Source organism: Fundulus heteroclitus, chromosome 4 (assembly GCF_011125445.2).
Source record: "Fundulus heteroclitus isolate FHET01 chromosome 4, MU-UCD_Fhet_4.1, whole genome shotgun sequence".
Taxonomy (NCBI): domain Eukaryota; kingdom Metazoa; phylum Chordata; class Actinopteri; order Cyprinodontiformes; family Fundulidae; genus Fundulus; species Fundulus heteroclitus.
The window spans coordinates 38398100-38542278 of NC_046364.1; the positions used below are offsets into that span (position 1 = coordinate 38398100).

The window sequence follows — 144179 nt, forward strand, 5'->3', positions numbered from 1 at the left end:
TTATATGGTGAGCTATGAGATTAATAGTACTTCGTTTTACTTGCCCATACTGGAGATTCAGGATCGGATTTTGTTTTTGTTCTTTTGTATCTGGAGTTGATGTTGGCCATCTCTCGGCGTCTCCGCTGGTGGCTTCTGTGGGACCTGGAGAAAATATTATCTTACTGCACGTGTTAAATGACCAGTGATGTGTAGAGAGGCCCATCTTCATTGGATTTGAGCTTTTACCTCCGCTATCAGCTTTTCTCCAGGTCCCGTCAAGATATCCTCATAGAGCCTTGCGTCTGTATGAAACAGTTGTTTTTCCAGCGGGTGGAGGAACGAGATCGCCAAATAATGAGCAGCAAAAGTTCTGACTGAGTTGATATGCTCAGCAAAGCTTGCCAATACATGTCAACGACCTTCTAATGTGAACATTCCTGTTTTGAGGAATTCAGAAAGCCAGGAATGATAAACCATAACTTTAGATGTGGATTATTGCCATTGTTAAACTCTATATTTTAATCCTAACTTTTGGAATGGTTGTGGATTTTTAGGTGAATGGGGATAAAGGCTAGAGTAATGAAATAGATACCTTAGCTGCAGAGATGGATTATTTATTATGTATTTCTGGAACTTAGAGGGATCTCTCTGTAAAAAAAAAAAAAAACAAACAAACAAAAAAAAAAAACGTTGCACTCATTTTTTTTTTTTGGCTGTCTAATTTGATGTACCGTATCTCTCAACTTACTTCAAGGCTGCTTCTGAATTGTTGATCAGTCCCTCAGACGTATCTTCTCCAAGGAGAGCAAGCTCCTGGGAAGCTGAATTCATATTCAGGACCTGAGAAAATATCAAGAATGTTTTGCTCAAGTCAGAGAAGAGACTGATGAACCTTTCAAGCCTGGTTGCAATAAATGTATTTTTGTTGTTGTTGTTTTGGTTTGCATCATTGTTACATGTTAGGCATGAGGTGAAATAGTTTTGTTTTTTTGTTTCGTTTTTTTGTCTATTCATACAGCAAAGACTCCTTCAGTTTAAATTTAGCACATTTTATGCCAAATTAATAGTAACTTCTTTGTTTTAAAGAATGATCCTGCGGTCCAGTGACATGGGTCTGCATCTAAGTGACCCTGCATCCAAATTTAACGCCTGTTGGTGCTGAGATTTTCTGATATTCCAGTTTAAAAGACAGGAGGTCAGAATGACACACTGGCAGAAGTCCAGTAAACTCCCAGAGGTAAGGAGCTAACTTTCGGACCATGTAAGGCACTATTTCCTGTTTTAATGAGCCAGTTTTTTTGGCCTCTGAGAGAGCTCTAAATTCTTGATAAATGTTACATCTTTAATATATAATATTTTGAACATCTATTCCATTTTTACATTTCCCTTTTCAATTGTTGCAAAGAATAATTATTTATCTGTAATTTTTATTCAGTGTTTATTTGTTTGTCTTGGTTAATTAGGCATCACTGAATTGACTGATGTTAATTTAATTTCTTTATTTTAAACCCATAGATTCTTCATATGATTCTAAATAAATCTTAAATCCTGAGGAATATACACATATTTCCTATTTTGTTAATACAATAAAGCTCTCTGAGTGAAAAGGTAAAGAACTCCTCATTCTGACTGGTTTAGACTGATTATGAGACTGACTGGTTTATACATATTAATTATTAGCTAAACAGAGCTCAATATTTAATGACTATAATGTAGCGGTACAAATTGCACATCTCCAGTAAGCCACCAAAAGGCGGCGATGCAATTTAAATTGTGTAAAAGGGTGAAAATTGTAGAATTGGCATATGTAATGTTTTTTCTTTTGCCTTCTTCCTTTTTGTTTGCTCACTGCTACCCTTGTAATGATAAATTCTTCATTCTGGATGGGTTTGATGTGTTTTTGTGTGGCGGTAACCCAAGGTTATTCCTACAACATGTTGTCTTATGAAATTCGCTGCTTTAAACAGCCATGAGATGCTCTCTGCGAGACATGCCAAGACTGCTGGCTCAAGTCCAGCGTGAGAGGAGAAATCGGCAAAGGAAGGGAGATAAGAGAATGGTGAGCCAGATCCCATGATTTTGTTTACTCAGACTCTCAGATTCTTTTGAATAGAGGGTGCTAAGTGACTACGGAGAGTCTTTGCTCTGTTTAGGAATCTCACAATCAATCCTAAAATGTTTGGTGCTCAGTGTTGCCCAGGAATGACTGGGCGTTAGAAATGTTAATGACGGACATTAAAAGGTTGCCATTTATCAAAATCAGTTCACAAATCGTTTTCTAAGTCCACCTTCATCCACAGTTTAGACTGAGTTTATAGATAAAGTAAAGAAGATTAGTATCTCTCGGATTTTGCGTAGATATTTACAGGAGTATATATGTAAGCTTTTCCCTGAAAGTTGTTCAGGTTTTGCTTGATAGATTTTTTTTGCAGGATGAACTTCTCCGTATAGAAATCATACAAAGTGTAAAGAATATCCTGCAGATTGCACAGGTGAATATTTTACTGGAAGGTTGATCGTAATGATTTCTCAGCGAAACAAGGACATGTAAACAAAACTATGGCTCTGCTTCCACGAAGATTTTTTTTTATTATTTTTATTTTTTTTTTTACAGTTATTTCCGGTTTAGGTTACATTCATCTGCAGTTGGTGAATACGTGTGTTGGTGGGAGCACTCAGTCCTACTTTCAAATTAGGAGCAGAAACCGAATGAGAAGTGGTTACAGGCGGTAGTGATTCACCACTGTAACAAGAACAAGAGGACCTTTAATTTTAATTTCCACAAAGCAGCACCCACCGTAGGTAGCACTATAGTTGTTAAAAGTCAAGTATTTTAAAACACATTAGACAGAATAACATCTCTTACAAAGACACCTTTGGACTATCTTTAAAAAGAAATGAATTATACAATGAAACAATAGCATTTATTTTAATTGGTTTATTGTTGCACACAGGTGTGATACTTGCAGAAGGCTTTGGATAGATTATGTTGCAAAATGGCTTGCAGCTGTGTTTTTTGTGCTTTAATAATATGCTGGATAAATAACCCACTCGATATCCTGAGACTGCAAAAGCTGTACCTGAGGCAGACTAAAACACAAAACTTGGCTAACATACAGTATAGCCATTCATGCGCTAGCATATGTCACGAACCTGTCACTCAAAAAGTTTTATCTCCATTTTTTTATTTCCCTTTATTATTAATGAAAATTTAAGGCAGGTAAGGACGCACTTCAATAAGTAGTCAAATTTAATGATATTTTATCTTATTCATAGACAAAATGTTTCTTTATCCAATTTAGATTGAATTCAGATTATCCAAAAGGCCCAGCCCTAGGGTTGTGTTTTTTTTTTTTTTTTTATTATTATATTCAGAGCCTTAGATAGTCAAGCTCCCTGATCTGCTGAAACCCCACTTCTCCTCCGAGACCCTCAATTCAACAGGTCAAAGGTTTTTAATGGATCTGTCTACTAGATGTTCACCTATGGGGTTTGATCCTTCCAGTCCATGACACCACAACTTTGGAAGGTACTTCCTCTGTTTAGTCACTGCATAAATTTAAAAAGCCACCGAAGACCCATACTTGCCAGAAGAGAATCAAAAGGAATACATGTTTTTGAGCTTTCTTGACTGATTTCTTGCTTTTTTATCATTATCTCTAACATATATATATATATATATATATATATATATATATATATATATATATATATATATATATATATATATATATATTGTGTTCTGATGGTTAGCTTTTCTTTCGTCAGGCAGTTCTATATTTGTCCGTGTAAAAGTCAGCTTTAAAACATCCAGTAGTCCAGGGAGGACCTTTTAGGTGACAAACCAAACTATCTGTTAGAGAAAGGGCCCTCAGCACAGGCGCAGACTTCAGACCCATCACCTCGTGTACAAAACAGAGCTGCACGCGGCTGTCAGGCGCAGAAGCATCAGTGTGTGACGGAGAGCTGAAACACGCCCCCATGTGGCCTCACCGGGAAGCGGCACGAACGACTCCTGGCAGAACTGAAACTGAGAGGCGGAGGGCGGTGATGGAGACAGTGTGTGTGTGTACGGGGACTTGTTCCACCAAGTTTTTGTTGTTGTTTTTTTTTTTTTTGTTTTTTGCTGCCATGGATAACATGTTCACGCAGTGGTGGTTTCTATAGGTCCCGCATTAAGGTAAAGAAGTTTCCCAGCGCTTTTCAAAGCTAATTGGCAGAATATTTTGGCGAGCACCAGAGGAATAGACCAAAAAAAAAAAAAAAAAAAAAAAAAAAGAGGACAACCACTGCGCCCCTTGGCATGGTAAATGCGTCCTGTGGGAAAAAAACAAACCGGGAAGTGGGAGCAGTGATGCTTCTTTGACAACCTGTTCAGTGTGGAGCTGTGAAGCTTGAGCGCATCCCCGCGCCCGTCCTCCCTTCCTCCCATCTCCTCTCCTCTCCTCTCCTCCCTCTCTCTCTCCATGCCTCCCTCTCTCTCTCTCCCCGCACAGACAGGGGCGGTCGTTCTCAGTCTGCGCACATTCCACTTGGCCAGCATCCCCCGGACTCCACAGACACAGTGCTGATTGAACAAGCGGAGAGGGGAAGCTCATTCTCAGAGCGCATCTTTTAGAGGGACTCCACTAGACTGGCACCGGCCAATTCAACCACGCCTTTCTCAGTAAATAAAAAGGAGCGCAGTCAAGGTGTATGATATTTATACACATACTTAAAACGGACTTGTTTTAGTTCATTTTTAAAAGCCGTAGTGTTTTTTTTTTTTTTAAACTTTCATATTTGGGAGGAGGAGACTCCATTATCCGATCTAGTGTCCGCTTCTCTGCTGCACTTAAACAAAAAACCCCAACAACCAAAAAAAAAAAGTTTAAGTGGTACTGCTTTTGAAAGGCGCCACAGTCTCTACATTGATGTCCCGACCGGAGTTTTGTTTTTAGACCTACAATTGCGCTCTGACTGAAAGAGGATATATAACTTTTCAACTGGTGTTTTTTTTTTTTTTTTTTGGAGACGAGGAGCGGAGATCGGAGGGATATCTTGCTGCTGAGCCGGGAGGGAGTGCGCAGCGCCTTCAGATACAAGGTAGAGCCCAGGCATTCAATTTGTATCCATCTTAAATGATTTATGAGCTTACTTTGCATCTTTAAAAGAGCATAAACTGTTTCTTAGCGTCAATAAATTAAAACAAATAAACAATAATAACGATTCACTTTCATATAACCGCATCAAAGTTCATCATCTCACTAACAATGCTGTTTGGGATTTCAATTTGTGGGATTTTAAAGCTCTTTTAATATTTCTACCGTCGCTTTGCTTTAATCCCCTTTATTAGAACCTGCCGACACAGAAATCCAGATCTAAAAATATGAGGCAGGAAATCCTCATGTTCGGTCTGAGGAGTCACACAAGAAGCTTCATTAGCTCCTGACTCCTTTTCATTCCTCTTCCTCAGTTTTTTTCCCCACTGATTCCGACCCAAAAATCTTTCCCATCATCAACACCGGCTGAAGCTTTTGTTTCAGATGCAGCATTAACTGATCTGCGATTTTAAGGCGTTTGGAATAATAATAATAGTAAAAAAGTGCTGGGATTGCTCCACTTGTTGTTTTTAATCCAGCGTCCTGGCTGCCGCGTAATCCGGTCCGCTCCTGGTCCTGTCCCGGCTGCACCTGGAGAGGGGAAACAACGCAGCCGAGCCGAACATCAGACCTCCACAATCCTGTCAATGTCCAATTCTCTAACACGCAGCAGCGCTTGTAAGCGCTGGATAATCCACGCTGTCGTGATTGAATTACCCGCCCTTTAAATTGAATGAGGCGATGTAGGCGTTGCAGCGCGCAGTGAATCGCTCCGAAACATTATTTTCACGGCTTATGGGGTTCAAAGAGACACAGCTGGACATGAAAAAAAAAGTGACATTTTTTTCTAATCTTCTTTTGTTTTTCTCCTGTTCTCACCTTAACGTTTTTTTTTTTTTTGTCTCCCTCAGGTTATGACGGAGCTGAGCTGAATATGGAGCTTTTCTGGATTTTCTTGTTTTCCAGTGTGCACCCTCTTGTTTGGGGACAGGGAGTTTACGGTAAGAGGATGATGATGAAAGTTCATTTCCTCATGCGTTTCACACTGCAGCATCCTTCCATGCTTGGCAAGTTCTGACTGACCCGCCTTTGTGTTGCTGATGAGAATTGCCTCAGTTTTTTTTAACTCACTGAAGACCCTTTATTGTCCACATGTCAGCATGACACCCAAATAGGCTCATAATGACTGGCCTTTAAGCCACCGCCAGAGCAGCTCCAGGTGGATAGACTGCCACTCATCTTGAAGGGAACAATTCTTTAGCAGTCACTCAGAAAACCTTAGAGCAACTAAGAGTGTAGCTATATTTGACCCTTCCTATAGGTTGAAGTCGGTTTCATTCCACTCCTTGAATTGAAAGCATGCATTTCGAGAAGAGTCGCAGATCTGGCTGAATATTTTTCCTCTTCAGAATCCGCTGCTCCCATGCGCCCTGAGAAGGTTTACAGGGCGAGGATGACACTCTCCGGGGTGCGGCTCGTCTCTTGTCGGGTTAAACAGGACAGTCACTCTGCGCTTTTGAGGATAAGGCCTCCGATTTGTGCGTTCTCAGTACCGCAGCCTCCCCGTGTGTCACGGAGGCTCAGTTTCCCGAGCTTGCAGGCGCCTTGGCCAGAAATGCATCCTCCTGTCCCTCCGGGCAAGGCGAACAAACAAAACTCATCTGTCTGCTTTGATACTTTGATTTTTGACGTTTGGAGAAATGTGGCAGCCATTGGAAACAGGCTCTGTTTTGTCACAGTTGCACAGAGTGCGCTTGTCACATGCGATCCTGCATCCCGCCGTCACGCTGAGAGACGCTGACAGTCTTTGATTTGCTGAAGCGTGTAGGCCTGTGTAAAAGTCCTTGCTAAGTAATCAGGTTTGCACTAGTCTGATACTTCACAGTCCTGCTGACTTATCAATACTGTAAACTACAAACAACTTACTGAGACAGTTGCCGATCTTTGCGAGGCTTATTTAACACAGTGTGAGGAGCATATTTTTTTGGGAATCTTCCTTTGCAGCATTGGATGTTTTGTATTCTAGACAGCAGAAATGTCGGCGTTAATGTAGTGAGACAGCTCTGGGTGTTTTCTTCAGAAGTCTTTTGTTTTACACCAGTCGGTTTTACAGAAAATCCCAAACTTTGCTTTAGAATTGAGGCGTATTTCTATCAAATACGCAGCTCTGTACGCTTTTACGGAGTGACACAAACTGCTTCTGCTTGCTCCAAACCTTTTTTGACACACACACACGTTGTGGAATACATTGTGCTCAAAACATATGGTATCGTTGATAAAGCTTGCTCTCAGTACAAGCTGTTTGATCAGTTGTCTCCTATCAGTGTGATCTTTTTGGCTTCAGGCTCATCCACAGTTTATCTATCATGTAATGTTTGTCCATCATGGATTCTGTCCCCAAATTGTGTCGGCCTGAAGAAGATTCACAGGTTTTGTTGTGGCGTTTGATAAATGGATGTACGCTTCGAAACGTGCTTGTTAAATAAACATAATTCAAAAATGTTAAGAAATTACTGACATATTTTGTTATAATTGTGTTGTTGTGACCCAAAACATCCGGGTTTGATCATCCTAGTAGCCGTTTTATGGTTTCTTTTCAAACAAAGGCGGGGTCAGTGTCATTTTCATTGATTAAATAAAAACCCATTTAGATAGCTAAAATTTTTATTGTGTAAGTACATATTTCTTTGAATTCACTTTTGAATTAAAATGAACCCGTTTGTGAAACAAATCATTTGCACTGTGTCTATACCGTTTAACTGAACAATTGAAAGTAGTGCATGGTTTAAGCTAGGGCTCCCATGGTTTCACAGTCTCACCATCTTGTCAGAAAGATGCAAAACTAAATGCACGACATGATGGCATTACTTTGAATAGATCTGATGGTAAGAAAGTCTAACTTTTTGATTAAAATTTGTAGTTTACCATTCATTTTAGACTCAGTTAAGGTTGAACAATATGTCGAAATTTGAAAAATGTCAACATTTTAAAAAAACAGAAAGTCTATGTTGTTTATATTGAGATGGTGTGTGTTGCGTCGGAATTAAACTTTTATGTAATCCAGGAGATTGTTTTTCATCTGTTTCTCATATTTATCTACAGCTGTTAGTTAAAAAAATTTGTCTGTGGAGCGTCTGGGATAAAGCTTTGATTCAGAGATGACCTTTTATAATTACTGTTCGAAAAGAAAAACATATTGATATCAATATCGTATATCGGCATTCATCTTAAAAATATCTAGATATTATTTTTGGTCCATATCGCCAGCCTTAGTCTCAGTTTCATTTATGTTTTATAATGGGACGGTACATATTCATGGATGTTTGCATTTAAATAGGTGAGATTTCTGATGTTATTTTGATACATAGACTTGAGGAGAAACTTAAACACATTTAGCAGTGGTTTCTGAGTGATTTCTATGCATGTTCTTACTCCTTGCCATTATGTTCTGCATATATTAACAAAAGTAAAATATGTTTAATATTTGTGGTTCATCTGACTGGCTGTCTTCTGCTAGCATATAATGTTGCAACAGTTTGTTTCTTGGTAGAAATGATGGGAGGCAATCCTTTAGTTTTCACACTATGACTGTTTTTTTGACAACTGGATGCATACATGTCTAATGGAGACCTGGTGTTCATTAAATGGTATTACTGGTATTGTGTGATGTAAGAGTTAGACACCAAACAGTTGATTAGTTGAGTTCTGTATTGTAGTTGTGTTGAGACATTTAGGGAGACGTTCTTAAGAGGCAGATGGACTGTCCATCCATTACTGTATAAAGAGAAGGCAGTTAGACATGTCTGTTTGCGTTTTCTTTACACATCAGATCAGCAATGAACCTGTTAAGTGAAACAAAAGCTCACCTTTTCCTGGTCAGTCTCTTCAGCAGGGGAGGACAGCAATGGGATGAATATACTCCAGATCCTGCTTAAAAGCTTGTGGAGCAAACCAGTGAGATTAGGAGGGTGGTGTCTTAAAGAGCAATGCGTAATTTGATGCATTCTTGTTTTTGACCTTAGATTTGTTTAGTTGTACGGATTTGTATTCATGTAAACATTTCATTGGGCGACATTTTATTGTTTTTGGTGTTAAATTTCTGTAATTATTATTTATTTTTTTGTTTTCTGATTACCTTCTTTCATGGTTTCTTCCTGTGAATCTCTCAGGGTGGACTTGGTGTGAAAGCCAGCTAGTTATGTTCAGCATTAACAGGTGTTGGTGTCCTCATGACCTCCAGTTCAACAATAAATCCACTTAAAACTTTGTTTTTATTGCCATGGCTCTCCGTTAAACTTTGAGCCACCGCCTGCCAATGTCCAAACAGAGGAGTCTGCCTTTCTGGTAAGCCAGAGAAAAGTGCAAAAGTCCCGTTTCAGCCAGCTGACAGGCAGTGCTCAGAAACACACTGGGTAGGGTATACTCCCTGCTTCTTAAAGTCAGAGAAAACTCCGACCACTCCAACGCTTTTTCTGGCACCTTATTAACATGAGCTTCAATTCCAAAAAAATGATTAGGTCAGTGAAACATGTGCCTTTTATGTGCATATCTATGTGTAGAGTATGCACGCGTGTATGTACTGTATGGTATGCATGTATGTATTTGGGCACGATTCTCTACTGCGCACCTGGGCCCCTTCAGTCACTGCCAAGGGAAGAGACGCCCCAGGGCTTTGTGGGAATGTACTGGCCAGCATTCACAGGAACCAAACTCCCAGGCGGACCGCGTCGGACCGGAGGCGGCGGTGCTCAGCTGTGCATACCTGCGCGACATCTCTTTCATGTGCGTTGGTAAATCTTCGCGATTAAAAGGACCCGTTCGAAGAAAGCAGTCGGCCTCACAATTTGCACAAATCCGGTAAACAACACAAGTTGGGAGGAACGGGGAAGAGAGCCAACCGGTTTGGCAAGCTGCACGCACATATGCGTAAAATGCTTTCCATCACTTTGGAATTGTTTAGCACTTGCTTTAGCAGACAGATGCGACTCAGCGCCCGTCGGGAGCCGAACTGCGAAGTGTGCCTGATTGATGTCGGCGGTTTTGGACGCCTGCGAGGTTCATTTACTGTAGCCTTCTCCGGGGTGTGTTTGGATGCATGTGTTGTTGTCAGTCGGTGACTGTGTGAATCTGCGCTTGCAGGTGTTCGTGTATCAAAGTGTGGGAAGTGTCCAAGCCTCTAAACCTTGGAATTTGTGTGTGTGTGTGTGTGTGTGTGTGTGTGTGTGTGTGTGTGTGTGTGTGTGTGCATTTCCCTGCAAGAGCCTGAGTGGGACGTATTTGTCTGCGGCAGCCACACTTTTTTCCCTCTTTGCAACAGTTTGCTGGCTCAGCAGGGACTCATGGATCGGTCACTGTTTTTCTTACAGCAGTTTGGTATTGATTGCCCTTCTCTAAATTCTGATAGGTTGTCAGAAAGCTTGTAAAACCTGTCTGTCAGATTGCAAATGGACAGGTACCAAGGAAGTGTGACGCTTCATTTCAAGGGGGGTAAAAAAAAAGCTGCACACCATATGTCTCTTAAGACCTAGCTTTGTTATGTCTGATAGGATCATCTATGGTATGTCTTGTTTATTACCATATTTCTTCTGTTTTCTCTTGGGGACAGGTTTTTTTTTTATATGCATCTCCCCACATCGATCGCTGCATACATATTACGTGATTTTCAGATTCCATTTAGTATATACTGCCGTCTAGAGGCATTCCAAGTTTGATGTGGCATGCATTCGCATGCAACAAATTGCTACACACTTAAGCAGAAGGGGAGGTTCAGAAAATGTCAAGACAATCTTGAACGATGTTCAGCCTCCACAGAGCCACAGAACACAGACAGAGTGTACCAGAAAAAAAAAGTATGTCTCTCCATCTCTGTGGCACTGCGTCACGTCTCACTGTGCGAAGCAGCAGAGTTCACAGAGACACCAAATTATTGATTGCTTGACAAAGTCACACGGCACCATTAGCTGCTGCTGTAGATGAAATCCAGACTGCATTAGCCTGCAATACGATGCTTCATTATGTGCTTGTTAACAGGAAATTTAATGAACTTAAATCAATGACTTTGCTTAACAGGGTTTTTTAGTTTTAAGTAGGGCTCTTGCAGCAGTAGCAGAGGAGGAGAGGCCTTGCCCATGGCTATAAAACAAAACACTGTGAGAGATGCAGAAAGTGAAAAAGTTTAACGTACCTAAAATGCGCACACATTTAACATCGCTTTGAAGATGTCGCCCAAGGAAAATATGAGCGCTTGAGATACATTTTTAATTTTTTTCTATTGCAAATTGTGTGTATAAGTGTGTTTGTGTATACTCGGGTTCTTCTTAACCCAGAGCTTTATTCGATGCAGTCAGTGATAAAAAGTAATTGCAGTTACAAAAATTCTCAGTTCAAAGTTGATAACTTTGTTACCTCTGAAGGGAGATATTCATTGCCATCAGATGTTGCCGCAGTTCTTTTACACTCACTTTATTAGCTACACCTGTTAAATTTCTTAACCCGAACAGAAAATCAGTCAATCACATGGCAGAAGATGTATGCATTTTGGCATCGAGATTCTTGAAGTTTTAACACATCAAACAAAGGAGAGATAAGTGATCGTAGATATTGCATGGTAGAATGTATCTGATGGGCTGGTCTGATTATCTCTGAAACTTCTGATCGACTGGGAGTGTCCTATCTTGCAGTGTAGCATTAGGAATTGCTGTCTTAATGCCAAAGAGAGCCCAATAGATTTTAATTTCTTAAATGGAGCATTACTGCTTTCGCCATAGTGATCAGCTTGATTTGTATACGCAAAAAGCTTTATTATATTTTATTTTGGGACTATTTCATGTTAAATGGACAAAATAGCAGGAAGGTAGAGCAAAAAAAAAACAAGAGATACAGATGAGACAACATCCTAAAAGGGAGAAATGGTGAAAAACTAGAGGAGAGGTAAAGGAGAGAACAAGATAACATCCTCTGAGTCCGCTTCTACACCTGCAAAGAGAGATATAAAAAGAACAGCAAAACCAACCAGTAAAGTATCACAGGTACAAACAACCAATGCCTTGATACCATCACTGAAGAATACACAGTATTATTTAACACGGGATGTATAAAGTGACAGCTAAAGCTAATGATAGGGTTTTCTGTATAGAAATGAATCTGTAAACACATGAATCTAAGCACCTGTAGGTGTTTGTGAAGGTATGCTTTTGTATATAATGTTTTTCCATAAGAAAAATGCTCAATTGTGGTTGTGAGGAGCCAAAACGTACCCCCAGAACGTCGAGGCAGACACAGGGGAAACCAGAACCCGAGATGCCCGAAAGGACCCCCAGAGCAAAGGTGCCCAAGAGGGACAAACACAGGGATAGCTGCCTCCCCCATCCCAGCGAAGAGCCCCAGGAAACCCCCTCATCAGCCACAGTGCTGAAGCCCCCGGGAGCTGCGGCGACAGACCCACGGGCTCCACCAGCAGCCGGCTATGCTCTTAATCTGCCTCTCTAAATTCTCCTTAGGTGTGAGTGTGTGCGAGAATGGTTTGTCCTGTCTGTCTCTGTGTTGCCCTGCGATAGAATGGTGACCTGTCCAGGGTCTACCCCACATTTTGCCCATTGACAGCTGGAGATAGGCACCAGCACCCTTCACGGCCCCAGCAAGAATAAGCATGTTATAAAATGGATGGATGGATGTATCGATGGGTTTTGAGGCTTCTGAAGTGTGTACCTGATGGGAGAGGGGGCAAACAGCGCATTGCCTGAAAGCTGCAACATTCAGGTGGTAGAGTAATGATGTGGGGGTTATCTTCTTGGCATATTTTGTGGCCTCTTAATATCAAATGAGGATAATTTAAGCCCTACAGCCTTCCTGAATATTGGTGCTTACCAAGTTCTTACCTTTATGAGCCTAGTGTATCTATCTTTTAATTCATGGGTGCCCAAGTTCCTGTGAGTTACTAGTTAAAGGGGAGTGGTGGCCTAGTGGTTAGAGCACAGAGCTTCAGTCCCAGAGGTTCTGAGTTCAACTCCCACAAGCTTCCATTCTGGGTCCCTGAGCAAGACCCTTATCCCCCAATTGCTCCCCAGGCGCCGCACAGTGGCAGCCCACTGCTCCCCAAGGGGATGGGTTAAGATGCAGAAGTGAATTTCTCCATTGTGAGATCAATAAAGTTCAATTATTATTATTATTATCCTGCAACATTTAGATATATTCCTTCTCCAAGACACATGACCCAGAATGAAGGGCTTGTTACCAGGCATCTGCAGAGCTGAATGACTGTCTGATTAGGGAATACAACCATCTGATTCAGGTTTGTTGGGGGAAAAAAGACCAGACCTTAAAGACCAGACTCAGATACCCATGTTTTAATTCTTACTTCCAGCAGAATGAGGTGACATGTAACAAAGCTCAAATCATCTCCAACTGGTTGTTTCAAGCTTGAGAATGAGCTGAATGTAGTCCACAGTCACCAGATATCGATCCACCTCTGAGATGTGGTGGGATGACAGATTTGCACCATGTATAAGTAGCCGAATTAGGCAGCTCTTGGGTCAAAAGAATAACCCACCCAGTACTAGGAAGATACACCTGAAATGTGGCTGATGAATTTAAATTTCCATTTTAAATGGCTTTATAACCCTTAACTTAGTGCATCAGTACGGACCAACATATCTGTTTGACTTAAACACAATTTTCTGTTGATTGAGATGTGGAGCCATGGCAACAAACAGCACCTGTTTTAAGAGTGAAACACATCAAAGAAAAAGATATGTTCACTTTGGTTTTGTCTTTAGCCAAACCTTAATAATGCCGCATAACGTGTTTGCCGTCTGACCGGACACCACATGCTGTACGAGCAAACCTGTTTTATGTACAATTTTTTTTTATCGCTACATGTAGTGTCCCTCAGACTTTGAAACCACTGATGCCTGTCAACTAAAAGGTCCACTGGTTCGCATCTTACTGGCAGACTAATTAGTCCTCTCTGTAGAACGGGTGGAGTCAAAGGTCAGGATGTATACAACTTCTGCTGGTTGTACTGTAGTAGTTTCCTTATGTATTTTTTGACTCCACTACAAGTATTTAAAAAAAAAAAAATCAATGTTTCTGTTTTTGCACAAAGATGAAAATTATTCCACAAATAATTTCTGATTCATCTTTCAGTTGAAAACAAGATAAAAAAAGATGAAATCTACACAGAATTTAAAGTGATAGAAATTAGTTCCATGTCCGTACCATTGAGGTCAGAGACCTAGTTTTATTCCAATACTTTTGTATGCGGTCACAGTACTGCTCCACAGTCCAGATCTGCTGCAGTAATATGCTACCACAGATGTAAAAGACTTGGGTGCTTCCTCCACCTTGGACGCGAGCATGTGGCCTTAATGTCGGTGACCTAGAAAGAGATCACTGCAGGTTTAACTGGCCTGAACACCAGCTCCTGGGGACTCCGGCTCCTCCGGCTCCTCAGATCAGCACTTTTTGTTTGCTCCTCTTTTATGTCTCCCGCTGTAGAGTTTATTTGGGATGCTGAATATTGCCCTTTTTCTAATAAGCATCCATAATTTATCGGTGGCTCTGAGGCAAAGAAGGAGGAAAGGAGAAGAGGAGGGCAGTCGGTGATGAGAAGAGACTGAAGCATTAAGCTAAAGATGATTAGAATCTCTCACCTCCCACGATCTGACACCCACCATGCTTCTCCCACTCCTTGCCTCTTTGCTCAGTTTTTCCAGCATGTGTCCACGTACAATGTTTTCACAGGTGCACCCTCCGGAGTGTGTGCATGCATACACGGTACGCCTGTTTGAACAGATTTCTCTCCTCACAACATGAGAAACAGACAAACACACACTTACACAATTCATCCACTCTAGATAAATATGATCAGTAATGTCATCAAACGCTGAGTGACCTTTTAACATCTCGCATTTTATTACAGTCCTTCTAATTATAACTCGTCTTTCCAACGGTAGACAGACAGACAGACAGACAGACAGACAGACAGACAGACAGACAGATAGATAGATAGATAGATAGATAGATAGATAGATAGATAGATAGATAGATAGATAGATAGATAGATAGATAGATAGATAGATAGATAGATAGATAGATAGATAGATAGATAGATAGATAGATAGATAGATAGATAGATAGATGTCTTTGTTTCGTTGCCATTCCCCCCTTCTATCCTTTGCACTCCCCCTTTCTCTCCTCGGCTTTTCTTCTTTGTGCTTGACTGGATATTAAAGCCTGACAACATTTCTATTAACCCACAGGTCAGCAGCGGAGCCACAGACCTGCGCTCGGAGTGATGCGCTGAAGCTGTTTTACTCTAGCCTTGCTACCAAGGGGTAAAGGATAACAAAGCTAAGACAACATCTGGGGAGGTCGTTTGAGTTATCACCTTACCTCTGACAAGATGCACTCAAAGCCTGGGATGGATATAGGGGAGCAGAATAGAGTTGGGTAGTCACCTTTGGGATCAACAAGTGAGATGTAAAAACTAAAAGCAGAGAAATGTTTGAGCCTTACCTCAGACTTTTCATTAGATTTAGTATAAATTTTGATTGGATTAGTTTAACACAAGAATATGCTTATTTTTGGTAGCTCTGGATGCATGTTTAAGCTTATTTCCTGTCTCTTGATGTCTTGAAGAGGTTTCCTTCCTTGATTGCTCAGTAGTTAGCTCCATGTACCTTCCTATCAACCTCGACCACCTTCCCTGTCCATGTTGAAGAGGTTGCATCTTAGATAATTAAGTTTATTAATCATCAACTCAAGAGCTCTCAGTCAATCCAAAATTGCTAAACAACTGATAGTGTGCAGCATTATTGTGAATACAAAAGAAAATGTAAGTTTTTGTTTCTCACTTGTTTATCTTATCTATGAAAATAAGAATAATTAACAACGCAACGTCTATAAATAAATACTATGGGTAAAACAAAATAAATACATATATAAATTAATAAAATAAGTGATCAGTATAGCCACTGTTCTTTTCAATAACAGTCACAAGTTCTCCATCCAGTCTCTTGCTTCTTGGTCTGTTTAAAATGTTTCATAGCAGCAACCATGGCGTACCAGACATGCTTCAGAGAAACTGACTGTTCCTTCACGCTTGTTCTCCCGTTTAAAAAGAGCCCCACAAGTTCTCAATAGAGTTTGGGTCAGGCGAGAAAAGGGGGCTCTGTCGTTCTATCATCTTTAAAAGGCTTTACTGGCGAGCCATGCAGTGGAGTAGTTCCATTTATGAGATGGAGGATTGTTCTGTATAAAAAAATCATGGTTTTATAGAAAGATGTCAACTTTTTCATTAACCACTCTTACTAGGAAGTTTCTTCTGAAAACTGCCAGTAGGTCTGAGTGTTGTTTTTGAGTCGAGCTTGAACCCCGAAAAGTCAAACAAGCCCATCGTTAATAACGTCCAAACCCATACCCACCTCCACATTACTGCCGTCTGAGTTGAAGTGTGGCTCTGTGCCTGTCACTGACAAAGCCACACACCTCGCCTGTCAAGAGTCACTCTCATCTCATCAGTCCATAAAAGATTTGAAAAAACCGGTCCTCAGATATTGTTTGGCCCATTCTTAACATTTCAACATATGTGTCTTGTTCAGTGCTGGTTGGGTTTCAGCCTCCCTTATCTGTATCATGTCTCTGAGGTGACAAACACTTTGTCCTTCAGGGCATCACAGGTAGGTTGCAGTTCTTAAATATGAGAGTACTGAAGGAGAATGGGTTCCTAGTAGCTTCACACCTGATTCTTCTTAAAGCCTTCGGGTCACTTCTTACCTCTATTTACTTAAATACACATCAGCTGATATGCTTAAATCCAAAAAGGATGTTAATTTAAACAGATTGTTGGAACATTTGCATAAGATAGATGATATGGTGAAAATGCAATTTGTATTAACTGTATATATATATATATATATATATATATATATATATATATATATATATATATACACACATATATATATATATATATATATATATATATATATATATATATATATATATATATATATATATATATATATACACACACATATATATAAACGTGTGTGTGTGTATGTGTATGTGTTAGTTTGTTCCAAGTACAATTGATTTAAATAACAACAGAAATGGTATAAATGTCCCTGAACCAAGCCTCTCTGTTCAAGTTCTGCACAATTTAATTAATAGCAAAGCACTATGTTGAAATGTTCTTCATTGGGGCCAGGCCCTGAACCACCTTACTGGTTATTCTTTATCCTTGTGAAAAGCCCTGCTGAAGCCTATTATTGATTTTCTTTCTAAGGCTTGCCAAAGGACCAATAAGTAAGTCTGACAAGTAAGAATGATTAAAAAGTTTATTTAAAGTTGTCGATTTGGTCCACGTTTTTTTCCAAAGGTTGCATGGTAATGATACTGAGCCTCACGTTGGCCCTTGATTTGTGTCTCACTTATTTAGTATAAGAAGGGTTATGACATGAATGTGATGCAAAATATATTATTGTTTAATATTATAGGTTTCTGTCTGTCTTTACCATTAATGCATTTTACTAATTTCTTTTAGTTCAGGCTCTCGGTAACATGTAACATGTAATCACATTTACATGTTGAGAGAGATTTAACACATTCCGACAAACTGTTTGCCATCCATTATCAGCTTTCCATCGAAATGTTTTCCTTCAATTTTATGCTAAAGGAAATCAAAATGCAAGCCAGATGAAAACAAGTAAAATGTCTAGCAACTCTGCAGGCTACAGAAGTACCTGGCAGCCGCTGAATTGCCATGAGAATCACTATAATTTCCCCTCTAAAATTACAGTGCAGCTCACCTCCTATTTATTCATTTAAATTTCCTTTTCTCCTCTGTCCTTGCATGTCGCTCTTTTTTTCCTTTCGTTTTTTTTGATGATACTCCCTTTCACGCGGAGCCCATCCACAAACAATTATGTGCACACGGACACTGTTTTCACACAGATAATTTCATGTACAGATACACCAATTCTGGCGCTCACCTTTTGCTCAACTTCTGTCATTAGCTCATTCTCACCATCTGTCTTTTAAAATTGTCGGTGTCTTTCTCCGTCGCACACACACACACATGCACACACCTGAAATGGTTCTGAGCTTTCCCGGACGATGTGGGCGCCCCGTGGGTTGGAAAAAAACTGTCAGCGAAACTTCACTTTTCTCCTCTGTAGTCCTGTCACTCTGTCAGACATTATCAAGCGCCTCTTCCTGGCTCAGCCTCAAGAGGAAACATAATGTATTTGTGGCCATGTGTCTCGCTGTGTAAATGTGTGTGCCTGTCTCTTAAATCACAATGTTAGGGACACAGAGTATTTAACTGTTTAACGTCTAATTTGTATTAGTTGGACTTTTTTCTGTCCTTAGTGAACGAGGAAGGTCCCCGTGTGTGAGAAAGTGTGTTATGTTGTGCCTTCGCAATGGCCACGGGAAGGAGGGAACATTTGGCATCTAACTAATTTATGAAGGCAACAGGATGGTTGTGAACAGTGGTGAGAACATGGCTTACATCAGAGACCGTCTGCCTCCTCTTGCACTTCTCTCACCCTGTCACTCGTTCTGTCTTTCCTTTCTCCTTGAGCCCCCTTTCACTTTGTGCTCAACACACATCCCTTCATTTCCCCTCATGCTGCTTTGCACTATTTGTTTTTGTCTATCGCCTCAAATTCGGAGTTTTGCTTCTTAAGAAAATAATCTAAGTGAGAACAGCACCAACTTTTTTCACAGCCATCTATTTCAACATTTTGTCTCTTCATATCAGATAGATCAATGGTAACTTCAAAGAGCCGTGTGACATATGTTACAGACAAAAAATCCCCGTTTGAAAGAATAATTGGTTCCTGATCCACCTTACTATGAAAGTCGGCATCAGTCATTGAAGAAGATTTCCCTTCAGGGATCACACAAACAAACCTCGGAGATAAAGTGGTTTGCTGTAAATATAAGAGTTTATTTCCCCAAACAGCAATAACTAAAACACATAAAATGACGGCTACAGTAAGCCTGGGGGCCAAATCTGGAGACCCAAAAACTAACTGGCCTCACCAACTGAGGCCTGAAAGAAGCAAATAGCAGCTGATGAGAGTATGTTCCCCAAGTTGGGGGAAAATATAAAACTTGGAACCCAACTATAACAACAAAAGGTAATGAGGATCAGAGAGGCTACTTACGCTGATTAGCCTGTTAAGAAAACATATATCAGGACCGCATGACGTTATGTTTTAACAGAAGCGTCTCGGCAAGGAGACTTCAAGTTCAACTCTTTTTCACAAGTGTCATGGCATTGTGTCCCTTTTTACCAGGGTTAATCATCATGGTAATACAGGCAGGACTGTGTCAATGATTGTCTGTTCCATAACTTAGCATAACTTAACATTTAAAAACTCAACTTTTCTGAGAGCTGTAAGTCTTAACCATGAAAATTAACAGCAAGAAAGATGAAAATATATAGATGTGCAATTCTTCTGGAAAGTAAAGTGGCAAGACTTTTAGCTCTGTACTGCACTTTGAATTGTCCTGTTACTGAAACGTGTTTTATACATAAACTTGCCTTGCCTTGCCTCTCTTGCAACATCCCCAGGTTTTTTAGCATCCTCATAGAGTCCAAACCCCTTCATGTTAGGTTAATTGTACAGACTCTGCATACACAATAATTGTACCAATGTTTCTTCTGACTGGAAGGAATATTATTGTTTTGAAGCTGTCCCGTCAGAGTCCAGACTTTAATTGGATGGACTGAGGAGGGAGGCTAGAGATCAGGGTGATGGCAAAAAAGGCCTTCCAACCTTACTTAGTTGGAGCTGATACCAAAAGATAAATTGACAAAATACCAGTGAAAACGGTATTTTGGTCAGGAGTTACATGAGGAGGGGTTGACATTATTAAAAATAAGGTAAATTAGAATATAGTGTACTGTGTTGTGGAAAAGTATTTGATTAATTACAGATTTATTCTGTTTTGAAGTTTTCGACCTCAAAACTGTTTCAACTGTTTCAAATTACAATCCTAATGTCAGAAAGATAACCTGAATAGATCCAAAGTTGTTTTTGAAATTACGATTTCATTTATTAACAAAAAAAACGAAAACCTCATCATCGACATCAACCCCCCCTCCAACATGGTGATTAACAACATTTCTTTTGTTCACGTTGACAAACCACATCCAGCCCTGATTACTGCCTAAACTGTACAGTTCTAAACAGAAACAGTCTGACAGCATGAAATACAATAAAAGATCTCAAAAGGCCACATATCGTGCCCTGCTCAAAAGAAATTCACAAAAAAGATGAGAAACAAATGCATTCATATCTATCAGTCTGGAAAAGGCGACTGCATTGACCCTCAGTGAGAGACATTATCCACCAATGGAGAAAACACAGAACAGTGAACCTTTCCAGAGGTGGCCTGCCTTCCAATTACTCCACAAAAGAAACCAGGACATCTAAAGCATTGTAGGCCTAACCTGCCTCTGTTAAGGTCAGCGTTCATTGCTGAACAATAAGAAAGAGAAAACTGACATCCATCGGAGATTTCCGAGGTTAAAACCCCTGCGGACCACAAAGAAAACACACACCTGTCTCACATAAAAAAGATCATTATACTGACAGGCAAATATTGTGCTGCTAGTTAAGACCAAGACAACTCGTTCTAGCTGAATCAACCATGAATTGTGCTCTGTACCTCAAAATCCTGAAGAATAATCTTTAGCAACCAGTTTGTGACCTTATGATTTAAGCAAACTTCGATCATGAACCAGGCTAAAAGAAAAAAAAAAACAGTACGTTTTGGGGTGATATATTAACAGTCTGGACTCAAATTTTTTTTTGGGGTCTTGTGGCGTGACATGCAGGCTGTGCTGGAAAACATTCCAGTGTGGCTGCATTAAAACAGCCCTCTAAAGGACACGGGACAAAATTCATGCATTATCACTTTTATTTAAATCTATAGTTTTATTTATATATATATATATATATATATATATATATATATATATATATATATATATATATATATATATATATATATATATATATATATATATATAGTTACATATGTATATATTTATAATTTTTTTTGTGGAATGTTGCGTGTGTATACACACACACATATATATATATATAAATAAATATATATATAAATAAATATATATATATATATATATATATATATATATATATATATATAAATGTTGTATATCTGCGGTATTTCTGATTCTGATTTTGATTCCTGTAAAGTGATGTAAAAAACCTGCCAGTTGCTGTAAACGTGACACTCATTGCTGTAAAGGAAGGGTAAAACAAGTTTAAAGACAATTAAGCTCCTTTTTACAAATGGTCGGGATGGTTTGTGGTAAAGTTTTCTTAAATGAATGAAATCATCAATTGAAAGTGCAGCGCATACAGAAACCACTCTTACCGTTCCTCACACTGTCATGTACCACAAAAGCTATGTGGAACGATTCCTCTGGAAGAACCTCATGCAGTAATTTACGAGGCGGTAAGAACCAAACATTCTACTAGAACCTGTTGTGTTCTGCAATGTTCGGTTTTACGATCCTTTTCGCGTTGCTGAAATCCCAGAAACCGCGGCAAACAACCACAATCGGGGGATTCGGTCATGTCCAACTAAACTTTCTGACAGCAAGAGGGGATCAACAGTGGAATGTATCTTTTGCTCCGACACACGTCTGGCCTCAATAATTCAGCGATGCGTGCTGCTCGGAGAGGCTCACCCTCTCCAAGCTTCTCTTCCGTTCTCGCTAGCTGTCTCAAATTTTCTCTCTCTCCCTCTCTCTGAGTGGCAACCCCCCGCCCCCCCACCACCACTCCTACAAATGGTAGATTAAGTAAAAAATTCTGACACTTAAAACGTTCACACTTTTAGCCTGCTGGTCTCACACTTTTCCCATCCCCTTTCCTCCCATCTCAGCTGGCTCAGAGGAGATGGGGGTATAATCTGTTGGATATGCTGAGAGTAACCATGTTAGCAATTTACCTGCCACCAGCTAGACACCCTGATCTGTCTCTCCCCCCCCTCCTTCACTGTCTTTACCCGTCCACTCAACTTTTACTTGTCAAAAGAAGATGTTCCTGTCATCTTCATGACTTCCCTCCTTCTCCTCCCTTCTCAATGATCCTTTTCCCAGCCATGCGTACCATTAGCATGTCAAATAATGTATGCCAACTTCTTTTTTTTTTTTGCATTCGATCCTCTTTACATCTTAATTCCCTCTCTTGATCAAAACCATTTCAGCAGAAGCAACCTTTAATTCCACTCGCTTTTTTTTCCCTCTTTTGCTTCTTCCCCCTGTGCTTTTCTTACTATCCTCCTCTTTCTTTACGTCCTGCACCCCTCTCCCCCAAAGCCCTGTCATATTCTCACTATCATCTGAAAGTTCAGTGGCAAGAATCCACCCACTTCTCTACTTGCAGCATATATAGGACATAGCTCACCCTGTCATTGAAAGCTGCAGAATGGCTTTCGGGAAACAGGGTGGAACGCTGACACTGGGGAGCAAGAAGACAGCATAAGTAGCAACACAGATACAGGAAATGAGGACAGAGCAAAAGGTGCATCGACCGGCCATCTCGTCACTCATTAAAGTGAAAAAAAAAGGCAACAAAATAAACTGGAAAACAGAAAAAAACTGAAACTCCTCATGTCTAAATTTTGCTCATTTTTAACAGACAACACAGTTGTGAGCCTTGCATGAATGTCGATTTTATGTTGCAAAATAGTTTTATTGCAAAATAATAAACTTAGTTCACGTATTTTAATGAATAGATTGTTTTGCACACATAGAGAAGTTCAGTATTTCACAACCTTTGACTGATACACTTCCACAGTAACGGCAAATAAGCTCACAAGCCCCTTCAGCTACAGGGTTTGTGTTAATAATTTATCAGTTTGAGCTGGTTTTAATTAATGTCATTGATTACATGAAAGAGCATGTAATGTTGAGAATTTAGCCTAGCACATGTTTCCATTCCTCTGTTCCTAAATGTCATAAAGGATTAGCTGGAAAAGGTACTTTGAAGCTTTTTCTGTCTCTAGAAATGTCAGTTTAGAAATGTATAATGCCTGCTTCATGTCTGTTCTTTAAGGAGCAGCTCAAAGCTAAAAATATGCTTTCCTAGTTAAAAAAAAAAAAAAAAAAAAAGAACTACCAAAGCTCTGACCCCACTGCTGGGTAGCTGAGCTGAAGAGAAGATCCTTCAACATGTTGAGACAAGGACAGTTTTGATTTTGAGGTACTCGGGTAAGATTTAATACGTTTATATGTCTTCCTACCTCATTTCAAACATTACATTCAGCTGCCATGCTGTGAATATTGTGAAATCTTTGTAAATTATACATTTCTTTTAGTTTATTTTTTAGTTTATTTTTATTCTACAGTCGTGTTCAAAATAAACTATCTAATTAACTAAAGATAATTCAGGTTCCAAGCTTTATGTGAAGTATAATAATGCATATAACCTCTCAGGATTGTGCTGAATCTATCCAGTGATACTTACATTCAGACATGGCCTGGTTTTTGGTTCAAGTTACAATACAGTCTTCAAAGTCACAGTTTGAAATTTTAAGTCATGCTACCTTTGTAGTTTTGACCCCTTTTAACCCAGAGACAAGATTTCCAATAGTAGACAGCATGAAGTAGAGTTTCTGCATCTGTTGGAACAAGTTGTCAGTCAGCTGTATATTCAGTTTAGTACATCTTGTCTGTATATCCCCAACAAATCTCCAATGGGATTCCTGACTGGTACTGTAAATCCCCAGAGTTGTTGCACATTTTATAGGGAAATCACAGCCGTATTTGAGTCATTAGGGTTGGTTAACGTAGGAGTTCAGGTTCATGCTCACAAGAGCCCCCCCCCCCCCCCCCCCTGCCGAAAAAACAAACAAACATATGTCTAAAGGTGAAACAATCCACTAAATCCATGATGAATCTTTAATAAAATCCATAATAAATCAAGTTCATAACCTTAGAAGAACGGCTTAACAAATGGCACAGACACAAACACTGTTACATGTGGCATGTGGCTGCAACATGTTGGTGTCAACACAGGTAACAATCTCTTAGCCTCCTGCAGTTAAAGCAGGTCAAGGTCAAATCTGAGGCTTTTTGTGTGTGCTTTATAAAGCTAAAACATCTTCACTCTTAACTTTCCTTCACATCTTGCGATTCAGTTTTTCTCTGACTTGAGGATGTAATTTGGATGCCGAATAGGAAAAAAGAAAACAACAGTGACTGTCCTCTTGCAATAAACTAGAAAAAGAAAGAAACTTCAAAGATGTCGGAGTAAGGCAAAGAAATTCAGGGAAGCTAGTTTTCTAGAAATGTATGCTATGTGGATAAGAAAATACTAACCAGATCTTCTATTTCCAAATGATTACATGAGAATATTATTTTGAACCCAATCACTGTGACGCCCGTGGCTCAATGAGGACATGTTACCTTGCAAAAATGTAATTTCTTTCCCATTCTTCATTTGTGGAGTAGGTACTGTGAGGCAAGATTATGCATCAGGTAAATTTCACACTTTTTACTTAAGAATACAGATACACTCTGCAGTATTCCCATTTGTCGTCCGATCTCATGACCGCATAGCCATAATATGTTTGAAAAGCACGGCTTTAGGTGCTGCTGTGATGTATAAAACATCTAAAAAAAAATCACAGCAGGGCTTCCTTTTCATAATTCATCATGTGTACCTAAAACGCAAGTGAATTAAACATACCTCTAAAAAATGTATGTCTTCATTTATTCATCAACAGAAACACCTTTCAACATCATGCATTAAAATATCAAGTCAGCCCTAATAGAAATCATATTCAATTTTTGCATATGACAAAATGGATGGGATCTGTCTCATGAAAGGAATGAGAAAAAGGATACAACTTGTGGCTGGAGAAAATGTACGTATTAAAAACGGAGAGGGACACAGTGAGAGTGACATTGAAAAGGGCAGGGCCAGATACAGAGCAGCTAAAAGAAGAAAGGCTTCCCTGGAGACAGAGAGGTAGACCGACAAGGGGTTTAGAAAATGAGAAACGAACCAAGGGAACGAATTGCGCAAGAGTTCGAAAGAAAAATGAGAATAAGGGTAAGACCTATACTTTATTTACTTTAGTCGAGACTGTAATAGAAAAAAAAAACGTACCCTCTTACATGTAGTTCTTTTATAAAGCAATATCTAGTTAGAAAAGAATCCAAATGACGTAACCTTTCTGAATGCAATAATGGACATCTGTTATGTTGGACACCTGATTTAGCAACCCTCTGAGAGGTAATGCAAAGGCAATTCAGGACGTTTGTGATTTTATCTTCAGGTTCTGCAAAAACATGGTTTTCCCCATGTATCGTTGTTAGAAAAAAAAAAACAGTTCCAGTCTGTACCTTACTGTGTCATAACCTTCCTTGTCTGAAGGCTGGAAAAGCTAGGTGCAGAAACAGATATCCTGTCATAGCAAAGAGGGTGAAGCTAGACTGCATACACAAATATATGGTGTTGGTAGGAAATCATGCCCAAAAGCTGGTTAATATGTCACATGGTGTAAAAACCTTGGGGGACAAGTGACTGAACTGGGCTCCTTCTCTGCAACAACAGACCATTCCCAGCACAATTCTTTGCTAGGATGCTGCTTTTATGATTTCGACCAACAGTCTGCAACTAGAAAAGCATTAGTTAAGTATCACTAGACATAAAACAGAAGCAAATCTGCTAAATTAAGAAAGTTCAATCGCAATCATTTAAATTGTATGGGATTATTATTTTCCCATCAAATGTAAAGAAAAGAGGTACCAGCTTTAAATAACAATTTGCTGGTTATATTGGTCCTTAGGACAAAATTAGTTATATCCAGTGGATTAAAATAAAATGTTAAGCTTTAACAATAATTCTTATGAACTTGGAAGTTTTGAGTTGTAACATAAAATATGTTTGGATAATTTTTGTTTTAGCATTGGCAGATTATTTAAAGATCTGATACCTGACACTTTACAAAACTCACATACACAATTTATTAGAAATATAAATCCAATCATACAGAACTATTCAGTCAGTTGCAGTCAAGAGGGGGGTGGGGGGCATTACTGTGGTGGCCATTATTACAACACTATTGGTTACTAATTGAACCAAAGACCACAGGCTCTAGTTTTGTGGATTTATGTTTGCACAGCAACAGTAACCTACTACTGTGAATTTACTCAGTCAGTAAGCTTTTTTGCATGTGAATAAAGTAAATTACCTGATAAAATCAAATAGGAACTCTAAATTAAACCTAGCAAAATGACAAGTATTTAACGTGCTTTTCTCATAATGTGGATGCTTCCATGTTAAGCTAATTAAAATTCCTCCTTAACAGCATAGTTTTTTTTGTTTGTTAGTAATTTTGCAGAGAAATGTATGCACAAAGAAAGGGAAAAATGATTCTCCTAATTATCATGATTTCAAGCGTTTCAATCCTTTGCTTGTTGGATGTTTAACACTGCAATGTGGACGACGAGAATCCTCAGAGTCTTTTTGGATAGTATTGGGGTAATAATGTTTCACAGAGAAGAATTTCATCGAAGCACGCATACTTTTTTACTCCTTCTGAAGCTTCTGCTTTTCCTTAATCTCTACTGTACTGTCTCCACAAAGTGAACATCTCTGAGTGTGCTGTGCCACTATAGGACACACACTAAAGACTACAACTGCATGTGTGATCACAAATAAAGCTTACATGTTCCCCGTAAACCATTTTCTTCTTTTTCTTCCCTCTCTTTTGTTTTTCCGCATCATGACTAGTGAAAACAGGCCCGAGCCTTTGCTGAATTAAAAAAACAACTTTCATTCCATCTTTCTAGTCAAAGTCTTCATCCATTGCAACTTCATTCTTCATTCCTCCTTGTTTTTAATCTTTCTTCCTCGCCCTCTCTGTTCTCGCCTGCAGCGCCCTACAATGCAAACACAACCTGTTCTGAGGGGAAGTGAATTATTGAAGCCGCTGCTGCTGTTCCCCCTGCGCAGAAGTGGGCCGCAGAGGAAGGATGGAGACGGCAGAAGGGAGGGATGAGGGTGGATGAAAGAAATGGAGAGGATAGATTTGTTGGGAGGGATAGATGGATGGAGGGTTTCAGGGTGCAGATGTGTATAATTTTGTTTACACTGTCACCAACCAGTTGAGCTTAATGGACAAATGAATGGGAGTTCCAGGGGTTTTATGAAAACCTTTTTATATATATATATATATATATTTAGTTAAAACATAAAATTGCTCAGAAAACAGTTTTAAATGTAAAAATACAGTATTTTTTTATTGATTTTTCCTGAAAAAATGGAGCTGATGCCACTTTTGTCATACATTCAGTCTGACTGTCTGACACTTTTGCATTCTGTCTTTTTCTGACTTTGTTCTATTTCTTTACATTTCATTCTGCTTTTTTTTTTTACATTCTCTTGATCTCTTTCTCTTGGCCCAACTCTGTCTGAAAACACTACACATTTCTCTGCGAGTTAAAGGAGCGATAAGCGAAATTGCACCACTTGGTGGGCTGTGGAGTACTGTCTATAGACAAAAACAAGGTGTGGATCATGCCACGCCTCTCTCTACCTCTACCCCAGTTGCAACCTGGACCCCCTTTTCCCCTCCCTTTTTCATCCGACTCCTCATATGTGCTTATTTTCAAAGGATATAAGCACATGACTTAGAACTTTACAATGCTGTTAGCAAGAGAACATTTCAATCCACTGAGCATGCTCTCCGCTATCTTGCTGCTACGCTACGCTGATCTGATGGGGACATTTTATGGGCAGGGAGGGGCTAACATCTGAGAGTCAGCTGTTCACATGCACATACATGCACACACGGCCAGCCCGGCTTTGTAAACAAGAGACTGGAGAACTGATGGTGTGTGACATCATACCATATTTCATCTAAAAAGATACCTTTGGTTCTTCACATCACTATTTTGTTTAGTTCTATCTAAAATAATAAAATTTTGCTTATTGCTCCTTTAACCCACTGATACATGAGTTGTGAAATCTTGTATCAAGATTATTATTTTTTTTGTTAATGCGTTTCTATTCTTCTTATGGTATGTAAAAAAAAAAAAAAAAAGCTTTAGTTTCAAATATTTTATTTTTTTTAGGAAATTACAGACATGTTCACCACAGCGGAGCACATGCGCTTAAACACGCAATATAACAATATAACCTTAATGGAAAAAAATAAAATAAACTATTTCACAGTATGCTTTGAAAAGCACCTTAACATACTTTCACACACTTTAACACTCTATAGCCTTACAGATATCTATTTGGTTTAGACCCAAAACAAAAAACAAACAGCAATAACAACTGCAAATCTCCCATTTAAGTGAAATCAATATGTCAAAACGTCTCTAAAAAGAACAAACATGTATGTGTGTCTTGTATTTTTTTTTTTAAATGCAGGACTAGTAATACAATTTTATTACACTTTCATTATGTTTTCAACAACAATAACGGACAGTCGCTGCAATATTGAATGTCGGCAACTCTACCTCTCTGAACATTTCTTTTTCAGATGAACCAATCTTTTAAATGAACGTGGTAAAGCATCCAGGGAACAGTGTCACACTGCACAGCATGCAGATGTATTTGGTCTTCCATGCGTGTGCAACAGCATGGCATCTGTTTTGACTTGGGTGAACTTGAGCCAGTGATTTCCTGTACTGAATCTGACCTCACTGGGTACTTTGGTCAGTTTTCTGTACTTTGGTGGAGATAGGGTCTCACTGGGTCTTCCTCTTTTGCATTGCTGGAGGCTGCCAGCATTTGTCAGTTTATAGACCACAGACACATTGAATATATTCATGTTTTCCAATCCAGACATCAGGTAGAGACGCAAGGCATGAACAATGGTCTTATCCCAAAAGTGAAGAAAACATCACTGCTTTGTTTTTTTCGCCACAAAAACAAAACGACTTTTGTGGGAACATGGGTACAGGAGCTAGGACAATGTCCTGTGACCAGTGGATTGCTGCTTCAAACCCCAGTATTATTCATGTCAGTTGCAGTGTCCTTGGGCAGGACACTTTACCCACATCCCCTGCTGCCGGTGGTCAGAGGGTCCGGTGGCCCCGATTGTCTGTCAGTCAGGGCAGCTGTGCAGCCGTGGCTACAATGTCGCTTATCATCGTCAGCGTGTACTGATTGTGAACGTGTATGACTGAATGTAATGACTGGGGTCGTCGGACTTCATAGAGTGCTATACAAGTACAGGCCAGTTAACAATTACCATCAAAATAAAAAATACAATAAAAAATGGAGTCATATCGAATATTCTGGGCTGTTCTATAGTCTCTCATATTTGTTGCTGCACTTTTGGTCTAAAATATGAAAGTGATATTTTTACAACACAAACTACACCTAATCTGTACAAAAATAAATATTTTTTAAAACACCCTTTTGATATACCCACATGAACTCAACTGGAACCCCAATAGTCATAAAATAAAATTAAATATGAATCAACTACATGAGCTATGTTTGAGATATAGTTATCATTGCATGATGTCCACTTTGTTGGACATAGTTAATTGCAATTTCTGACTTATATAAAAAAAAAAATCAAAACTAAAATAATATTACTGTTACTTGGACACCCCTGCATATTGTCTTTTGTATACCTCTAGGGTACTCCTAGCATCAAAGAATTAACAGCATACCCCAGCAGTGGTCAACAAGTGTGGTTGTCTGTCGGCTACTTTGGATTCAGAGGCTGTTCACTTGTAGTTACAACAACTAACCACTAAATGAAATTCAATGGAGGGGGGCAGCAGAGAGCATTCTAACGGCTGATATGCACTGTGACCATATAAACCGTTGCATTTAGGAGAAAATAACTGTTAAAAGGCTGTCCAGTGTAGTGACTGCTATACATACAGAACCCTGTAAAAGTGTTCATACCTTACTTTACATTTTGTTTTGTTAAAGCCACAGATTTCATTGCATTTAATTGAGGTAGTTGATGGCTCAAAGTCAAGTAGTGCTCGTCTGTAAATTACATGTCAATGAGAAAAGGTTTTCAAATTTTAAATAAATAAAAAACTGAGTGTGTATGGGATATGTCTCTTCCAGCTGTGCCAATGATGACATTTTTTGCACATTTCACTTATGTTCAGCCTCAGTCACACTGGATGGGCAGCATTTAGGAACATCAGTTAATTTTTGAGTCATGCAAAAGATTCTGTTTTCGGATTTAAGTCTGGACTGGACTGGGACATTCCAACACAAGAACATTCTTCGTTCAAATCCATCCCATACTTGCTCTGTATTTTCAATGCTTTTGATGGTGAGAGGAGAACTTCTACAACAGGGATATATTTTTGCTGCCTACAGCAATTGCTCTTCCAGTATTTTAAAAACTTTATTTTAGTTGGATAACTGGTGGAAGTCAGGAAACCACTGCAGAAATGAACTGGAGCCACTTGTCAGAATCAGGGCTGGGGTCTTGATTCTGTTGATAAGTTTCTTAACCCTCCAGGGAGGCTCGTGATAATCGTTAGTGAAGGAGATAGTGTCACAGCAGGCAGCCACTTGTCAGTGAAGGGAGCAGGCTTTAAACACTGCAGCAGTGTCTGACAGATCAGCAGAGTTTAATCCAGAATCTAAGGGACAAGAAAGAGTCATACACGTGGAGGCAGAGGCTTAATTTAAATCAGACAAGGGCAAGGTGAGACATGGAAATCCAGGTCACAGAAACAAGCGTGTAGTGTCAAGATCAGGCAAGGACATGGAAAAAGAGGCTGGACATCTACTAGCAAGAACTTTCAATAATCTGGCAGAGAACAGTGGGAAAGAGAGCATTTAAACAGAGCAGGTCACAATATCATGCGAGGACACTCCCTAATTACAAAATGTACAATATGCATCTCAAATATAAATGTTGCAACTCCTCCACAGTAACTATTGGCTTCTTACCTGCTTCTGTGATGCACTCCATGTGTTTTTTTTTGTTTTTTTTTGGACATTCGTGTGTTTGTAAGCTTTCAGTTGTGCGTTCCTATCTCCATTTTCAGATCACAACGTTAATAGTGCTCTGTATTTTCACTCTTTAAATGGGGTAAGATCACTCCCATTGTTGCTTGGTTGGTGCTCTTCCTTATTTAAAAATCCACATAAACATATGTACTTGAGTGAGCCAGTTTTTATTTTTTGTGAAACCTTTTCAGATGCTTTATTCACAATCTCTGGGCTTCTATAGGCAGTGCACATTATAGGTCCCCTTAACAAATATATGGAGCTTGTTATCATGGTTGAAGTGAGCCACAATGTGGAGGTGTAAATGCAGAAGGTTATGAACTGAACAGCAATCGTGGCATTATCTCCTATGTTTTCTCTCCACGTAGTCTGGAAACCAAAAGTTCAGTCGATAGAAACATCCTGACATGAGAGCAATAGAGAAATCCTATACTTCTCTGTAGCTTTGAAGCCATCTGAAAATACCACTGTTAATATAACTTCAGGAGTTATGCTTTTAGGCACCAGATTGGATTGCAGCTTAATTACACACAGCTCCAGTTTGTCAAGATTCTTTAACTCAGACAACACAAGGAGAAGAAAAAAGGTAGAGTTTTAACTCTGTCTCATGAGAAATAAATGTTTTGTCTGACACTGAAAATAACTTACTTTTATGCATACTGTAAGCTTATTTTATCAAGAGAATCTTTCTAATGTAAAAACGTAATTGCAGTGATAGGTAGGGCAATATGCTGGCTGACCAATAAACTAGGCCACTATTTGCCATCTATAAAAAAATATTGGGCTGTAGCTTCACAAGAGAAGATTTAGCAAACAACCAAAGATGAGCAAGCAGCATGGTGTTGATGTGGCTCTATAGACAGTAAAAGTGTGAAAAACATTACACCATAGTGTCTTGTCAATAAAATGTTTATTGGAAGACACTGATGGGTCAAAAGTACAAGCTCTGGTCATTTAAATACAATATTATGGAAAAGTAGATTTTTTTCAGTAATTCCTTTCAAAAAGTAAAATATATATATTAAGTTCATCACACACAGGCATATATATATTTTAAGTGTTTATTTCTTTTAATTTTGATGATCACAACTGACAACTAATGAAAACCCCAAATTCTGTATCTCAGAAAATTTTAATATTGTGAAAAGGTCCAATATTTAAGACATCTGGTGCCACATTTTAATCTAGTAATTAACTTAAAACACCTGCAAAGGCCTTTATATGGTCTCTCAGTCTAGTTCCGTAGGCTACACAATCATGTTGTAGATTGTTGACTTGACATTTGTCCAAAAGACGACCTTGCACAATAAGGGCAAGACACAAAAGGTCATTGCTAAAGAGGCTGGCATGTTCACAGAGCTCTCTGTCCAAACACATTAATAGAGAGGCAAAGGGAAGGAAAAGATGTGGTAGAAACAAAGTGTACAAGCAATAAGGATGACTGCACCCTGGAGAGAATTGTGAAACAAAACCCATTAAAAAATGGGGAGATTCACAAAGAGTGGACTGCAGCTGGAGGCAGAGCTTCAAGAACCACCATGCACAGACATATACAAGATATGGCTTTCAGCCGTCGCATTCCTTGTGTCAAGCCACTGTTGAACAAGAACCAGCGTCAGAAGCATCTCGCCTGGACTAAAGACAAAAAGGACTGGACTGCTGCCGAGTGGTCCAAAGTTATGTTCTCTGATTAAAGTAAATTTATCACTTACCATCTGGAGTCTGGAAGAAGAGAGGAGAGGCACTTAATCTACGTTGCTTGAGGTCCAGTGTAAGGTTTCCACAGTCAGTGATGGTTTGGGGTGCCATGTCATCTGTTGGTGTTGGTTCACTCTGTTTTCTGAGGTCCAAGGTCAAAGCAGCCGTCTACCAGGAAGTTTTAGAGCACCCTGCTCCCTGCTGCTGACCAACTTTATGGAAATACAGATTTCATTTTCCAACAGAAGTTGTCAGGTGCTCACCACCAAAGCTATTAGTACCTGGTTTAAGGACCATGGTATCCTTGTTCCTAATTGGCCAGCAATGTTGCCTGACCTTAACCCCATAGAAAATCAATAGGGTATAATGATTAGGAGCTCCAACTAAGTATTGATTGCTTTAAATACTCATAACTTTCATGTTCATACTTTTCAGTTGGCCAACATTTCTGGAAATCTTTTTTTGTATTGGACTTAAGAAATATTCAAATTTTCTGAGCTATTGAATTTTGGGTTTTTATTAGTTGTAATTTATAATCATTTAAATTAAAAGAAATAAACACTAGAAATATACCAGTCTGTGTGTGATAAATGAATGTAATAGAGAGGTTTCACTTTTTGAATGGAATTACTGAAAAAAAAAAAAAAAAAACGTTTTCATGATATTCTAATTATATGACCCACACCTGTATATCCAGATCATGGCAAACAGGGTTTAATCTCAATCACACGGACTTTTGCTCAGTTGTTCTGAAAACGTTTTGACACAACTATCCAGGGGTCCTTGTGAATTCTGGCAACTACAAGTTGGTCAAGTGCAAGCTGCCAGAACTGACAAGGACTCCTGGATAACTGTCAAAACGTTTTCAGAAAAACGGAGCCAATGTCCAGTTGCCTCCAGTTTAAGCCTGTTTGTGATTGTAATGTAAAGTTTCTTTTTTTTTACACAGCATAGGGAAAACCTAATACTCTTTTACTACACACATGGGTTGAGTCTTAAAGTTTGGTCGATTCATTGTCATAGTTTGTGTTTATGCCTTAGTTTAGGTTCTGTTTTGGGTTTTTTCCTGTTTGGTTTCTGTTAGTTTATGTACTGTCGTTGTCTTTATTTGAGTTCTGTCAGGTTCTCGGCACTGATGCCTGGTCTGGTCACTCATTCCACACACCTGCTTAGCTCAGCCCAGTTCTCATTACCTCTCACCTGATCCACCTGCACATGCCAGTATATAATCAGCCTTCAGACCAGACATCATTGCTAGACCATTTTACGAACCAATTGGTGAGTTTTGTCCAGCGTTCTCTTTCCTGATTGACCTGATGGTATTGCCTGATTACCTCCGGATTCTGAGCCTCCTGACCCCTGAACCTGTTTTTCCTGCCCGATCTGACTGCCTGGCTGTTTTGCCTGACCTGGTTCTGTTTGTGGAGTTTCTGAGTTTGCCTGATCCCTGCCTCTTTGGTCTGCTCATCCGTGTACCATTCTGGACTGTATTTGACCTCTGAATCTGCCTGTCCTCAGTTAGCCAGTCTGCCTGTTTGTGTACTGACCTTGGATTGTTGTTCTGACCACTGAGCCTGCCTGTTCCTGTCTTGCCGGACTGGAACCATCTTAATCATTCATCCCACTTGTCTGGTTTAATACTGGGCCCCCAGTGTCTGGTTTATGACATTCATGTAGATTTCTCATTAGGTTTTAAAAGATTCCTAGCTCTGAGAAATGGCTTGGGAAAATCTAAATGGCTGCCATCATAACAGTTGTTGTAATTCTCTAAATGCTAAGGAAAGAGGCTTTAGTATTTCTATTAATGTGACCCGTACAGTAGTAACCTGTCATTAATGAGAGTAAAGGACAAAAAGAGTAATTTCTAGTAACTTTCAAATAAAATATCAGAATTAACATCATCAAACTTATTTTAAAAGTGAGTACTTGGGAAGACAAATGTACATTGCACATCCTCTGGAAATTGATATTAATACTGCAATGAGAAATAAGATAACATATATTCAAGTTTCAGTCAGTAAGTAACTTTAGTTTCAGTGCTTGTAGACCAACATCACCACTTGGGGAAATTTCATTTTTTGCAGCATAACTGTTTTTTCTTAAATGTTTACAAGTTTCTCTTGGTATTTTTCCATCCCGTTGTCTCCTGCCAGGTCAAGGCACAGAGCAGAGGAAATGACAAAATATGACTTATTTTTTTCCTTTATTCTTCTGTACCGAAGCATCAACAAACATTCTTATAACATCAAACTGACTTATTCATGTTTATGCTCCATTGTGAGTTTTGTGTTAGCTTTAAACAAGATGTACCAAGACTACCTTAAAACATCTGTCCCATCTGCTTTCATCATGGTAGACATCATAGTGTACCGACGTTAAATCCTGAACTATACACTAACATTTTAGTGTGTTAGTAAATTATTTCTCTCAGTGTGAACCTGTACAGACTCACACAGTTGGAAGTGCCTCTGCCCTCTCCAAGATGGAATTTCAGATGGTTTTGTATGGCTGGAAGTTTCTTATAATTAGAACTTTTTTTAGCTGGCTTTAAAACTTGTATTCCCTTGTACTAAAGTTCAATTTGTTTAAAGTTACATTTTTGCAGTGATCTAATGATTTACTTTGTGGTTTTTATTTGTGGTTAATGGAATCTAAATCAGTGGCGGCTCTATCATTGTGCTTCGCTGTGGTACTGGCTTACTTCCAGCTTGTTGACGAATCTACTTTGGCTCAGTTTTGATGCTGATATTACTCTCTCTGATGTCTTTGAACTTCCTTGTGTAACTTTTAGCTCTTGGCTGCTGTCCTAAGGCATGGCAAGTAATTTTAAATAGTCTTTTATTAATTGGACAGAGGTAAACAAACATTTTTAGATGTGGATGGGAATATGATGTGTGTAGCAAGTGATTTCCTTTCAGTTGGAGTTTATTCAAGCAGTCATGATTTACATGGTCTTCACACAACTCTTTTAGCTTGACAATTTTGAGAACCTCATTCAAGAGTTGTGCCGATCTTGAGATACTGGACATACTAATGGCTAGATATTGCTGTGGGTGCTGATGAATACAGTCTGATTAGAAGTGACACTCAGAGAGGTCAGTCTTCCGTGATGCTGTCACATTACTATTATCATGCCAGTCATGGAGGAGAGAGGTACTCTTGTCTGTTTGCAGTTAGGATTTCTTGGTCTGTGATTATCTGTCAGTGTCGGATAACATCTCTAAGTTAAATCCGTTTAGAAAAACAAAGAAGGCAGGATCAGTCTTGTGGCAATCTATGTGAATTTGTGCATATGTTTCAGCACTATTACATCTTTGAGCTGTTAGTTACAACTCATAGTATTTGCCTTTGATTGCTTCCTCTGGCTTACTCCACTCGAATTACTTTCTTGAAAACTGTTTTCACTGAAATTCTTTAACACCTAGTGCCGAGTCCTCAGTTTTGTTTTGTGAACAAGTCCCCATGTAATCCATCTTTTCATTTCTAATGCTGCATATTATATGCTCCCAACCACTCTCTCATGGACCTTAATTCCTGCTTCTTCTGTCTGTGTGGTTGATTTATTGTACCCCTTCAGCTCAGCTGTTATTAGAAATGCAGACTGATCCATATGATTGTTTCTTAATGTGAAACTCACTTTCAAATGTAAGGTTCATTATTCATTGATATACTGATCATTTATTCATAATTAACTGTTATGTCTTCCCTCTGTTTCATTACGGAATGGATTTAGATGTACTGTTAATTTGGAGTTCATGTGCTCTTTTGTACATTCACTGTTAATTTGGATCTTCATGTAAAGTTAACTACATTAATGTGAATTCCATTTCTGTTTAACCCCCTCCCCCCCAAAAAAAAAAAAAAAAAAAAAAAAAAAAAAGGACAAGATCAGTCAGTGTGTGGGTCTCTTTTTCATACAGTGTCCCTGCCTTTTCACCATGTTTCATTGTTATACAACTGTCATCACATCTGGATATATTGTTTATTCTGTGTTAGGTAAGGTATTTCTTTGTTACCGATATTTTCCTTTTCATATTGGGTGTTGTGTTTATTTGTGATTCCATTTTGTAAATTGTACTCACCTTTGGTTTAGAACAGTAACAGCTGTCTGCTGAATTCAAGAGGACCTTCCTGATATTCACATTATATTTACTGTTAGGTTATCTATCTATCTATCTATCTATCTATCTATCTATCTATCTATCTATCTATCTATCTATCTATCTATCTATCTATCTATCTATCTATCTATCTATCTATCTATCTATCTATCTATCTATCTATCTATCTATCTATCTATCTATCTATCTATCTATCTATCTATCTATCTATCTATCTATCTATCTATCTATCTATCTATCTATCTATCTAATGATTTTGACACATAATATTCAGATGTTATAGGGTGAATGTAGCATTTTTGTTAAATAAATGTTCCTTCCTAGTTGAGTCCAGACTTGTAGCTCAGTATGGTTGTATTTATTTTCATGACTGGGGATATGTAATAAAACATGAAAGAAAAAAACGTGAAAATAATTGTTGACTCACGTTTGAGACTCCGGCTTCAGCGCAGTGAAGTTGTACAAATTACAGACCTCAGACTCGACTCAACGCTCCCACATACTTGAACTTACCGTGCGCATACAGTGAGCCACAAGAACTCCGTGCTGACTATACGGAGACATTTTACCCTTCATAGTCGAGCGTACCTATTGTCTACATTTCTTTTGAGAAATTCCTATAATTTCCACACTTTCTGCCAGTAGGACAAAGTGGGGAAAGAGATTGTAAAATGTTTGATTAGCTAGTTGAGCACCTAGAGCCGTTTCTTTTCCAGCAGGCACATCTGTCAGTGCACAAAGACAGAGGGACTGCAATCCCATGTGTCTTTGCAACTTCCTGCTTGGAGCAGCTCAGTGTATCAAGCTCAGAGTCACACAGAAAACAGTTTGATGTGAAGACTTGTTGCAGCCGACAGGCACGCGGCCGACAGGTATGCGGCAACCAGTTTATACTATTAACTTTACACTATAAACTGGTTGGCACATACCTGTAGGGTACTGCGCAGAGTTCGCCTTGAGTATGCGCAGGCTTCTTGTGGATGTCTGTGAAGTCATGTCCAGTATGTGGCGGCCTTTAGTCTTGTGCCCTAAAGACTTAAACAATATAGCTACAATTTTAACTCCTCTCGGCCAGTAGGTGGCGCACTCGATCACTCTCGTTCCAACCTTCAACTGTACAGTGTGCCAACCGGCTGTCAGGTCTGGTAGCATTAGTATATAGGTAAGCATTAGCAACAATTTTATTTACCTGTCCTGTCCTCTCGGTGACTCCTGAGCCCCATTGCTTCCTTAAGTTGCCACCAACGCTCACAAGCCTGACCAATGTTAACCATTGTTTTGCTTGTTTTAATAATACTAATAATAATTTTATTGTAATTTATACCTTAAAGCTAACCATTTTTTACTATTTAAAATTAAAAACAATGGTTTTAAAATAGTTTCCCAACAATATTACAATTCCTCTCTAACAGTGAGGAGAAAAGTCCTTTACACTCCATTTAGTGCAATATATAGTAAAAGAGTGGGCAATATGAAGACACGGATTAACAGGTGTTAATGTAGTTATTACAATGACTAAAAAGTATTTTGTTTCATTCATTTAGAAAATCAATATAAACTAGTTTTAATTTCTTTCCAGTATTTTTTTTTTGAGCAAAAACACTGCCCTTTGGGGTGAATATTTTGATAAATTTTCAAATCAATATAGAGCTTTTACTTTCACCAGTGTTTAGATGGTAAATTAAATGTTAAATAATTTTAATATAACTGTTGATTCAAATGAAAGATTGAAAGACAATTATTAAGTGTGAGGATTTAGGTTTATGGACAAACAGTACAGTTTTTGAGCGTTAGCATACAGTGATGTAGGAGAAGAGTTGTTCTAGATTTTGTAGATTTGGTTAGAGACATTTATTTCAGTTATCAGGCTCGACTCTGAATTAGAATGAAAGGCTTGGGACTTCACTTGGTTCCGCTCCTCCCGGACTTGAGATGTGACGTAGAAAAAATTACTTGTGAATCTCTTTAGAATAGGGCAATAAAGAGCACAACTATAACTGGCTGGAGATCATCATGCCAGTTAGAGATCATCAAGACAAAAAGGGTATCAAAAAAAGCAATTCAAACTGGGTATATTGTGAATATTTATATGGCTATTTGTCTTGTGAGGAAGAGGGAGCCAGGAGAAATGTTGTCAGAGTACAGTAATTTGGGGACCTAACAACCCGGCATCAGGACTTTAGCTCCAGAAAATATAGGTAGAAGTTATTGTAGGCTAGTCAGTTAGGAGGAAACCCCCTTAAAATATGACTTTAACAGGTCAAAGTATCATTTTCAGTTTTGTGCAATCAAAATTGGAAAGATCTGTCTTATAGTTTGGCTAATTAACCTCTAAGCCATTGGTTTCAAATGCAAATCCTCAAGGGCAAGTGTCCCGTAGCATTTCTGCTTTTCTTGCCCTATACACCTAAATCAAATGGGTAAACCGAGTTGTGATCATCCAGACTTAAATGCTTTGTGAGAAAAAATGCAAGCTGGATGCGATTCTTGCACCACATCACATGCTGGCCGTGGTCTGAACTAAATGGTGAAACGGAAAAGACCTCGGGGTAAATCTGGCTTGATATACGGCAGAAAGACCAACAGATTTTGCTGTTTGGGACTGTCATGAAGACGGACCAGCAAACACTTGAAGGCTGGTAGAAATTTCACAGTCAGTCTGAGACAAGACAATCTCATTGTTATTTAACTCGGCTGCTCACTGCTGGCCTTGGAGGCTGGTTTATCTCAAACTCTCCTGGATGGGATGCAAACAAGACACTCTACCCCGTCCACACCTGTTCATCACACCTTTGACCCGCAACAGTGCCCTAGTGAACTACTGATAACATACCATCTAGAACTATGGATGGAAGGGGGCTACTGTGCAATCATGGACCTACACTGACACACACACAGACATACATGAACATAGTGATAAATACATTCTCGTCTGACTCATTGCCTTCACTGTGTATGTTATGCTTGTGTGTATGCTGCCTTTTTGGGCCAGAGTTTTTTTTTTTTTAATCTGCATTCTAATTTCCCCTTAATTTCCCCCACGGGGGACAATAAAGCAATTCAATTGAATTCAATTCAATTCAATTCAAAACAGATTGCTGTGATATATACACTAGGAGCCTAACATACACGTAAAGTAAGTGGCGTGGCTTAAATGTAAATTTACACCAGACGCTGCAAAGTACGCTCAATAGCTGTGCGTGTCTCATCTGAAAAGATGAAAAGATGAGGAACTTCCTTCCTCTAGTTGACAAAGTGTTGACAAAGTGTTGCACGAGGAAAGGCAAAGAGCTCAGCAACAATGCGTGCATCTCATCAATCAGCTGCATCAGCAACAAGGGGATTTCTACTACCTTGTGGCCGAACTGAAACTCAACTATTATTTTGGGATACTTTCGGAGGTGAACTTTGACACAGGATGTTGTTTTCCCGTTTATTCCCTGCCAAACAGGAGCTTATATACATCTGAAAATAGAACTAATTTAGGCGTTGTATAGTGTTAATACATGCGTTGTATGTGCGTATTACGCTTCTAGTGTAACTTAATTGACTGATTAAAATGTAAAGCTAACCTAAGGGCAGGACGTGAGTATGCTGCTTTGCTGCGCTTAAGGCCTGGAACGCATCTGGTGTAGTTCCTCGTTTAGCAATTAGATCTAGTCGAAGTGAATGGGACCGTGCAGATCGGCTTGCACTTCTCTGCATCTGTATTGCATAGCTCCGACCATTGTAGACCCCTGCTCTATCTTGTTCGGAGCTACGCAGCATTTTGTATGGGAAATCCACGAAGAGAGACCTCTTCGTGGAGGCAAGAGAGGCAAGGTAAAACAAGTCTACTTTTCGGAAAATACAAAATAAAATATCCAAACCACAATGTAAATAGATTGCAATATCTGGTCAAGTTCATCAACATATAGGTCTGTCCTAGAAACACGAGGCTCAATAAATAGTCAGTAAAACATTTCAATAAACTGTGTACTTACCCATGGTAGGAGCTCAGAGAAACAGGTGGCAGAATGTCTGGAATTTGCGGTACATACTCTCGCGTGATGACTTGATCTTATGAGTCTGGTGGTCCAAAGACGGAGCCTCTACATAGTCAGTAGGTGAGAAAATAAATCTGCACAGACCCAAATGCTGGGTCTGACGGGTCAGATGTTTTGGTCTTTTTTCAGCCTATAGCTAGATTGGTTACTCACCTACATAGATGGCTCCTTGGCCTGGGGAATTTGAATACTCTACGTGTAAATGAGGTTCAGTCAATTGCAATGTCTATGCCAGCAGGAGGTGTAACTTATGCAAATGAAAAAAGTAAAATCCTAATTCAGAATAAATGGATTCATAGTAATCAAAGGTCTTTTAGCTCAAAAAGTATAAATGCACTGTAAAATGTATGACTGCATGAAGTAATTACCAACAACCCCCATGTCATTCTAGCTGTTGTGCTTTTTTTATTTCTTTAAGGTCCAATCAGGGATGTTAACCACTCTCGCCTACATCCACCCACCAGCTTCTACAAAGTTTGCACTGCTCGCAAGTGCAATAGCACTTTTAAATTGGACACATAAAGTTCAGAAGATCTTAATTAAACAGCTCCAACCCTGTCAGAATAAATTGCCTTTGAGATGGAATTTTCTCTCTCACTGTCTTCGCATGCTGCTCACAGCCAAACTGGGACAGATGTAAAGCCTATCACTGGCTTGGGGGGTGTTGGTGTCTTTACACAGTACTTGATCACAGAGGAGTCATTACAGAGGCTGAAGGGGGTAACAAGGTCAGAGATTTCTTCTTGGCTCTTTTGCTTTCAATTGATCTTACTCAGGAGGGATTTTCTTTCCAGATGACTTTCAACAAAAACACAGTACGTTTTTAGACTTATTACACTGGAATGTGAATCCACCGTTATTTTGCTTCAATTATTTTCCAAATTATCTATAAAATATTCCCATTTAATGGATAGTCAAATAACACATTTTTAGCTGTAGCTGTAGAAGTTGAAAAATGTCTCTAGCCATGTGCTTGTTGTTCTTTTCAACAGTGCAAAGCTCTACTAAGTAAAATGCACCGTAAATAAGTTCCTCTGTTGGCATAGGTGGCATTTAGCAATAATCCTATCAGAAAAGTGGGTAAAAAGTACACTAATCGCCAAGCTTTGTTATGGGTATATTGAATACCTATACTAAGTTCCCAAGCACTGCAAGGTAAATTGTGTTTGTTTTCAGAGAGGGATATCTGATTATTGTTTGTGTGTTTTACTGTGTAATATTTTATCTATTTTTTCGCCATTTATTTTTGTAGCTATTTTATTGGTTTTCCTTACAGTGCTTACTCATGGTTTTGTCTATGAAAAGAGCAAAACAAGTAAACTTTACTTACTTTGGTTATGGTTAGTACTTACTTTACATAGTGTGCTCTTAGCCTCTTTTCTGCAGACCTCTCTACGTATGTTAGCAGCCATCTTCTTACTAAAATAAGCTAAGTTTAAAAAAAAATGAAACATACAATGGCAGATAGAAATGCACACAGTCTTGTTAATATCAAGTGTACCAATTCTCCACAGGACACATTCTATAAACTGAATATTGAATTACCTGTGATGCTCCAGCAGGAGTATATCATAAGGAGAAAATATGGAGCAAGGGTCCATCAAGAATATTGACTAAGAGGATCACACACCATACACAAATGCTACTGTACGTTCAGGCATGCACACACATTATCGAATGAGACCAGGCAATGCTCTTCGTTCTGTTGTGGTTGTAATAGCCTCATTATTCAATGTGTTCTCTGCTTATGCTTTCAGCGAAGCCAAAAGCAGGAAAATCAGAGGCTATTAAACACAAATGCAGAAGCACACATCACATCACACATATACACTCACATGCACAAATTCCTCTACATATCCTTTATCACCTACAGATTGATCTCACCTGATCTTCTGCTCCTTGCTAACATAATAACAATGTGCTTTGTCAGGATCTAAATTCAGATGTCTGCTGTCCACAAGGGAAAAACCAGTACAACATTTATTGCTTAGACTGTTTGTTGCTAAGTTTAAAGATTCTTAAACTTTTATTTAATTTTATTTTTTGCATACCAGCTACTACAGAAGTACAACTAACACATTCAATAAAACTCATAGGCCTTAACTTTAAACTGGGAAGATCCAGTATTGCATTTATGTGAAAGGGAAAGTGTGTATGAAGTTTTCAAAATATTAAAACTAATAATCCAAAAAGCGTGTTATACATTTACATTTGCCCCTTTGCTGTAATACCCCCTAATAACATTCCAGTTAAGTTATTAAGCTCACACTAGGTTAAAAAAAGTTGTTACGTGTGCTGGGCAAATGTTAGTAAAACTATATTTGAGATGTGGTAGACCACATAGAAACCGTAAAATTCAACAAAACTGACTTTTCTTGCCAAGTCTAAAATATTATTCTGAAACTTTTTTTGGCTTTCACCAAAATAAAAAGTACAACATCAAGCACTTTTGTGCACATCTCGGTTCTCCGGAAATACGGATTAATGGAATGATAAACCTTTTGGGGAGTAAAATGGCATTTAATTAAGTATAGCAAAGAATGTTGGCAGGGAAGCTTTGCTTTCCTGGGATCAGGGGGGATAATACAACCCCATCTTTTAGGGAATAAATAAGCCCATGCTTTAATTAATCCATTTGTCAGTTGAATGATCTCTCTTTGTGAAAGTCATAAGCCTCTTGTCTCTGTGACTTTGATATTCACACATCTTGTTAATTGCCATGGCAACACAGGCCGCTGCTACAGTGGGTGTTGGTGCTAAAAAAGGATCTATAAACAAACAGATGTGCCACAAAAAGTCAAGTGGTTTTTAGGGGAATGTGATGATGCATATACACAGTTTGACTCAATGGGGTTCATAAATCCTGTTATATTTTTTTATCATTATTATAATTGTCTTTCAACTTCAGGTTTCGTTTGTTGGAAATACCTATGTTGAATGGGGTGAGAGGTTAGCGGTGGGCCTCCTTGCCAAAAGAACTAGTGTTATCATCAGCCCAGCATTTAACAGAAATGGTTAGATCAGGTTAGATCATCTCAAAAATGCAAAGGTTTTGGCTGTGTGGGAGGTAACATAAATGAGCAGAAGCTAAATGAGGGTCAGCTAACTTGGTGCTGGTCATCTTGCCCCCTTGGGTTCTTGTCACTATTTTAGTGGTTTCCCTAAATGTCAGACTGAGACTAGCAGCGTCTGCAGCAGGACGTTTTATGCAATCGTCAATTTGTACATGGTGTAAGGACGTTTGGTACCCAAGTGTTTTTCTGGTGTCCCAGTCATTTCAACAGTTGGCCAGTTCTTACCATTTTATTTTTGAGGATTTTATTTGGTGCAGAATCTTGCAATCTGCTGCAGGAGGTTTTGTGCTGACCATTCATCAATGTAGAACAACATTAAAGCGTTTTGACAACCGAACTGACATGAAGAAGCACATGGCACATGAAAATGCAGTCCTATGCACAGATTTTTCATCACCTACACATTCATTTCCACTGACCTCCTGTCGCTTGCTTCCATAATAACAACATTTTATGTTATGATCATTAATCATTATTAGTTATTAGTTCAGAATAATTTATAGCCAAGCGATAGTCTGATAGCTTTGATCAGGTGTCATAGCCTGTCATATTTCATTAAAGTCAGCTCGTTCAAATACTGATCAAAAACAAAATAAATGGAAATTCAACAATGCTAAACTCTTCTAAAGAATGAACTCATATGCCATGGCTTCAGTACATTGCTGTAAAGCTGTTGGTTTAGAGGCACAAAATTAATGTGGGAAGGGCTGAAATGTGTAGGGATGAATCAACCCAAAGCCAATTCTCTTGATTCTGCTTACAGCCTACTGCAAGGAATTGTGGTTATAAACAAAATCTGTCAGCAAGTCACTTTGAACAATGTTGCTAATCTTATTCGTTAAAGTCAACTTCCTCAAACCAGGCTCAGAACCAATATATACAGTAAGAGTGTAAATACTTTTTTCCCTTGACACACTGGCTGCACAGAGGCTCCCTCTACAGACCACCAGAGTTGGGAGACTAACTATTTGCGCAAGAGTATGTACCACATTGTTTATTGCAATGTTTTATTGATTATTTATTGAGATTTTGTGTTTCCAGTACAAACCTACATGGAGTCAAACCCAGCTGGAAATTGCGTAGAGTTTACCTTGCATTTATTTTTCTTTGCATTTCCCCAAAGTGGACAGGTTTTATTTTGCCAACGAGTCTCTCTTCCTGTCTGACTCATACATTTCCCTTCAAATTGCTGCAACGTGTTTTATACCTTGGTTGGAACTATGCAGACACAGTTGCGCAGAACTGCAAGTGGTCTTCGCGACCCAATTCCCTTCCACCAGATGTAATTGCAACAATCTCATAAGATCTGTTTTTCTATTGGATTGGATGCTTATAAGACATTTATCAAATTATGTCAAATTACTAAATTTAAACCAGCGCAGTGCCCATGTGTCGCAGCCAACTTGGCGTTGTACAAACAGAGCAGTAACGCTTGAATAGTTTACTTGTATGAGTCAAGTAGTGAACAGATTTGTCCTGAATATCCCCCCAACAGACATTAAATGGCAACAACAAAACAGTGCTGCATAGGTATCTGCCAGAGTAACTGGCAGATACCTATGCAGCACTGTTTTTTCTAAAACACTGACGGATTGGCGAGAAATATCAGTGTTGGATACGAGCTTGTAACCGAGAGGACTTTACGATGGAATCTGACCAAAGACACCTATGTGCTCTCAGTGACTGCAAAGTCTGTGCAGGTGGGCTACATTTATTTAGGAAATGTCCCGTAGAAACAGTAGCTAAATGGATGCATTTGTGATGACTAGAAGCAACATCTGTATTGCAGTGCGGTGGATTGCTTGTTGGATTTCGGTTTGTTTTCAGGGAGCAAGTCGTTTGTTTCTCTCACAGGATTGGTGATTTTGTGTGTGTGTGTTTGCGTGCATGTGTATGTGTGTAAAGGTAAGATGGGATCTGATTGTCTGATTACAGCGGGATGATTGACTGCAAGTGTAAAAAAGAAGCTGTTTTAAGTCTATTCTTTTATTTACAAAAAGCCCAATAATAGTTTAAAGCATAGGCCTGTTTTTATAAATATATATATATATATATATATATATATATATATATATATATATATATATATATATATATATATATATATATATATATATATATATATATATATATATATATATATTTTGTTCTATATATATTGTATATCGTTTAGATATATTCTCCTCTCATTCGATCCGTTAAGAGAGGATAGGGAAACCGGGCTGTCTCTGGGCAAATGTGATGTCATTTGAGAAACATCCGATTGGGATCAGGTGCTTTTTATTCTTAATACAAAGGTTCCAGATAAAAGTATACAATGGAATTAAATTATAGCAGATATGAGCAACACTTTTTATGTTCGTAGTTCATAAAGATATAAAACAAACTCGTAGACCGTGCTTTAAGTACATGGATGTGAAATGTTTTGGTTTAAAGTTACAAAATTAAAGTAGGAACAGACAAAATCTTAATGCATCGGATGCAGGAAGTGTGAACTGACCAAAGGCCAAATCAGTCCAGAGCTGAATGCTTTAAAAGCCATTTTCAGAAATTACTTTACAACCGTCAAATATCTTGTTGAACTGAACATTCGAAATTTCTATTTATTTATTTTGATACTGCTCATGTTTGGCTCAAAGCAAAAGAAAAAGTGTCCCTTTCACAGTTTAAGAACTTTGCAGTTATTTTTCACGAAAAACCTGATGGTCCAGTCTTTGCGTTGCCCTGGCCTTATTCGTTGTGTCGACAGTTAGAGCAGAGCTGCTCAGCTAATTAACACCCCAAATGGGAACTAATCAAATGCCAAGTGCTCTAATAAAAATGAAAGTCAGTGGTAAAAAGAACTCTCCGCAGGGGATATGGACGTTTGAAGATGAATTTGTGTGTGAGTGTTGAAGATGAGTGTGCGAGTGTGTGCAAGTGTGAGTGTGCCAGGAAAGAGACAGAGAGAGAGTATCAGTTACCCTGGAACAGTGAAAATCTAGCAGATGATCAAGAGCAGGACCTTCAATTTACTGCAACTTTGTATACAAATAAGTTACAACATTTCTAAAACGCAAAACAGCCACACCATTAGGACAATAAATATATTTTGGAGGAAAAATCACATATCTACAAAAGTTGCATCAACATGCTGCAGAGATGTAATTATTATGGTTACAAGACTGCAAAGAACAGCTGCTACAATAAATAGGAATTAATGCACAGAGGTTGTTCAAATTTTATAGGTTATCCTTTGTTGCATTTTCCTTCTGAAGCTTTCTGCCTGGACTCTCAAACTAATGTGTACCAGCCTTTGGTTTTATGACATTAGAAGACATGTTGACACATTGCCTTCCGTAGCAAAATACACACTTTGATCACCGCATATATGTCAGCCAGCAACAGATACTTCTGGAGTTTTTTGAAAAATGGTGCCACATTATCTGGGCAGTTCTGACATGTCATGTATCTCTCACATATGCACAACTGCTACATAGTTAATCCAGCTGCAACTAAAACATTACAGCAGTGACCAAATAATAATATCCCTTAACATCACACTAGAGTAAGCGTTCATGTTACTCACCCAGGATGCTGTAAATTGAAAGTTAAATTAGCCATCACTTGCCACAGTTTGAAGTATCGCATTAGAAAAGGTTGATGGAAATGGCAACATTTTAAATAACATCTTCAGTTTCACAAAAAAAAAAAAGTTTTTACGCTCGCTTGGGGTGTTTTTTGTGAAAATGAGTGCAACACAGGAGATGGAAACACATTTGCCAAATAACTTCTGGTGTAGCAAACATTTACCTCACATGACTGATCAGCTGATCCCGCTGTTAGCCTCTTCCTGGATATTTCCATATCGCACATTGAATTTCTTCTCTTTCTCAACATCTACAGACTGCATGTAACAATGGCAGCAAAATTATACATGATAGACATATTTCGATTTATCTCCTGTCAGCACTACAGTAACCATTAAAAAAAAATCAAGGGCATAGACATTTAGTAACACATCCAGTTTTGACCCAATGTCATGCATTTTTGTTTTCTTCATCCATTATGAAGGACCCCTTTGAGTAAAGGGTCCTTGGGCATGTGATGACTTTACCAGGGAATTTAGATTAACCCATTATATTGTTTGATCGGCAACATTTTCTTAACCTGGCAAGCCAGATTCTGTTGCTCTCTCCATTCTGCACATTATCAGTCGGGGACTGCTCCTATCAAATCCGTTTGAAGATATTCAGTAGAACTTTCTGAGCCGATTGGAAGAAGCGACGCCTAGTGCCCGCCTTCCAAAGGTTGGTTTTAGCCAATCGTAGTATCAAAAAATTTTTTATAAAAAATGTAAGCAACACGCATCATGAGAAATCCCGGCAAGGCACGTCTTGCTGTTCTTTTTTCAAAGAAGAACAGATGTGATAGCAGCAGCTGCACGTGCGTCCTCCTGTGAGAGGACCGTGGGAATTCAGTTTCCAGGCAAGGTTAACATTTTCTTTAAGTTGTTAAATTAAATTTTAAAAACAATGTGATCCACAATATTATAATAACTGAAAGGTATATAGTTATAGTATGTATTATACCATATTATAGAGAGGCAATTTGTTTCTTTAAATTAATCTCTTAAAAGTGCTTGCAAATAATATTTGAAAAATCTTTAGTCTTTGAATCCACTGAGGAGGTTTTTGTGAAGACTCCAAACAGCTGGAGAATTTAACACTGCAAACCTGCAAACAACATGAATAAATCTAAATAAAAGTGGAGCATACTAACGCTTTCTGAACAGGTTTTAGAATTGCCCAGCCTTGTCCTCTTTTATGGTTATATTTTGAGTAATATTTTAAATACAATCTGTTATCACTGAAGTTGTTATTGTTCCAGTCAAATACTTAGTTTGTTTTTTAACAAAGTTAATTAAAAGTGACCATGAGACAATAACCTGATGTATTTAGTTGGTGAAGACAGAGTCCTGGAGTAAGTGAAAGTTGTGCAGCCCTGCTTTTCTATGGCTCACCGTCTGCAAGGTTGTGAATGTATTACTTTGAGTTGTTTTAACTCATCCAACATGTGCATAAGGTGAGTGTAGATTTTCCTCCTTTTCTTGGGTTACATGCAGGCCTTTCTACTGCTCCAGGCAATGCAAACACCTATTATTTACTCTGTGACTTATTTCTGAATTAAGTCTTAAGCTTTTTCTTACTTCCATTTCCTATGGAGGGGAGGATGGCAGGGCAGATTAATTTGTGAAGAGGGTTGCATTGTCCGACTCACACACTACCATTCCTAAACACAGTCAGATGAGAATGCTCACACAAATCTGTAAAGCCATAATGCACATATTATGTTAACAGGAAAAAAAAAAAAACTATGCTACAAGGTCAGTTCTGTTATTACTTCAGCCTATTTCCAGTAGAGCAGATCTCCCTCTCAGGAACTGGCCTATCTGAATGTTTTATCTCAAATAGAATAGCTTGCATGAAACTTACTCCTCCACTGGGAGCGATCTTTCTTTCTGTGAAAGTGTAGTTTTGCACTTACTGTGTGCATGTGCAGAGACTTAATGCTGTCATTGTCTGTGTGTTCTTGTACTTGCAGCTGAACGAGAACATATTTTGCTCAATTTACTAGTAAAGTGAGGACTGAAAGAAGGTCCTCACCTTTTTCTGGGCTAGGGCTTAGGTTTAGAACTAAGGTGTCAATTAGCTTTAGGTTATGGTTAGGCATAAACCTGAAAGACTTGAAGATGAACGGAAGTCTATGGAAGTCAAGGCATGGTCCTCACTATGTACATTAAACAGGGATGTGTGTGTGTGTGTGTGTGTGTGTGTGTGTGTGCGCACTTGTGTGTTAACTACTGAGTGTCTTTGTTGCATACTTTTCTACTCTTATTCCATGTTTCATTTCCATTTGATCATGCTGTGTTATTGAATGACTGAAATGGTATCCAAAACTGGCTCTCCCCTGCGGCAGAAGTGAGACAAAAGTAATCTCTGATGATTTATTAGTCATTGGTTTCAATCATATTATTTGGGTTGTTAATTTTTAGGTATGTGACTGCAATCTGAAAAAAATCAGGAAAATTTCAAGTGCTCAGAATGCTTTCTCTTTGACTTTTTCTGTGAGCTGCAGACATGTTCATAACATTTCAATATTGCTACTAACTTCATGACTTTGCTTTATTATTAGGTTATTTAAACCAGACCTGGAGTATAAAACAATCTTTTTTTCACATCTGTATTGATTTTTCGCTTAAAAGGGATGCCAAAGACACCCTTTGAATTCAATGACCTTCTTCCTCTTGTTGTCCTTGCTGAGTAGACGCTGGAAATAACTATCCATATGTGAAGTGAATTTGTTTTAGAGTCAGATCTTTTTACTTTAAACCCAATTAAAATCAAAGCATATCCACTGGTATTATACATTTTAGGAGATCCATTTGGGTTTTTAAGATTAAGTTAAACCTGCTTAAGTAATAATTTGCTGCACACAGACTAAACAAACAACTCTAAAAGGAAGCAAACAAGTCCTAAGGTTTTCCACTTGCTGTCAGCTTGCAGAATGGAAATATTTATCATTCTGAAATATTGATATAAAATGTTTATAGTGTTATGATAAAAAAAGGAATTCTCTTTAAAAGCTTCCCATACATTTCCGTTGCCAAGCTGAATTAACTTTAGGTTAAAATCATTTAAACTTTAGAGGAAAAAAAAGATATACAATCTGACATGAATAGATGAATTTTTTGTTCCAAAAGACCAAAATGATTGTTCGTTTGTTAATTTCGGTATTTTGTGAGAAATGCAGACGGAACGTCACATACCCATACGGTGAATGGCAGCGGTGAGGTGAGACTGATACACAGACACTCTCAGCCTTTTCAAGAAATGCAATTCTTAAACACAGAGAATGCAGCTGTAAACAAACACTGAAGCAGGAAGTGCAGGTTGGAGCAAACACACAGCTGACATTCCTATAAACATACACTTGTCCAGGTTTTGTGAATAGGCACTGAATATTGGCGAACAAAGCTTTGTTCCTAAAGGTTCTCAGGAAATTCATTACCTGTGCTCTGTGCTTATTGATCCTGGTATATACACTGTGCTAAACAGCTGCTAAATTATTCACTCTGGTTAAATAGAGCTGTTTCATTATGCAGAAGCATGGCACAGTGTAATTAATATTGTAGAGATATGTGACAGACTGGGTGGCATTTCACTCAGTGACAGCACATCGTTTGCGCTCCACTTTCACGTCTTCTCCTCATCTTTGTCTCCGTCTTCTTTTGTGTTCGCCCGCCCTGTCCTTCTCTGGTGACGTATTTTGGCAAGACACCCTCCAACTGTATAATTTATGAACTCAGAGACACCTTTATTGGCCAGGTTTGTGTAACCTGGCAAGCCAGATCGATAATGTTTAGCATTCTCTGTGCTGCTCATTATCAATTTGGGTCTGCTGCCGTTGAATCTGTTCAGGGAAAAGAGGGACATTCAGCAAAACGTCCCAATCTGACTGGGTGAATCGGTGCCTAGTGCCCGCCTACCAAAGGTTGGTTTTAGCCAATCGTGGTCTGTAATGGTTATTGCTGGTGAACCTCATAGTCAGCCAGACACAGAGTTAGGTTTTTAAAAGGTTTATTATGAGGATGAGTAGTGTCAGCTCAGGCAGGCAAGCAGGGCCAGACTTGACAGATGAGTTATGGCTGAAGCTGCAGGCAGGTAGGGATGAGCAGGAGACCAGAAGATGCAGGTAGTGACAGACCAGAACAGGCGATGTGGACCGGGGAACCACCAGAACAGTCAGAGTGAGTGGCTGGAACTCACGGGGAAACAGGCAGCTTGATCAGAAGAGTCCAGCAGGCTGAGCACATAGGAACTGGTAGAGGAAGGGCACATCACAAAAGATGAGATGAGCTGAGACGATCTGGCAGTGAGTGGATGACTGAGGCAGGTATATGTAGGCAGGTGAACAGGTGATCAGAGGTGAATGTAATTAGTAGCAACAGGTGGAGCTGATCTAGAGCAGAGTGGTGGCAGGAGGGCGACTGAGGTGATTGGATGACGGCTTAGAGGGGAAGGCTGATTAACAAAAGTCCAGAAAACTCCAAAGCAAAACAAACAAAAACCTAAATCATGACATTATCAGATGAAAATGTCATTAGCAGCAGGCGCCTTGAGAAACCTGAACAAGTTAAGCTTCTCAAAGTGCACTTATTTGGATAGTGACACTCGTGACAATTGTGGATTCTGACCAAACCGCTGTGATAGCAGCAGCTACGCGTGTGTCCTCCTGCGCTGCCGAGTTTATGTTGGTCCGGCTGTGGGCTCGGCACCTCTTGGTTTCATCACAGCTGCATGTCCCTCCTTAAACCAAAATACTGCAACATGTTTGGACCGACCTGTTTTGGTTCGGCCTCAATTGGTTGAGGCAGGAGCAGAGCAAGATGGATTCTCTTGTGTTTGTGAATGCACAAATACTGCAAGAATTCAGCTTGTAGGGATGGGTAATGTTTGTGTACATGAGAAAATAATTTGATTTTGTCTTCACTAGCTCTCCTATTTTTTTCTTTTAACTATCCTTTTTCTTCTTGCTTTTACTTTTCTTCTACTTGAGCCTATATTTTTCTTTTGAAGAAATAGTTTTTCCCTTTTGTCTGTTGTTTTTGTCTGTGTAAAAAAGTAAGATACAAACTTTAAGTGCCTGGAAATTTCCCCAAGAAGTTCTAGATGAATGAACCTGCCTTTGCTTTTAAAACACCGAGTCTCTCTACAGCTAGAAATCCAGATTTTCATTTTCAATTTTTATTTTATTTTAATGCATCGTCATCTGATAAAACTCCCAGTTATTTAAGTTGAAGACAGCGGCTGCGCTGTGATTTCTGCTAGATTTACATGCCAATGATGAGTTGGGGAGAAAATGAAAAGTGGCAGACTGTCTCAGTGGTTTTCTCTAAAGACTTCAGCTCAGCTTCTTTTACTTTGTCATGCCAGTGGTGCTTCTATATAAGACAATCTGGATCCCAAGGGGCAACACTGTGAATTTTCTGCTCAGTGAAGTAGCAAAGGTTTGTCCCGAGTCTATATATTTGTTGCTTCTTGGTTGTGTCTGAAACATACCTATTTTAGGTGATGAACAGGTAGATGCTTTTAAAATTAAATGTGTGGGTGTTTGTCTGGACTGATGCAAGAAGAATCTAAATCTGTTAGCCACATTTTTTAAACTGTCTGTATGGGTTTTGGTATGATTAGCAAAAAAGGAGCGAGCACAGGTTGTTTCAGCATAGGTTGCCAGTCGCCAGTTCTTTAAAGGGACGCTCAGTTCATCATGCAAAAAAAGCAAAACAAAGCAAAATTTTTGCATACTTTTCAGCTATCTTAATCTTATTAGGGATTAAGGGCACAGAGCTAGAGGACATAACCCATCTTCTGAGGCCTCACTCCCAGATGTGGTCATCCCGGGTTCGAGTCCCGGCCCGTGGACCTTTGCCGCATGTCTTCCCCTTCTCTCTTAACCTCTATTCCCTTACTATCTAATAAAAGCCACTAGTGCTTTGACTCTTAATCCTTTAACTCTTTCCAATTGACTTTTATTTGTTTCTTGTTTATTTATTGATATATTTGATTTTAGTTCTAGTATTTCTCTTTTGTCTTTTCCCCTCACTTGTTTCCCAAACACAATCCAACATTGATTTCTCCCTACTTCTTAATTTTGGCTCCTTCCTATGTATGAAAGGGTTTCCCTTTCAAGCTCTGTGTGCAAAACAGACATCTAACTTCCTGCTGCATAATGGCCACCTGAAAGAAGCCAAATACTTTTGTTTTCTTGACAACTCCCTTATTGTAGACGCATGCAGATTTAAAATATAGTTTAACAATATTTTTTTTCGAGACACTGAGATATTTTTTCTCGCACAACAAAATGTGTTTCAGAGAATTTGGGATCTGTGAAAATGATTTAGTCCTGGTCTAACCAGTCTGTATGATGTGCTTTTTTTTGCTTTTCTCAATCAACGGTGATCTTAGTGGTAAAATAAGGATGAAAATTCTCATGGTTTTACAAATGCAATAAAGGTTTCATGAATCTCAGTTGTGCTTTAGAGGTTCTCTGCTCAGCGTGGAATTGTCCAGTTAAAGGTTTGACCTCTAAGTATTTCAGACGTCCAACTAGAAATATCTTTAAAAACACTGGGATGGCCCTTTAATCTATTTCTAACTCAGAATCTGTGAATTGAATACTCACTTCATTGCCATCAGCCACTCGCAGTGTGCACAACGCAACACATTCAATTAAGCAGTAGAGTTACTTTGGCTCAGTGGGAAGAAAAGTTGTCCTTATATTTAAAATTTGTAGGTTTGATTCCAGCTTCCTTTTTCACATGTCGACATGACTCTGGACAAGACGCTGAACTGTAAGTTGTCTACCAGCATATTGATGAATGAATGTGTGGATGTTTGGGTGAATGTGGCTCTACTCTAAAAAGCCTGTATGACTAAAAAGGACTTTATAAAGTCAGTCCATTTACTATTATTGTTATTAATAATCTAATCTTAAAATACAACAAAATGGATGCTTATACTGGTTTCCGCTGCAAAAATATGAGTTTGCCCCACCGTGATTTTATAGACAAGGAGGTTTATGAAGTATAAAATAAAAAAAAATAAGTCTGATTTATGTGTTCACCAATAGGTGGGATGTAACTTTTGCATGACCTTTACACTTTAATATCTTCAAAATTGTGGTTGCACAAATAGAAAGTTTTGATGCACAAGCAAGCAGAACACAAACCATTGATAGTGTTTTGTTATTTTACTTGAGCTATGTCAACGAGGTTGGCTTGCACTTTAAATACCAACCCTTGCACTTTTATAAATATTATTAAAATGACTGTTGCACAGATGTATATTTTTGCTGCACAAACCATCGCAAAACTTGCATCAATGTCTGATACCACTTTCAATGGATTTAAATAATAATGATGATGAGAAAATGAATAGTATGTTATATTGAGGAGGTGAGTCAAATGGTAGCACAAAAGAAACGGAAATGTTAATTGTTTGGATACAATGCATTGCACAGGTTTCTCTGGTTGGTGTTGCTAAACTAAAAAAATGAAGAATTTCAGTTTTCCACGTTTAGTTAAGTGTCTGTGCTTGCACAGAGCATGAACGTGAAACAGAAAAAAATGTAAAATAGGTGCAAAAAATAGGAAATTATGTTTTTGTAGCATTTAAAGTATACTTACTGAAAGTATTGAGTCACTGATATATTGTAGGCATTAATCTGGATTTGACAGTTCCCATTTATCATGTTTATGAGACAACACAGCAGTCAGTGGTGTTCAAACTGCAGAAAATGTAAAAAAAAAGTGCATATTTCCTTTGTCCCTTTGAAGAAACTAACCGACTGCACAGATTATTCTACTTGTTTTAAATGCTTGCTGATGTTCCTGTTGGTGGGACTGCACCTTGGAAAACACAGCCACAGGTTTGCACACATGGAGCTCTGAGCACAATGCTCACAGATGCTGTCAGTTAAAAACAGAGAAATATTTTCCCTTTTGCTATTCTTCATCATTTGGCCAATTAGGAACCATCTCTGCGTGCTCTCCTTGACGCCGCTTCCCCACTCTTGTCAAAGTTCTTAGACAAAATACAGATGAGAAGACTTCAAAAGACTCAGTTGTCTTGTTCTTACCCCTCCTCCCTGCTTTTGAAGCCCAGATTGAAACAACAGATTCCTTTTTATGAGGCATTTTTGGTAAAGACAAAGAGAACGAGTGGAAAATAAAAAAAGGAATGTGAACAGACTCCAAGATATGATTGAAATAATTCAAAAGTTAAATTAGTAAAAAAAATAAATAAAAAAAAAAACAGGCAGAGAATGACCATGTGCACAACTTTGCAGTCAATTAGGAAGCGCAGATGTCTGATATCTCTGTGTTTCGGTTGGCTTCCCATTTTGTTTTGTTTTCAAGCCCTGTTTGAATGTGATCCGCTATTCTGGCAAACCATATTGGGGCTTAAATTCTTGTTATCTAAGTCGGTGTTTGCAGCATTCTCACTTAACAAATGATCCACTTATGTTGAAGACTGCCGTTTGGTTGGAATCTAAAAAGTGACTTAGGCTGTTGGACATGTGACCAACCATGGGCTGCAATTTTAATCTCAGCACACACTTCAGACGTCTGTCATGAATTGAATGCCTTAATGAGAAGATTCCAAGGGGAACAACTGTAGCTTAACATACGTTACTGAAAATAACTACATTTCTTTCCCTGTGTGCCTGTGCTTATGTTTCACAACTGTAGATGAAGAAAAAAAGCAAGAGTTGCTCACAGGTCATATGTGGTGTAAAAAGCTTCAGGCAAAATAGATGTTGCTTGTAAATTTGATGGGCAGGATCTTATAGCTTAGTCCTTCTTCAGGCCACTAAAACTATGCAGGTACGTGTCTGTGAATTAAACTTCACAGACACTTCTAAAACTTTGTTGATGGCCTTCCCATTTTCCATAAAATTAAATGGTCACCTCAGGCTTGCAGACATCCATCTTGGAACACATTGAGGAAGGCAAGGCACATTTATTTGTATAGCACGTTTCAGTACAAAGACAATGCAAATGTTATGTTCAGGTGGTGCTGGGCCCAAAATGCAGATAACCAGACGTAGGGGAAGGAGGGAAATGACAGTGCATTTGGAGTTGAGGGGAAAAAGGGTGAGGTAGAGGTGGCGTCTTCAGACGCAGGTTGTGGAGGCAGGCAAGCCTGGTGTGGAGCTGGAACCTGGAGATAGAGAGCACATGTAAGGTAACCATAGAAAAGCTCAAGTAGTAGTGATGGTGGTTTTCTCTAGACGTAACACTGGCCGATCTACCAACAAAGCGGTGACCATCTGGCAGCGAGCATGCAGGAGGCCAGGCTTTAAATACTGCTCCAAACAAAGATAGGTCTCAGGTGTGTGCAGCCAGCTCCTCCCTTAAGCCACACCTATCCAGGAGAGAGAACACACCTAAACCACACCCACACAGTCTCACACACCACAGCAAATTGCTTTACATGATTAAAATATGGGAAGATAAAGCGGAATAAAAGCAAGTTGGAGATTCCAACAAGCTATCACAAATATTACACCGTATATCTGATCCCTAAGTTGATTGTGGGTTTCTACCACACCAAAGCATTGAGACTGCGTTGCTAAAGGTTTTAAATAGCATATGTCTTAAAAGCGATGCAGGTAACGTTTCTGTGTTAATATTACTGTATGGAAAAATGTGTTTGGTATTGTAATTTTAAAGCTTTGCCAGAATGAAACGTTTCCTATCGGAAAAGACAGAAAACATTTGGTCTTCGCTAATGTCAGTAGTAGTAGTTTATTCTAATGTTTTTTTACAGGCCCGTGTCTAGCAAAACTAATCACATAATCATCTGTTATGTTTTTCCTTTTATTTTAATGTCAAAGTAATTAAGGCCATGCCTTAACTACTTTGACAATTACTTTACTTCCAGTTTAATGCATTGGGATATCCATGCAATAAACTGGACTGAATACAGCACGGGCCTTTGAAGAATGTTCTCATTTTGTCTCTGGAATAGAGTAAAGACATTTTGTTGACCAACAAAATATAAAACATTAATCCCACAATTTAGGAAACTGTACCCTTATTTTTCAATTAAGGCAAACACCTGAAACCATTTCAGGCATGCATTAAACATTCTTCTTTCTTGTCTACTTTGTTTTGTTAAAATTTTGCATGTTTCATTTATTGCTGGGCTGGTAAAAAGAAAATAACTGATAATACATTTATTTAGTATTTTCAGTTGGAAAATAGTGGCCCCTAATTACTTTCCATTGCTTTGACTTTGGTCCACAGTCAAACAAGTTTGGACACCATCCATTTAGACACCTCAACTCATCAGAGACCTGTTTTCTGAGTCTTCCCAGATCCACCCCCTTAAAAAGGGAAACAGTATTTAACTTCTATGCTCTTAATCTCATTCTGAAATACCGAGATATGCAGCAACTGTTGACTCTTTTAAATCCTGACTGAAAACATGACTGTTTAGCTATTCCGTAAAGGACAGAAATCCCTTTTTCAATTAGTTTTTGTTGTCTCAAGCAATGTCTCAGTTTTAATTGTGCTAAATATATAACGGCTTTTATTTAATGTATTTCATGTTTGCCATACAAAGTTGTTAGCATGGTTTATTATTTTCTTTTAAAGCTTTCTATGTGTATGAATAGAGCTATATAAAAGAGCTACCATTTTTGTATTTGTCTTTTTTAATTGCCTCAAGGTGCCAACCTGGCAACCTCTAACTGTTGAATCAGATGATAACCATATAAAACAATTATTTGCATATTTAATACCAGCTGGTGCAGCTAATTGCAGGACATATTTGTTCATCTCTTCAGTTGAAATTAAGGTCATTTTTGGACTTGCATGTACGCTGTAGCTCTCATTGTCAAGAGGAGGAATTATTTGATCCAGGATCCAATTGTAGATTGCATTCTTTGATATGTACTTCTTTACTTGCCTCAGTTATTAAAGGCTGTAAAGCGTCTTTCCGTGCGACGCACCACAAAATGTGCATACATTTGTTAAGAAATTAGCTTTTAATCTGTAATAGATGAGAAAATGACTGAGACTGCGTCAATTAAGATGATATTTTTAGTACTTGTTGAAATATTCCCCCTAGATTACATGTTCAGTAGAATTTATAGCATTGCTTTGTCAGTGGTATGTGATGCATGTATCAGCACCAGCGTCTTATGTTCGCTCAGGATCTCACAGCCCCCTTAAGACGGGCCTGAAATAAATCAAATAACATAAATCAAGCCACTGAATGACATTAACAAAGTTAAAGAGATCTATGTAGCCACAGCAGACAGGAGGAATACCATGCAGAGTGAGGCTGCATCATTTCCTTACTTGTTTTTTTTTTGTATTCAGCCATGCTCCTTGTTCCTGCATATTTTGTTATATATTTGACAGTCTAAGTTAAATACGAGATAATATAATGGGATTTGAGCAAACATAAGCTGTTTTACCACAATCCTTTTATAAAAGCATGTGATTATCTGCATCAGCCAAGTAAAAGCATTAGGATTGCAATCTTTATTATATGTTTTTTAAGAGATTTGTCAAATTTTTCTCTCTTTCGTGAGACATTTTGTCAGTTTACAGCAAGAGGAATGACATGCTTGCCAGCACACTATACAAGTTTAATCAGCAGCATGACTTATTTGGCAGCAATCTGTGACACTGGTTAGTTTGTGTTCCTCATAGTGATTGCATTTTTAAAGTTTCAGAAGATGGATATAATCACCCAGGCTACATTTTCCAAGATATTTGTACTTCCTAGTGTACTTTGATATTCTGTGGTAATTTCAAAGGCACATAAAATACCCGGTCCTTCGGGTTACAGTTAATGTGAACTAGAATATTTGGTATTATGGATTATCCTTTTGGTTGACAAGTGATAAGATTTTTTTTTTTTGGGCAATATTTTTAAGAAATAGTTTAAAAACTTAATCCACAAACCTTCAGTTTGACCCGGGATTCTCTATACTAAACAACCATGGTATGGTGATCCTCAGCCAGCTGTTAGGTTTTAGTTGCTTTCTGCTCTACTTCCGACGAAAGGCTCATCCGGGGCAGGTCTTTAGCTGATAATTCATTATAGCTGATGGCATTGGATGTTACACACACACACATACGCACGCACGCACGCACGCACGCACGCACGCACGCACGCACGCACGCACACAAGCTCAGTTTTAAAGTAGCTCTTCCTACGCCTCTTTCATTTTATCCTTTAATGCTAATTGTTTTCTTTTGTTGAATAATATCAACACGTGCTTCATGATATTTTCAGAAAATAATTGTGTGCTCATACCATTCTTCATAGGTGCACTTAGTTGGTCTATCTTTTTGTCTAACTAGTTAAAAGGAAAATATTTTGCATCAAAGTTAATTGCAATAAAACTCACTCTTGTGTTTCATTTTCCAAATGCCTGACTTACAGTTGTCCTTTAAAAGCTGTCTCTTCTTTCACCTCCTTTCCTTAATATGCACGCTGATATTCTTCACACTGGACAGCATGCAAAAGAAGTGGGACAACTATTTTTAGACGGGTTATGTTTGTTGTGAATTATAAGCCACTCCACCATGTGGTGTATTAGTTCTGCTTGTATGAACGGATTTATTAAGTGTATTTCTAGGCTGGGTTGCTTTCAGATGAGACAGATTTACAATTTCGCAAAACAGTTGTTAACATGCATTGTCTTGTCCACCCTCCCCTTCTTCTCACACACACTTTTAGTAGCTGTAATTACCATTGCTTGTCTTTGCCAGAGACACCAGATGTTATCCTCCTTTATACCTTAACAGTCTCCCATAGTTCTCTTGCTCTGAATCACAAACAGTTGGGATTGAGGCAATGTGTGAAACAGCGATGCATAAAAATTAACTAATTTCTAAAAATGGTAGACTTTGACTTTTACCTCATGAGTCACTTAAGAAAACAACAAACATTAGCAAGTGGAGTGATTTAGACTCACTGGCCACTTCATTAGGCACAATATTTAAATTACTTGTTAGCACAAATAGTGAATCAGGAAATCATATGGCTGCAGCTCAGTGCATTGAAACATTTAGATGTGAAGAAGACTTGTTGAAGTTCCAACTGTGGACCAAAAACGCAGAAGAAATGGGATTTAAGTGTCTTTAATGGAGTAGAACATTTTCTGACTGACGTCAGTCTGGAATTTTCACACGCAATCATCTCTCGACCAAAAAAAAAAAAAAATAGAGACTATCTAGTAGGTGACAATTGTGTGGATGAAAGGTCTGTCGTTTCCAGAAGTTTGCGGGGAATAGGCAAGTTAGTTTGAGATGATGGAAAGTAAACAATAACATTGAAAATGTCATTTTGAATGAACAGCATGTTACACCTTGAAGCAAATAGTCTGCAGTAGCAGAAGATTTCAATCAGTGCCACTGTTAAAAAAAACAACAACTAAAAACGGCACATTGAGGTTACAATTTGAAAAAAAAAAAAGTGGTTCAAGGTCCTATGGGTTACGGTTGGGCAATAGAGATGACGGGCAGGCAAGAGTGATTGCTAGTGGCAGGAGATAATTGAGGCAGGCTGACCAGGTGAAGATGGCAGCAGACCATATGATGGAGGCAAAGCTAGACTTGACCAAATGATGCATGTAGAGACAGACTTGCCCAGACTCAGCCCATGATGTGTCCCCAACGTGGACAGAGCGAAACACAGAAATCTTCAGGGATGACCTGAAACAGGGGGTGCACACAAGCACTAGTTAAGATAACTAGTGAGGGCAGGGCGACAGCAGGTCCACAGGACTGGCAAGCAGAGCAACAATTCACAAACACTGGGAAAAAGCACAGTCAGCCAGCGAGACAAGACGAGACGTTCTGGCAGAGAATGAGACAGGTACATGTAGGGAGAGTGACAGGTGAACTGGGTTGAGACTGATTAGTTGCAGCAGCAGGTGGAACTAATTATGGTGCATGAATGAACGGAGTCTAGGAAGGGTGGAGCATGGAGTGGAAAACGAGCAGTCCGAAAGAAAAAAACAAAACACAAATCATGACAACGAGTTATGATTTCAACTTGCAACATCCAGATTACAGGTTTAGACTTGCAGTTTAAGCGCACTTAAAATCCTTAAATTTTCTCAAAAATTGATGATGCACCTTATATATGATTAAAGTTCTGCTTATTGACCGATTTTATGTGGGAAAATGTGCTCTAAAGGTGCGTTCAGCAAAGCTCTGCTATGTCGGGACAGCGGAAGGACCGGGTAAATACCTCTTGTTGCGCTAAACTTTTTTCAGTCCATCATGAAACACTGAAATCGGGGACATTTCCGGGGGCAGCTTTTGCTGTGGACAGGTCATTCAAATCGGGATCTGTGCCCAGAAATCTGGTATCTGGTCACTCTACCGGAGTGGCGGAGTGATATTACACACTTGGGAAGAATATGTAACGCGCCTTATAATCTTATATGTGGACAAAGTCACGTAAATTCACGGTACGCCTTATAATCCGCTGCGCCTTATAGTCCGAAAAATACAGTAGTATCAGTTTACTCTTGTTTAAATTGCCCAACCTGCCAGATTATTTGGTGACATGTCCATTTCTTAATGAGCTTACAGTCACAAGATCTCAATTTAACTGAGATCCTTTGGAATGCAGTAGGAGAGGATATTTACGTCACTGTTGTGTATCTCAGTGAATTGAAAAATAGATATTTCTTTCTGGAAGTAGGGACACAGTAGTTAGAGAGCTAGGCATCTTGGAGAGGCCCCGAAGGTCAGTGGTTCAAAACTCAGTCTGTCACTTTGGCTCCCTGAACAAGATCCTAGACCACGCATTACTTGCTATATATATATATATATATATATATATATATATATATATATATATATATATATATATATATATATATATATATATGCGTATGTATGTATTTGAACAATAACAAATATCTTAATGTTTCATAAAAGGGATCAAATAACTAAAGGAATAAATGGAAAAGTTATAAAACCAGTAATCAACACAACAACAAAAATAGGAGAGCAGCTTGTTACAAATCTGGATAGTACAGATAAAACTGCTGACTGGGCAGCATTGTATTTAACCTGCATTGCGTACAATTAGGTGTGGGCTTGCCAATTACCTGAGTCAGAGTAACTGGAGCTGGTGGTAGAGGTTTAGCAGTTCCAGCTAGATATAGCTGAATGTCCTTCTACAGACAGTTCAGGCCGTGTAGCTCAGCTCCTGGAAAGGGGCTGAGCTGTCTCCCACTCCAGAGATCCCGATAAAGAGAGGCATTGATTGGGAGTGGGGATAATCACAAACCCTCAGCTGAGTGCCTTGGTGTTTGAGTTTTCCCGGCTGGGTAAGAGGGTCACCTCTTTGCAAGTTCAAGTGAAAGAGGGAAAGTTCTGACTGCTATCTGTGCTCATGAACCAAACAGCAGCTTAGAGACTGTTAGAGTCCTCACTGGAGCCTCTGGATGGTTTCCTGGAAGAGGGGATTCTCTTATGCTCCTGTAGGGCTTTATTAACTATGCAGGCAATGATTGGGTCACCTGAAGCCGTGTGATTGAGAGGAATGACCTCACTGATCTGAATATGTGTGCTTGATAATTCAATTATAACCTTTTTAGGTTTTTAGTCAGGTTTTGCTTTATTACAGAAAAGAAAAAAAAACATGAATCAAGCCTGGCTGTGTGTTTCTACTGAGCATGTCTGGAGGGAAAACAGGTACTGTGTGTACAGATGAAAAATTAGGTCTAGACCACTGCCTTTACCCTTGCAAATATCTTTATTCCCATGTGTTTCGAATGCAAACCTTACTTTAAACTAGCAAACGCATGAAGATGGCTGAAAAAACCCTTTTGTCTCTTGGCGTCTTCAGTCCATTTATAGATCTTTTATCCTTCTTGTTCAACATGAAACAATAATATCTCTGCGCTCTTGTTGAGCACCACCCTCTTTGTACACCAGTACTTCATTAAATCCTAACAGCAGCTGAAAAAAGGGCCGTGATAAATGTAGTGTGACACATTAATGAAGTATTATTTATCAATGAGCTGAAAAGCTCTAATGAAACTCAAATTAATATCTAAAGTCTATTTTGACAGGCTTACCAGGGTTCCATTTTACATGTGCATTACCTGCTGCCTTTGTTATTTTTTTTTTCCTCTCCATCTCTCAGTCCTTTTGTTAGAATGTATCTCTGCCTACCTTCAATGCTGTCCCCTCAATTCGCTTCACATCCACATCTCAGTTGTTAGGACCTTTCCATCCCTGCCATTCCCTTTTTCTGTCTGTCTGCACCGATGATGTTCTCAGCATTTCTTTGACATCAACTCTCTCTGTCAGCCCCTTTCTGTAAATTTCAATTTTCCAATTTCAGTCCCTTTATTGGTGTAACGGTTGAGACAGATGGAATGTGTAACCTCTCCTTCACATCCTGTCTCCTCTCCTGTGAGCCCCCGTCCTTACCCGCAGCTTTTTCTTCTGACCTTTTATTTAAATGCTTCTTCTTGCTCTCTCCTCTTGATCGACATCCTCTCTCAATACCCCTCTTTCCTCCTACCACTTCACCTAGACTGACCTCTGAGCATTGTCTACTGCTCCACAGTAGTTTTCGTGGAAAGGCATGCACACGAGCACAAGTAGCCACGCACGTTTGTTGTTTCGTTCACATCATGCGTGCTCTTTATTTGTGTGTGTGTGTGCGATTGAGTGTGTGTTCTTCTTGTGCTTGGTGTCAGAGCAAGCAGGAGCATCATGGTTGAATAGCATAAGGGCAAGCTGACAGTCAGGCAGACAGATGGAGCAAGGCACATGACTGCCATGCTGGTCCTCCTTGTCTTCCCCACTTTCCTCTACGCTCCTAAATAGATTTCTCTTCTCCTTTGCATGTGGTCTTTCCTGTCGTTTGTTTGTTCATATAGCAATGGTAGCTAAAGCTCAGGGAATGTTTTTTCCTGCTTTCTTTCTTCATCCTGCTACAGAATGAATTGCTTTAACTTATAGCTAAGGTGCACAAAAAGAAGCATTTCCACCAACCCATACTAAAATAATCAAAACTCTGCTGAGGACTCACCAGCTGCTGCTGTTGCTGCTTTTCTTTTTTTTCATTTCAGCTCTCCCGTTGTGTTTTCTTGCCTCAACAGATGTTTCAGTCACTTTGAGGGACCCGCAGAAATGTGGAAATTATTATGTAGGAAGTGGGAGACATGAGTGTCAATCATCGCTTGAGTTCCTTAATTTTCTGGTTTTATAGTAACATTTCAGTGAGTAATACGCAAGACTGCGAGCATCACGGGTGGTGGTGGTGGTTAGTGGGGGATTGGAGGGCTGGAAAGAGATGAGGCTAAACATTAGATTGCAGGGGTTCATCGTTTTCCCATCAGGGTGCCCAATTAAGCTCAGAATCGTAAAATTCAAGCATTTCAGAAAGGATATTTTCAAAAAGTCCCCAGAGGGGAAATATAATGTGAAAGTAGAAATGGATGTGTTTGTGAGACATATCTACAATGATCTTTGACAGTTAAGCTACAATGTAGGTTTAACATCAGGGTTCTGTCATAGTAAGATTGATCTTAAAATGCCACACTTTTTTTGTATTTTTGTTACTAACATGAAAACATAAACAAATGTACAGCATGATACACGATAGCAGTAACTTTCTACTTTATAAGTGTAAAGTCATACAACTCCCTCGGGCTCTTCGGTTGTTCACAGATGCGCTTACTTCCTTGAAGAAAGTGTGTATGTGTGTGTGTGTGTGTGTGTGTGTGTGTATGCTTTGACTTGTTTCAATTTCAAATTCAGTTCAGCTTATTTGTTGGCATCAAGTAACAAAAATTACTTTAAATAAAAATAAGCAGGTTTAGTTATATCCAAATTATTCCACCCAAAACAGTGATTTTAACTTTAGTTTGGTTTGATTGCTACATGGATAAAATTTATGGGCTTCAATGACTGTTTTAATGTTACCAACAAACTGTCAAAATTGTTACATAACCCTGATAATTATCATTATTACGAGAACACAGAATTCAGACAACCATCATCGATAAACAGCCTGAACACAATTTTTCAACCACATATGCCTAGAATAAATTAACTTTAACAACATGATGTTTTTATTCATTTAAAACCTTGCTCTTTCATTAAATGCCATGATTTTGTTGTGGGGATTTTAGCTGTTTTCCAGGATCCTGGATCAGTACTGGTTCTTTGAGTTTCCAATCAGTTTTAATAATACTGACAGTTAAAAGTAATATTTTTATTACATATTTAAACTTTGTCACATTTAATTGGTCTGTGTGTCCACTGATCATTACTTTATGACCACTGACAGGTGATGTTAATAACAGTGATTGTCTGCTTCCTCCTGTCCCGTTTCTTGTGGGGAAAATGGGGTTTATAGGAGTTTCGTGAGGGATAAGTCATAATGGCATAATGTCTGCTGGACTGTTTCTGGTCTACAATGGTCAGCATTAAGAGTGGTTCAAGGAAAGTGGTAAACAGGTGACAAAGTCATAGGTGGCCAAGGTTTATTGATGCATGTAGAGAGTGAAGGCTGACCCATTTGGAGCAATCCAACAGATGAACTACTCTAGCTAAAATTTCTGGTGAAGTTCATTCTGGTAGAGGTGGGAGAATAAACAGTGCCTCACAGTGTGTTGCAGAGCTGCAGACGAGTCAGGGTGCAGGGAGCACCAGAACTAGACCACAGAGCGATAAAATATGTTGATCGGGTCTGTGGAGCATGTGGATCACTTCCTTCAAGAAAATCTATCATTATGCACTATTGGAAGTAAGCAAGCTGGTGGGATCATTGCAGTGCTATATGGGCAATGTTATTTGGAGAAACCTAGGTTCCTGCCATTCATGTGGATGTTACTTTGTCACGCACCAAAGCCTTGTTGCAGAACTTGTACCCCCTGTCATGGAAAATTATTGACTGATGACTTTGGCCTCTTTCAGTGGGATAATTTGCCCTCCCGCAAATACAAAAAAAAAATATTTCAGGATTGAGCTGGGGTGCACAAGGTGTTGACTAGACCTCTAACTTCCAAAGATCTCCATCCAATTAAGCTTCTGTGGGATGTGCTGGATAACCTGGTCCAATCCATAGAGGTCCCAACTCCCAACTTCTCTGATTTAAAGGATTTGCAGCAACCATCTCGGTACAAGATACCACAACAAACCTTCAGGGGTCTGGTGGACTCCTGTCCTCAACAGGTCAGGACTATTGGCAACAACAGAGGTGTCAGCTCACTGATAGGCATAATTTCCTGCCTGATTGGCGATAAATAGATTCACATATTGGAACACATAATTTTACTACATGTTTGATTAAACAAAAAAGGGAACGGGTGAAGCACAATTTCATATAATAGTCTATTGTTTCCCTCTGCCTCTGCTCTCCTGTGGCTGGACTGTATGTCTACTTTTTACTGTGGTTTATCAGTTTATCATCACACTTTTTCTGGCTACATGGCATAAATGCACTCGCTGAAAACCGTTTTAGCCACTCCTAACACTGTGTGGTGTGTACAATACAGGCACATCCTTAGAAGAAGAAACCATAGTTATTATATGCGAGCCCTTCCATTATTCATGAAAATGAGATGACCATGAACTGCCTCTGTCCTGACCATCAGATCCCTGCTGCATTTGGATCAATTCTGAAAAAAGTTCAAGGAATAGGTTATATAAAATTACTTAGCCATCGGCTAAGAAAAACTACATTACTGCTTAAACTTTTTTTTCTTTAAATATAATTTTTTTGTTTCTTTACAGCTTACAATAGAGCTATCACAAGTGTCATAAAATCAACAGCTTCAATCAAATAATTTTAAATAGGACCTTATTAACTATGAGAACATTCTGTATCTGTCCATCATGGTTAGAAATCAACAGTCTATATTATGTTCTGTTTTCTTCCCTCATCTTCTTTCCCGGTCTGTCAGTTTCAGCGCATCGAACAGTGAACACGACAGGCTCTCTGAATTGAACTTTCACAAAGAGAATGCCAGTCATATATTTCGCTTTGTTTTCTCCTCTTCTCTACGCTCCTTCCCTTCCTCCATTACTCCATTCCACCCTCTGTCCATCCGGCCCAAAGATCTAAGCGGTTTTCATCTCTTTGACGGGGAGACCTCTCTCTGTCTCTTTTGCCTGTCTTTATCTTCTCATCCTGGGAAGGCTCAAGTGTAGCAAACCCACTCCTGTTGAGGACTGCGAGTCATGTTTGACCGAGCTCTACAAACCCCCAATCACTTCAGATCTCTGCCGTCCTCCGCAGCAGTCGCATCCCCCCACTCTTCCACCTCTGAATTGGTGTTTTTCCAGACTGCGTCCTTCTGTCCCTATATCACAAAGCTGTCATTTTACACTCATATTATATTTACCTGTTTATGTGGCAGTGGCTTCAAATGCTGTTTAGCCTTTTGTTAAATTTAATCAAACGATAGGAAGCTCTACCATAGTTTCTTTTTTTCCTGTTTATTCATTTACAATATATGTCTCTTACACGCGTGTTCTACTGTGTTCTGAGGTGATATATTTCACAATCCGTGATGTGATATGACACCTGTACTCATCACATAATACTATTTTTTTTCCTTCAGAAATTCAGCACCAATTAGTGAATAATTGACAATTAAAAATAGAAAAAAGATATCATTGCGTATATCACATCCGATAAGGCACAGTAGTCTTAGTCAGGAAAATCCCTCCCCTGGAGTGGATAGGCTAATAAAAAATATATTTGAGGATCTGCTTGTTGTCTTAGTCTGATTTTAGTCAGTAGCATTGCCTGTTTGCTACACCTGAACAGAGAGATTGAAAACTCTAAATGACAAATTCAGACAAACAACAAGACAAACACTCCCAATTACAACCAGGTTGTGACTTAACCTTTTAAAAGTAAAAAAAAAGAAGAAACAGAAGAAAGAGACAACACAGATAGAATATGCAGTTTATTGAAAATATCATTTAAGCTCAAATTGTTAACCAGAAAATCAAAAGACCATTAACCAAACTGAACGAAACGCGTCAAAAAAATATCCTGCAGTGAACAGCCCCAGCTCTGTTGTTTATCATTGCAAAAATGTCTGTAGGCATGCTTGCTGTGAATGTATGCTGATGCTAATGTTGCTTTATGTCAGTGGTCCTCAATTCCAGTCCCCGAGGCCCAGTGTCCTGGAACTTTAAGATGTATACCTGATCCAACACACCTGAAACAAATAGCTGAATTACCTCCTTGGTATGTAGTCAAGTTCTACAGAGTCCTGCTAATGACCTGATTATTTGACTCAAGTGTGTTGAAACAGAGTAACAAATAAAAGCTGCAGTCATCACAAAGCCCTTGAGGACCAGAATTCAGGGCCGGTGTGGTCAACATGGCTTCATGAAGGTGTAAGATCTCTGTTTGCAAACCTCCCTCGACATCCACCCCAAATATTTTCAAAGGGATTTGGATCAGGGAAAGATATGCTGTACATAGTGATCCAAAAAACGATTGTCATTCTCTGGTTGGAAGTCCTATGTCAGGCAGATGTTGGGAAAGGCAGCATTGTCCTGTTGAAAAACCCAGTCATCACTGCAGAGAGAAAGGCTTTCAATCAGAAGACATGCATGCTGCTCCATCTCCACACAGCCAGCCAGAGGAAGCCATCTGAACCTTTCAAACAAGTCTTTGGAAAAAGACCACAGTCAGGAAGTAGTACAATCCAAACCTGCTTTCTACCCTTGTTGTGTTTATGTCAGCACAGAGTTGAACAAGCAGAAGTAGAATCCTAAACTGTTTTCTGTTGGTTTTATGAGTGACCCTTTAATGGGCTTGACCTGCATGTTTGGACTTGACAGGCTTCTAATGCTCAGAAGTATTAAACTGAATGCCACTGAAGAACTGAATGTGGTTGGTCTCAGCGAGGGGGAATGCATTGCCCATAATTATGATAAATGGACTGCACTTTTACAGTGCTTTTCTGGTCTTACCAACCACTCAAAGCACTTTAAATGCTTTGAGGTAAGAAACTAGGTGTGTCTTCCCAAAGGACACTTGACGTGTGGCAAGAAGGAAGGTGGAATTGAGCTTTCAATGTCCTGATTGTCAAACAACCATGCTTCTCCAATGGGTCACAGCCACCCTGTATTTCAAAGGAAGAAAAGTTGTTGATTTATTGAAAGAATGTTGCTTTCGCTTTAAAATGACTCATTTTGAAAAAAAAATTAAGTTCAACGGGTGTGTTTTATTAAACCTCAGATATTTCTTTTTGTGCAAAACAGCTTCAAACGTTTTTTGGTAGGTTTATATGTTTGCCGTGGATGCAGTGAAATGACAAACTTTGCAACACCACATGCACATGAATAATCATCTCAATAATTTTGAATATATACAGTAAATAATTTCAACAATTCAATGATAACGGTGTCACTTGTATTCTTCTACCCAACTCCAAGAGTTATATTTCTGAATGTGTATATTAATTATTATTAATAGTTATGTGTGTATAAAAACTACTAAGTAAGGTGACTAACTGTGTGGCTTTAACAGCAAAAAGACATCTTTTGACCTATAGGAGTTCAAATAACGACTAATGAAAAATAACTTTGATTTAATTCATACTTTGAAACTCAGTAAATAAGAAACCAGAGACCTAAAATAATAATTTACAATAAATTTACAGAAATATTTATTTTCTGTAAATTCACAGAAAATATTTATTTATTTAAAGAAGAAAAAAAACAAAGCTCACCATTTGCTAGAATGTATGCAGTCAGCATTTTGGAAACAACCTTAGAGTGACAGAAAGTTTAGTAGTGAGCGATTAACAATGATTTATGAATTTGATATATTTCTTTGTATGTTTGTCTGGGTGTCTAAGGGGGAGATGGCAATTGACAGGAAGCATCAAAGGGGTTAGCAAGGGGTTGCTCTTTCATTTATAGCATCCATTAAATGGTCAGGTCAAAAGTTAAATCAATGGTGCTGATGCGTTTTGATATCCGGAGTTCAGAGCCAAAATGAAAAAGATGAGGTCATGACATCAGCCATTTGATCTCTCTCTATCCTGTCTGCAGTGGAAAAGTCCTGATAAAATGGTGAGGCGATGCGAGTCAGCCGGTCTCAGGAATGTTTTTGTGTGAGGAGGACCCAGTGTGTGTGTGTGTTTGTGTGTGTGTGTGTGTGTGTGTGTGAGAGAGAGAGACAGAGAGAAAGAGAGAGTATTGTTTCTCTGGTTGAAATGAATGAAACCCTCCTTTTATTGCTGTTAATAATCAAAAACATTGTTATCTCATATACCCCTTATCAGATTTTCTTATCTACATCTCCACCAACATTCCTGTCTTTTCTTCCCCTCTCCCCTCTGCCTATGATGGCAGGGGATGAGGCAAAGCAAATAAACAGTCTCTCTTGTGAATGAAGTGAATTGAGACAGAGCTCATCTGCATGCATGAACAGCTCCCACAAAGTAACTACGCATATCAATCACACCGCTCATGTTCAACAGGATTTGTGACCTTCTAAGGGATTCCTCTGGCAAGATATAGTAGAATGTACAAGACGACACACACACACACGCACACTCACTCACAAACTGACATATATGTATGCACACTTACATGTGAGAAGGGAAGTGCTAACACACTCACTCTTTCAGTGACAATCTCACACCCGCCGCTCAGCACTCTGTCACAGCTGTCAGTGTGGTTTGACACCGGCTCTCCTGTCTCATCATTAGTTTTAGTGAGAGATGTCCTGTCCCTTGAACAAAAACAAACATGGCAGGCCGTGACAAATCAATTAATCAGATGGGGCATTTGCCAATAGTTATGTTTCACTTACAAACTAATGTGTGTTGAATGTCTCCTGAAAAGTTTCCAATAATGCAGGGGCAACTCTTGCAATCAGCAACCCCCTCAGCAGTTTTGATCAATGAATCGTCAGAGGCAGATAGATTAACGTCAAAATAGTTTTTCTCTTTGATGAATGATTGCTTTTCTAACTAACTGAATTAATGATATTTTGAGTTGGATTGTTCTAGTGAATGTGTTAAAAATTTTGTTTATCCAGTACAGACTAAGCAGACTTCTTTTTTGCACCTTATTTTGTCTTTAAAACTTTTTTATTAAGTATATATTTACTTACTGTATTACTGTGTGCATTTAAGCTCACACTGCTGGTCTTGAAGCTCAATTCTGATATTTATTTTCTGAAATCAGATTTTTTTGGGGGTAGCTGTTTATACTTATATTAAATGTTACCACCATCAGACTTCTGTCTGAAAGGTCCAAGACTGCAAAGCGTCTCCCTCTGTTATCTGCATGCGCAGATAACAGAGGGAGACGTCACAAAGCAGTTCACTGTTTACCCAAGTACTGGTGAATGTAATTGTTTCTAAAAGTGTTCAATAAAGTTTTGTTAAAAAAACTTGAAAGAAAATGCATTTACCGGCCAGCATCTCTTTGTTATTATTAGAAAGCTGTTAGGTAATGAGGGCTGATAATATTAAGAGCACATCTTAGTAAGACAAAGCTAAAATATTCTAGTTTTGATAAATGGCTACTTTTAATAGGGACACTTTTAAATCTTTATCTTTCTGGAACAATTATCTGTTTTTTACAAATGATGCAAGGCAAGTTGACTGTTTGCACTTATGCATTGCCCCCAGATTTCACATCCTCTATGCTTGCTACATTCTGTTCATATATGTTCACATCCGACTGACAGGGAAACTACGTTGCTATGTTAATTAATGAGAACGGTTCCACATTCTCCGTAATTTGACGTTGTTCACGTCAAATTACGGAACAACTCCAATTTTCTGTTCCGTTCCACTCCATCGGGTGAAAAAGGTGAAGTAGTGTAAAAGCAATTGCTTACCTCAAATTATTATTATTTTTAAATATTCACAGTAAAATTTACTTTTTCATTTAAATACTGGATCCAAACCATTCTTTTTGCACCATATAGAGAAGCATATTTGTTATTTCAACATTTAATTTGAAATGTTGAAATAACAAATTTTTTCCAAATACATTTGCATTCTGCTCGTAATGATGTTGATTGCACCGGCTCTCCTTGGGCTCCAAGAAACTTTGGTGTGGAGCTAGACGGAGTAACTGCGGCTGTACTAGGCTTTGCTTCTCATGAGCTCACAGAATGAAATGGACACATACAGGAGCGGAGGATGTGGGATTACGGGGTTAGGGTTGCCTCTGCAAAACAAAACGTGTACTTACTGAAATATACTGCTAATACACAAAAGTAATGGCATCTGAAGACAAGTTAGCACACAGCAGACTTTTCACAGACAAAAACAAATGTTAACACATAAAAACTTGTTTTTGAATGAAAAAAAAAACTAAAATTTGCAGCAGCTTTTTAATGATGAATACAAAGCACTACTATTTACCTGGCGAGCCGGACTGATAATGTGTAGCAGTCTGTTCTGCACATGATCAATCTGGGACTGCTGTTAAGAGAAAGGAGGGACATTCAGCAGAACTTTCAGGGCTGATTGGGCGAAGCAACACGTAGTGCCCAACTTACCAAAGCTTGGTTTTAGCCAATTACGGTATCAAATGAAAATGTAACCAGCGGGCGTCATGAGAAGCCACAACAATTTTAGCCAGTCAAGGCACTTCTTGCTGTTCTTTTTTAAAAGAAAAAAATTGTGAATTCTGACAAAACAGATGTGATAGCAGCAGCTACGCATGCATTCTGTGCTGCCATTCTGTGCTGCCATGTTTGTTTTGGTTCTGCTGTCGGCTCAACAGCTCTTGCTTTCATCACAGCTGGTATGTTCCACTTTAAACCATAATACTGCAACATGATTGGCCCAAACCGTCTTGGGTTTGGGCCTAAATGACTGAGATGGAATCGTAGCAAGATGGATTCTTGTGTGTCTGTAAATGCACAAATACCACGACAATTCAGCTTGCAGGCAAGGTTGTAACACTGCAGCTGTTTGGAAATAGGTGGTTTTAAGGTGTATTAAGGTACACCTTAAAACCACCAACGAGCCAGAATTTGGCCACACCCTGCATCAGTCTTAACACACACTTAAACACCTATTAACACATACATTTACACTTAAAGGCAATTAATAATCTCCGCTCTACTTAACATACATACATTTGGCCCGTGTGAGAAAATCAGAGTACCTGGAGTAAACCCGTACACGCACAAGGAGAACATGCCCACTTCACACAGAAAGCCCCAGCTGAGAGCCTTCTTGCTCAAGGGCAATGGCACTAACAACTAACCACTATGCGACCTGCTAAGAATTTCATTGATTAGTCAGCTAATTAATGGATAAAGTTGGATATCTAAGCAAACAAAGAGCTGGCTACAGTACTGCAGATACGGAGTTCAGTACCAGATGTTTGATTGTAGGTATTAGCAAGCCTGTGGAATTATTTGAAATGCATCCTAACTTTAACAATTAAACTTCTACAACTTTACAATTGTTGTCTTTTTTTAGTTTGTATAATTATGAGCTTGTTGATGACTGATGTTTAGTATTTTTTTTTATTTATACCTACAGATTTGTTCAACGTGTACTGGTTTTGGTTTTATTTTGTGCTATTGTGTATGCACACACACACAAAATCAACAGCGTGTCAAATCTCTCGATCGGTAGAGCAAACCCGCCACATGACGGGGCTGATGCAACAAACTCGTATTATTACACCTTAAATGTTGTAACTCTTTTTTAAAAGCTCATTGAAGTCATTGAAAAAAGCATGTTTGCAGAAAATAAAATGGTGAGAATGAAATGAACGTCTGAGAAATTCGAATCAGCACCTAAAACTGCATAAATCACATTGATGATCTCCTACAATATTCAGAGTAGAAAATAACAAAGAGTTTAAAGGATTAAAAGTGAGTGACTGAGTTATTAGATACCACAGAAAAAATGCAATCCCTCCCATGATTTGTAAATGCAGCCTGTAGAGTTAAGTAGTCAACACGCTCTGCTGCTGGATCGCTCCTGTTTTGACATGAAGCTGCTGGGACAGACGCAAACCACAGAGAATGGAGCAGCCACATCCAGTGGAATACAGAGACAAGTCAGAGGACAATGGCTGACAGGGTTTCAGATTCATCACGCTGTCTCAGTCCTCAGTTATTTACCTCAGTCAGTGATTTTTATCTTAATAATCGATTGCCGTATGTCTCCATTTTCTTTGTCCTGGTTTAATTTTTTTCCTTAAGCGTTTTTTTCATCGTTTACAGTTTCTCTGTTTCCCATTTTCAGTGTTACTTACTCCAAATTATTTTTCACTCAGTCTTTTTCTGACACTTTTCTTATTTTCACAGTACATCCACCTTACTTGACTTTGGTCTTTCACTTCTTTTCTCTTCTTGTTCTGTCCCCCCCACCCTCTTTGGCTGTTGTACTTCTGCCTCCTCTTTTTGCCTTCTTCAATTTCTCTCCATCTCTTTCAGCTTTTTCCTTTCTCTGTCTCATTTTCTTCTCCTTTTACTCTATTGCTTTCTTTCTTCTCTTACCTCCCTGGCAGTCTATCTCTACTTAGTCGATCAGACAGTTGAAGCAGTGAAGCAGCCGGAGGCGAGAGCAGGCAGAGGAACCACTCTGCCCGACCTTCCTCCCTCTCCATAGAGAGGGAAAAAAAACTAATGCCAAAATGTCAATATGTTGTATGGATACAATTATTCACCATTATCATTAGCCTTCAGTCTTTCTAAAAACGCATAGCACTTCTGTGAAACTTTGTGCACTCACTCCATTGGGTTTAAGGGTATTATCCTTTCACAGATCATTTATTCTGTGGCTGATGGATGGAAATGTACACTGGCTATGCTTCAAGCTAGAGTATTTTGCTACCAGGCCAACCAGTTAACTGATTAGAAAGCTAACTAGCGAAACTTTATGGTGGGAAAAGAAGGAGGGTGAAGAAGGCATGATCTTCCCTCCCACAGCAATTGCCATCAGTGTGCCCTGCAGCAAGTCTCTTAACCCCCAACTGCTTCACTGAACCAACTCAGTGTCCAATAAAAAGCCTCCAGTTACAGCAACAACTTTTTAGCGTGTGAATATAAGCAGTGTGTTTACAAAAAAGAAAAAAAGAAAAAAAAACAGACCTGTGCCATGTTAATTGTGGTTGACTGAATGTTTTCTACCCAACAGCACATATTAAATCACTTTAAATCATTTATGTTCTATGTCTTGCACAGGGATGTTGAAAGCCACTAGAATGCCTTTATAAGACTTTACTTTGGTAATGTAAACGGTGTGTCTGCAACCTTAAGTGAGCTTGTTTAAGACTTACCCAATGGAAGAGTCATCTCAGAAGTCACGTATGTGTGCTTCTGGATGACTGTGTGTTGTTAAGATAGGCTTTATTGATCTGACGTTGGAGAAATTCACTGTTTCCATGGTGGAAAACAATTGGCTGAAAATACATATTTGGATGGATAATGGAAAGATTGAACGAGTAACAGACTGACTTTTCTGTTAATGAGCTTTTCCAGTACATTAAGCCTTAATCACAAACAAATCTATGCAATTCACAAGCAGAAACTCACAATATCAAGCAGAAGGCTTTAAACACAAACTTATATGGATCGTCTTTTTGAAAAAGTAAAAACATAAGGATTCTGAGACGGTCCTTCTGGAGAGCTGGATCAGTTTTGCGACAGTGTTGCGGTAAGCTGCATTATTCTCTTCTGATTTGTTTCTCTGGCAGGTTTTACGAGAGACCATTGTATGACTGTAACATAGCAATGTCTGTGCAGCAAAGTTTCACTTTGGGTTTGGATGTTTTTAATCACTCAGAGTTTTTCTTTTTGCTGAAACTTCAATATTGAAGCTGTTTAAAGCTCAGTTGCAGGGCCAAAATCAACTCTAGCTGTTAGCTTAACTGTCTTTTCAGAAGTAATGTCTGCATCTTCAAACTGAGGATGTTGAAGACGACTGTCTTCTGCAGGTCAGATACTAATTGCTGACAACTTGACAGAACCTCAATAGTTCAAAAACTCCAAACTATTTCTTTAAGCAAGTCCATCTCCTCAAAAGATTTTGGTTGCTTCTTTGTGCATTTCGTTCTGCACTCTATCAAACACATCAAATCAATACTTAAATACATATTTGTAAATTATTAGGTGTTCTTTCACCCTGTGTGCCTTGGACTGGTTTTCATGGATCTGTTACAAACAGATTTACTTTATAATTTTTGCCAGCCATCCCTCCTTTAGCTTTGGTTTGCAGCAGCTGTTACTTTTACCTGGAGTTATGTTTCTAAATTTCCGATGATGGTTCAGCATAAACAATTAATCTAACAGAAAATATGCGTCTCTACATTCATTCTATTTTTAAGATCTGTCATAAACATTGTACGGTGTATATTTAATGTTAAACGTTCTCATTGTTGAAATCCTCAACTAACAAAACACATTCAGTGCCAAGAGTTGCATAGTTTGCTGTGCATGATGTGGGTTTTCCTGTGTTTTCAGTTGTGTGTGACCTTGTTCTCCTTTTCAAGAGTCGGAGTTTGGGCTTTTGAGATCAATGTTGTTAAGATCTTCCTTTTGCTACTTTTATCCTCTTCTGTTGAGTGCCCTTGGTCTCTAACCTGCTTTCTTTCAGCCCATCGTGCTTTCTGATTTAAACATCAATGTTTCTGTTGTGGATTAGCTCGACCAACCACTCACTCAGCTGTGTGACTCAACATAAGAATAAGAGTTTATACTAGAATTTGGTGCAGAAATCTCACACAAACAGCAAATATCAAACCACAGCATGTGGAGCAGGTGTGAGCATAGTGCAAACGTTCAGAGTTTGTTGGTTTTGAATTTCCCACTGGACCTTGAACTTTCCCTACAGCTAAACTAAGCATACTTCTGCTCCTTGAAACTAGCGTTGGGATGTGGCTACTTGGATAAACTGCAAATCATCAAGTATTGATCATCAGAGAATGCTCTTGTCCATAACAAGGCGATAGATCCTGTAGTTATTAAACTATAAAGGGGAGTTTTATTGGGAGAAGTAGCAGTTTTTGTTATACACACTTTACCTTATAACAATATGCCTTTAATTGGTAGAAAACAGCGTGACCACTTTGCTTGCAGTTTTGGCCTTTTAATAATCAGATCTGATTGACTGTTAAATAAACTAACCCAATCTTGTTTGCCTGGTCGTCCAAACATAAATGTTTTAAAAGAACACTGCAGTCAACTAGCCATTTCTGTTCAGATGCTCTAAGATCTAAGGTACAATATAAATGTAATTTTGGTTTTGCTATGATATTGCATTGTAATATCGAACAAAAGGGTTCTTTCATTTATCAGCTTCACTTAAATGTACAGCCTGATATAAAATTTCTAAGATTCAAATTTTCTTCTTGTGAAGTTTAGCAATTATAGAAAATGTGCAAAAACAAGTGGACATAGATGGTTGACTCAAGTACTCCAGTTTATTACACAAGAGCGGACATTTAGAGACCCAAACATCCCCTTTTTTTATTCTGAACCTTATTTGTGTCTCCAGCCATTGTTATGTGTGCAATCGAGCTAAAGTTTAATGTAAACAAGCCGCCCACTCTCTTTCTGTCTGCTCAATGATAACAGTTGTAGAGTGTGGTGAAGATTTGTTCTCGCTGTGAATCGATGCTAATCACATCATCATGCTGCCCTGTCTCTCATGCATCTCTCTGGGGCTTCACACTCCTCTCTGGCCTCTTTGTCCTCGCCCGCTGCTTCTCCTGCTCCATCTCTGTCCCTCCCCTCCTCCCTCCTGTCTCCCTTCATCATAAACCATCTGAGGCTACTGGCACGCGAGCCAGCCCTCCAGAAGAGTCAGCACCGTGAAGATGGTGACGCTGGAGTTGTCACCAAAGTGGAGGGCCCCCATCATGCATCTTTCATCCATTATTTCCACACCAGCTGTGACTGACGATTGTTTTCCACATGTTGCAAAGCAGACTTTGAGTGGAAAAGCAATTTACTGGGGATCAATACGATGAGTGAGACAACATGTTTCTTTAGTGTTTGGCTCCTTGCATTAGTCACTGTTAGATGTGACTTAAGGTAGACTTAATTTGTGTAGACCTTTCCATGGGAATTTTTTTATTTGTTTTTTATTTGTTTGTGAAAATCTCAATATACTTAAAGTATATTTACTCTAATAAGAACAGTTATTAATTGAAAGATTGGTTAGTGTTCCCAGCCGTAAAGCTACCCTAAGAGTACCTTCTTACGCACATCCATCAATCCACCCATCCATCCTTCCATTTTCATTATATGGGTTATATCTGCTAATCATGTCGTGATTACTGATATCAATTCAGTTCAATTCAGATAAATTAGATTCTGCTTATTTATATTGCTCTGTTCTCAATAAGTCGTCTACTGTCATTTTAATCCTATCATATAAACAGATTCAATGTTAATTACATACAATTCAAGTCGACCCTAGCTACTAAACAATGCAGTCAAGTTCAGTTTATTATTGGTTTTGGTAAAATGTTTTTTATTCAACTAAAACCCAGACGACTGAATAGAATTACTGACCTAGCAGCAGTTCCTCCTCTGTATCCAGCTGCACTAAGGTTTCAAAGTTTGGGTTTCAAAAACCACATAAAGGTTACAATCATACCATTCCTACAGTTTAAATCCCCCTATGTTGGTGGACGATCCAAGTTATGCGGCCGACAGATAGCTGCTGGATATTTCTCTCACAAATCAGGAAAACTTTATGTAATTGGAAATATTTTTTAGCTATAAAAAGGTTTTAACATGAGGAGGAAGCTAAAATAATGCCCCCTATCACTTCTATCAAGGCAACACTGTTTTGAAACTTTAGTCACAGGCTATTGGCAGCATATCTGCCAGTCAGCTGACTGCTTGCTGGCAACCCAGGTAGATAGCCTGAATAATAAACCCACTAAAACAGGGATCTTAAACACCAGTGGCTGGTGTCCTGCAACTTTGAAGGTAGAGTGGGCAATTTTTACGGAAACGCAAATAAGAAACTTAGGTGCCTTTTTGAGTAACTGCGCATGCGCAAGACTGTCTTTCCATCTCTTCTGCTCCTCAAGGAGATTGCATGAAAAAAATCTCCCTAATCCACTCTGGTCTTATTTTTTTCTACCTATACATTCCTCTCCTTCTCATAAACCTGTACACAGTTTGCTTCTTGCGACTCTCAGCTATTTTCAAAGTATATGGCGAGAGCAGCGGAGCTGCAATGAAACGGCTAACACCGAAGCTAACCGCTAAGTTATCGGATACATAAACACTAGAAGTATGCATGTGCAGCCAGCAAGCGGAAACTAACAAGGAACGAGCACGCACGTTGGCATTATGTGAGCGCGTCAGAATGATTGGCAGGAACAAAACTATGAGCAATCCCTGCCATTTAGACCAAATGACAGGATTGGTCTGAGTTTTTACAAACCTGCAGCTCTCACAGAAATCTAATTTCCCCCCTCCTTTTTCTGAATACATAAGGCATTGACTACTGTCAGGATGCAATGACCGTTTCGCCCAGAATAACAAAAAGTGTTTCTGAACAGGATTGCCAACTATAGCTTTAAGATACAAAGTTGAGCCAATGCATCAGGGTCAAATGGTTAATTTGTCTTCTCAGCATACAATCAGAGTCATTAAATTTACTAAAGTATTTAATTCAGGTTGTAGAAACAGTGGCACATCTAAAAACTGCAAGGTTGCCCTCGGTGCTGGAGTTTGAGACCCCTGTGCTGAGAGATTAGTGTGTTTTGTGTGTTAGGCTACAATGTTCTATTAATTCATATATGATCTTATTATTATTATTATTATAAAAAAGTCATATTTTGGCTACAGTAGTAAAATAATTATTTTTCTGTTATTTACAAAAACTATTTAATCTTGTTGTATGTTTTTATCATAAATGTTCTTATTTGATATTAAAAACTGTGGTATTTTTACTAAAACATTATCAAACCATGAAACTCATACCAGTCAATGTTGTGAAGGCTTCTGAATACTCCACATGAAAAGTGAAAAGAAAATCTGTTTGTAAATAAATAAATAAAAATAAACACACAACTCTCAAAGATAGAGGTTAAAACTGCTTGAACTCTTCAATTACCTCTCCGGTCCCGGTTCTAATAAAACTTTATGAGATATCTCAAGACTGAGAATCTTAACATTGTTGGCTCAAAAACATTTCTAAGGTCAACTGACTCCCAGCCAGAAAGTTTTGACTTCATTCTGAAATAAGTTATTTTTCTTACTATTAACTATGTCTGGCTGATTCATGCTGCTAGTCTTTCTAAAAGCGACTCAACATTTGTCCCTACGGTTCACAGTTTGAAGCCCCTACTTTGTTGATTAACATGCCAGAGATTTAGCAGGAGCAACAGGAAATTGAAGGAGGCAAACCGGAAGGCACAACAGTGAACTTGAGTTGCATACTAATTGTTTTTGATGCTGGTATATTTTTTTAATTAAATGTCAGAAGAGGAGGAAATACATTTTCCACAGACAATCTTGCAGAGATACATGTTTGAGCTACTTTTTACTTCATTTAAAGTCTCACTAACTAATTGCTTGAACATACATGAGACACCCAAAGGAATTTCATGTCTGTTTGTCCTTTTCAGACACTTCTTGTAGTATGAAACATTCAGGTAATAAGCTAAATACATGGTTACATAACCAAAATATATATATATTTTGACCTTCCAAGGTTTCAGTTTTCCTAAATATATCAGTGTCCCTTGTCAGAAATTGATACAGCTCTAGCATTTCTGGAAAGGCTTCTGTTCATGCAGATGCATGAGTAATGCGATATATTTATTTATCTGAGTCATCAATACAAGCTCTAGTATCATTCATGCACCAAACAGTGACCTTTTTGCTACTGGGAGTGTTCTTACTAAATATGTTATGTTTTTTTTCTCTCTCTCTTTTTCTCTCTTTGTCTGCATGGTTACATGCCTGTGTGTGCATGTGTGTGTGTGTGTGTGTGTGTGTGTGTGTGTGTGTGTGTGTTCACAGCTCCGGCTAATGCACAGATTGTGCACTCTGGTGCAGCATGCAACGTCAAGGATGATAACATAAGCGAGAGAATTTACACCATCAAAGAAGGAGACACGCTGGTGCTGCAGTGTATTGTTAAAGGACACCCACGACCACAGGTAGGCTCCCATCACACCTGCTGAGTAATTTTTCTGTATGTGAGCAGTTTTAGGTTCACGCTCATTCCTTTCCACCAGGAGTTGGACCGAGTGTGCAGGGAAGTTTGGGGTGTCATGCTCAAAGGCAGTCTGACAAAATCTCGATGCCTCTGAAAAATAGCCTGTCGCCAGTCAAACATCCTGTATTCCCTCTAAAATGATGGACAGATAAAATGATTTTTGGAGTGTTGTCTTTAGAAGATGTAAGCTTTCAGTGTGTTTGCTTAAATAACACATGTTAAAATACTTCATGCCCTGGCTTAGACAGCTGATGTATAAAACTCCTGTGTTGTTTTATGTATGAAATTACATAAAACGTTGCAGGGAACTGGAGTGAAGTAATCACTTTCAAGATTGCTGGTGACTTTTATTTCCAAATGGATGGTAATGTGGTTGATAGAGTCATACATCTCTTTCCCATTCATCTTCCATCTAGTCAGAATATTCGGTCTGCTTTGATCAGCCCCCATATCCCATCTTTCCCCGAGAAATGTAATATTTAGGAATGTCTATCTCCTGGTTTTGCTGGCTTGTCAGAGACTCGCAGTCAAGCCTGCTACCGTTTCTGTACACCCATTTTCAGACTCAAATATAGCAAAGCCAGAGGTCTTATCAAGTGGCTGATGTTGTTAGAATGCATGAGCACCTTTTTTAAATCTGGCAGAACTTAACTTTGTTTGCATGGTGTGGCTGCTGCATGCCAGGACTTTGGGGCAACACAAGCTGGTGTTTGAAAACGCTGAAGGCAAGCTGGACTTGTTCTATGATTAGAAATGCACCATCACTGGCTTGCAACATGTCATGCTGTACCTATGAGTAATTACAGTGTTTACAGTGTCAAAGTAGCTCCTTTTGTGCTGAGTCACACAATCTCATCTTTCACTCACCATATAGCATGATTACCTAAGTGCAAACCCTGCCCTAGGACTTTCATTTGAACCTTGATGAATCCAGGCTCTGGCCTTAGTTTGTTGTCATGTTAGTGGTACTGTCACCGTATTTGGTTAGCACTGTACAAATGGTTCTCATGAGTTGGAACAGCTGTAGAGCAGAGAATGGGCTTTCTGACTTAAAGGTCACAGGTTTAATTCCACAAAGCAACTCATTGGATAAATGTGCTCTGTGCTGTTAACAATTGAATCACAGCGTTTGCCTTGAGCAAGGTTAGCTCTGCCACTGCAGATACTCGATATATAACATACAGAAATAAAGTTCTAAAGCAGAAGAATACAATGGCAGCAGATGTACAAAGATGAATTGGAAATCAGAACCAGAAAATCAGAATGAGGGTATGTTTGATTTCGTCTTCTACGTCAGTGAACAGTCCTCTGTCCCGTTTTAGCCTTGACCATATGGACATGTCAGAGTGCATCCAGTCAATAAAAAAAATAATAAATAAATAAAAAATCTGTTATGCTTTTACACCATTACATTCTCCACAGTCATGGGTCACTTTAGTAGGTACACTTTTCTAGTACTGGGTCGGACAGCCTTTTTACCAGCATAGATATAACAAGATGATATAGAATTTGGTCCATACTCACATAATTACGTCATTCAGTTCATGCTGATTTGTTGGTAGCACATCCATGTTAGGAATCTCTTGTTCTTCTGCATCCCAAATGTGCTTTATCGGATAGAGATCTAGTGAGAGTGGAGGCCATTGGAGTACATAAAACTGATTGTTTTCTCAATAAACCAGTGTGAGATGAGTGGGGCTTTGCAACATGGTGCATTATCCTCCTGGCAGTATCAATCAGAAGATGGGTATACTGTGGTCGTATTCAGGTAGACTTTTGAATAATGCACAATGGGTAATAAAGATCCCGAAGTATGAAAATAAATTATCCTCCAAACCATTACACTACCACTGCAATGCAGGATGGATCCATGCATTAAGGATGTTTTATGCCAAATTCAGACTCTACTATTCAAATGTCAAAGCTAATATCAAGACTCAATAGATATTGGAACGTTTGCCCAAACTAACATTGTCCGGTTTTGGTGACTGAATTATTTACTGTTTCCTTACTCCTAACAAGAGTGGTAGATGTAGTCTTCTGATGCTGTAGAAGACTACATGTGCCACTGAATCTGTTGCCCATTTGGTTCAAGGTTTAACATCCCTTGAACATGCCGCTCCACTGTATTATAAGCCTGGCGGGCCACCATGCTTTACCCGGCTCGTCCACACATGCTTTACCAGGCTAAGCGTTGTTTGTTTACTTTAAATGCATCGTGAAGGTGAAAACCCTGCTTGGCGACCCCTTTGAGCTACTAAAGCCTTGCTATCATCTTGAACTAGTCTGCTCTTTGTCCTTCTACCTCTGACATCAATAAGACAAATTTGTCATCACAACTGCTGCTCAGTGGATGGTGCCCCTCTTTTAGACCATTATCTATAAATTAGAGAGATGTGTGTGCATGAAAATCCCGGTTTCTGAGATACTCAGACGAGTCCATCTGGAACAAACAAACATGTCAGGTTCAAAGTCATTTAAATCCTCTTGTTCCACATTCTGCTGCTTGGTCTCAGATTCCTTAGGTCGTCTTCACCACATCTTGATGCCTAAATGCATTCAGATGTTCCCATGACGTAGACTGGTTCAAGTTATGCTTTTACAAACACTTTAACAGTTGTATTAAGTAAAGTAATGTGTATCATACCTTTCAGGTACTGACAAACTAGGAATAGATGTGCTATACTTGCTTACATGCATGAATACACAAGCAGTTTAAAATGGATCCAGTGCACACTTACACACAACAATACAGTCTATATGCATGTAAACACAAAAAGCAGAAATAGCATGGCCTAGACCCGGGCACTGTTTTATTCATGCTGATATGATGCTAGTGGACATCCACCCATGAGGAAGACTGCTTTTCTCACCTCACACAATCCCACACAGATACACACAACCCCTCCGCAGATACCTCATTTCACTTCATATCTGTCTCTGGAAGCTCGTCCACACATGCACACCCACATACCTTGGTCTGCATGGCATAGCAGGAGTTCACTCCAGGAAAGCAGATGGGTCCAGGATTACAAGTCAGACTGTGTGTGTATGTGTGTTTAGGAAATGATGAAAAGCAATCACTTAATTTTCTTCTGTGATTATGTTGAAATCTGCCTTCAAAGAAAGTGATTATTTTTTTATAGTTTAAATAATATATCTCCCCACACATGGAAACACACACATATATATATATATATATATATATATATATATATATATATATATATATATATATATATATATATATATATATATATATATATATATAAACTTGACAATCCAATTTTAAACATATTTGCAGGCACGTGCCCTTAAAGAAAACACAATCAACTTTCTGAAACTTTTATTTTCTCAAAGTGCCGGAATATTTATCAATTCACCGGACACACTGTGAATAACATACGACACAAGTTCATTTCCCTGGAGCAGTTCAAAGATGTAGGAAATTGCATCAGTGATTGCTTATTCTCTGGGTCGGAGGTGGGAGTATATTTTGAATAATGATTGCTGTGGTCACATTGTCAGAATGTAATATATATATATATATATATGTATATATATATATATATATATATATATATATATATATATATATATATATATATATATATATATATACATATGTGTGTATATGTGTGTGCACATGAGATTTACCCTGCCTCTGGCAAAGAGACGCTGCTTGAGCGAAAGCGTGTGCCGGCACGTGCATGCGCGTACATGTGTATCTGCACATCTCTCAGTGAGAAAATGTGCAGGAAGGCTCACACTAACAAACAAAGGCAAGCCGAGACAAAGAGACCGAAAACAGAGTCTTGCAAACTGTTTGCAGCAGAGAAAACCATCCCGCAACTTATTGCTTTGGGATACTAGAGTGGATGCTGAAGCACCATACTTTGATCAAATCATTTATGTATGTGACAAGTGAAAGATATGTGTGTAAATAGCAATATCAGAACAGTATTCTCATACAAATAAAAAAATAATGTTTTGTACAGATCTTCATTATGCAACTAATGTAGCTATGGTTATATAAAGTATCAACTGGTGTCATAGCACCCTTTTATAATGTTCACAAAGGAAAAAAAAAAACTACTTCTCAGTGAACTTTATACTCAGGATATCTTTCTGGTGACAGTAGAAGCAAACAGTGTGATGACCTCTGTCCAGTGCATTCTGCTTGAGTAGCACACTGCAGCATTCTGCTCCAAGTCCCTTTGGGCTTACAGAGTTTCCACCGCATTCCACATGCTGCATTGATAACCTGATCCTTGTCACCCCACCGTCTCCTTGAACATGTTTACGGCTTTCCATACCTTGTCTTATATTACCCGCAGACTCCCAGCTCCGTCAGGTCACATAATTTCTTTATCTGGTGTTTTTGTTAGCAATATATTGAATTATTGTTAATGTTTTTGTCCTCCTATTGCTACTTGCTTGATGCACATAGCACAAGTCCCATTAAGGCACCTTGGGGGGCCTCGGGATGATTATATTCTGTGACATTAGCTGAAAGTTGCCAGCAGCTTTCCAATAGCTAAAAGAAGAAGAAAAAAACAAACAAAAAAAATCTCAAGTTTAAATCAGGAAGCTAGCTTATGTTGATGTCAGAACATGTTGAGTTTTTATTGTGCCACTGGAGTAAAGTTTGCACGTCATATTTGGCAAAATAGGCATAAAGAGTTTACAAAATTGCTGTTTGCCACTGTGTCATTATTTACAACTTAATTAAGCAAATGTAAAATTATTCAGTAGACATGGCTGGGATAGTTGCTGTAGGAATGGCTGATGTGTTAATATTATGGACTGGTTTCAGTGAACGCTAAGAAGAAATAAATCAGACAAACATCTATCTTACAAATGAGTTTGGATACACTTGCCACTTTTGTAGTTCTTGGTTTTAGTTATTATTACATACTTTCTTACAACGTCACTGTTTTTAGTTGGATCTAGTCGACTTTTATTTGATCTTTGCGTTAGCTGTTTTGTATTTTTTTCTATTTAAATTTTCTTTGTTTTGTTCAAGTAGATACTTGGATGCAATTCTTTCTGATCTGTTATCTTTTGATTAGACTGCTTTGTCATTTTCACAGTCTCTTTAGAGTCTTTTCCTAGTTTCTTTGCTCCCTGATTTATCTCCCTGCTCTCCCTGTTCTGTTTTTTATCCAGTATTTAGACTGACTTGTTTAGCATCCATTAATTGTCACCGTACGTTCAGTTTCTCCCATTATGCTCCATTATAGTTCCAGTTGTTTCATATTTTCTATTGAATACCATGACACCTGTAGATTTTTGGGATGTTTATTACACTTTTGTCACACTCAGCTGCATCTGTTTGCCACCTGTTGTGACTTTTACTGCACTTAAACCAACATTTATGACATCAATAGGCTCTCCAAGCTTTGATGTGAAGGCATTAGCTTCAGATGTCTCTAAAATCCATGCCTTTTGCACAATAGGAGCAAATCATAAAAAAATCTCTTAGAAATTAATACGACTTAACTTGAGCCAAAAAATAAAACAATTAACTGTGGTTTATTAAATATAAGGTCTCTCCTTCCAAAGACTTTGTTAGTTAATGAATTGATTTCTGATAATCAGATTGATTTATTTTATCTCACAGAAACCTGGCTACAAGAGGACTATGTTAGTAGAAATGAGTCAACTCCCTCTAATTATTAAAATTTCTACAAATTTCCACATTCCACATGAAGCGGGGTCTGAACTGCCAAACTGCCAATCAGAGTTTTCCTCTGTGTCACTACAGAGTTCACAGATGGGGGAAAAATATTTCTTAACACATACAAGTAGTTTCACTTTCAGAATGTTTTACATTATTATTATTATTATTATTATTATTATTATTATTATTATTATTATTATTATTATTATTATGTTATTTTCTTCTCTTTTTTTAAGACTATCCAATGCAGCTACAGGTAGCTTTATAAACACATAATGATGAAAATATTGCATCAATGTTTTAAAAGACCAGAGTCATCTTTTGAGGAAGATATCTATTTGACTGATAAGTTTAATTTGTCTATATAATATAAATTGATCTGGTCGGTTTAGCTAACAAAAGAGAGATAAAAAGACCAAAATCAAAGGGATGGCTTATGCTATTAAACATAGCAAGTCAACAAAAGAACACTACGTGAAATAATTTCTGATAACTGTACCTTTATGAGTTTTCTTATTAGCAAATCAATAGTTTTTGATCATCTCACTTGAATCCTCATGCACATGCAAGTCCTCAATGAGTACATTGGTTATTGTTCAAATGGTCTGACTGCAAGTTGTTTTCAGAGGTCCACGAGGATATATTTTGTTTATTTATTGCAATAACAATAAAAGTTGGGCTAAAAATAATCTCAACAGTTATTGTTGTCTTTTTTGGCAGCCGAATGTATGGTGTGACTGTCACTGGAGTCAGAGCCTAACAAACACATACTGTTCTTGAAAACAAACAAACAAAAGAATAAAAATAAAACAAGAAAAAACATTGTATTTCCATACATTTAAAGATATTGACACCTACTGCTACTTTTATGGACTTGTGCAAATTGTGCAAAAAAGTAACAAGATGAAGAAGGTGAAGTTATTACAATGCTAATGCTATATTTTTCTTTATCTCATTTGCCAACAGAAATGTTGACTTTATTTGCTTCTAGTTCAAAGTTGCTATTCTAAACTTGACTTATACAAATGTTGTTAAATGAGAAATAGAGAAAACATTACCAAATATGTGTTATGTTCTTTCTTGAAGTGGTTTTGTGAGAGATCCTTGTCAAAGCTTTTGGAGCCAGATTTCCTATTAACCAAGGCAGGAGTCTACAACATGTGGCTCCAGAGCAAAATAAATATATATAATAACAAATTTAGATCTACTCTTCTTGTCGTTAGGATGGAAACTATCTTTTTTTTATATAACTATCCACAAATATCAATATCAATTCTTAAAAACTAAATGTATGCATTCAAATTTCCCAAAGTAGATTTCTTTTTTAAGTTGTCTTTTTTTTTTAAAAAAAAGGTCACATAACACTTTCGGGTTTAAACTTGTGTTTTTTTAGCTGGACTGAGGGCAAAAAGGGCTCTTTGTACTGTAAATGTCTGTAAACCCATGTTCTAAAACATTCATCTCAAGGAGGAAACTAAGACATTGAAAATAAAGATAAAGAGAGTGGCACCTGTATCCAAATGGCAGGCACCGATCTCACAGGACTTTAAAATTCTTGGGGCAAAATATAATAATGCCCTTTGGTGGTTTTTTTTCTTCTGCAACTTGTTTTTCCAATTCTAATTTATTAGTAAACACACCATCTGTAAGAAGAACAACATTGCTACACAAACTTTAAGGCTTTATATTTTATTAATCAGATAAGCAGCTTCTTTGCAATGCAGGATCTTTTATCTGATCCTTGTTTCTCTGGGAAGGAGCTGCTCATGGCCCACATTCTGATGGGTCGATTACAGGAATGTGTTGTAGGACCAGTGTTGGGATTGCACAGCGGAACAGTTGGTAACACTGTTGCCTTGCAACAAGAAGTCCTGAGTTCAAATCCTGCTCTTTTTGCATGGAGTTTGCATGCTCTCCCTGTTCATGCATTGGTTCTCTCCTGCTTCCTCATATGACTGTTAGCTTAACTGTTCTCCAAATTGTCCTTAGATGTCCTTTTTCCTGTGTCTCTATGATGGACTGACAACCTGTCCAGGGTGTTCTCACCCAGTGACCACTGGAGATAGGCCCTCCACGACCTTACAAGGATTAGCGAGTATAGACAATGGGTGGCGTTCTGATTGGCTCTGGTTTTTCTAGATTTCCTGTTTGATTTTAATACTACTAAATATCTTTGCTTTTTAATGCAAGAAGCATTTTTGTAAAAAAAAAAAAAAACTTGAAGCAGTAACTTCTGATATAAAGATGATGAAGACTTATCTCATACAGCCTTTCTCCTCTTCACTTTCGTTCTCTCACAAAGAGGATCCAATTTAGCCATGGTCAGGCCAGACCAATAAATAGCTGCTTTACAGAAAATGAGTCTGATTGAGGATTTATCCAATCCTTTATCAAGACTGATTGTTTACCTTTGCCTGAGCCAGATTGGATTGAAAAGAGAGCTCTCGCCTTTATCCATATAGAGGAGCAAAAATCCAATCATTTCTCTGTCTTTCTTCCTTCCTTTTTTTGTGTCTCACTTTGCCTTCATATTGTCTCTTTTTTATCTTTACCACTCCTAAATCACAAAGTCTTCATGTCCATCTGTCTAGATTTTTCCTCTTTCTGTCACATGTTTTTTTTTTCTGACCATGTTCATGACAGCTTTACCCCCTTAAATGTTTTCTATGTATTTAATTCTTCCCATATGCTCTTTCTTTTCTCACCAACATCAACGAATAATACGTCAAGTCAAAGGAGGTTTAATAGAGAACTTTAGTGAATAAAGGAAAACAGCAGACAGGTAAAGTCACTGAGCTTGAGTTATTTTGCAAAAAAAAAAAGAAAAAAAAAAGAAAACAAATGAACCCTACATTTTCAGACTTTAATTAATCATTTTTTCTTACACTCCAATGTTAGGTACTACTTTGTGTTGGTCCTTCACATAAAATCACATAACATTTTGTTCATTGCAGACAAACTGTGAAACATTTGCAAAGGTTTAAACACCTATGGAGGTCACTGTGTTTTGTTTGGGTAAGAAATCACAATGTTTAATAGGGTTTTACTTGTTTTACACCATTTTCAAAAAATGAAATCTTTAGTAGATTAATACAGGTACTTTTAATGTTGTCTATAAAGAATTTAGAAGCATTTAAACATCTCTTAGAGAGAGCAAAAACATGTTGAAAAACTGCTTTTCACCAATGCAACAAATCCTAGTATTAAAGATGGGCCATAAAGTGCTTGAAGTATTACACATAGTAGCTTTCTGGACAGCAAGGCTTTTAGTTAACAAAGCGACTGTACGCTCACCCACAAAGCCAATTTTGCTTCACACACGTAAGCCATGCACACGCTCTCATGGCTTCTTCAAGAACACAAGAGGAGAGTAAATGGTTTTTCTGAAAGTGATTCCTACCTCCTTATTATTTATTCATGGGTCTGCTGGTCATTGCAACCTTGAGACTCGTGTGATAAATTCTATACAGGGGAACGTTGGAGAAAGCTGTAGCTGGGAAAAGTGGAGAGGCAGAGAGAAGAAGTGGGGAGGGGGGGGTGCTGCGGTCTGGAATATGGGTTTGGATTTCTGTCCTTGAGGAAAGAGTGAAGGGCGATCGATAGTGAAGCTGAGAGTGAAGCTGATCGGGTGGCACCACGAGGTTGCACAGGCACTCAGCAGGAACAGAGCCTAGACACAAACAAGGTCACTGCTGGACCCTCCCTGGTAGAAGAAAAGACAGACCCAAGAGAAGGCTTAGGGTAATGTCAAGATGCATCAAAGTTCAAGAGATGGTTTTTAAGAGGATGTTTGCAAGTTTCTTTTAAACTTCCAAATGAAAGAACAAGTCTCATTAGCTTGTTTTAGTTGAGAACCGACTATAAGGGAAAAATGGCTTTGGGACTGGAAAAAGGAGAAAAAGCAATGTTTTGCCAACGGCCTCTTTAACATGAAGCCTTTTTTTGTAAATGTATGTAAATTAATGTAGTTCTTTGTGTTTCTGAAAGACATTATATGAACAGCAAAAACAGAAGAGAAACTAATAAAAATAATGACCACTGTTTATTTAGTTTGCTGATGATATTTGATGCTGTTGTAAGTGCAAAGTCCTGAAGCTTAATAAACAAACAAAACATATTTCTCTAGTTCCAGCATGTCTTAAGGCAAATCTGCATGTGAACCAAAGAAGAAAAAGCATGTTTGAAAATGCTTTTAATGTTATTTTTTTTTTTTTTTTAAATCTTGGGATTTAAACATTTTACAACTTATTTCATTTAATATTGAAATCTGTTTTGCAATTACTAAATTAAATAGTTTAGTAGCTTGTAAACAAAAGAGTTTTCTTTATTTTTAGAGATGTATTGTATACAATAAACATGTTCGAGCAATCATCCTTTGTTCATATGGACAGTGGCCTCCAAGATCCCAGAATTTAAATATTGTTTCAAAGAATTTTAAAGAATGTCCCATACAAACCTGCATAACTCATAAACTAAATTAATTTGTCATTATCCCTCAGTGACCAAACATACAAATTTCGTAAAATGTTTTTCTTTTTCCGAAACCCACGACACAAAATAAGTATGTTTTACCATTCATAGAAGACAAAAGGCCATGATAGAAGAATATATTGTGTATTTTGACTTTTTTTTGACACAGGGAACTATGCCTTTAGCATTCAGGGTTTAGCATGTCATGTACTTATTAACCTTAATGATAATTGATTAATGATATATTGATGTATATTGATGTAATGATCCTAAAATAACTGACTACTTAAAATCTTTCAGCTTTATTATAATGACCAAAAATAATTTTTAAATCAATACAAAAAAGGGGTTCTCTATCATTTGATTTCAAAACAGCCACGCTGGTAATCGATTCCAGCTCAAAATGACAAATTGTGGAGTATCCAGCAGAGTTACTCATGGCTGACTTGACTTACTGTTAAAGATAATCTCTGTGTGACAGAAACACTGAACGGAGAAACTGGCTGTAACAAGAGAACCACATGTTTTGGCATCATATAAGATGAGTTTCTCTAGAAAATGACATATAACTAACATGCAGATCTGTTCTCGCCTTTCACATAAAGATTCATTATTTAAATATTATTTTTATATATATGAAATTATGAGACTTTGTTAAAACTGTCATTTTTTTATATAAATTACTGATTGTTTTCCTTTGGTCCGCCAAACAAAATTTAGTTAAAAAGAGAGAAAAGATTACTATCCATTCCGACTAAATAACATGGAAGTTTGGTTCAGAAGGTAAAAAAAAAAGAACAGGTGAAATGAAAATGTGGTTGGAAACTGGTCACAGTTAATCAAATAGACTAAGGACTCTGGCTTTACACATCTTTGTTTTAGGCTGCACTTATGTACTGAAAAAAGTTGATTCATATCTAAATGTCTCAGCAAAAAGTGGACAATTACTGAAATAGCGATAAAACAGATGTCCATTAACAAAAAGTGTACTCTGAATCTGGTGATAGGGCATAATTAACATCATGTTTAGTGAATATCATTATTGAAAGTAAACATATGACAACTTTCAATACTCACAGGATTGTTTTTCAAAACCTCAAGATTATGTAAAAATGTATTAAATGTTTGCAGTTTTGCAGTTTCTACTCACTGTTTGAAAAGCTTTAGACAACACAGCAAGTTATGTCTGTAAAAGTTTATATCTGGATTAGGTTTGGAGACTGAAAATACTTCAGTAAAGTTTGTGAAAAGATTACTGCCAACATTAGAATATTTTAAGCTTCTAAGAAATGTCTAAACAAGCCTAGCATATTTGAGATAACTCAGCTTTATAGGGCTTTCTTATGGCTCTCATCCTGCTCTAGTATCCAGCACATAAATTCTTTATGAAAAAAAAATATATCCCAAACATCCTAAAACAATAAAAACACTAATCAAAAATTACTTTTTTGACAAGTAAAGTAATTTAACATCTTTATTTCCTTTTGTAAATAAGGTCCTATTTAATTGACCTTGCTCTCCAGAGTGACAGAAATGCTTCCAGTGGCAATTAAGCTTCTTCCTAGCTCATTGTTTCATGTATATTTGACTGGAGATCGGAACTAAAGAACCAAGTTACACATACGTCTGTGTCAGAGTGGGGTACAGCTTCCTTGACAGCGACAGACCAAACAATCATCAGATTAAATTCATTTTCATCATAAAAACACTCGTCAGTAATGTCCCTGGTTGTTTGACTGAATGTAGCGCAGTCATCTACATCTTGTCTGTGTGTTTGATCGTCTCCGGAGTGTCTGCTGCCGTAGCAACGCACTGTACATGACTGAGTTACCCCTCACTAAGGCTAAAAATAATAAAAGTAAGTACTATATAGATAGCTGTGTTTAGGTGCTTGCAACATATATTACACAGAGAAAGAGAGCTACTTTATTGAATTGTCTAGACATGAACACGAGGCACATTTTGTACACAGTCTGTGAGAAGTGGTAATTTGAATACATTTCATTTTGAAATGCAGAGTTCTTTCATGAGTTTGTTATAATGTTTTTGCACAGGTCTAATATTGGGAATGGTTTGCCTACACACCCAGGTTTTGCTTGATTTCAAATACACAGCATTCAGACAGCAACTGTTTCTGCAGCTCTGAAGTTGGTTGCTTTAACTTTTTTATATCCTGTCTTCTTTAAATTTTACCATTGTATACAGTATTAGCATCTGCCTAGAAAAGAAAAGATGATGGGAAGGCCCTGCAATGGCAGGTAACCAATTTTTGGTTTTTAACATGTATTTTTCACGTTGTTTATTTAGAACCTGTGACAAACCATTTTTGCAGTTGCTGCCATATTCTAGAAGTGTGATTTAACATGCATAGGTAAAAGCAGGAACGAAAACATCTGATAATCCAATACAGATTTAATGAAACAGATTTACCAACATACTGTCTTGCTGGTTGCCTTTTTAATGGACAGAAGGTGTTGTTATATTTCTGCTACTGTTAAATCTGAGGATGTTTCTACAATATTGACTCAACTCTGCTTCCTCTGGTTTTTCCATGCTGTTGTTTGAGAGTGCCCAATGTTAACTTTCGGTCAGAGTGTTAACTTCCATTTCCTTATCCCCCTTGACAATAATGGATGCTGCACTTTTGCGAAATGTTGCAACGACTGAACAATTTGGCTCATGGAACAGACTTCTAGGTCGTCTTCTTAGGTTGTAAAAAGAAAAGGCCAATGCAGGAATATACTCTGGTAAAGATTCACTGATAAGTCCGCCATTGATTGAAATCTGACAGTTTTTGGCCTAATCAGTGCTGAAAGGCCAGTTAGAAACCTAAAAAAAAAAACAAAAAAAATTTCAGTCAACACGCTCACCTGCAATATTACCTGGGAGCGCTTATACCAAGCTGTGCTGACAGCAACACTCTGTGGTTTGGAAGTTATTTTCTGAGAGGAAGACTTAAAGTTAGGTGTTTCAGTATCAGTGAAGTGTTAAAAAACTAATGCTGCGACAGAGTGAGACAGAGCAAGACTTTCTGCAGATAGCAAGGAGGCTGAATGGAGTTTAGAACAGTGGCACTCGTTTATCCTTTTGAGCTTTGAACCTCCATCTGTCATGAAACTTACTTAATTTGGAAATGTTGGCAGTTTTTGAGAAATCTGAGAATTAGGCGAAGGATCTCAAGGCATTGGGAAAGTGCTGCTTTAGCAACGCTAGCCGTGCTAATCCATTAAATTGTTAACATAAGGTTTGAAAGACAGACAACTTCATTGACTATGGTTTAAATACAGGTGAACACTATTTCAAAGTGACTGCTCTGTTATGCACCTTAGTCATAGGGCAAACATTGACATCAAACAGATGCAGTGGCTGTTTGAACCAGTGCCACATTTATTTCAGTCACTGTTTTAAATGAAGAAAGAAGAAAAAAAATAAAAATAAACTAAGCAAACAGATCAGATCAACTGTCAGAGAATAATGCCCATCCTTTTATGCAAATTAACTTCTTCCTTTCTAAAGAATTTCAAACATGATAAAATTCCAAGAAAAGTTTTGATGACACTATCTAAAAAAGTGTGACTGTCAATACTGTCTTAAAGTGAAAGTTTGTCTTTAACGTTTTACAATTTCACTTTTACAATTTTTTTAAGTGTATTTAATATCTTGAAAAATAAATTATTCATAACCAATATTTTTTTTCCAGTGTGGGAGTGTTGTTAATTACTGATGTCCAAAATGTACCAAAAAAAAAAAGCACAAAAACACAAAAAAAGGCTGGATGCACAGAAAAGGGGTAACTTAAGGAATATAATTTTCCTTTTATATAATATGTATGTTTCTACTACATTAGACCTCTAGGTAGGACTTTTCCGTCATGGATCCACCTACTTCTCATTTTTTCCACAACAACAGCAATGCGATATCATGCTGCCAAGTCATGACATCATCTGCTTGCACATAATCAAAGCGGTTGGCAAGACGAGGTCCAATTTCACCATGCTAAGCCTTGCTTGTGCTAATTATCCTGTGGTCATTACAACCAACTTGCAGCCTTCCAACATGGGCGTATCGTGTACGGTAGCAGCTGAGACTGCAGCTCGTGGCTGTTTGCACGGAGAAAAGAGTTGCGTGGATTTGCTGACGCTGTCGGTCATTGTGACAGCATCAGCTCTGACTCAAACCAAGCGCAAGTTGAGCAAATTTCTAAACAGATCTAACAATTTTAAAAGGTGACTCTCTTAGTGGAACACATTAATTGAAATATATGTATTTATTAATTAATTCTGGTTCATATACTGTTACACTTTTTTTGTTGTTGTTGTTATTTTTAGCCATATAATCATTCCTAATGATGATGTTTTATCTGTTTCTGGGCGTTTTATAACTGTCTCAGTCTCATAATAAAAGAAGCAAAAAGGCTGACAAAAGTATTCATATTGCATGGAAGATGGGAGTAGCGTGCTCCATATCAATGAGTCTGTTTTATTGAAGCTTTTTTCTGTGATCTCTTTATGGCATGAATTGATGGGACGTGTTTCAAAGGGACATTTATACATACAATGCATCAATACCTGCAGAATTATATTGGAAATATCTTAGCAACATTATGCCTAAAGATTAATCTAATGTAAGCACATTTTTCTCACCTGTCAGTTCTTTTTCTTCCCCTCATTATTCTCTCTGCTCTTTATTTTTTGACTTCTCCGCTTGAACGTCTCTCCATTTTACTGTTTTAAATGTTTGCACGTTTCCAGTGCTTTCCTTTATTTAGTTGTTTCTGCTATTTCTTTTCTTTTTTGTTCTTCCTGTCACCTTTCTCCTCTTTTCTAATGCTGGTACGGAGTTTTTCCTCTTCTACAATTTGTATTCGCTACCAAGGGAAAAAAAAGCATGATGACATTGTTATGAGCAATGCATTGAATTTGAAAAATGGCCATATACGTAAGCTGTGATGCTTGAGAAGATTTTTGTTAACTACTCTCCCTTTTTCTGCTTGGAAGCTGGGCGTTCCACTCCGATATCCAGTTTTCTCCCTCCTTGCTGCTTTCAAGTGACAGATAATTAAAATAGATATTTCCGTGCCGCAATGCTTTTTGTCTCACAGTATACTGCATGTCAGCTGCACATTGTCACATTAGGTATTTTATTGTATCCATCGTTTGAAAAGAGAGACAGCAGTGATTACATCAGGTAATATGTATCACTTTTAGCTGCCGTCATCGGCCTGCAGTATTCAGCTATTTTGTCACTTTTGTCGGGATTTTTGTTTATTACTTCATTTGCTTTTGCACATTTCTGCTTAGATCTTGCGTTTCTCGTGTTTGCGTGTGCATTCGTGTACATCTCAGGGCCGCCATGTGGGTTTGTGGGTCTGCAACAATGCCAAGTAGTATTCCCCAATAACAGGATTACCATCTTAAGACTTTTCATGGCGAGTGAGCCAGCTGGATGGATAGAGCACTGTAGTGTAAACTCCACTGGCATTACATCAAGAAAAGAGTTAGTAAAATTATATAAGGCAGTCGCAGCCAGCGCTGTGTGAGTTTCTGGAAGGGAGTATAAAGGATTCAGAGATGCTTAACATCCCTGAAAGCAGCTGTGGTCTAAAGAAGTGGAACCCTTGAAAGCGAGGAATTGCTTACAGTGCTGTCAACCCATGAAGGATTTGACTTTTATGAAATTATTTTGCTCTGCAGTTGCGCTTTATACTTGATTTAATTGTAAAACCAAACAGTGGAACATTCACAAGAAGACAGCAAAGAGAAACGAATGTTTACAACCAGCAGCTAAATTTGAACGATTTTGCACAGGAAATATGCAAATGATTCCTAAATATAATAAAACTGTCAAACTTATCCCATTGGTTGTGAAACAGTTTCACTTTGCCACATTTCCTAAACTTGCATAAAAGTTCAGACAGACAGTAATAAGCCTGTCGCTGACAATGAGTTGCAAAACTTGAACTGAAGTCACTTGAAAGACTGTTGTGGGCCTTAATTATGACCACTGCAAAAATATACAAGGCCTTCAGCGGGGCATACAAATCTAACCACAGGAAGAACATAGTAGGCTAACAGGCTCAAATTAATGTTTTTTTTTCTTTTGATCTAGCTCATTTTAAGAAATATATATCTTAAAACTGGCAAAACAAGCCACAATTGTTTAATTGTGGCTTCCCTCCTTGTTATACTGTGATGGTTGTTCTCAGGTGGTGGGTGATATTCGGCTTTGTTTTGCCACAATGTTTAAGTCCAGGTATGGTATTTTTGCCTTGGTTTAATTGTATGAAGATTATTACCACATCCTTGTCTGTGGCCAAGTCAACACGTAGCCGGGTATCTAGGAAAACAGATACATTTTTATGTTATGCCTTTCATCCACACGTAAACAGCGTTTTACTTGCCTAAAAACGAACGATTCTGAAAACTCTGGCCGAAGTGGCGTGTGTACATGACAAGACGGAGTTTTAGGGTCCAACGCATCATGATGCTGACGACACATATGTGCCGCCACTGTTATAGACTTAGCCATAGAGTGGAGTAAAACATTAATGCTGTCAAAGAGGAGCTGATTTCTATGTTGTTTTGTGGTTGACCGGTAACAATATGTGTCTAATCAACCGTGTTTAATTAAACTGGATAAATTCACTAACCTACAACATTTTTAGTTGTTTATTTTCATTCATTCATTTATTAATTTATTAATGACCACACAACAAGTTGGTAGAATTTCCAACTGATGTTACCTCTGCATGGCACAGCATTTCCTGTCTTCGGTATGGAGACTTCAAAGAAAAGCATACATGGAATTTTATAAACATTTCAGCTGGTTCAGAGCCTTTTTATTATTGGTTATTACAAGCCCAGCTGCTCCAATATGTTTCCACAACAGAATTTTAAAATCTTCTTCTAACATATAATGCCCAAATTACCAAAGGAGAAAAATCGCTTGAATATCAGCTGGTCTACACAGACACAATGTTGTTTAAAATCACTTTTATTTTGAAGGACTCTGTCTGGCTGACTGCCCCCTATGCATCTGGCATGTTTAAAACAGTCAGTGGTGAATTTACATGGGTTTGTGTGGATGGAAACGTTTCTAAAAAAGGTTCCTGTTTTATTTTTAAAAACAATATGGAGGATGTATTTGTTTTTATAAATACCCAGCTATATGTGTACAAGGCATTAACAGTCCCACAACATAATGCTCTGACACAGTTCAATCTGGAAAAAAATAAACACTGATAACAATTGGGTGTGTATTTTAACTTAGTTTTTATTCATATTATTTATTCTGGTGTGTAACTCTGGTGTCTTTTGTCTATGTGTTTTTGCCACTGCCATGCCCAAATCTCCCCACTGTGGGAGAATAAAGGTATTTCTATTGTATTCTATATTAATATTTAGTAGGGAGCAAATTTCACGACTGGCTCACAGTGCCATATTGAAGCTCCTGGGAGAGACCCGTTCTTTTACAAATGTCCGTAGAAGCAGTCAGCACACCTAGAGCTTGATTTTAGAGAGAAATCTGTAAAGGGTAAATACTTTTTCAATGCACTTCATCCATAATAAGGAATCATTTTCTCGTTATGAATAGCTAGTGCTCATTGACAAGATTAGAATTATTGAATAGATCATAAGAACTTGCAAGGGTGTGTGGCAGCATGTAGGCGTTTAATAAAATTCACTTCTCCCCGTTTGCTTGGGGAAAAAAAAGAAAAGCTTAACAAGTTGTCCTCTCGTTCCGTAATACACTAGTTTCATTTTGAGTGCTGGTGTGTGGACAGTTTCCTGTTTTAACTGCAGGTCAAACGGTCCTGACAGCCACTGAACTATTGGATCCTATTGGATCACGATAAAAATTGGACACATCCACATACAAAAAAAGGACCAGGAAGGCTGGAAGAAACTCTGCTGTAGTTGATATACCTATACCCTCATCTCCCAGTATTATTTTATTTCCGGCTCAAATCTTAATTTTTCTTTAATTTCCTGTGTTATTGGCTTGAAGTGGTATAGAACAAGGCTGGTGTTTTAATCTGGATTTATGGGTTTTGCTAATGTATGGGATCAGGTACTTATTTGTTCATTAATTTCACAAGTAATGATTAAAAGACTTGGTGTTCCTTGGGATTTTCTGCTTTATGAGCTTTTACCATTTTACCATTTATGAGCTTTCTCGTTATGGTTCAGATGAAACTGAATAGTTGTGAAATGGGAAAGAACTTAAAGCTGCTAAGTGAACTATGAACATGCTGAAAGTTTGATAATAAACTTGGTCAAAGTCTAGAAAATCCCAAAAAGTAAAGAAATATGGAAAAACAAACCAGAATGGGATGGTGTTAATATCATTACACAACGTTTTTTTCATGTCATCATATGTAAGGTGATAAAAATTAACCTTTAACTCTGCATTTGTCAGAAAACATGTAACATGTTCTTTTACTCATTTCTTTGTGTTGTTTATTTCTTAATCCTGAGGATTTAAAAGGGTTCTTTAAATATAAATGGTCACAGTTACAGGAACACACTGACTGACCGGTCTGTGAAGCTAAGCAAATTTAGGAAGGATTTATTTACACCAAACAAACACACACTGACTTTTAACTGCTTACAGAGAAAACTTAATAACAATCTTCAAAGTTTAAAAGTAGATACAATTTCAGTTAAATTCTGTTAAATTCTGTTTTTTTATAGATGAATTACAAATGTCATCACAGGGCCCTTCAGAAGAAAAACGGATATATAGAAATATATTTTATATGTTTAATATAAACTGGATCATGGGTAATTAGGGCATTATATGTTAGAAGAAGATTTTTAAGTTCTGTTGTGGTCGTAATGGGGAGCCAATGAAGAGGAGCTAATATTTCAGAGACACCTCCTTTTAACTTTCAGAAAACTTACCCTAGCGAATCAGATTAAGGTTTCTTGTGGTGTTTTTGGGGGTTCCTTATAAGAGAACATTGCAGTAGTCCTGCCTAGAATCAGCAAATACTTTGACCTTATTTTCTGCTACTTTGCGACAGGATATTCATAATTGTTGGCAGTATAGTGCAAATAAAAGAAGGATGTCCTAGAAAATTGATTTGCTGTATTCTGGATAATCAAAAATAACACTAATATTCTTTACATATAGCTTCATCAGTTATAGGTTCAAGTAAAACTCTATAAGAATCGGCATTTTATATTAGTCACAATAAATGCCTCCAGACACGATAGAATTTTTTTAAATGTTGTATTAGAGCGATCGAAGTAAAGTAATAGCTGATGTTGTCATATCTCTAAGTGTATGTAGTGTTTTTATTTAACTGGTTTTATTTGATCTATTACACAGATGAAACTAAATAGTTGTGAGGTATGATAGTTTGAATAGATACATTCACTGACAAAAAATATTTTTTAAAATGCAGAACTACACACAAAACATTAAGAAATGTTCTTCTTTCAAACAGTGCAGCATCTTTCTGTCCACACACTTAATCCTTTTATATTCTGTGCCCTTGCCAATTTATTTTGCAATCTTTATTCTTCTATTAGCTCAATGCAAATAACATTTTGGCAAAAAGTTTTTATAGCAGGCCAAGGATATAGTCAGTGTAAAATTACCTGCAGAGTTTATTGATAAAAGTTGTGTGAACAATATGCTGTAAGCATTAAACTTCATTAGAGTACTAATGCATTAACCGTGGCACCATCGAGTACTGAGACATGAAAACAACTATTTTCTGGTCAAACTTTGCTGGAATATTCCCACTGTTAGGGCCTAACCTCGTAACCCTTGTGTTTATAGCCACATATATCCCATAGCTAAATATATAAGTTAAATGTAGCAACTTAAGGAAAGTCATGTTAAAAAAAATCAAGAATAAGTCATGGGGTCTCAGTTTAAGAGAGTTAGACATAGATGAAAACAGTCAGTGGGTAAAAATGACCCTTTGGATTTTTTATCGATAAGTGACCAAGGACCAGCTTTGAGAACTAAACTTTCAGGTGAAAGTGTCATTAACAACATTAACTGGGTAAAAGTGAGGCTTTTCTACCTCAGTACTAAGGAGTGAGAATATCTCCCACGCTGCCAGAAAATTTAACCTGGAGTATTTTTAGTCACTGGAGGTTTTCAGGTACAAAATTGAGATTGTGTGATGGATAAAGTATGCTCTAAATTGGTGGGAAATGGCTGCTGCTCAAGCAGTCCTAAAGAGGACCAGTCCAGATTGGAAATAATTGGAAGCCAAGGTGCTTCAGCACAGACTGGCTGTTCCTCCTCCAAAAACCACCAGTCACATTGTAGGATGTCAGAGTTATTCTAGACAGGAAAACAGTGAGCTACAATTTTATTTTTGCACAGTAGTAGTGAGAGGTCAAGTGCTTTTTGACGTTTGAGACACTGGCCTAAAGACTACAGACAGCTAAGCGGTATCTTTATCTCTGATGGTCGGATGCAGCAATTTTATTTTAAGGGGCTGGAAGCAGCAGAAGGGGCAGTAGTTTTAACTGCTCTTTCAATGTTTTATGCTTCAGTGATGGAAGCTTCAATGTACATGAAGTGCTAAAATACCCTGCTACCCCTTCCAGGTCTGTGAATATTCAAATGGTCCATTCCTCATAATAGTTTGATTAATATCTGCATCCTGTCATGAGCATCAGTGCTTCGAGGGAAGCAGATTGGGTAAAGCTGGGGCATTGGACATCATCTGTGTAAGAGTTGTGCCAGGAAATAAAGCTGAGGCCCAGATCATGGGCCAGATAAAATCATAAAGTCCATCCAAAAGACTGTAGATGTTTGTTTATTTATTTAACTTTTTTAATGGGATTAAGAATGGACGATATAGTCTTAACATTTTATCCCAATATCTTGTCATATGTCGTGAAGTCTTGATAAGAAGTATTCCAAAATTCCTCAAAACTTCAAAATTGTCTTTCCGGTAATAGATCTGTAGCCGTATACAGCCAGAGCCCCACAAAATACTGCTGTAAAATTAAATGCACGCGTTATAAAACAGGCTGTCAGCTAGTCACAATAACTACAATTGTTAGTGCCAGTAGTCGTACCACTAAACTGCAAACAATTGCATTTAATCATCATCTTTAAATATATAAAGAAATTTTAAATGTAAATATTTATATTTGACAAAACCAGCAGAGAAGAAAGTCAAAGTAACAACCCCAAGCATATTTTTAGTTTTGGGGGGGTTTGCAATCATTAAGCATTATTTTATCATCATCCGTGATAACAGTCCGTGACACAGTGACAGCTCATTCCCGTAAAGGGGAAATGGAGATGCTCTGCGCAGGTTTCCATCTATGACTTTGGGTTGGAGGAACATGTGGACAACTTCCCTCGTGTCTCCACAGTCAGGATAACATTAGTTCAGGTTTTTGAAATCATTTCTGAAGATAGAAACTGATGTTTAATTGCTCCATCATGAAATACATCACAGTTCCTGGGGCTGGAGATGCTCCGATGTCGCTCAGGAATTTTGACTTGTTAAGTCAAATACTGCAATACCAGCTGAGCGACAAAATCTACAGGAATCCGCTGTACGTTTCTTAAGCACTTCTCAAAAACACCTTTGCCACTGGAGAAGGAAGCTTAAAGCGGCGAAAGAGGCTGATTTTTGCTCGAGATATGAAGACACGCGTTTCTTTGATAAATATTGACTTGGCATTCTGGGTTTGAACATGGAAACTTCAAAGGCTCAACTACTGACCACCACCTTGTAAAATCTGGACGTTCTATTTGAAAATGAATGCTTTGCCAGATGATACAGGGTTATTGGACTCTCTGCCTTAATGGTAAAGTGCTCATTCTGAATCGCCGGGGAAAAAAGCAGCGGTTACGATGTCAATATTTATGGTTCTAATCGTTCAGAAAGTGTAATGCACAGTTTATAAACACATGCAGTATAAGATGGAATTATTGCTTATGATTACCGCAAACCACATTACCACTAATGGAAAATTTACAAGGCCATTTGTCCGTGGCCAACTTTAATGTGCATTCCTTAATAACCACAATTTAAACAGACCACAATCCATCCACTTACCATGTAAAGACCATGGACTGGTCTTCTCCTGCAATGCTTACACATGGATATTTCTCTTTCATTTGCATTTTTTGTTCATGCATAGAACCGTCTCTGTCATGGATGGCATGTCTCCCTCTAGCTGAAAACAGAAACAGTAAAGACAACCTCCTGCATTTAATGTTGAGCTGCATCTCAGGGGAGACCTTTGCTTCCCTTCACTTTACACGTCTAACCAGACGTAAATAAAATATCACCACAAAAGTCTCTGACTCAACAAAAGTCCCTTAATCTCGCAGCATGGTTTTAGGGGAATCTAGAGGGGGATGAGTTTGTTTTTCATGTGTAAATCGGTGGACGCGAGATTTGATGAAAAGCGAGTGTTTGGCTTTCTCCTACTTTGTAAAGAAATAAAAGGAAAATGGGAAAGAAAAGCTCCCAGACAGGCAGAAGATGGGGGAGTGAAAAGGGCTGAAAGAGATAACCAGAACAATCCGTCAGGACCTGAGCATAAAAAAAAAAGACGGCAGCCCCACTCATCCATTGAAGGAAGGAAAAGGTGTAAAGGGAGAGTGAAGGAGGTCAGAGAAAGAGAGCGCAGGTGATCGTATTATGCTGCTTGTGTCACAGCCAGATAAAGGCTCCTCTGCCGCCTGGCTGTCATCTGCATTGCACACAATATCCCCTTTATTCACAATATCACCTCTTTCTATTTTGCTGCATGTGCCACCCTGGTGGAGCAACTCCCAATGTGCTTCACTTTTTCTCTTTCCATCACACCGCTGCCAGCAAGACTGCATACATCATTCCCTATCATACTCTGCTCTACTCATTTTTTTTCTTCACGCAAATATCAAGGGTATTCCTGCCTTTTTCCTCCTCATTCTTTTCTGCTCACGTGCTATACCCTTATCTAACATAGTTCGTAGTTGCCTATCAGTATTTCATCCACACATGTTGCTTATTTTCCCTTTTGTAACATAGCAAGTGCAGCACAACTCTACGATTTCATCCTCCGGTTGCTTTTTCTTCATATTGACAGTTACATTTTGGCCCGTTTAATTAAGTCTATTTCAAAGCAATTCCAAAGATTTGAGCACAGATGGTATTATGGACAGTGTGTGCATCTTGTAACTTTACACCAAGCTGCTGCTTCTAAGGTTGAGTTGCTCAACATCCTAAAAAAAGAAAAGAAAATATCATTGATCAAAAGGAACTACTAGTTCCCAGTGCTCTGAGTCCAATTGGAGCACATTGTTATTTCAGCCTTTTTTTTTTTAACCTGAGATGATGGCTGCTGTCGAACGAATACATTGTCCCATGCTGAGGTCATGTCTGCTGCTCCTTTCAAATCGTACATTTGATCCATGAAAATCATCTACGCTGGTAAATCTTCTCGTGATCATCTAAAAGGTTTTGACAAGAAAGGTGGGATTGAAGCTGACTTGTCCCTCCAACGCCTCTTAATCACCTGGAGAGGTGCTCTTAGAGACATAACATATGAGATGTTTGTGTAAGAGAGGATTCAAAACAAAGACAGAAGCAGCAGCAGCAGCACTGTCTGCTTGAGCATGGAAAGCCCTTCATGATCTCCCAGTGTCTGTCGAATAGGAAAAGGGCTTTGTGTTTGTGTGTTATTTGGGGGACTATAATGTAAGATGCGTAAATGATCACCAGTGATGTGAGGATCTTGAAAACACAACATATTTGAAACGGAGAACGGCTGTTGAGGAATAGGTGTTTAAAAACATTTCTTTGCTAAATTAGCAGAAAAACTCCTGATATTAAGATGCTGTTTATTCCATAATACAATTTGTAAGCAAAATCACTTTTTTGGAAGGTTTTTCCAAAAGGATAAAGTTTCCCCTCAAACACAACTAAATATCTCACAAATGTGCAACTGACTCCCCGGGGACAATGTCCACAATGATCAGAATTGTCTTAAATTTCCTTTAAAAAAATCCATGCCAATCTTTTAATTGTCTTCAGGGCTTTTTCCCGTAAATGATCCTGTTTTAAAAACAATATATATATATTTCAAATGAGGCCATAAACTATTAGGTTTCTCAGATAATTTAGATAGGAATGGCAAATGGCACCAATACCAAATTGCTTCATGCTAATAAAATAATTCCGTCTTATGCCTGATTATGCAGTGCTTTTAGTTGAGTATCTCATGATATGTTACCAGATTTTGTCAACACTTTCTAAATACATTCCTTCTCTGGGTCTTCCATAGGGACTCGGTGTTTCACATGAAAGACATGCTATATCATTGCAAGCATGTGTGGCTGTTTGTCAGCATCATAAATTAACTTGACAAGAAAAACAACCAGATATTCCTGACTCCTTCCAGCTTTATCTGCTGATGATTGTAGGAGGACTACTGCTCTACTGCTCCCATGATGCACATCATTTATGTTTTCCCACAGCTTTGAGTTAACTAATTCTGAATAAGAGTCCATGGCGTCCCATATCCTCATTAAACAGCAATAAGCTAAATTCCGATAACCACCAGGAGGAATAAATGAATAGATGGAAAGGGTTTTGAACTCAAATGAGGTGTTGATTTATTTTTCCCATCCAAAGTCTTATGATATAATACTTTTGTTAGCATTTATTCAAATCTTTCCAATGTTTCAAAACTATGTTCAAAGTTAAGTAAAAAAAGAAACAGTCAATCATTTGCAAGATTTTCATTTATCTTTTAATCCTTGACTAAATACGCACTTATGGCTCACTTTAACATGCTTCCTCTTTGTGTTCCTCACAAAAGCCTACAATACAAATACATGCATGCGTTCAAGCTGAAGTCACTAAACCATGAAGAGACAGGGTGCAGTTCATTGCTCACCTTGGCTGGTTGGATCAATGGCAGCGTGCCTCCTCCAAATCCCTCCCACAAACAGACCTGAGTAAACAGACACAGAGCATTTACACAGACGCTGATAATCCGCTAATCCATATAACCTGCTTTTGAATCAACACGCACACACACACACACAGACACACTCACCTGCACTTAGGACTGAATATGTACACTGATACTGTGTACATATAGGAACACAAGCAGACGAGCCTGCATTAAAGCAGGGAACAGACACTTCTACACACTACTGTTTGCATGCACACAGGCACACAAGTGACTTTTCTCTATTATCCTCTCTGACCTCCTCTGAGGGGTATGGTTGATAGTCCCATGGAGGTTGATATCAGACAGAAGGGTTAATAGGGATTAATGGACTGCACACACACAGTTATGTAGACACACACACGAGAGAGAATTCCCACATTGATGAGCTTTTATTCATCTTTGAAGCGCGTGTGTGTAAGTGTATGCGAGCATGGGTTTGTGCAGTTGATTATTCTAGAGAACTTATCATGTAGCTGTCTGCTGCGTGGTGTTCCCACTGCTTGATGAGATAATTGAAGCGTAAAAAATCCGTATAGAGGATGTCAAAACTCTTAATGGGCCAAACAGCATGGACACCATGAGTACAGCGCTCGGTGTCGTACAGATCAGACAGATTTTATCACTAGAAAGACGATTGCCTCATTTATAAACTTTTATCAGTTTGCCAATTTAATGACCTGTTTAGGGATCATAACACTATCTAACTGTCTGTCTCGGCGTATTTACTCTTTAACATTTCGCCATCTAATTATTCCTTCATGAATAAGCTTTTCAACCGCTCGAGTACTTTAATGTATGATTTATTAAGGGAAATCCACGGGTGCAATTATCTTTAATTTGACTTATCAAGCATGTGCTATATTATCATAGAACTGTGCAATAAAATTCTCCAAAATTAGAGATGTTTGACATGAGCAGCAAACCTACTTTTAGTCTAAAAACATTACGTATTTCTCATCTTGGATTTCTCATTGAAAGAAAATAATCTAGCATGTTTTATTCATGTCTAAGAAAACAGAATTATTTTCAAACCCTGATCTAATGTCTTATCTTTCTTTGGTGTTACATTAGAAAGAAACCTGACTTTATTTTTTATGCAGTACTTTAGGGCTACCAGGCCTACTGCTTTCTCTGAGGGTTTGTACCCTGCTAAAGCCCAGTACAGCGCCTCCCCACCCAGTCCGTTTCTGATCGGTCGCCCTGTATGTTGTTCGTAAACATTCACTTGATTAAAAATTAAACATTCAAAGAACTGCTTTGCTGTAAGAGTTTCTATACATAATTTTTTGTAACCTGACCTTTTTTTTGTGAGGTTCGATAATATATATTCTCAAGAAGGTGTCAAAAATATCAAATCATTGTATTTGAGGGTTGATATTTAGCTGTATGTGAAGAAGGCTGTCAACCTGTTGATAGGGATTCAGGGTTTCTGTTTTTTTTTCGTGTTGATCTTGGTTTATGTTTGTGGGTGTTCTTTTTCTAAACGAGGACTCTGGACAAAAGAAAATCTGGTCTATCCAGATCCATTACAGAATGCAAATGCAGATGACAAAATTATTTAAGAAACCTGCTTTATTCCGTTTCCTACCACTTTCAATTTGGCTAGCCTTGTGCCCTAAACATCTTCTAACAGTATATTCCATTTCTACTCATCATCACTGGAATCATTGTCTTATGGTTTGTCTTGCTGGTGCAGGTTCCGGTGTTTTGCAATCTGATTTCAAGTTTTGTTTGTCTGAGTGTATTGTTGGCTATTTGCATAGCCTCCTTGTTTCAATTAAGTCACCCCCTCTAGGGTAATCAACATTGCTGGTGTCCATCTGGGCTGAGACCCAATGCTCACTTGGTTACTGATAGAGCCGGACCACAGCAGCCCTGCATGAAACACCATTACTTTCAAGAGTTGTGAATTAGCATTGTATAGTAATGGGTCAGATTAGTGAGCACAACTGATACATTGGCCCATTTGATATTGGAGCTACGGTTAGCCAGGGTTTCAGAGGTTTCTGTTCAAACATTAATCAATATGGCGGCGGCACGTATAAACTATAGTGAAAGGTGAAAAAGAACTGTTAATGGACACTTCTCGTGAATTTTATTTTTCCTAAATCACAACACAGCATGATAAACACCTTATTTAGGTGTTCCTTATGTAATTTTGTGAGTTCAGTTCTGAGAAATATACTGCTATTGGCTTCTTTTACTAATAGTTAACGTTAGCCTGGTTGTTTAGCAAAATAGCCCAAAAGGCATTTATTTTAGGTTCAACATACCTCTTCAGCTATTTATTTTTTTTGACATGTTACAAGCATAACCGTCCGTGTATTTCATTTGAACTTTATGGGATAGAACAACATGAAGTAATGCATCACTAGAAAACTGAAATTGAAGGAAAATCGCACATGGTTTTCATTTTACATTTTGCTCTAATGCCCCCAAATAAAATCTAATGGGATCAACACCTCATTATGGAATGCTTTTAGAATATTCAAGCACATAAAGGTCTTTGGTTGCAATGTCACAACAAATTTAAAGGGACATAAATACTTCTGTAAGTCACTTTAAATAAAATAAAAGATTATTAACTCAATAATCATCACACCTGTCCCTTGTTAGGCTTCAGCTACCTGTATACGTCCCCCATGGTCCCATAGACCATTTTGTGATCTCTTTACAGTATTAGTTATCACAAAAGAAGTCTCTCAATCTCGGTTTCCCTTTTGTTCTTGGCAGTCATTTCATGCAGAATATACCATATTTCATATTTTGGACATCCTGCTTATGTAGAGCCTTTTGTTTCTGCCAAATAAATTGGATTTTAGCCTGTCTCTGCCTCTGCATTTAGGTCCCCCATCAAGCCCCCTCTGATGTTTTACAACACCTGCTAAAAGCCACATTTTTAAAACCAAGCACTAGAGTAAAAAGCTGAAAGGTTTGACTCAGCTAACCACTGACACCTTTCAATAAAAGAGAAAAACAGGATGCAAACTTTGATCTAGTTTTGACTTTACAAACAATGCAGTTAGCATTTAACATGTAACCCATTTATTTTTTTCTGTCAAGTGTGAACATATTAAATAAATCATCAATCATTTGAATGTGCATTGACTTTGAACATTTAGTGATCTAAAATGTGGAACTTTATGTACTCAAAATATATGGGACCTCAAACCCAACTCTCCTGGACAAGCATCTTTTGTCCTTACCCCACTTCTTCCTACTTCCTTCTGCAGATTTTACGACTTTGTTACAAAGCAGCGTTTGCTCCTTGGGTCAACGGTAGCAGGTGTTAAATCACAGCATCACAGAGGACACCTTGTATGGTATCGCGGAGATTCTGCCAGCTGTGACAAAATGGCACAAGTTGATGCTCTCAGAATGAAGGGTTGGCTTGACAAAAGCTAAAAGGCTTACATACATGCTCATTTGGCAGGCAGTCCGTACAAGGGAAGGACGCACACTGTCACAGATGCAGTTTGAAAGAAGGTGATGGTGACATCACCAGTAGAAGATCGGATATATCGTTTTTATGTTGCATTTAAAGTTATCAATGGCTACTTTACTCGTTTTTTTTTTTTTTTTGGCCAGCTGCTTTTTAACTTGTTATCACACTTTCATCAGAAAGGAAAAAGAAAGAAACATTTCCTAAGATTTTGCCATCAGCTCTTATTTCTACAGCTCAATCTGACTTTAATTTTTGTGCTTTTGGGAAGGATTTAATTTTCATTCGTGGCTTAATCTGAACCACACCTGAATGATTTTATCTTTTAAACGTTTGTTTCTCTAACAACATGTCTGTTCTCTCTGTCCCATCCCTACCCCCACTCTCCTTAGGTCCGGTGGACAAAGACAGCTGGCAGTGCCTCGGACAAGTTTCAAGAGACATCCATCTACAACGAAACGCTGCGCATCGAGAACATCCAGCGGGTGCAGGGGGGCCGCTACTACTGCAAGGCCGACAACGGGGTGGGGGTGGCTGCCATCAAGTCCATCCGCGTAGATGTGCAGTGTAAGTGGGCAGGGAGGAAAGAGGAAAAGAGAACACTCCTTCCACTTTTAAACCGCAGCAGACTTTCACTGCAGCCATTCCCACATTAGAGAAGGCCAAGATGGGCAAAGATGGAAAGATAGCAGGAGGAAAGATGAAAGACTGATTGGATGGATGATGAGATTTCAGGTGGGAATGGTCTCTAAGAGTATCTGATGAATTACGGTTGAAAGGATGAAAAACATGCCAGAAGGATTAATAGAAGGGAGGGAGGATCAAATTGAGCTGAATCAGAAAACGCTGTAAAACTAAAATGTTCTATACAATACAAATCCTGGATTTTCTTTTATAAATAGTTGTGTTTTTATATAATAGCAATCTATTTAAAAAGTGAGTGAAGCTCAACAATTTTACAAAGATTTATTTCCTTACACTCAAATGAATCAGGAACATAGCAAATTTTAATCCAAAATTAAACACGAAGGTAATTCACCCAATTTGTTATCACCACTTGCAGAAAGAAAGCAGAAAGGAATATTAAGCTGTACAAAGCAGCATTTTCTTCCTTTTTGCTTCACAGCCCCAAATATTTACAAAATAATGTAAAAAAGTACTGAAATGTTTAGAATTCCTATGAATACGAAGTCAGCTAATAATTAGTTGTAAAACCACTGTTTCTGAGAACTGCTTCATATATGTGTTCCATGGATTCAACCAACTTCTGGCACCTGTAAACAGGTTTTTGTGCCCTGGATTACTGGACTACATTCTACAATTCCTTTTTACTTCATGGCTTTTCCTCAAAATCAGAATTTAATATTACAAGTTTTCTTTTGTAATAAGGTGTAGGGATTGGGTTTGTTTCATAATGTCGATCTGATTTGACATGTCAAATTAGAATTTCAACCAAAAATTGTGATTAATCTAATTAATGATTTTGGACAGCTATTATTTTGAACACAACTATATATTTATGAATGCTTTACTCCCCCAATGTGACTCATAAGAAGCAAAGACGTCTTTTGTCAGATACTCTTGGAAAAAAAGTGAAGCCTGTGGGACCTAAAGTGAGTTTTATAACAGTTAGTCCAGGTGGCACGGGCTCCCTAACGCAATGTTTCTTAACTAATGTATGTCCTGAAAGACTCTCTATGGGATAGAGACAACCATTATCCATTTGCTTTGTCCGTTGGTTGGACTGAGACACTCACTTCTGCAGCAACACTTTAAATGTAAATCAGCAATCATATAAAAATGAACAAATCACTTCCCATTTTTAGCCCCTCTCTGACCTACCTCTTGGTGCTGGAGCTCTACATCAGCCCTGTTGTTTTTGAAACAAAAGGATACCAGCTTGTATTGCAAAGCCCTGTTATCTTGACAACAGCAAATGTCCAGGGAGCCACTCCACAGTAAAGGTTTTTTAACCTGCACTTGCTTCGAGATTCACTGCATTTTCAGAATCTCCAATTTAAAAGAGTAAACTGCTGATGTGAAGGAAGCCATGAAATGATGTGCGGGGCTCTTTCTAGTCTCCGGCAGTTAGGTGTCATTTTTTTTTTTCAAAACCATTTAAGGGCAGACACCATCACCATGCTGAAATGTATTTAAAAAGCAAATTTAATTTAGGATCTCCTCTTCCGTCATGGTATCTGGCCAGCAATTCATCCGCCTTTCTTGTTGCTCGACATGTGACAGTTAGAAAGCAGCATTGTGTTATAGGGGTCCCGTGCTGCTGCTTGTTTCACTGCCCCACTGTCCCAGTGAGTCAGGGGCCAGGTCATGGTCAAAGGTTGCTCAGTACGACACTCCACACTTCCATACAACAACATGTTCTTTTTTGTTTTTAAACCTCAAGCTCCTCACTTATATGTTCATTACTATTTTTATTTTGGTCTTTTGCTGATTCAATCACGTTAATGGCAGATTTATAGACTAATAGAACAGCATCAGGTTTACTGAGGGCGTTTCAAAATTTAACACCAATTACTTGCTTCTTCCTGTTGAAGTCATTTTGTTGGCTTTGGGCAAATTACAAAGCTGTGTCCAATAGTAGTAAACTATTTTATCTATGCACCACAGGACTCGACTCTGCCTCGTTGGCTTAATAAGGCTCTCCCTCCCTTCTTCATCCACCTCCCCTTTCTGCTGGTAGCGTAAGTCCTCCCCAGGAGTTAGCTCTGCCATTGCTGATGGAGCAGGTAATTGCAGGGGGTCTGGCTAGTAAACAGGTTGCATCATGATTGTAGTTGTGACGGAAGCTCTGTGAAGCTAACCAGCTCTGACGGTCAATGCTTGTTCAATTCCCTGTCCCCATGCTGCGTAGACCTATTGGTGATCATCTGGGCTCGCTTCACCGAGCACTTTTAGTGCCAGGATGATGTAACAATTAGCCCAGGCAACCAGGAAAAAAACGATAGAGCCAGAGAGATGAAAGTGGAGGGCAAGACAGATTAGGAAATCAGGATGTAATAGAGAGTCAACACAACAGTTTGTGTTAAACTCCAACTCTGGCCTCCAAAACATTCTGTAAAAAATCTGAGACGTCACAGAAATTGTAGTTTTTCTACTTAACTACCATATAAATTAGAGAGCTTTAATACCAAGCAGGACATTTAATAAAATACCCTGCTTCCCTTTGTAGAACATGGTGATGCTTGGGAAAGGGATTATTGGAAATCTTGAAATAATCAGATAGATTATTTGAAATCTTCGCTGTGTTTCCCAGCTAATCACTTCAGTGTCTGGCTCTAGGTCATGTGCCTGACATGGGAATTCATCTTTGCTTTCATATGATCACATGCATGCATGCAGGCATGCAGGATGTATAAACACACACACACATCCAGCGTAAATACTCACTTATCACTAATTTATATGAAGCACTCACACATCCTTTTTAAGATTAGTGTAACCAACTAAATATTTGTGACTGATTCATTGGATGACTCTATTCTTTATCAAGGTTAATAGGAAGTTTATCTCAAATCACTTTTTTAAATTCCTGAATCTTTTATGAACTTTTAAGATCAGTGAAGTTTAATTACTAGAAGGTCAAAAATGCTTCTTTCAGAATAAATGTGAGAAGGTTTGTGGCCTCTGTTGGAGAATGTTCTTATTGGTAACCAAGGCTAGACATGGTTTTGGTATGATTTTATGCAAGTAAAAGCTGGTTATACCAGAAACAGACACGGTGTAAATTAGGGGAAAAGCGTATCCAAACATTTGTCTAACTTCTGCCATCCTGACATAGATAACAGTAGTGTTTTGCTGGTTTCTTCTGTTGGCTACATGCCCCTCATTGCTCCGTTGCGCTGCTAGTTCTCCATACCAACATTTTAAGTTATGTTTATTTTTCTTTTTGAAAGTTGATCACTCCATTGCTCTACATTTGGAGCCTTTCTAAACTGAATCAAGCTCACTGAGTATCCTTCTCTTCATGAACAGCACTGCACCTGCTAAAAGCGACAACGTGCATTTCCAAAACCAATTGGTAATTAGTGCAAAGCAGCAGTTTTGATTTCATATTGACCTGTAAAAACAGCACATATTTCTTTAATTGATTTGTTTTTTTTATGTTATCTTTGCAATATCTAATTTTTGACCAGGCACACTCATAACTTGAATCCACTTACAGTGGTACTCAAATACACAAGGCCAACAGCACACACTCTCACACTTTGAAGTGTGAGAGTGAGATGTACTATAGAGAAGAATAAGGAAGTGAGAAAGTGAATGATAGGTGCAAACTGAAAAGGCAGCAGGGAAATGAGTGAAGGCTTTCTAGACTGGAGCAAAGGCACATATTCAGTGTTGCTCTTTGAATAGAATACACATCGAGCAAAGGCCACTTCTATAATATCTTATATGAAGCTGACATCCTCTCATCATTCTATTCACGTTTGCTTATTGTCCTTCATGCCTGCAACGCCACGATTTTTAGCTTTTCTCCATCACAAATGGTGTATGACTCACCTCACATTGTCTTTACTTTGAGCACATCGATTTAATTAATATTAGTCTTTTCTTGTTTTTGTGAGAGAGTACATTCTTATAATACAGACTCTAAAGCTGTCTTCACTGACCCTTTCCTTTCAACACTCCTCCCACACATCAGCCATAAGGACAGAAGGCCCTCTGTGTGTGACAACACTGACCAATGACCTGGCACACTAACCACTGGGACAGTGGGACAGTGAGCAGGCGGGGTTTAACTTTGAGTAGCCTCTACTGATGGGATGGACTTGGTTCAGAAACCCAACCATTGTAGATTATGAAAGCAAAGGACCAATCCATAAAAAAATTAAATACTTATGTCAGGTTGACACTGTGGATTTAACATCAGAATAAGGTAAGTGGGGAGATACTGATGATGATTAACCTGCTGTGAAATGTCAAGGTGAAGTTTGAGGCATTGGTGAATTTTTGAAAGGAGAATGTTTTGATATTTTTTTCATTTTAATGTCTTGCTTATTTGAATTGTAAAGAGGTTTATTCAGAATACTTCATTTTCATTATTGACTAACTCTGACTAACATTTCAACTATATATATATATATATATATATATATATATATATATATATATATATATATATATATATATATATATATATATATATATATATATACATACATACATACAATCTGTTTCATTGTAAAGATAACAAACCAAAACCAAGGTTTTGAATGTGGTTCAGCACACAGTATACAAAACATTAAGTAGAGAGACAATATAAGCCACTTAGTTTGCTAAAGTGCAATAGCAGACAAAGTTTATTTGGTCAGGACTCAAAGATTGTTTCCGGTAAGTGGTGAAAACAACACAGACACTTGTTTATCAAGTTTTCTTCTAGAAAAACTAAAGACAATGCTACATCTACCCTACACAAATACTGCTCTTTGTCAAACTTTCCTATTGATAAAAAACAACATATTCCCCTGTGTGTGAAGATTTTGGTGGATTTCTCATATTTGTTTTCTATCACCTTTTAAATAACCAGCTAAGCCAAGGATGAAGATATACTTTCGCCAGAAACCTTATTACGTACAACCTTTTTAACACTTGTTTGGACCCAATGCTGCCTTTGAAACCATTTTAAGTCTGTATGGATTCAACAAGATTTAAAAATGATGGTCCATATTGACATGTTAGCATCATGCAGTTGCAGCAGATTTGTCAACTGCATGTTCAAAATCTACCTTTCCATCACATGCCAGTGGTGCTCTATTTGATTGAGATCAGGTGACTGTGGGGGGGGGGGGGGTGCAATGAAATAGACTGATCATCGACAATACTCTGTTAACCTGTGGCAATTAAACAATGCTCAATTGCTATTAAGCGGCATAAAGTCATAATTTCATGAATTTAAGTATTGTACATTTATTTAATTTGTTAATGAATAATATAAAAAGTATTAATCACTTGGATTCACTTATGAATTAAATTGTTTATAAATACATTTTGTCGACCTTAATGGCATATGAGACATGAAACGCGGCCCATTGTGTTTTTGTTTTTTCTTGAAATCTCTTAACTTCTCAGTCTGTCCACACCCTCATTGACGCTTCGTTTCTGCCTAAAGAAATGGATAACAAGCACCAAAAAGACATGGTTACTCTCTTCCTTGTAGGCTACTGTGCTTCATTTTAGTTTTCCAAACAACACAATATGATGCTAGATCTTCTGTCATCTTCACATATTGCATAAGCAATCATGGTGGGCTGCCATAATGCCAGGGCCATTTTTTGGTCCCAGTCTAATCCGGCTAACAACTGATCTCAGATGTAAACAATGGAGGCGTTACCACTAATGTGGTCTGCGAAGTAGTAAACCTTAGTTGTAAATGTGGATATTTGAGCTGATGTTGTATCACCTCTGAGCACTCTGCTCATTTCCATCTAACATCAAGGGTAGATGCCCTTCAACACCTGTTGGTTGCTCTTGCTTTCTATTTTTTTCAATAAACCCAATTTATGTGTAAAAATCAGACCATCCTGACTTTAACCAACAGTTATGCCAGATTCAAAGTCACTTGATTTGAACTTTGACATTTAATTTTCTGCATCTGTGTGCCCCAATACTTTGAGTTGCATCCATATATTTACTTGCCAAGTCACCATTTGTACACAACAACATTAAACTAACAAGCATTTCAACAGTTATATCTGATAAAGTGGTTGGTGATTGGAAGTTTTAATATTTGGTTTAGGAATAGTAATCAGTGTTTGTGAACCAATTTTAGCAATCGAAGCTATGATTCCTCTGCTAAAGGAATTCCAGGAAGTTTTAGTATAATTAGGATTTTCACACTTACATTCTGTGTCACTGACAGCAATGACTGCATAAGTTAGTCTTGCATAGTGAATCCTCAAATGAATATAAGGTTTTTGCAGTTCTTACAGTTCTCACCAACTGTCTACAAGAGCTAATTGGAGAAATGTGTGATGTGACATTGCAGGACTGTAGCTATATAAACGGTCTCAGCAGTCGTACAAGTACCACAGAATTGTGTTTTTAATAGTGGAATGTACTCACCCTTACATCTTTGCACCTGTAAACACCAGGCATGGTGGCATTTAGGTCTCTCTACACAGGCATGAAACAACATGAGTCTTTGGTCACGGTGCAGTCTTTGTACTTCTGTGACATGTGGGTTCCAGTTGAAGCAAGATAAATTGGCAGTGACACTGCTGATGGTAGATGGGAAAATGCTGACATGTTTACAGAAAAAGAAAGAGAACACTGTTTTAGACTGTGAGAGAAATGGAGAGGCAGAAGCAGGTAGTTTAAAAGAAGCTTTGACCTTTTAGTGGGATTGAGGTTGAAGCCACAGGGTGAGTCGTTGGGTCTGCTGTCTGAGCCACACAGTGTAGCAAAAGCTCACACAAACTTTCTGCCCTTCTGATCTACTTTCTCACATTTCTCTCCAACTTTCTCTGCTTGTCCATGGCACTCTGTAGCCTACTTCTCTCTCTCTCTGTTATTAATGCTGACCATCTCAGTATTTCTGTTTGTGCATGGTTCCGTGTCATTTATGGTGTGTTTGTGTCCTCACTGTGGCTCTCATCCTCTGTAAGATTTATATCTCTTCCTTGCTTTTGACAGTTTCATCTCCTGTCTGCTTATCTTATTCTTTATCTCACTAAAAAGAAAGAAAGGATTTTTTTTCCATGCTCCACTGTTTTTAAAGAAACATATATGTGATATGTTTCTGTGCCTGTTCATTTTCATTATTCTTTAATTCACAGTGCCACAGCCTAATTTGACCAGTTTGGTCTAACACGCTAGAAACAACTTCAAAATAGCCATAACAACGTTGTTATTTTGAATGAATGACAAAACATTAGGAAAGCCTATAAAAACCTGGTATATTTGTTGTTTTAGTGATGTTAGGGAAATATTAAATAGATGTTTCTATATAAGTATGCAATTAACACAATACCCAATTGTTGACATATCACTGAGAAATGGCAACATACACAATACTTTCATTTAACATTGTGTTCTGTGTAATTTGTGTTATTGTTTTCAAAAGATCATTTTAATATGAAAGTTTCTATTTTAATGCACATTCAAAAATATATATGGAATAATATGTGAGATGAAGAAAACTACGCTGCTTACACAACATCTGTGGAGTTTTTGTCTCTAGTCACATATAACCATTTCTATTTAGATTTATACCCATAAAGGGAAAAGTTTATACAATGCTATAAATTCCACCACTGACACCTTCTTGAGATCACCCCATGCTGTTTTTTTTTTTTTTAACACAAGAATGAGTTAATAAATGTGGATGATCAGTTGCAGATACAACATCTTTCTAAGAATAATGCCAACACAGAAATACCTGGCTTCGGTTCAACTGCTACAACCCAGTTATCTCATCTTACAAGTTATCCAAAATTGCAGCAAATGATATAATATACCAATTTTTACTTACGTCGCGGTCCCTCCACAGCTTAATTTGGTAATCATCAATTAGTTGGGGCTTATACAGCTATCTATGAATCCTCTCCTGTGTCATGACAACAAAAACACTCTTCTCATCACACTTTTGAAATCTCTGTGAACATTTATATGGTATTCTGAGTGCCACTGCAATACTCACCCTTGCTATCACGATCTCAGGAAATGATTGCGCTGCTGTGTTTACCTCTCGACCTATGTTACCCTCGCTAGGGTGCCCCTTTGCAATTTTCAGCTATTTCTTCATTCATTTCATATTTTTGTTCTTTAAAGACACTGGTGAACAAGTGCCAGAAACATTTCTATGGCAGAAAATATAAAGAACATTGATAAGAGGTTAAAAGGGATGAAGTGAGACTCTTAATAGATGGAGTTGAGCACAGAGAGCATTGCCAACCAAACAACAAAAAACTCTAGTCTAAAACAACTACAAAATTGTTTCAGTAAATAGTTTAGTCAGATATTATTTTTTATTTATTATTCATATATTATAATTTTTAATATATGAATATTGTCCTCTTTAGTCAAGAGAAAATTTAACTTGCCATATAAGTAGTGGAAAAAGGATATTTCAAATAGTTTGAAGGCTGGTTTGACAAGTTGGTTTGAATGTTTTAAAAACTTTTGATTGATGGGAATGTTCACTCCAAACATGTATGCTTTACAAAAAAGTAATAAAAAAGAGCAAAAAAAAAACTACGTCAGTGGCATTACTTTTGGTAAAAATGCATTTTTGATGGCTGAGAAGAAAAGCCAGACATGTTCAAGCAAATGGAAGGGCAGCATTAACTCAAATTACTGCTTGCTACAAAACTGCATAAGAGCATTTTTGAAAAGGTAGCATGCCCAACCTTGACACATAAGATGATAGCCACTTCTATGCAGTTTAGCTAAGAACAGAAAGTGGCCAAGTTTTAAAATGTCTGAGATGACCAAGATTTCTTAGCTTTACCTTTGCTCCATTTGACCTGCGATGTTATGTTTCCAGCATGACTACACACATTGTTTTTCATAAATAAATGTTCCAGCATTGAGCAGATTTGGTTGTATATTATGCAGGCATCTTGGTCCTGTCTTTGCTCTTGGTACCTTTAAAATAAATAATATTCACCCATATTTCATCAAAACATGTGAAACTGACTCAGGATGAAATAATAAAGCACCCATACCGTGTTAAACTGACCCACCCATTCGAGGTCTCTGTTGTACCTGAATATGACTATACCCCTCTGTTGCTGCTTTATCATCATAAAATGTAGTTATACAGGTGGTTTTTTTTTTAAAAAAAATCACATTTATAAACACTATATCTAAGAAAGTGGTGTTTACTTTTATGTAGAATTGTGCTTCTTTGTGTGTTTCTTAACCTAAAGAGAGACAGTCAACACATGTGTGTACTTTAGTTATGCAATTCTTTGCTCTGACAGTCCATTGATTTTTTTTTAAAGCTACACAAGGACATGATAGTATAAAAGTTGAAGAAGCTATTGTCATGCAGATCATGAACACACATTTTGGATCTAGTTCATCTTTATGATATTTGAATTCCTTTAGGTAGAGTTAAAGGAGAGAAATATTACTTCCTTCCAACACACAGCTTCAAGGCGTTGCTCATATCTGCTTAATGAAAATACTAATCTTAGCTCAGTGTTGAAGTGAGAACCCCCCCCCCCCCCCCACACACACACACACACACACACACACACCCAGCCTCTGGTGTCACCATTGTCCAGTTAAACACAGGCAGAATGATGTTTGGGTTAAAGAGGATATTTGTTTAACTTTGGAATTTGTTTAATTAGTTATGCTGTCTTCGTGGTAAGTAAGTGAATAAACCATTGCTCACTGGCTGCCTGTGACAAAGGTTGGGGTTTTTAATTAATGTAAAAACAAATACTCCACACGTAAAAATCACATTCCAATTCTTTATATACAGCTCCCACACATGGCTTTTCATGTTTATGCCTATTTGTAAAGAACATAAACCGACCTCCTTTTTATACAGATCAACTAGTGATTGTGAAACATATGCTCTGATCGTCTGGATTGCTGAAGATTAGAAGAAAAAAAACAATAAACAGAGCAAGCAAAATCAAAGAAGCTTATCACATAAATGAACACTTGTCTTATCTAAAATAGTATCTAAGAGCAATACTTTCTACATTGCAGGAGTGTGTCAAATCATTAATTATTTCACATTAGGACAATTCGATAGGCACTTTGATATGGTCACCGACTAAAGCTTATTAACCTTGTAATTAGTTATGCTTCTGGAAAGGCCAAGACACATCTCTCCTGTATAAAATCTTAAATGATCTTTGTTAAAAGATCAGTTTAAATTACCTCTAAACATGCCCATATGGAGCAGGTGTAGAGACTCTAACTCTGTCATCATGCAATACACTGGCAAAGGTAATCTCATGTTGTTCAATAGGCTTAAATGGCTCCTTGTGAGAATAATATTGCTTGGTTGTTTTAATTCTTTCTTTCTTTTAGATGACATATGAATATTTCAACAAGAATATTGTCATTGGCATGGTAACGAGAGCACTGTGATGTTCTTAGTTGGTAACAGAGGAGGATGCTGTCCAGGCTTCAGTCCATCTTGGACAATTTCTCACACCCTCTCTACGACACACTGGCCCAGCAGAGGAGCTCCTTCAGCAGAAGACTCCTCTTACCCAGATGCACTACAGAGCGCAACAGGAAATCATTCATGCCTGTGGTCATCAATCTCTACAATGTGTCCCTCAGTGATTCAGAAAAATTAGTATGACTCTTTTTGTCTTCTACAGAAATACTCAGATGCAGTTGTGGGGTGGGTCAGAGATGGACAAGAAGCTAAGTAAGCTAAGTACACGTTGTGGCCTGGTGCGGAAACAATCATCTAATCTTCAATGTGAATACAATTAAGGAGATGATTGTAGGTTTCAGGAGAAACAAGAATAGGTCAAGCCCTATTTCCATCATGGGAGAAGTGGAGGTGGAGTATAAATTCCTTCATATTCACCTGGTCAACAGACTGGACTGGAGATGCAAGAAGCTGTCTAAAAGGATGGACAGAGCAGACTGTACTTCTTGAGGAAGCTTAGGTTCTTCAGTGTTTGAAGCCAGATGCTGCATATTATCTATCATCTTTGCAACAGAGCCACAGACTTAAAAATCTCAACAAGCTAATAAAGAAGGGTGTCTCTGTTCTGGAGACTTGACTAGAGCCTCTGGAAATGTTTGTGCAAAGAACGGTTCTGTCATGTTCCAAAGTACATGACCCAAAGTACAGCAAGAGCGATGTTGAGCCGTCATGAGTAATATATTTTATACAGTGTCAGAGACAGGTTGACAAACAAGTCAGAATCTGGTAGCATTAACAGAGAATCCAGCGACTAATGAACAGAAAACAGAAACTTAAATACATTGGGAAGTAATCAACTGGATAACGAACAGGTGAGTAACAATCAAAAGAAATACACACAGCAGGGGAGGCAACTGGGGTGGGAAACTAGCAGGGCATGAAACACCGGTAAACTATACACAAAACAAACACTAACTGAAAGATGCACAATCCAAAGAACCTAAAAACTAATAAATTACCAAACACCTTAGGATTGTGACAGATTCCTCATAAAATGAAGAACATTACAGACAACCCTGAGGATCCTCTTCATCAAAATACTAAACAACACCGTCTTCAGGCTTCTGCAGATCCACCTTAAGACACACCACTACAGAAGAGCCTTCCTGCCCACTGCCATCAGCATCAACAACTCTTTGAAGAAACCTGCATAATTTAAGTCATAACATTCAATTCATCTTTGGGATCAGTAAAGTATTTTTGAATTCAATTGATGACTCTTTTTTTGTTCCGTCAATAGAATTTTAGCAACATCCTTGACGAAATTAGCCTGAAACAAACATTCATTGGTTTACCTGATAAATGTAGTTGGAAATGTTAAATATGTTGTTGTCTCAAGGAAAGTCTGCAAAGAAAATTTACATTTATATGGGTACTGATTGCAATTGTAACTAATCTGTTTTAACATAAATAGCAGTGAGTTAATGTTTCCTTTGGAACATTGGAGATTTTATTTGTCTTGCTCATCAGTCCAGTGGTGGGACCAAAGAGTTATGAATGGTGGGGCAAAGGCATGTCCTGAGGGGGACCACTGAAATTTGTTGCAGCAAATAATAGTAATATAGATATGAAAGATTTACTGATCCCAGGTTATAATGGGCGAAAATTGGGAAATGCATGCTGCTGACTGCTGACTTACTGCTTTTAATGATTCAACAAATATCTGACAAAGAGGCTCAAACTAAATTGAAACAAACCACAGAAAACCTCATTACCTGGGCCTTCCTTGGATCCTCATCTTTTGAATATCAGTATTAATATTTTGTTTACTAATATTGCATGTAATTAGTTTATATAATATTACACATTACACATATTGTTCAGAAAAATAAAGGAATTAATTAATAATACATTTGTAATCAATTACTTTTATTAGTGTACCTTTAAAGAACCCAGAGCTGTACGTTTTGAATTGACACAGGAAATGTGGTAGAGAAAAGCGAGGCTCACTTTTGAACTTACTGTGTAAATGTGTTATATTTTCCCAGTTTATTTCGCAAAACCTTTTTCTGCCAGCAGCAAATTGGACCGGCTGCAAAAATGATAAGTAATGTGGTGATCTAAATCAGGGTTTCCCAAACTTTTCAGAATAACAGGGCCAGAGACTGGCGACCCCATTTTGTTGAGCGGGGATTTTTTGGGGGGGAATTATGAGAATACAGTCATACAATTACAAGAATAAAGTAATATTTCTGTAAGAAAAAAAAATGTTGTTACCATAAGTGAAGCCCTACTCCTGCGTTAACATGAGGGGCGTGGAGCATCTTGTAAAGTGGTACTTTGTTATTGATTTCACAAACAAGAAAATGCTAAATCTTTTTCATTACATCAGCTTCAAACTATCTCACAACCCCCCAGGGGTTTCCCATCCCCACACTGGGAACCCCTGATCTAAATGACCATTTAATGTGTTTAGCTACTTCATGAATAAATGCCTTGATTTCCACTCAACCAACAACCTTGTAATTGTCACATCTTGATGCAAATTCAGCCAGAAGCTCACAAAGAGGGATCATGTTGTTTTCTATCATAGCCAGAGGTTTTCAGTCTACCTGTATATCAGGTGAAAGTCCCTCTACTCTCTGTTCCTCAGAGCACCCTGCTTGTACTTATTAGAGTAAACCTAATTTTTTGCTAGGTGAATATAAGAATCAATAGTTATTATTGTCATCATGCCTATGCAAACTGTCGTTATGCAACTATAATTCATTTTTATATTATTTTATAAGTGGTTAGACGCAATTTACAATCAGTCTATTCTGGGTCAGCATTCAGGTTTTACTACCAACTTCAGCCTGAGTTATGCCACCTCTTGCTTTGCGCACCAGGCTCCCCTCTTGGCTCCGCTGCTGCTCCGGAAAGAGCTGAGTCCTTTTATTGCAGCCCTGTTCAAGAAATGCACGAGGCAGGCTGACAACCCTGGACTGCCAGTCCTTTCCTGCATGTGTGCGACTGCATGTAATTGTGCAGTTGCAGTGAAAATGTGTGCACATAATTGTGCACTAATGCACTAACATTATTTTCAAACTACTTATTCTTAAGTATTCAGCAAGAGAGGAAGATGATCTGATTGAGCCTTTAGTAGGTCCTTTGCCCTAAAGCCAAAAGCATACTTTAATCTCTGACACATGCATTCCTAGACAAGTGTATTAGTGTCACCTTGTTGGAGGAACATAGAGACAAATCAAGGAAGTCACCGCTGCAGATAATGGCTTCTCTGTGTTCAGAAGAGCACAGATCAACCGAACAGGAAAAAGCACTTAAACGTCTCTCACAATTCATCTGATCAACAAGGAAAGCGGCATTTTAAAAAGTGTCCTCCCCAGTTCAAAAATCTTGCACAGTTCATGTTTTATTAGGATCTTTCTCCTAGCACACCATTCATACTTGCTGATTTGTCAGGTTACCAAGAGTAATATCCACATTTGGGAGTAAAACCCCTGTATTTTCCATTTACCATAAAGCAGTGTTAAACTTGCATTTCTTGTGTAAAACATTGAAATCAGCTCGATGACAAAAGAAACATTTACCACTCAATGTTTCCGGATTTACTACCATGTTACCACATTGGTCACAAAGTTTGCCCTGTTTGCTGTTTTCTTTATCCAGCCTCTTGTACCTAAAGTAAAATCATATTATAAAATATTTCTGTAGAATATAGTAAATGCAGTTACTCTATTTTAGTTAGCAAAATAGTGCCCTGCGATAGACTGGTGACCTGTCCAGGGTGTACCCTGCCTCTCGCCCATTGATAGCTGGAGATAGACACCAGCACCCCTTGCAACTCCACAAGGGTTAGACGTAGTAGAAAATGGATGGATAGTTAGCAAAATAGTTTATAAACTTTGAAAAAGCAATTAACTCTCAAAAGCAATTCATGAAGCTAATTGGGGGTGCTAACTGTTTGCAAACCAGGGTCTTTCTAACTCTGAATCTAGATTTGAAGGCAGACCTGCCTCTAAAATAGCTCTACAGAGCAAATAACATCTTACTGTTGACACTGTTTGTCTATAGTTCAATTGGACATTATGGATGCATTTTGGTAAGGTCTCCCTATGTGTATGTATATGTATGTATGTATACAACAGCAGGAGCAAATCACATTTTCAAAGATCAGAGCTGTATGTATTGGCAAATTGCATAGAAACAACAAATAAAAATAAAAATTAAAGTAACCAGCTGCACTGCTGACTTCACCAAAAAAAATAAAAAAAAACAGATAAGCGATGCCACAGAATGTTGAATTCATCCTCTGTTCTAGTGATTTCTGCCAAAAAGACTTTTGGTCAGATAATTTGTCTAAATTATTCATTTTGAAATAATAATAATTAGGAGAATTAACAGAACATAATTGCACATACTTATTGTTCTGATATAATTCCAAGTTATTATATCTGCATAGTCTATTGTCTGATTTAGTCACCTCTCAGCACCTTAATCAGCTCCACATGCTGCTGCAATCAATTAGCCTCAACTCCACTCACCTGTCACTCTGCCTATACATACCTTCATCCAACTCCTCCCTGCCAGGAAGTTTCATCTTGACTATCTACCCCATTCACCTCAATAAACCTTTTAAATTTACTCTGAGTATTGGCTTGATTATCAGGTTCCTAGATCACATCATCACATATTAGGATAAATTGTGTTGTCAAGGTTTTAAGGACTGAACTCTTGACTGAATCTAGTGTTATGTCAATTACAACAGTCTTTAAAAAGTAAAAGAAAAAAAAGTTATGAATTTTCTTTTATTGCTTCTGAATACTTTTTTGGCTCAGGGACTATGTATTGACACAAAAACTGATACCATTCTGCCTGTTTGACTTGAGCATGTTTTAGTTTGTATGTAGTTAGGGCTATCTGCTTAGAATCTTTGCGCAATGGTCACAAAAATGGCAGAGATTGCAGTACGTTGAGAATTTCTCAGTGTGTCATCACAGAGCACTTCTAGTTATAATTAAGTGATCATTACAAATGAATCACAGAATTGAGAAACATGTATTGCAATTGACGCATGACTGTGTTACTGGTGAGGGTGGAGGCTGAGGCTAATCACATCTCTATCTTCTTACAAACAGTTTAAAGCAGATGTGACATGCGACTTATCCAGGTTCAAATAGCCACACTTGACCGGATGCAGGCTGGCGGGGATGAGCAGAACAGGCGATGTGGACAGAGGAACCACCAGAATGGGCAGAGTGAGTGGCTGAAACTCACAGGGAAACAGGCAGACTCATGCAGCATGCAGACAAAGGCAACTTTCACAAGAGAACGGAACAGAAGAGTCCAGCTGGCTGAGCACACAGGAATGGGTAGAGTCAAAGCACATCACACGAGATGAGATGAGACGTTCAGACAGGGATGAGTTGGCTGAGGCAGGTGTGTATGGACAGGGAAATAGGTGAGCAGAGTTGTAAGTAATTACTGGCAGCAGGTGGAGTTGATCTGGGCTAATTGACTAGTGACTGAGCTGATTGGTTAGTGGCTGGTGGCTAAGAGGTGACAGGCTGATTCCAGAAAAAACCCAAATTAAAAAATAAACCAGCAAAAATCTGATAATTAAGGATCAGGATTTACCTTCCATTTTGAGGAAGTTCTCCTGTTTCTCTTGAGAATCCCTCAGTTATGATTGTCAGTCGTAAAACACTTGAAGCAACAGGAAAAACAGGAACTCACGAATCACTAAGTCAACAAAGCCAGTTTTACAGAGCTGTGGCTCGACACTAGAAATACTAACCAAAAAAATAAATAAATAAAAGAAACTGTAAAATAAAGCAAGATACAAATGAACACATTCCTGTTTAAAGGTACTGAATTTTCTTTACCCACAACTGACCCTCTTGTCATTATAAAAAAAACAGCGTTTGACAAAAAAAAAAAAAAAAAGCAGACACTGCAACTTGTAATTTTTACATGGAACAGCATTCCATGAAGTGTGACATAACATGCAGCAATTTTAATATCCAGTACGTTTATTGAGGAATACAGTTTGTATCCCAGAGGCCTTTCCTGCAGAGTCAACAAACAGCGAGTGCAGAAATGTTAGCCTTGGCTGCTCTGACAGAGGTTAAAATATCAGTGCATGCGCCCTTCAATGTCAGTTGTCGCTATCGATATGAGCCAAGTGTTTTCATTGGGATATATTTTCCTTTATTGTGGCTGATTTTGATTTTAAATAATTTTCAATCAAAAAGTATAAGCTTTTTTTGCATTTTAGTAAAAATAACAATTCCCTTCTCAATAGTCATTGAGAGTAATCCTTGTGGGTTCACAAGAATCAAACCCCTCCTATATATAATTGCTGACTAGTTTTTGCATGTGTCCGCACATGTTTCACACTGATTTATCTTCGAGTTCCATTTCTTTGAGGTTGCCATTGCCCTAATCTTTAGCTCCCTCTGCAGATTCTCTATCAGATTCAGGTTGGCACTTATGCATGGTCACTCCAAAACGTTAGTGTTCCTTTAGTCAAAAGAAACTTGTTGATACTATTAAAAGACCATTTCAAATGTAAATAGGTTTATGCATAATTTTGCAACTGTAAATGATAATGACAGACTGAGAGATTTGTGGAATTATTAGCATAATTGTTTTAAAAATATATATAGAGTTCAAATATTTCATTCAAGCATCACAGTGGCAATTACTGTAGTCTTAAGAGTAAAACTCCATTGCTGTGAAATTTAGTCCTTGACAGGTATTTAATAGTGAATACAGCCAATAATATTCAGGTCATTTTTACACAGCCTGATTAGAGGTCTCCAATTAGTGTGATATGAGACGTTTTGCTAGCAAATAAGCTGTTGTCAAGCCATATGGATGAGCAGATGGGGGGGATGAACCCAAACAACAATCAGCCTGCAATTTCTTCCCAAGCATATGCCTGATATGACAAAACACAATTGTACAGTCATAATGGAGTTTCATTTATTCAAATTTCAGGCTCCATCAAATTTCACAGTAAGCTTGCTCCAGCAGCTTCTCTTGATAAAACTTTTTATAGTAATTGCAATAATGGTAATTCCTGTATCTGAAATAGGTTTTATTCTATGGATTTGAACAAATATTAAACGTTTAGTGTCTCAACTTTTACTGTACCACAAACATACATACATACATACATACATACATACATACATACATACATATATATATATATATATATATATATATATATATATATATATATATATATATATATATATATATATATATTAGGGCTGGGCAACGATTAAAATATTTAATCGCGATTAATCGCGATTAATCGCATTGTATTTACAAACTCCAAGAATGAATTCAAAAGTAGTGTAAAGAGCACTTTTATTTTAATGTTCTGCTGCCATATGAACAAAAGTGTTGTAACATTTGTAGCACTTATTTTATACTGGATATTTTCAACCCATCTATTGAATTTAGTGCACTAGTTGATCTTTTCTTCATAAGAGAACAAGCACTGCAGCCAAAATATGGCCTTTTTTGACCTGCTGTATATTAGCCAGTCCCTAAGCTTGATGTATCATGAAACTGTTGACCTTTTGGGTTTTGTGGTTTTTATTTTATTATTACAATTAAATAATAATAATAATAATAATAATAATAATAATACTAATAATGTTATGTTCAGTGTTTTTTCGCTAATCCACCTCTTATATATTTCAATCCTTATGTAATTTTGTCTGTGTTGTGTGCACCTGCCTGTTGCTTTAATCCTATAAATTTCCCCGTCGTGGGATAAAAAAAGGATTAGCTAATGTTATCTTATCTTAAATAACACTTTTTAATATATGTACTGGGTTCTTTCAAGGTCTTAATTACATGTTATGTGTGGGCTCCAGTAACATCCATCCATCCATCCATCCACTGATCTACCTGGATGTTCCCTGGAGGACTGAAACGCCTCAGTCAGAGACGTCTGTGGGTCTGTCGGGTCAATGACAGAAGTTTCGTCTCCTCTCTCCGTTTCTGGGGCTCCACGTTTTCATGTTTTTTCACGTGCTTAGATAAATTTGTTGTGTTTCCACTGAAATGAACCGGCTTTTTACAAAACATACAGCTTGATTTCATTTACGGTATTAAAATAAAGCCAAACGTGCTACTTCCCCATTTCATGTTTTTTCGCTGCTGCGGTCTCTCTCAGCTGGAGCGGGAGAGTGCTGCCGTGCTGTGACACCAGTACGCATACTGACTGACACTGACTGAAAGCATGTGAGCAACATGCGTTAATGCGCGATAAAATAAATATCGCCGTTAATAGTCTAATGAATTGACGCGAAATTAACGCGTTAACTAGCCCAGCCCTAATATATATATATATATATATATAATTTCAGATTGTGTTCAAACTGTTTTGTTTGCCTAGGAAATGGTGAGTTACTATATGACAAGATCTCAAATGAAAAAAGCTACGCAGTGGATAGAAGATTCTGCTCGCTAGAGTAGATTTACAAGAATCCACAGAAAACAAATTGACATTACCACAGTTGTCCCTCGTATGCACCAGGTAGAGTGTATCGGTGATTACTAATGACTCAAAAAACATAAATACAATACCCAGCCTTTGTGTCACAATTATGTTAACCCTGTTACTTCCTTAGATCAGTGTATCACCATTTACTTTTTTTAAGAGCTGATACAGTCTTAAACAAAAGTCCTAAGTCATCTCTCTACATTTAACGTTTAAGAATTTTGAGTACCATGATTCCTGATTCCTATTTCTTTAAGTTCAAACTTTAGCCAAAGTAAAAAAAAAAAAAAAGACATTTGGAAAGCATGTAGAAATACTTATTGAAACAAGTTGTTTCAATTAAATAAGGGAAGATGGTGGGGAGGGGGGGGAGCGGAACATGAGTGGCGTGGTGAACAGCAGACAAAAATATGGTAAGTCAGTGTGAAGCTGCATTTTTCCATACTTTCAGTTACATTAAATGTTCAGTTACAATATGACTTTTTCGGGGCAGCTTGCCAATGTCTCATACATAGTCAATGTTGTGAGCCTCTTATATCATGTTGCTGGTGGGCACATTATGGTAAAACAGTTTGGAAGACTGCCTGTCAGACAATGAAGAGATTGTGAAGGTGCAGTGACATAACAAAAGATACAGGTGGTTAGATATACTAACATATAACATAACAAAGTCAAAATGTAACATGTCAGGTTTAAGACTAAGAAGGAAATACAGCAACATTAAAAACATTGCACATTTTTCCTTATTAAGCCTAAAATAAAAATGATCACCTGTTAATGCCGTCAGATAAAGAATTGGAGCATTTAGCAAACACCAAACACGCATTGGGTTTATGTCAGAGTATACAAATACAATCTGACAAAATTTACAAGCTCATCATTCATTAAAGGTGAAGTATGGCTTAGTTATAAGCTGTCCACCACACCAGGAAGAGATAAGACCACTTCATGTCTCCCCATCGTTCGGCTGGCGTTATCTAAAATGTACTTTTCTCTTTTCTCTTTGTTTTTCCATCGTTTATTTATCGACTCCTTCTACTCAATGAAGGTTATACAACACAGAGCAGTCTTGAAATTGTCTTGACCTTAATACTGGGTCAAGAAGCACATGCTGATATTTTTTCCAAGAAAATACCCATTACACTGGAATGCGGCATAAATCAAGTGGTCCGTGGCTGTTTTTCTGGGGTCTGTTAGCAATGGGGAAAGGCCACTAATAATGCAAAAATAAAAACAGAAAAGCAGATATGTGCAAGATATTTCATTTTTACTTGAATAATAAAAAAGCAATAGATGAATAATAAAAAAAGTACTATAAAATGATCACAACAATATGCATTATATTGGTCAATGAGATAATTGTTAATTGTGTATATTTACAATAACACTTTTTTTTGCTATGGCTATTGTAGCACTTTCACATTATTTAAAGCTTCGGCAACATTAGAAGTTGAATGCATTATAGAAGAGTAGCAAAAGTAAATAACATTTAACTATTTTAATGTTCACAAATAAATTTGTCTCCTAACTTTTTAAACATCTGTCAAAAGACATGAATGCTTCCTTTCTTCTTCAATCAGTCGCTATATTTTTATCAAGAAATAGTAGGTGTATTTCAGAGTTAGACTTTAATGAGGTGTTAACTAGTATCGGCTCAAAAATTCACACTTGAAGATTACATGTATGCATTGATGCTACATGCATGCTTGGTATGAGAGATTGCTGGAAATTCAATGACAAAATGCAGATGAATGTTCACTGGAGCTACACACTCTTTTAGGAGGAGTGAATTATGTGAGGCAATGACTCAGTGCAATCTTTTGGCTTTGCTTAGATAGAAAACGTTTGACGAGTCTGTATGATTTGATTGAATTGACTCGGTAAAGTGCCCTGACAAGACCTTTATTGAAAATTCTCTCAAATTGTTATATATATGGAAAAACTGATTTGATTATAAGAAGATACAGTGAGAGCTAGTAACCAATGGAATCAAACATTTCAATATTATTCTACTATAATTTATTTATTGTTTATTAATTGAAAAAAGAAACAAGCAACATGACTGAATAAATAATAATTAATCTAAAAACTACAAAACTTAATGAAAAAATACTTATGAACAGGACATTAACTTTCAAAATACTATTTTAACTAATACAACCTAAGAATTATCCGGATTCTCCAGGGTTCCCTATAACGCGAAGGAACAGTTTTATTGCTCTTTTTAATTCTGTCTTTAATTAATGCCTTGCTTGCACTGAAATTACACCTTGTAACTACTCAGGTATCCCACTGGCTCTCAGCACCTTTGTGCTTCAGAGTCACTGTCTCGCTACAAACAACTGTCTGCATCAGCTGGAGGTTGCTTGGAAGCAGGTATACATTCAGTTTTGCAAAGTGTTGTTGGATGGCTAAGTCCCTTTGATCTTTGGGTCATGCTGTGGCAGTATTGTTTATATTCCAAAGTGGAGAGAATTGAGTTGGAGAAAGTCTAACTGATATTGTTTTGCACAACATAGCCAAACGTGCTGTGCTGAAAAAAAAAGAGTTTTCTAACATCCATTCACTCCACTGCTAAAAAGCCTCCTTTAGTTAGTGACATGCAGTCAAATTCAGACTTGGGACACATTGAGACTGACACACAATTTTAACGCTTTGCTGAATGTGCCATACGTTGCCTGTTTTAATACAATTTTCTTATGCCATTAAAAAAGGTAAGATCCACAAATCATCATAAATAAGGCAGATTATCACTTAAAAAAGTCCCATGATGGACATAATTAGGTATACCTAATTATTCAGAGTTTGACAGAATCAATGATCAATATCAATGATAGGACTAATTATGAGTTATTAGAAAGATTTCTGGAATAATTAGGATTTTTCAGAAAAAGCTTTTTTTTTTAGCATGACACTTGGTCATACCCTCCTTGTGTTTCTAAAGAATTAAAAGTAAAAGTGAGTCAACTAGTGTCAGCTAACACGCTCCATAAGGCTAAGATACACACTTTTTTAATATGATTGATCTATTATACTGATTTTATTAAGCCACACTGCTCACTTTGTAATTGCTGCCGCCGCATAGTGTGCCACTAGATTGTTGACGAACTAGTGACAAGCACCAACAGCCCATCAGTAGCTTCTACCTTCCCGTCATGCTAAATTCAGCTACAATTTATGATCTGTCCCCACCAAGCTTTGTCAGCATACAAACCTCTAATCTGTCTGTAAAATTTGATCACGTCTGTAAAATTTGATCACGTCGGTTTGTCACCAAACGTCAGCCGGACTGTGGTAGCTGTACAACTACAGTCAAAAGTGTGAGTGAAGTGTCCCATGGCTGCCAAGTCAGTCAGCGTTGCTGTCTAGCCACCTCTGCAGCTGAGATGATGCAAAGTCTCCTCTAGGAGTATGCATGTCTGCGTTTCCTGTCTATATCCCTGGGTATGTCCAATGCACAGCTTTGACATGCCTTACAGATTAAAGCATAAAGGTAATAGCAAAGAAATGCATTAATAAAAAGAAAACACAATGGATCACAGTTTAGCTAGTACACATGATTATAGGCATTGGTTACCTAGCAGCTGTAAGACCAACAAACATCACTTTCACTTATATTTCCTGACACATTTGTGTTACCAGCATTTCCATACAGGTAAGGTTAAATAAAATTATATTTAATAACTATGCAGTTGCGACACAGCTACATATCTGTTCAAGCACAGCTGTAACATAGTTTTCTGGCCACAGATGTGCTGAAACAGCTGCAGGAGAACAGGACACTGCAGTTAGAGCTGTCAGGAAAAGATGATGTGATGGTCCGGGCTTCCATGGATGGCTGTTGTGATGGGTGTGCTGTCTCAGCTTCTTCCCTTTTTACCAAAGACTGGTCAAAAACTTTGTTTTACAGATGCTCCTCCTATCTCTAATGCACCTGAGGCTGAATCTCCCCATCCAGCACTGCAAAAAGGGAAGGGAAAGTAAAATCTTCTTGAGATTTGTGTATTTGTTCTTGATTTGAGCAGGTAAATAAGATTATTTGCCAATAGAATGAGTATTTTAACCTCTAAAATAAGATAATTAAATATACTGCACTTATAAGCTGATGTAGACTGATGTAAATTGGGAGTTAATCCTATTACCTGCTCATAAAGGACAAATACACTAATTTAGAGAAGATTTTACTCACATTTAGTTCTCTTTTTGCAGTGTGCGTACTGCACAGCTCTTCTGCATCGACCAATGCACCTTTTGAAACAATCATAACACTCATGCTAAATAGAAAACATTATACATCGGTACCCTAATAAAAATAAATGATTGGAGACTTATATGCTCTTGTGCATCTTTATTTAGGGAATGATACGAATGGTACTACAAAGAAATGTAGTGGTCTCAGGAAATAAACAGCAAATATAACAGCATATGTGTAATTTATATAGTAACAACTTTAAACATGCTAAATGGAAAGAAAATCCTTTCACCCTGAGTTTGGAAAGAAGAAATGCATATTGCACTAATAATTTCACAGTTCTACTGTAGTGGAATCAAAGCAGGTTAAGTGACGCTGTAAACTTTAAAAGTTTTAAGTAAATGATTTATCACAAAAGGCACCAGATCTATAAATCCAAGTAGCTACAACAGAGAAACACTAAGCATAATCCTCTTAATAATCCTCCGCTTAAAGTGAAAAGATAAAAAGTGGCTCTGTAACTTGAAAAATACAAAAGAATAATACAAAAGGCCACAGGTTTATACATTCAAGCAACTATAACAGCGCATTTCTGAGCAAACTGCACCAGTGAAGAAGTCAATCTTGTGACCAACCTCTGCATGAACCTTGTTGATACTACATTAGCGGGCATCATCCTGCAGGGGTGTCAGACTCCAGTCCCTGAGGGCTGGAGTCCTGCTACTTTCATACGTACCCCTGCTCCAACACACCTGAGTCAAATAACCAGGTCATCAGCAGGACTCTGGAGAACTTTACAGCCTGCTGAGGAGGTTATTCAGCCTCCTGATTCAGGTGTGTTGGCCCAGGGACACACCTTAAACTTCCAGGACACCGGACCTCTGGGAATCGAGCTTGACATGTGTAAAAGAGCATCAGTTGCTGTTTTGGTCCCCTGTATTCGTACCGCACCATATATTTTAAGCAGGATATACCCAACATGTGAACATGATTCTGTAGCCATGTATGTGATGAGCACAGTCCACTTGGCCAGAGGAACAAACTATGACCCAGGGTTTGAGCGGAGGTTCATTGAAGTGCTGAGAGTGCAAAAACCAAGGACAAAAATGTAAAAGATTAATACAATTACAATAACAGTTTAGTAATGATAATAATTTTAAAAAACATGCACACTCAAGTCGCATTGCATAACTTAATAACTTCTCACACTTATTTTGCGTATTTTTGTGCATTTAATTGTACGCTTATTTATTTATTGTGCATATACATACATATATATATATATATATATATATATATATATATATATATATATATATATATATATATATATATATATATATATATATATATATATATATATATATAATTGTGTGGTGGTGCTCCATACAAACGGGCTGTAGCATTTAGAAGTTTGTTCAGAGGCAAGTTTATATACATGTGATGTTTACATACCTTTGTGAGAACGTGTTTGTACCCATCCGCTGTTGAACTGAAGAGGAGCTTTTAGAGATTTATAATTTCTAAACTGCTGCTGTGTATAGATGTCAGTCCACAGACAAGGTAGCCAAATGCTTATCGGCATGGTGTGTGATCGCAGCAGAGGCAAAGTGGCTTAATAAAATTAATATATTTAAACTTTCTTTTTAAAAAAGTGTGTGTGTGTTAAATAACGCTAGTGAGTGGTTGTGCTAACATTCCTTAGGAAGAAGAAAGTAATGACCGACATGGCTCCCAACATTTTCAATCCGACCAATCATGTGTCATACAACCCCTACCTCCCCACCCCCATTAGAGTCCACAACCAATCATGTCTTAAGGTGGGAGTGTTGGCCTACTGGTTAGAGCAGCGCGCTTGCGCTCTGAGAAGGATGCAAGTACCTGATTCGATCCCAACTGCCTGCACTCTGGGTCCCTGAGCAAGACCCTCAACCCATGATTGCTCCCTGGGCGCCCTACAGTGGCAGCCCACTGCTCCCCAAGGGTGATGGGTTAAAAGCAGAGAATAAATTTTGTTGTAATGTATGTTTCAATGTATGTTTCAATGACAATAAAGATGATATTACTATTACTATTACTTTAAGCAAACTCCTCCTGCACAAGAAAGCCCCAATAAAACTCAACAAAAAGAACTCCAAATCTGTTTTCAGATTTGTCAATTGAGTTATCCTACTAACATATGCAACAAAGGCCAACATGTCTATAGTTTTGGTAATTTTCCTTATTTTTAATAGATTGTCTGAGGCATCAGTAGGGATGAAGACAGAATGGGAAATGGGAGATTTCTGAGAGGACAAATAAAGATAAAATAGAGCACTGACTACCTTTATCCTTCTAAATTGCCGGACGACAAATAACACATTTAAGTCTGGATCTACAATCTTTCTTGTTTTGCAAATTGGGTATTTATTTTATCTTGAATATCTTTAACATCCCTGTTTTACAGCATTTACAGAAACCAGTTTTAAGCAGCACAGCATTTGCAGCTTTAATAACAGAAATAGTTGCGATGGAAAGCAGGAGTCCAGAGGCTGGCTGTCTGGCTGTTTCTGCAGAGAGAGGCCAGCTCGCTGAGATGTCAAGGAGTACCAATCTGAGAACAGCATATCGTAGGAAGTTAGAAGTTTCCCTCCAAAGTGGACAGACCTAGTCTCATTCAAACCTCTTATCCAATTCTTGCATATGTTCAGAGACAGCAGTCGGTGTTAGAAATTGGTGGTGTATAGTTGAATCCTACAAAATAATAGCAGTTACACTGACTTTAATCTGAATTTAGAGTACAGGAAATAAGTCAGTTTTACAGATCAGGCTTAACTTTATGACCACTAATGGATTGGGTGAACAATGATTCAAACATATTCCTTCGTAATAACACCCATCACTGGGTAGCATATGTTATTTTAGGTATCAGGAGATGATCTTTCAAAATGTCATTGGGACGTTCCTACCAATCAGACATGGCATAAGGACCACTGACAGATGAAGTTATTAATACTAATTGTCTCTTCATCGTCACAGCTGTTAGGAGGAGGGACAAATTAGGCAGTTAGGAAACACTGTGTCCTTAAAGTTGGTGTGATAAAAGCAAGAACACTTATCAGGGTTAAGGATTTTGACAAGGGCCTAATATTATTGGCTAGATCACTGGGTCAGATCATTCCCTAAACTGTAGCTCTTGTGGGGCATTCCCAACATGCACCAGTCCGTTGAGAGGAAGGAACGGTGAAGGACCAGTAACATGGGGAAAGGTTGCATTGCCACAGACAGATAAAGATGTTGACTGGTCATAAGGTTATGCCCGATGTATCCTTCACTTACCACCCAGTAACATGGATATATTTTGAGTTCACATACAAGTCCATTTAAAATAATCTACACACAGTGACACACTTCACATCACGATTGAGTATAAGAATGATCATCATGGAAAATATTTGTTTTTCTTTTTTGTGAGCCCTATTGCCTATCTCAACCAAAAGCATGCAGTAATTAAGATACCTGGCTGTCTTTTCAATATCCCTGCCACTATACGTAATCAGATTTCAGCAGGTCCCTTTTCATCCAGCTGTCATCTATTAGCTTGTTTTAATGGCCCCTTTGGGCCCGTTATTGAAATATGATGAAGGTGGGGGATGGGGAGAGATTACCTCTGCTTTCATTTTGCAAGATTCTCTGAAAGTTTTGCCCTTGTCGCCCAGTACATTATTTTGTTTAAATTATTATTTTTGTAGAATATTTACACACGGTATATTCAACTAACTCTTCTTTTGGAAGTTACTTTTTTTGAGGGGACGTTTTGTGCGAAACCTCAAGCCACTATGGAAGAGAAATATGGAATGATGAACTGAAAAATTGGCAGTAAACCTTTTTTTATTCCCTTTAATATTTTTAACACCCTTACAGGTGGGCTGAGCTGTTCAAATTAGTCTGTTCCTCAGGCCAAAGACCCCAAAGGGCAGTATCTGTATTCATCAATGGCTTAAGGCCAGACCAGTTCCAATATTATTTTATGATGATGAGATTTTTTTTTCCATTCTGCCAGCCTCCAATAACTTCTAACTTTATTTTATGGCTCTGATCTTCCTTACTTTTGCCCATTTTACTCTCTTGCTGCATGCATCCTGCTCTCTGTTTCTCACTGCTGTCCTTTATACCTTTTCAAAATTAAAGAATTTGGTTGTTTTTTTACCCATTTTTCTCCTTTCCTATATTTCTTCCTCTTCTTCTCTCTAACATTTCCTCTTTAGTTTATTTTCTTTTATGGCACAAGGCTGAGCATTGAAGACAGTGTCATAAAGTATAGGACATACCCCGGGGCAGGCTGACAGCCTATGTACTGTGGATGGGAAAAAAAAATGAAACATGGAGATGAAGACTGTAGGGTAGAGACAGGGGGATTACAAGAATATAAAACAGAGAATATGTGAATCTATAAGACAAGGAAAAAAGGTAAAATATAATGGTACGCTAGAAAGTTTTTTTTGGTTTGAGAACTCTGGTTCCATGTTTACACTGCCATGATATTAAACCTATTTTGAATAATTGAAGTGGAAAACATGACACAAGAGAAACAGAATTTTGGCTAAGAAAATAAAAAAACACTGCGGTCATCTGATCATGTGTTTATTTAGCCAAATAACTGCTGCAGTTCTAGGACAGGCATTCCTAAGGTGGGGTCGCGAGCCACCTCCTGCAGGGCCACGAGATGATTTGATTCTGATGTGCTAAAAAGATTTAGTATTTCTTTATTTGCAAAACCGATGTCAAAGTATAACTGTACAAGATGCTAAACGTTTCTCATTGTACCTCAAGGGAAAGGCAGCACTTTTTTTATAAGAGTGCTTATAAAACTACTACTTTATTCATGCAATATTATTAATTTGTTCTGAAAATTTCAAACCCAAAAACGAAAGAAAAAAGTCCCACCTTCCACACTTATTTTGGGGGTCATAGGCTGAAAAGTTTGGGAACCCCTGCGCTAGGACATGAAAAATCTCTTTAATATTTTTGTATCTTGAAATGACAATGACACATTTTAAATAGATATAATAGTGCATTGTGATTCAGAGGAGGGGTTTGGTAATGGGTGGGTAACCCATTCAATTCTTGATTGTTTTGTGAAACTGGATTCCTGTATTTGTTTTTCTCCACAGCCTCTCACAGTTATGGAAATTAACGGATGCAGGACTTTAAAAGTCATCAAAAAGATGTGAGGCATTACTGTGTCACTTTAAGAGGTATACTGTTTATGCTTTGTTGCAGATACAACAAAAAAAAGCAAATTTAGCTGTAAGTAGCTGTACCTCTCCCCCTTCCTCCATGTAGAAGCTTCTTTCTTTGAGTTGTTACACCTATCACCACTGCCACCTGGCAAGTAAAAACATTCTATTGGTTAAAATTATTTGGGTTTCATTACTGTAGACCAGCTTGTCCCCACATAATTTGCCTTAACACTTTTGAAAAACTCTGCAATGACAAAGAGAGAAAAAATTATCAAACATTCTTGTTTTCAGGACTCTTTCAGCTCTAAAGCGATGATGAAGTCACTGCCATGGGAGTCCCGTTCATTAGATTTTCCCTAGGAAACAATTGTTACTGTAGCTGGCAGCACATGTTGTGAAAATTTTGAAGTACTGCCGCCAACTCTCGCAAAGGTGCGCAAATTAGAATAGGTGTTTTGATGAGGCTCATTTGTCAGATTAAAAATACCTTTGGCAAATAACTTTTCAAGTAAGTATTAAACACTTCAAAAGGCACTGGTATTTCTTTATTTTTATATAGGTCTGCTGTATTAATCTTATTTTAGATGTCATGTTTTCACTAGGTGTAAGCAAAAATATATCAAATTAATGAGTGTCTGTATAGATTATCTACACCACACAGCAGCTCTTGTGGCGTATCTTTGTGAAAAATTTTCTGTATATCCTTCCAATAAATTTTTCCCAATGTTGAACAGAAGAGATGCCCTGAGGTTCCAACAATTTCTAACGCCTACAGATCAGTCTTGTCCCCAATTGTTTTACAGCAATTCACACTTTAGGACATGGTCCCAGTCAACTCACATGGCATTGCTTGGGACACACTTGAATCGGCAAGCAACATCAACTCAAACATTGAACTGAAGAGAGGGTTGCTTTTTTACTTTCCATTATAAACCCTGACAGCTAAGGTAAAATAAAATAACCAAAAATAAAACCCTAGCAGATGGTTATCAGCCTCAAACATGGGAACGGGAAATAATTGGCTGTAACTTTATGCAGTACAATCTAAGGCCTATACAGATATATTGCATCTGAAGTTGGTCAAGCAGTTTGTGATCGATAAACACTGTGTCCACTGCCTAATCAATGAAGCCACTTACATTGAACTTGTGATGGTAATAGGAACTGAAGAGAAAAACTGAAGGGATCGACTCAGTAGAGACCTCCTTCCATCTACGAAGTCATGTGTTTTATTGGACATTTCTGAACAGTATGACACTCAACTTCACAATAGAAACAAAGTGTGTTTAAGAATCTGAGCTCATGTTCTTCTGGTGACAAGCATGAATGACCCAGCTGTATGGGCATTTCAGAAGTCTGACCTGGTGATATAAGTGGCTTGAAGTGCTGTTCTGATGTAGTACAGGGTCCATTGAAAAACTGAAAGCTCCGGCTCCTCTTTCTTCTTCTCTCTCAAAGCTGCTTATCAAACCGAGTCGCCTGGCACTCTAGTTTTCCTAGAGTTAAGAACAGGTCACGGGACGCGATCTCATCCTTGATGTCAGCTAGTCCCTGGTAAAAAGCATGATTAAGTGCATCAATATTCTGGTGGCTATTAACATAATGTGTATGAAAATCAATGATGTACTCTGACTTGACAATTTCCGTGCTTCAAAGTGAATAGACGGTGTTGCCTCCCTCTCAGGTTGTACAGGATCAAACACTCTTATTACCACAGTAGGAAATACTTTAATTGAGTGGCAAATATGAGAATCCTGTTCCCACTCTGAAAAACCTTACAGTTTGATGCTTTCTTTGACAAAAAAAAAAAAAGCCACCTCTTGGCCACTGAGCACAAGACGAGGAGTCTCCTAATCTTGGTTTGAAATTATTATGGCCTTCACCGTGCGATGTTAGCAATCTTGTAAGACTGCTACATGACACAGAGTTAATAATCTTTGATACAACATCAAGTTTGATGTGTTCACACACAATCGCTGTTTACTGTTTAAAAACGCTTACGACATACGACAATACGCAACTTTATTAATGTGTGCCACGATGGCGTATGCTATCCATCTACATCACCAGCTGGATTTAATTTAATCAAACAAAATGAGCTGTTCAACTGCATGCTCTTCCCTTAACTCCCAAAACCATGTGAAACAAAACCACCACCAAATAAATTTAACAAAAACAGTCCAGTAATAAATTAAAGCCTTGATGAATTACTTTAATCAAATGCCAGTGTCCTTTCATAAATAAAATAAAAAAATATTGTTTTGGCAAAATGTTGTAGTTCAGCACATCAAAGTCCGCTACAGAAGGCAAAAAATAAATAAATGAATGATTAAAAGATAAATAAAAGAAAATAATCCAACAGAAAGAAAAACTGCATTGGGGTCCACATTATTTATCAGTAATGTTCTAGGCTACCACAATAAGAGAGCAATAATGAAAGCTTTCTCTGGTTTGTGCTTGGCGTGCAATCCGACATGCACGCTGCTGATGAAGATGCACCTGTTCACAGCTCTCGATGCTCCATGTGGTGGTGTGTTTGCTCTGAGAAACTTGTCTGATCAGAGCACACAGGACAGGCTATCCCTGACAAGAATTGATTCACACATCCAAAACATACCAATTTTTTTTCTTTATTTGTGGGGCAACACTGTTCATAACCTTTAGATCCTCTCATACAGTAACAGCTCTGATTAGATGCATTCATTTTAAATATCTGACAGTCAGATATTGATTGCAGGTTATCTTTGGTCACGAAACACTAAAAACAGCCGTCCAAGAACCTGTTTTACTGTGCGACATAAGACCGCTTCTGCGACAGGTCTTATGTTTGCACTGGGCATAAAACAACAAAGAGACAAATCTTGAAATCATTTTATGATGTCTACCTTCTACATACCTTCTTCCAAATGGAAATGTCACCCATTTGCATAAGTCTCTGGTTTGTGTGGGGTGCATATGTTGGCCAGGTTGTACTATAAAGATCCAAGTTAGATTAGTTGGACTCAATAACTGTCGGCTGACCAAGATAAGGTTTACAATGTTTATTACAAAATGTTTTCTGGAGGGTTGGAGTTAGAGGCCAACTTTTGTTCTACAACCAAGGAGAGATTCACAGTAATTAGTTGTCTACTTTAAAAGATGGCAAACAAAGAAATTATTTTTTTAATTACCCCAAGTGCTGCTATTTGTGTGATTGTAAATTCCCCTTAGCACAGGAATTGTCGACAGGCCAGATAGAGTCTTCTGGTTTGGGAGGATGGTGGGAAAATGGAAGTGGGTGATGATAAGGCTGATTTAATGAAGTATGAAAGGGACACCACTGAGTAGAGTAACTGTCTGGGTAGTGGTGTAATTCAGCTGGGACTGGATATACAGGATTAATACATAGATTGGAAGTGGAGAGGCAGGGTATAAACTTGGAAGATTTTCACAGTGAGGAAACAATCCAGAACCCACATCTGAAATCCCCGTGTAGAGAGCAGACAGATGCAGAACAGAGAACAGTCTTTTACTTGATTGGTGAGGTCAAAGTAAGGGATTGAATAATGGTTGATAAAAACTTAAAACTTAATAATCCACTCAGTTGTTGAAGAAAAACAAAATTTAAAAGGAATGAGAGGCTGAGAGGAAAAGTGTAAAATGACTCTTAAAACAACCTTCTTGAAGCATTAACGAGGCAAGGCTACAAACAGCAATATAAAGGATAGCAAGCTGGTGTGTACAATGAGCAAATCAGCTACAAAGCTGCAGTGCTGCAAGTAGCAGTCTCCAAAACGTGATGCACAAAATAATAACTTTAGACAACTTCAGCACTTAGAGATCCTCACTTTTAGGTTGAGCTAATGCACCCCACAGAAGAAGCAAACTTAAGCAACTTTTCGCATGTGTAGATTCTCAGTAAACCTCAACATAACGATTATGTCAACCAGGGGAGGGTGCGAGTAGAGCCACTGCTTCCATGCATAAAAAGGAGTCACTTGAGGTAGTTATGGCTTCTTTTCAGGATGTCTAACATTGCTTACAAGACTAATTCTTGTGGTATTTCTGCATTCACAAACACATGAGAATCCATCTTGTACTGTTCCGGCATCAACCGTTTGTCTCCGCACCGAAAACTGTTTGGGCCAATCCCGTTGTAGTATTGTGGTTTAAGGCGGGACATACCGGTGCAATGAAAGCAAGAGCTAACAAGCCCACAGCCGAATCAACATAAAAATGTTGAGGAGGAGGACACACGCGTAGCTCATACTGTCACATCTGTTTCGTAAGAATCCACAATTTCACCTTTGAAAGAAGAACAGCAAGAAGTGTCTTGACTAGCTTACCTTCTTGTGATTTCTCATGATGTGTGCTGTTTACGTTTTAATTTGATTCTATGATTGGCTCAAGCTAACCGTTGGTAGGTGGGCACTAGGTGTTGCTTGGCCCGATTAAGCAACACCTGCTTGGCAGAGAGTTCTGCTGAATGTCCCTCCTTTCCCCAAACGGATTTGATAGGAGGAGTCCCAGACGGATAATGTGCATAAGTTAAAGTGCTTCACATTATTAATCTGGTCTGGCCAGGTTAAAAGATGTCTCCTTGTCAGCTCCTTCTGTAAGTTTTCCAGGAACATCGCACAGCAAAGAGACCCCAGGGTAGATTCAGAAATTCTTTCTGCCTTGTCAATGTCCCATATAAATCTGTCTCCTCACTTTATGTCTACTCTGAAGGAGGTTATGCATGCATGAAATTAAGCTTTTCTCTTTATAGCAAGAAACAACTGCAACAATTTTTCTTTAGCATTTGTGTATTCACAAATAATTTCAATAATTTAGCATTTTTAATGGTTCGGAAAAAGGACAC

The 144179-nt window shown here is 38.1% G+C and overlaps 1 protein-coding gene across 1 annotated transcript; it reads left to right on the plus strand.

Moving 5' to 3' along the window:
- The first annotated feature begins 4932 nt into the window (after positions 1-4932).
- LOC118562995 (MAM domain-containing glycosylphosphatidylinositol anchor protein 1-like) lies at positions 4933-115381 on the plus strand. Its single transcript, XM_036136520.1, has 4 exons — positions 4933-5067; positions 5975-6064; positions 81577-81716; positions 110702-115381. The coding sequence occupies exons 2-4, from the start codon at positions 5998-6000 to the stop codon at positions 110963-110965; spliced, it is 471 nt and encodes a 156-aa protein (XP_035992413.1). The 5' UTR covers positions 4933-5067; positions 5975-5997; the 3' UTR covers positions 110966-115381.
- Positions 115382-144179: the final 28798 nt, after the last annotated feature.

Coding starts and splice junctions, on each gene's coding strand:
- LOC118562995 (XM_036136520.1), top strand. CDS start 5,998: ATGGAGCTTTTCTGGATTTTCTTGTTTTCCAGTGTGCACCCTCTTGTT. Junction 6,065..81,576: donor TTGGGGACAGGGAGTTTACG/GTAAGAGGATGA, acceptor GTGTGTTCACAG/CTCCGGCTAATGCACAGATT. Junction 81,717..110,701: donor AAGGACACCCACGACCACAG/GTAGGCTCCCAT, acceptor CACTCTCCTTAG/GTCCGGTGGACAAAGACAGC.